The sequence below is a fragment of the Durio zibethinus genome, chromosome 19 (assembly GCF_047325235.1).
Source record: "Durio zibethinus cultivar Kanyao isolate XHJ-2024 chromosome 19, ASM4732523v1, whole genome shotgun sequence".
NCBI lineage: Eukaryota > Viridiplantae > Streptophyta > Magnoliopsida > Malvales > Malvaceae > Durio > Durio zibethinus.
Genome location: NC_143180.1, coordinates 22,918,402 through 23,041,685, shown reverse-complemented (window position 1 = coordinate 23,041,685; position 123,284 = coordinate 22,918,402). Strand labels below are relative to the sequence as shown.

Genomic DNA, 123,284 nt, shown 5'->3' with positions numbered 1-123,284 from the left:
CACATTCTCAATTCTTCTATGATTTTAAGGTCATTTTCTCAACCTAAGAATCATTCAAGAATCATTAAAGAAAAAGAAAAAGGCAAAAGAGAAGAGTCATATTTCCTAAATAGTTACTTTTTTATTAATTAATTATTATTATTTATTTTTTTTATAAATGAGATTGTAGTTTGAAGTTATCAGAAAATAGTATTAGTAATATAACAATAAACTTTGTGTGAACTTCTAATGTTTGAGTGAAGAAATTTTAAAGTTTGTAAACTTAAAAATATAATAAAAAATATATAGCTAGCTAGGATATAATTTTTTTTTTTTTTTTGGAAATCTTTTGCATTTAGGGGTTAGGGGTTCAATTGCTGGTTAATGAAAGTTTAATAATAATAAAGCCATCCCTTCCCATATTGGTAATATAATTGCTTTTTCATTTCATAAATCTTTCCTCCCATTTTAATATTTAAATGGGAAGCCTCTAAATTGAAATATCACTCGATTAGAATTCAAAATTTAATTCAATTAATTCATGTATCACTCTTAAAAATATAGCATTATATTCGATTGTGATTAAATCTCAATCCATATAATTTTTTTATATATTTCAAGCTACAAACTCTTTTATAAAAAAAGAAAAAAGAAAAAATCAATTATCTTATGAGTTAACTTGAGCAAATTGGTCATTTTATTAATTTAAATCTATTTAACAAGCTAGTTTTTATTTTTAATTTAAAAATATTTCTTTTAAAAACTCTTCATTGGCAAATGGCAAATTCATATAACTTTTACCATATATCTTTTGTGTTAAAAATAATAGAGCAAATTGCGAACGAACTTTTGGTTTAATAGTAAGGAGGAGGTTTTAGAATCTTCAAGTCTTAGGTTTAAATTTAACTATATATGAGTTTGGTTATTTAGTTATATTCTAGTTTATTAATTGATTATGTAATATTTATAATTTAATTATTATGTAATAATTGATTATTCAGTTGATTAAATGAATGTAAAACTTAATTATAATTGTAATTTTGAACAAAAAAAAAGATAATAGAGTAAATTGTATCATTACTCTTTAATTTTTTTTTAGCAATGTTTCATTTACATTTATGTAATATTTTGAATTTGTTTCAAATCTATCCATCCATCAATATTGCTTCAAAAATTTAGATGAAATATGGATGGAATTTGTCATCTAATATTTTAGTGGATGTACATATAGCAAGTCCTTCAGAAATTTCAACGAATGTTGATGGGTTAAAATAAATTTAAAAAATAATAAATGAAAAAAAAATCTAAATTTTTTTAATTCGGGTGAAAGTAAAATTTTATGAATGAAAAATGTCAAGGACTAATTATGAAATTTACTCATTATACATGAAGAACTTCTATACAAAACAGCTAATGGACAAACTCTCCAGTCCAAACTCAATTATGTTGGATTTTTGGGGATAGATTTTGAACTTGTATTTTTTTTTTTTTAGTATTTTTATTTGGGATTTTAATTTTATTCATATTTATATTTGATTATTAGGAATGTCAATTTTATGGAATTAGATTTTTCATCTGAACGAGGATAAATGTTATATTATGAACGTAAGGATTGAGATATATGATTTTAAATTTTTATTGAGTATGGGTATAGGGATAAGTAATATAACTCTCGTTTTATATTCATACTTTATATATATATTTATATATAATTAATAAATAGATTTTTTTTATTAAATAATATAAATTATTATTTTAGATTAATTAAAATTAATATATTTTTATTATAAATATATATTAATATATATTTATAAAAAAATTGCATATATATACAAATTAAAAATAAAAAAATTATTTTTTATTTTTTTAAATATTATGGGTTATTACGAGGATTATGAGGATTACCTATATCTATTAAATATCCTTAAAAATAGAGATAAAAATAAATTAAAATATTCATTAAGTATAAGTATGAAAATAAATATAATATAAAAATTTAAAAATGAAGATGAAAAATATTCTATTCTCTCATTCACATCAATGGTTATCACATTTGTTGTTAAAATATACTATCAAAATTTGAGGAATGGCAAGTAATGATATGATATGTTATTAAAATGTTAAACTTTTATTTTTAATAATCTATATTTAATTTTTCATAATTTCAAATAAAAAATTGAATCTTATAAAACTGGATAATTCTTTTCCCTTTCATAAATAATAATCATGTAAAAAAAATAAAAAATATTTAATTAGAATTTAATTCTTTTTTTATGCAATAAATAAGGAATAACAATTCTTAATTGTTAGTAACAAAATTAAAGTAGCTAATTCAATGGTGCCGGCTGTAATAAAAGGTCGATATCATTATGTTAATAAAAAATATTCGGTGACATATTAATTGGCCCACTACAAAAACAAGGTTTCATAAGTTAGAGAGACTTGAGAACAGAATAAAGGATGGAAACACTCAATCATCTTCCCAAAAAGAGATGCAATTATGTTAAAGAAATGATTATTTCGCTTGTAAATAAAATTATTTGATATTATTATTAAGTGATTGATTAAATTAATTAAGATTTATTATTTTCGACGAAAAAATATTAAATTTGAATTTTATCGATAAATGTTATTGGTATTATCTCACATGCATAATTCACAATCGTATGTTTTAAATTGTTAAATACGATATTTTTTATTTTGATACGAAAAATTAAATAATTTATTTATTTTAAATTTTTTTTATAAAAAATTATTTGATATTGTAATTATAATTTATCAGAAAAAAAAATATTCTTGTCCCATAATCAAGCTTATATGTAAATTATAAAACAAATTGAATCAAACTTAACGGAAAACAAGTTTACCATAAATTTCCCATGTTTTTGTTTATTATAAATTCACCTTTCTCGTCTCTACGAAATAAAAATACAATATTTTTAAATTGAAATTTTAAATTCCAAATACGATCCAATGTAATTATCTTTTGAATGTTTGATATATATTTTTTTTATCCCAAGAAAGAGATTCAAACCGACAGATTGAATCATTGAACAAAAATATTACATTTAAAAAAAAAGTTTATAATTTGAAAAGAAATTATAAATATTTTAAAAATATATATAAAAATTAACTCAATGAAATCTCGATTTAAAAAGTTCATGTTTTTGGACACTTTGGTTATCGTGTTAAAAAGGATATATTGACCAAATAATTGATAATCAATTCCGTTAGTGGCGCATATTGATTATTGACCAAATAACCCGTTGGAAAATTGTGAGCAAATTTTCCATAAAAAAGAAAGGAAAATTGTTAACCTTTTATGGCTTCACTCTGTTGTTCATGGAATCCATTGCTGATGGGATCTTGATTTACAACTTTCATACCAAAAATAAGTGTAAATCTAAGTTTACCAACCCCTCTGGGGACAGAAAAAAAAAAAAGAAAAAAGGACTGTACTTCCTAGCTTGCAGGCAACCAGACTTCAACTTTTCACTTTTCAAATCTCCCACACGATTCTTGATCCAAAGCAAAAGAAAAACAGATCCTTTCAGAAGTTTTTTTTTTTTTCTTTTCTCTCTCCCTCTCTGCTCACCGCTCACGTCACTACTGTACGTTTCTCTCTCTCTCTCTCTCTCTCTCTCTCTCTTGTGAAAGGATCTATAAAAATCAGATAATAACAATTAGTGTTTTTTGTTTGTTTGTTTCCATGTTTTGTGCCATGTAAATTTCATGAAACCAGGAACATGGGTTTTGAGCTAATGTGCTTTTAATACTATATTCACTCCCAAAGTTCTTAACTTGCGTCTGGGTTTTTCTTATTTACTCTGTCTTTGCATTAAAAATCATTGCTTTGCTGTCAAATTCTCACTATTTCTCAATTTTAATGGATACCCATTTAACAATTAGGTTAAAGTTCATGAAAATTCCATTTTTTAATTCATTTATGCATCTTATATATATATATATATATATTGTGTGTTTGACTTGTATTTAGTAAACCTTTTCTAATAATAATGACTAGTGGCGGGGTTTTGTTTATTTATTTAGTTTGTTTGATCTAAATTCTGGCAAGGCAGCCTGTAAGTGGGTTGTTCAATTTTAACTTGCTGGTTATGTCTTGTTTTGACTTTCTTGTATGCTTCCTGTTTAGTTCTGTTATGTCTGAAGATTGCTTGATCGTAGGGGCCTTGAATTTTGTTTGGTGTGTTTTTGAAATTTTTTTATTTAAGTTTGATCCTCGTAGAAACTGTATTTAATTCGGATAACTGCATTGTTGTTTTGACTGCTGTTGATGAATTTGAAGGTTTTGTTTGGTTTAATGGAATTTGCACCCATCTTTGTTCTTTTTGGATGTCTTTGATTCTTATATGGAGAAATTCTGTTATTTCACTTTGAAACGGTTCTTGAATTTTTATATGTAGCCTTTTTCTGGTGTTTCATCTCTGTAATATTTTGTCTATTTTATGTAGATTTCTGGCTACTCTCTCTACATTTTGTAGCAACATCAGTATAATTGATATGAAGTACTTCATATTTTGACTTATGAAAAGTCTTGCTTGATTTTGATTTCCCATGGATTACTGTAACCTTGTGAGCTTCTTGATCTGCATCGAATTGATTTATGGTAATTCTTCTGCGCAGGTGCTATTGGAGCTTGCAGTCTACTGCAAGTCAATTGGAACTTCAATCATGTTAGGAAACTAATGGATTAGTGGCTGTTTCGTCATTAACCAGTTTGGACACTCTTGGAGAATAGGGCTTGTCTTTAAACAATTTAAACTAGAACGGTTTTTATAGTTTGGAGGATCGGAGTCCTCATTTAACTACAACCATCAATGATAGTGAGAAAAAACATGGGGCGCGCTTCACCACTTCTTCTGATTACATTAGTTCTTGGATTTTGTTTTGCAACATATAATCTTGTAACAATGGTAATGCACAATAGATCTATATCAAAATGGGTAGCCGATGACTCCAATGATGGGATATTTTTTGATCCTGTCGTTGAGATGCCTGAAAATGTGAGGAAACCGAAGAATATCAAACTGCCTTTCCATGTTGCCTTGACAGCTACTGATGCTCCTTACAGCAAATGGCAGTGTCGCATTATGTATTATTGGTATAAGAAGCAGAAGGACTTGCCTGGGTCTGAGATGGGAGGTTTCACACGTATTTTACACTCTGGAAGTCCTGATAACTTGATGGATGAGATTCCTACAGTCATAGTAGATCCTCTTCCAGCAGGGCTTGATCGAGTGAGTTTTTTTGCATCACCATTTTTTGGTTACTGCTAGTCATTTCTTTCATTCACTGTCACCTCTTTTATGTGTGTTAGAAGGCTTAGGATGGTCTTAGGTTTTCAGTTTATTAGTTTGAGTCATCATTCTTAGACACAGTTAACTATATTGTTACAGTGTAGTTAGTTAACAAATAAATCAGGGAATAATATTTCAGAGGAGGATAATATTTATTAGGGAATAAATTAGGGAATAATATTTTTGATTCTGTCAAGATTGTTCGCCTTCTTGAATGAGTGATTAGTTATTGAATAAATAGCATCAAACAGAATAGTTGTTATAATTCAGAGCATATGAATCTGCATTATATGCCTTAAATGGTTGCTTATAATTCAGAACTCTTTGAACGTGTCGGAACTATGATGATATTGTGACTTCTGATAGAGAACTGTTGCATCTGATTACTAGAAGCTGTTAACGTTTCAAAAGTGGGATTAGATTTGTATTGATTTTCATATACCTTAATGACATTGAAACAATTATAGATTGATATACATTGCAAGAATGCATTCTTCATATGTGGTTCTTTTTGTTGACCAGCTATAAATGAAAATTTTCATCAGAAGAAATGAACACAGAAGACTTGTGGCTGAATGACTTGTTTATTTTGGCAAAATATATTTGAATATTCTTCTGTTATTTGTTTAGTAATTTTATTAAGTGTAGAGGCAATTGCCATGATTGTCTTGGTTTCTAGAATCTGCATTCTTTATGTGTTTTCTGAAAAGATTCCTCTCTCTTCTCAGGGATACATTGTCTTAAATAGACCATGGGCTTTTGTGCAGTGGCTGGAAAAGGCTACAATTGAGGAAGAGTGCGTGTTTTTACATGTGATGATTTCATTATCAGTTTCATCAGACCTTAAATCAGTTTTTAAATCATGTTAACCTTTTTCCTTGATGCAGATATATATTGATGGCAGAGCCTGATCACATATTTATCACTCCCCTACCTAATCTGGCACATGGAGGATACCCAGCTGCATTCCCATTTTTCTACATTAAGCCAGCTCAGAATGAAAAATTGTTAAGGAAGTTTTACCCAGAGGAGATGGGACCTGTGACAAATATTGATCCAATTGGCAATTCACCTGTCATTATCAAGAAGGTAAAAATCTCCAAGGAACTTATTTATAGATTGGTCTTGATATAAATTATGTTTCTGGGCAGTTAATGGTATCTGAAGTAGTTGGGCTTGTTTTCCAATTGCTTGATGTTGACTATTGATACTTCATTAGATCTGTTCTCAGATGATTGTATTTGTTCCTTTGCTGTCGCCCTTAATGTCATTCCCTTTACATTGTCTCTATTATTGTTTGTTGTAGATTTATATGGTTTCCATTAGATTTAAATGAGGTGCTTCTATATTGGATGAATTTTCTTATACAGGATTTACTGGAAAAAATTGCTCCTACTTGGATGAATGTTTCTTTAAAAATGAAGGATGACCCAGAGACTGATAAAGCTTTTGGATGGGTACTAGAAATGTAAGTATCGGTTGTTTAAATGGCTTTTTATTTTAGAAAATTTTAAATCATTTGCATAATTTTTGTTACTGACATGTTTTTCAAACCGGAGGTATGCTTATGCTGTTGCATCTGCTTTGCATGGTGTGCAACATGTTCTTCGGAAGGACTTTATGCTGCAGGTTTGGCGCCTTATGTTTCAAATGTTTTCGAGAAGTTTTTTTTTTTTTTCTTAGATTTAGGTGCAGCATTGATAAGACTTGTTGCATTTTAAATATTTCAGCCGCCATGGGATCTGGAAATAGGGAAAAAGTTCATAATTCATTACACCTATGGATGTGACTACAACATGAAGGTCAACTGTTTTTATGTATTTTGAAATTCATTTTTCTTGCTATTCCAGATATTACCATTGACATGTTTTAATTTTTACCTTTTTTCTAGATTACTTTTAACTTTATTTGTTTTTCATTTAACATTCAGGGTGAGTTAACATATGGTAAAATTGGCGAGTGGCGATTTGACAAGAGATCATATCTACGTGGACCAATAGCACGAAATCTCTCCTTGCCTCCTCCAGGGGTCCCAGAAAGTGTGGTATGTCTTTATAAATATCAGTTCTAAGAACTGCTACTTGTTTCTATCAAAAGAAAGAACTGCTACTTGCTATATTGGATGAAGAGCTTGTATTTTGAAAACCTCATGTTTTTATAAGCTGCAACTCTGGTTCGATTCACATAAAATTTTCTTAGTGTTGAGGTCTGGCTTGCTTTGTGTGTGAATATTTTATGTTTTGACTCATTCGGGTTGGGGAGAATACCTCTTTTGGGATATGGGTAGTGTGCTCCCCTGGAATTGTGAGGAGCATGATGGAGAGTAGAGACTATGTACTGTTAAATTAGGTTTGTGTAACTCAACTGGATGCCTAGTATTGACATTTTACAATCAGAAATTAGCAGACAATGAAATAAGAAATGATTCAGAACGATATATATGGTTGAGGAGAAAGATCAGAAGTTGAAATGTATCACAGAGGAAAATATGAAATGTATTGGGTTGGCTGGTGCACGAGTTCTGTAGATCTTGTGAATTGTTTTGCTATAGAGAAAAATGTTGAGTAGGAATTGATCCTTTTCACCGAGGAATGGGAACTTCGTATTTGTTCAGAAGTGAAGAGAACAATGAGCATAGGGACTTCGCAAACTTGGACTTGTAGTGAAAAACGGAGATAAAGCAATACCTTGATTATGTAAAACAATCTTGGATCTCACAAATAATTATTTCTTAAGGGGGTTTTGTGTATAGTATCTGTCTCCTAAGGTGGGTTATCCAACTGTGAATCCGCATAACTTGATTGGTAATTTCACCTTCTACATGCTCTCTATAGGTCTAATGATTGAGGATGTTGCCCATCCAATAGCGACCAAACTTAGGGAAGCCATATTTGCGAGTTTCAGTAAACTAGATTGCAATTCTATCATTCTGTACCGTACTTTCTTAGCATGTAATGTATTGCATTTTGTGGTTCGTCTGAGACAGTCTTTGTTTTCTTGGTGACTATGCTCAGTAAAGCTGAGCTGAGCCATATGGCAGACTGTTTGAGCTTGACTCCGCCAAAATAAGTTAAAGATCAGCCTGGTCAAAACCTAGCAAATCTGAATTTTGTTTGAGAGGAACTTGAGCATGATAACTGAAGAAAAACAACTCAATAGCTCGAGTTTGGGTTGAGGTAACTTGATTATGCTATTGAGGGACTCTAGTTCTTGAAGCATATTATCAGGCCATAGCTCCTTCTCCCCACCCCATTTTCTCCTCTTACAAAGGAATTCTAGTAAAACATTTTAAAGCCAAAACATTAGGTAATCTTGCTCGCAAATTTCATTGGAGGGCAGATCCCAAGTTGAGTCTTGAATCTCTTTACCTCAACCAGTTTGACAACTCGTTTTTTCGCACTTTTCTGCATATGAATTCATGCATTCATAGTTCAATATCATGACCCTTGTTACAAAATGATCATGTGCTCTCATTATTGTGTCTGCAGGTGACCCTTGTCAAGATGGTGAATGAAGCAACTGCAAACATTCCTAATTGGGACGCAGAATAAACGTCCGACATGATACGAGGGAGGAATCGCATACGGAAAATTTATTTTGAGGTAAAGGAAGTTCTTTTAATCTATGTAGAATCTGGACCCGAGATCAATTGTTTAAATGCAAGCTATAGATAAACCAGTTAACTATATATACATAGAAGCAAAATGTTTCATTGATCCAACAATATTTACTATAAATGAGTAAGAAATATCCGACATCGGCTCATTCTTAATACAGACCCTTGCCTCGATCAACATCAACATTAATCCATTTTTTATTCAATCACTTATTTTAGCAAACATTAACATTAATTGACCTTTAATACGGATACTTGTTTTGACCATCATCGACACCAACCAATTTATAATATCATTAAGAGTCAATCAATAAAATTTTTAATTTTTAATTTAATAATTAAAATTTAATGTCAATTTTAAATAAAAAAATTTTGCAAATCCTTACTTGATAATAATCCACTAGAAAAATAATTATCACCGTTGAAAATTTAATGAAGATGCCATTATTCAGGCTGGATTAAGAAACAGTGAAACAAGTGAACACTCAGGCTGCCTTTTATTTTTTTTTTTTTCTAAATTTGATGTGTCGGTGAGTTGTGGGTTGTCCTGGAGCCTAAGTCACGAGCCTGACAAGAAAATGTGGTGTGAGACGGTCAAGCACTACAATTTATAAGTTGAAAAGTTGTCGCATTATTTGTTATCCAACCAGTTTCTATTCTTTTTAAAAGAAGACTGGTCGACAAAGTATAATGTCATTTTCATCGGTCATTTTCTACGTTACTTCATCATGTTTGTTTCCTATATATAATTATTATTTTCAAAAATGGCTAAATTTTAGCTTTTAACAACAATAATCTTTATGTGAATAATAGTTTAATTTATTGATAAAATAATAAAATTTTAATTTAAATAATTAAATCTTAAAATGATTATAACCTTACAAATTTTCTTTAAATCCACCATCATAATCATTTTGCTTTGGCCGAGTCACGGATGGAAAATTATAAACCTTTGCCTATTGTAATAAGGGGAAATTTTTCCTTCTATGGGCAATGAAGTTTTAAACTCCGATTAATTAATAAGGTGATACATATAAAAATATAATATATTTTAAAAATAATTAAAAATATATATAAAATAATAAATATTTATCAATTTTTTTAACTCTTATTATAATAATATAATAATATTTTTGGGTTTAATAATTAAAAAATACTTAAAAAAACTATTATATTAGGTAATTTATTATTACAAATTAAGATCGAGTAAATTTATTAGAAGTTAAATTATTTGTTTAATGTATTAATTTAAACTGAATCAAATCGAATCGAATTTAATTTATAATCATATTTTATTATTTAGATAATTAATTTACAAGAAATGCGTCTCGTTTTGGGTTTATTGATTTTTTTATGAAATTTATTCAGTCTCTAATTTGAAAAAATTACTACATAATTTTGAAAAATGACAAAAAAAAAAAACCTTGATAAAAATAATTGAGAAGCAAAGAGGTTGGCAACGTGGCATTAGAATATTATTGGTGGGCCCGGCCACTAGAATATGTTCTGTAATGTTAGGCCCAGGCAAGGGCTATTGTTCTGACATGTAAGGCCCGTGAAAACTGCGGTGCGTTGAACTTAATTACCTCGAAATCGCAATTCAATCCAATTTTTCTGACCATTATGCATCATGGTCCCCTTTGAAGATCCCCAAAATTTTTTTTTCCCATTTTTTTCCTGTTTGGCTGGCCCAATTTCTTAATTCCATCTTCATCGATTATACTTAAATATCTTAATTTCGAGTTTTTTTTCAGAAAAAAAATAAATTTAAACTTTAAATTTATATAAATATTACTTCTCAAGAATAAATTGAAAATGAGTAACTCTTGTACTTAGTGTAAGTGGAAGCATGAAAGCTTTCATGCATGTGAGGAAGTGTCGGCGAAATCAAAGAGGGAACCTCTCACTCCCTCACCTCTCCAGCAAAGTACTCTCGTGACAGTCCTTCAGTGCATGTAAAGTAAAGGAAAGGTGAAGAAATCATAAATCAGCAGAGGGACATAGAGGAAATGGACAAACTAAATTTGGATTTTATCACATTTTTTATGGGAGGTCGATTGAATTTAAATATTAATTTTAATAAAATTCATCAGTATAAATTTTTTATTAATTTTTTTAATCACAATTATAATATATATTTTTTAATTATAGCTATAATAATTTATTATTATTTTTAATTTCATCGAAATTAATCTTATTGTTCATTTAAATGAAATTTAAGAGAAATACATTAAAAGCGAAAATTTTTAATTTTATAAATGAAATTAATAAAGTAATATATATTTGTTAATGTATATTTAAAAAAATAAAAATAATTTTACAAGATAAAATACGTATTATTCTATTAATTAACTTATGAAATTAAAAATTTTCATTTATAATATATTAAATAATTTCTGTATTATTGATATAAAAACTTATCCACCATATTTATGAAGATATTTTCTTGCCTTCTCTAGCGTTGGAGCAATATTAAGTAGGCGACGTTGAAGTTCTTTTATGGGATGCTTCTACTTTCTGGCTCAATGGGGACAAAACGCACAGGGTTCTTGCAGGAGATTTTATTGCCGCGTAAAATTTTTCACATGTTTTGTCTCTCTGCCACGTTCTTCTTCACACTTTTACTAATCTGAAAATAGTAAAAAGTTCTCCGTTTCCCTGGAAAGTTATTAATAATGGACGGTGCAGCTTCTCAAAATGTAATGTATAACGAAATAAGAAAAAAAAAAGATAAAGTATCAATATCTGTTTAATTAATTAATTAAAAATCATGAAAGTTTGAATTTAAGTATTTTACATTTAAATTCTAAAATATAATTATTTGTAGTAATAAAATATAAATTTACCACTTTACTTTAGTGATCCAAATTTATTAGTAATCTTTCAACTAGTTTAATTTTATCACTATATTTTTAGTTTTGAAATAAATTTAAAATTATAGATCAAATTTTAAAATAATTAAAGAATATTTAGTGAAAAATTTTGTTGAAAAATATATTGTTATTAAAAAAATTCTGAAAAAAAAAACACATGTAGGAAAAAAAAGGCCAAGATCAATTGAAAAGGTATAAAGTTATATTATATATAGTAAAAAATGTTATGATGAAAAAATGAAAAAATAAAATAAAATAAATTTAGATTATCGTGTTAGAATATTCTCCTAGAAAATAGGTATATTTGTGAAAATTAACTACATGTTGAAGCTTATTAAAGTGTTAATTATAATTCACATGCTGAAGTTAGGCTTCGAGATCGAACTGTTTTAATTTTGTATAATTTTTTTTTTTCATTATGGGTAAAGTACAATTCAAGTACATTTAAAAATAGGTCAATAAAACTGATAATTTAAGTTTCATTTTCTTTCTTTAATTTTTTATTTACTTTTACTATTTATTACCTTTCAAATTTTAATTTATAAAAAATAAATGCATATCAAGAAGTTAATCACTATATATTTTTCATACATATATTTGATTAAAAATTAATAAAAAAATAAAAATTTAAACAAAACGATCACATAATCAAAGAAAATAAATAAAATCAGTATACATTTTTTAAAAATTTAAATAAAATTAAATTGTAACCATTAAAATTAAAATGTAATACTTTATCAATATATCACGTTGTTATCGACAAAACCAACAAGTAAATATTTATAATAATGTCAAATGAATCTTTTTTTTTACAAAAAATTTAAAATAGATAAGTTATTCAATCCTCGGATTAAAATAAGATATATCGTATTCGATAATTTAAAATAAATAAATATAATTTATACATTCGAGATGATTTCAATAAATAATTATTAACAAGACTCAAATCAAAGCCTCTTCGTAATCTTAACTAATTATGTCAAATGAATCTCAAATCTTAGTAATGAATTAAAAAAAGCTAGTGTGAACCTCATGATTATCTTCCAAAATTCATATTTAGTTGTTTTATGCCAAAGTGACAAATTGAGAATAGTAGCTTCACATGCTACTTCAATTGAGTGGTTTATTCCTATCAATGTCTAATAGACAGAGCCAGCAAATGTTTGCTTTTGCTACAGCTGAGCTTGACTGCCCTATTTTATATTTTTTTTCTTTCTTTTATTTTTTGGATTTAATAGTATTTTTTATCTCTAATTGTTTTTTTTTTTAATTTTTACTTTAGTTTAATTTTTTTTATTTTATTATATTTAATATTAAAATTTAAATTTTTTTAAAATTTGAAGTTTTATAATTTTAATATCGTAAAGTAAAAAAATTATAGAAACAATTTTAAAACAAAAAACAAGATCTTAAGTAGATATAATAATTTTAAATACGATATGAAAATGATATAAATAAAAAATATAAAAATAACACAATTTAAAATTTTAATAAAAATTATAAATAGGTTTAACAAAACAAAAAAAAAATATTTCATTTTTTTAGGTTGACATTAATTATAATATATAATTATAAAACTTAACCATTTGCACTAATAACATATAAATTTACCACTTTAGTGATCCAAATTTATTAGTAATCTCTCAACTAGTTTAATTTTGTTACTATATTTTTAGTTTTGAAATAAATTTATCATTATAGTTCAAATTTTAAAGCAATTAAAGAATATTTAGTGAAAAATTTTGTTAAAAAATATTTTATTTATTAAAAAAATTTTGAAAAAAAAAACATGTAGGAGTAAAAGGCCAAAATCAATTGAAAAAGTATAATGCTATATTATATATAGTAAAAAAAATGTTATGATGAAATAAGGAAAAAATAAAATAAAATAAAATAAAATAAATTCATATTATCGTGTTGGAATATTCTCCTAGAAATTAGGTATATTTGTGAAAACTATGTTATTAAAGTGTTATTTATTATTCACATGCTGAAGTTGGGCTTCGAGATCGAATTGTTTTAATTTTCTATAAAAAAATTTCATTACGGGCAAAGTACAATTCAAGTACATTTAAAAATAGGTCAATAAAACTGATAATTTAAGCTTCATTTTCTTTCTTTAATTTTTTATTTACGTCTACTATTTATTACCTTTCAAATTTAATACATATAAAATAAAAGTATATCAAAAAATTAATCACTATATATTTTTCATTAACAATAATAAAAAATAAAAAACTTAAGCAAAACAAACACATAGTCGAAGAAAATGAATAAAGTCAGCATACATTATTTTTTATATTTTAATAAAATTAAAATTTTAATTATTAAAATTAAGATATAATACTTTATCAACATATCATGTTGTTATCACAAAATCAACAAGCAAATATTTATAATAATGCCAAATGAATATTCTTTTTTATGAGAAATTTTGAATAAATAAATTGTTCAATTTTTTTAGTTAAGATAAAATATATTGTATCTAATAATTTAAAATTTAATTGTAAATCGTACATTTGAAATGATTTTAATAAATGATTATTAATAAAATTAAAATAAAAAATTTTTTAATAAAAAAAATAAATTTTAATCAATTTTATCGAATAAATCTCGAATCTTAGTTATGAATTAAAAAATACTAATGTGAACAATCCAGGAGAAAATGGCTCAAATATTGATTCAAATTAACCTGAGACTGACAGCTTAGAAATTTGAGAAGAACCTCACGATTATCTTCCAAAATTCATATTTAGTTGTTTTATTCCAAAGTGACAAATTGAGAATAGTAGCTTCACATGCTACTTCAACCGAGTGGTTTCTTCCTATCAATGTCTAATAGACAGCCAGCAAATGTTTGCTTTTGCTACAGCTTTGCTTGACTGTCCTATTTTATATTTTTTTCTTTCTTTTAATTTTTGGATTTAATAGTATTTTTTGTCTCAAATTGTTTGTTTTTTTTTCTTTTTTACTGTAGTTTAAAAAATTTTATTTTATTATATTTAATATTAAAATTTAATTTTTTTATAAAATTGAAGTTTTATAATTTTAATATTGTAAAATAAAAAAATTATAAAAACAATTCTAAAACAAAAAACAAAATTTTAAGTAGACGTGATAATTTCAAACACGATACGAAAATAATATAAATAAAAAATATAAAGATAATACGATTTAAAATTTTAATAAAAATCATAAATATGTTTATAAAATAAAAAAAAAATTTATTTTTTCATGTCGACATTAATTATAATACGAATTTTAATATAAAATACGATACGAATACATAAATTTTTAATATTTTACATGATATGAATATAAAAATCATCAAAATTAATTTTAGACATATAAAAAAAAGAGAATTTTGACACATTTCAAAAAGAAAATGAGATGGAAAAGTACATAATTTTGTATTATTTTTAGATTGAAAAATATAAAATTTTCTTTTCATATAATAAGTTGCCGAAAAATTAAAAATAAAAAAAGGAAAAGATCTCAACGTGAATGGGGGATCTAGACATATACCCCATTATACAAAACAGCCCAGAAAAGCAAATCAGCTTTTTCTATTTACCAAAAAAAAAAAAAAGCAGCTTTTTCTCCGTCCATTATGCATCTTTCCAATATAATTCTTCATTCTGTAATTTTTTAAATCAAAGGAATTAAACCAAGATCTTACTTTAAATTAAAAATTTATCGTAATTTAGCAAAAAATATTATAAAATAGACACACAAGTACCCACTTTACTTTCCATTTTGGGGGAGAAACAAAATAATGTAAATCCTTGTTAGTCGTTTGATCATGATTAGAGATGTAATCGAGTCGAATCGAATCGATGCAGTGAGAAGTTTGAATTCAAGCTCAAACTCGACTCAAAACTCACCGCTCGATACTCGATCGAGTTTTATTTTCCTAGCTCGAGTTTAATTTGTGATCGAAATCGAGCGATTCGAACTCGCTCGATTAATACGTAAAAATAAGCTCGATTCGTATATTTGACAAGAGTTTGATTATTTATGCTCGAATTTGAACTCGAATTCGAAATATTTTATTAATTAAATAATAAAAATATATTTAAATATAAAAGCTCAATTAGGTTTATGAGCTACTCGAATCGGGTATAAGAATACTTAAATTCGACTCGATCGATAAGTTGAGTTACTCGAACTCGACTCGATAATAATCGAATCGAATTCGAGTTTTTTTCGAATCAAATTCGAGTAACTTACGAGTACTAATGTATCATTTACATCCCTAATCATAATTACATAATAAATCTAATTTATTAGATACTATTTAATTAATTAAGAATATTCTAATTATGCTAATCTTTGTCAAAATATTTTAATTCTGCATGTGATTGTGAGTGATACACACGTTAATTCTCACTTATTAGATCCCAAATCTCTGTCAAATAAAATAATCATCCTCATTAATATTAGTTTATATATGCTCTTTGTATTTCTTTAAAAAAATATATATATTTATTTATTTATTTATTCTTTTACATGTAAAGCCCAGTTGGACCATTAATGAGAGCTAAATTCTTTTTGCCTTATAAAAATTTTATTTGTTTTTTTTTTTTTTTTTTTAAGTAGTAATCTAAAAATAAAAGAAGTAAATTTGTTAAATGTAAAAAGTGACAGTATTAAGAGTTACCTTTGAATTCAAGATTTGAATTTGAGAGATTTTAAAATTAAAATCTATAACTTTTATTGTTGAGGTTATTTAGTTTGAAACTCCTTTTTATATTTATCATTTTTTTACCTAGAATAATATGCATAACTTAATTTTTTTTATCTAAGATTTTTGGTGTCCGATAATTATTTTAAATTTTAATTATTTCAAAATTGAATCGGATCGAATTTCATAAAAAAAATAAGTTTTTTCAACGCTTATTTTTTTCATTCATAAAATTTAAAATTGAGATCATATTTAAAAAAAAAATTAAACTCTTTATTACTCGAATCAACAAACATTAATTACTATAACTAATTATTTATGATTTGAAGCTACTTTTATTTTATTTCTTAAATTATCTTTGGACTCACCCGATCCCATTAGTGACAGTAATTTACTTTATACTTATTTGTCGAGAAGGTATTACGTCTTGAAACCTGACAACCCCTGAACTGGATTAATAGAAAATCGAATATTTTGACTAAATTAACCTAGATTTCTGTCGGTAAATCTATATTTCCCTTGTAGCTAGGTTTAAAGTTATAAATAGCTTAGAAAGAGAGCATATTTCCCTTGGTCCCAAGGAAATGGGAGGCCATGGTCAGCCCTCCACCAAAATGCCTACCATGCTAAGGTCTAGGGTAATGAAAATGAGTTTTCACAATCATCATTAAAAAAAAAAAATCTCTGCAAACCTTACCAACAATGTAATGCTTTGACAACTACATATCCACATTATATGCAACAAAAACATTTATGAAGGGTTATAATATTTCATCTCTCAAGGTAAGTTCCATATATCTTTACCTATTCCAAACTCAAGATTTTGGGCATCTACTCTCATAAAAAAAGAATAAGCTATTAGCTAAGTGAGCTCTTGCTGTGTTGGCATGAGGATTGCTGCATTTGGGAAGGTTGTGAGGGTTCATGGCAGAGGGTTAAGGGCAAATTATGAAGGTAAAAAAACAAGAATATGCTGCTTTTTTTTTTTGGGATGTGGAAAAGGAATTGGTAATCCCCATGTTAAATGATGCAAATTGCATGAACTAATTAGCAATCATGATCATTATCATGTTCACTTTCTTTCATCTCAAGGGGATAAAATTTGCTGTGGGGAAATCCCTTTGCATGGTAAATCTTGGGTATTATTTTTCCTTTTCCTCTTTATTTCCCCTTTGCCTTTTGAATTCTATGAAGAATATGTTGAACTATATAGTAGGTGGTCACCAGAACTCGCTAATTACAGGCAAAATCTTTTTTCTTTCTTTTCTCTTTACTTTTTCCTTCTTTTTCCTATTGATTTTGAAGGACTCGTTCTTTAAACATGAAATGCATAAACTTACTATTCAATCAAATGCTCGAAAATATTTTTTTTTAAATATTAAAAGAGTATAATAGATTGAATTTAAGATTTCTATTTAAACTTTACTTCATTATTAAAGTTAAATTTAAACCAGAGTTTCAGTTTCACATCCTTGATTTACAATTTGTATGAATCTATTTATACCAAGTTTGGTTGTTTGTATCCCCTCAATTGCGCCTACGTTTCCTCCCTTAAGGTAGCTACAAAATATAATGCAGCCAAATAATTATCTAGGGACTCAAAATTTTTTTTTTAAATTTTTAAAAAGATCGTGAAATCTTTTAAATTTAAATATCAATTTTAATAATATATCGATTGATTTAAAAATGAGCAAAATATTGTGTCAACATTAAAATAATTATCTTATCACAAATGCCACTTTTTGCTGCTTGTAAAGTGGCAATCAGATCCCTTAATTTTTTCAATTAGATTGGCATGCAATAGTTGATTAGCACGCAGAAGAGAGAATAAAGAAAAGTTAACCCAAAGTTTATTTTGCACTGTCCAAAGAGCATATCTTGAGATCTGCTCAATCCCCGATGAACTATATTTCCTCCTACAATGTAAAATTTTTCTATGGAATTTCCGCTAAAGCTTGTCCTAAATCATCCTCCAAGTCTCTCTTACTCACAAATACTAGTCTAAAATTTTTTATTATTTAGTAGTAAGAAATTTATCTAATAAATCTCTCCAGATCCATTCAAATAAATTGATTGATGTCGAATTTTTTTATTATTTAGTAGTAAAAATTTTGTCTAATACATCTCTTGGATCGATTCAAATAAATTTAATGATGTTGAATTTAATAAATTTACGAAAAATTATTTTTTTATAATTTTTTAATGGATTTAAATCCAAAAAATAAGAAAAATATATATTTTTTGTCACTTGAACTAAACATTTGTTGCTAAATATTTGTCTAATTGATAAAAAGATGAAATCCTTTTTTTTCAATGAAAATTTGATTTTTGTAAGATATATTTTGAAAGTAAAATCACAAATATATCAAATATGAAATCTTAAAATCATTTAAAAAATTAGGCACATGTAAAACACGAGCATACCATAACCTAATGTATATATATAAATTTCTCTTTTTCTTTCTATATGAAAAATAAAAAAGAAATATTAGTACAAGTAGATACTATTTCCAGGTAGAATTGGACAAGAAGGATGGGAGGTACAGCCTTAAAAGCAAATGGAAGACAGTCTGTTAGCAAAAACAACCCACTAAACTACATGTCATTCCACTCCACTTAACATACTTCCCCACTTATATATACACACTATCTCAGTTCCTAAACCATCAAAGGAAACTAAACTTTGATTTTCCTGCAAAACTATGAAAACCCATCTTTTTTCTCTAGTTTTCCTCTTCTTTTCACTAGCGCAAGGTCTGAACCCCATATGTGACACCCAAGACCATGGCTCAAACCTCCAAGTGTTCCATATTTACAGTCCATGCTCACCCTTCAAACCTTCAAGGGCACTCTCATGGGAAGAGGATGTACTCCAAATGCAAGCCAAGGACCAGGCAAGGCTGCAATATTTGTCAAGCCTGGTGGCCAAGAAATCTGTGGTGCCAGTAGCTTCAGGCAGGCAGATTGTGCAGAGTCCAACTTACATTGTCAGGGCCAAAATTGGAACACCACCTCAAACCATGCTTATGGCCATGGATACTAGCAATGATGCTGCTTGGATACCTTGCACAGGCTGCCTTGGCTGCGCTTCTAGTGTTTTTGACAACGCTAAATCCACCACATTCAAGACCCTTGGCTGCCAAGCTGCTCAATGCAAGCAGGTAAGCTTTCATTTCTCAATAGTTCACAATTATCTCTTACTTCCTGCTTGTCACGTGTTTGGCTGGCGCGAGCAAAACTGGTCACTAAACTATTCCATAATAACAATTTTTGTTGGTAAAACTACTATCTATAAAGCTCACGGTTAGCTGTTTAGCAAAATGGGAAAATTTTCATTTCAGAAATATCTTAAAACACTTGCATCATGTGATAATTTCAGGTACCAAACCCCACTTGCGGTGGCAGCGCGTGCATATTCAACATGACCTACGGTGGTTCAACCATAGCAGCGAACCTTTCTCAGGACACGGTCACCTTAGCCACTGACCCTGTCCCCAGCTACACCTTCGGCTGTCTCCAAAAGACATCTGGCGGCTCTGTGCCACCACAGGGCTTATTGGGCCTTGGCCGAGGCCCATTATCGCTTCTCTCACAAACCGAAAATTTGTACAAGTCGACATTTTCATATTGCTTGCCTAGCTTCAGGTCACTTAACTTTTCTGGGTCACTGAGACTTGGGCCAACTGGGCAGCCATTGAGGATCAAGTACACCCCATTGCTGAAGAACCCTAGAAGACCATCACTTTACTTTGTGAATTTGATTGGAATAAGAGTTGGAAGGAGAATTGTTGATATCCCACCAAATGCATTGGCTTTCAATCCTACCACTGGTGCTGGTACCATCATTGATTCTGGTAATGTTTCCTCTTTTTCTACGAAAAATTTGATGTTTTGAGGTTATCTTTTGGCAAATTAAATTATTAGTAGGCTCAATTTTGTATTTGTTTATGTATTTATTTGTCGTTGCGTTATGAGTATATCACTGAACTTTGCTATACAATTCAGGAACGGTTTTCACCCGGCTAGTGGAACCAGCCTACGTAGCCGTCCGAAACGAGTTCCGTAGGCGAGTTAAGGTAGCCAACGTGACATCTCTCGGCGGATTCGACACATGTTACACGGTCCCGATCTTGGCACCGACAATAACGTTCATGTTCACCGGCATGAACGTGACACTGGCACAAGACAACCTACTAATCCACAGCACCGCAGGCAGCATCACATGTTTGGCCATGGCATCAGCACCAGAGAACGTGAATTCAGTGCTGAATGTGATAGCCAATATGCAGCAACAGAACCATAGGGTGCTTTTCGATGTGCCCAATTCGAGGTTGGGCGTGGCCCGTGAGACCTGTACCTAAAAGTACCTTGGTTCCATTCTAGTAGTAACTTTTGGCAAAGAGTGTGGGAGATTAGATATATCTGATAAAAAAAATCTTTAAAGTTTTTTTTTTTTTTTTTGTAGTTTTTTGTATTTGTATTTGAGGGGTGAAGACAAGTCTAAGTCACGGGCTTTCTGTTATCTTATTTTATGTCTTGTTTTATATTGGGGTGATGATTAGTTTACTTGCTTGGCCTTAACATGTCATGGTCTTTGAGATTCTTAACGTTACATTTTTCATCGTGTTGTTATGTCGTTTTAAAATCGGATTAAAACGAGTAGACTTCTAGGAAGCCTAAGTCTATCTTAGCTGTGACAAATTTCAGTTTAATAAAGTAATTTTTATGTATCTTTTATTATTGTTTGAAAATTTGAATCTTTTTGCTACTGTTGTAGCATTCTTAGTTACTGAAAGATTTTTAATCCTAAAAATTATAAAATTGGGCTCTCAAAATGTCTTAGGAATCAGAGAAGATTAATACATGATTAATTGTAGAGAATGAAGATGTAATCAGCTGGCCTGCTCCTGTTTGATGCCATGATACTTTCACTTTTTGATAGAGAATTACATTCCAGATCATAAAGATTTTGAAGTGGAAATTGTTGGCACTTGATGCATTCCTCTCTAGTTTTCTTGGTACTTGGCAGTGGAAATTCTAGTGCCAAACAAAGGCAAAGATACAATGGTATCTATTTTTCCAGATACTAAATACAAGTCATGATCAGCTGAATAATGTGAGAAACAAAAGGACAAAACCGTCTTCATCTTCAGACATTTGTCAAAAAAACTGCCACAGGCAGAAAATGTGAATTGACCAGTCATGAATGTATATCAGAGACCATTCGATGACCAAATAACTCCCCAATATCATAAGATGTCAGCATTCTCAGTTTAAGCATGCCAGGTCCATATCCTTGATCGGCAAACTTGCATCTACGAGTCAGAAAGGAATTGGGAAAGCAGTTTTAGACTTCAATATCATGTCCCTTTTTGCACTGATGAGATATATGGTTCTCTGGAATCATGAGTTCCCTTTTAAGAAATGACATGCTGCCTGGAGAACTTCCCGGTTCGTACGTTGAATGGGGCTCAGAACATAGAGTTATTATCCTGTCAAGTAAGGCCAAATTATTATTTTGAAGTTTCAGTAGAAAAACAAAAACATTCATGGTAATTCAATATTGTTGATGCTTATGGTGCAAAGGCAGAATGTAACAATACCAAAAAAACATTGGTAGAACAGCTTGTTCGCGATAACTGGAGCTGAAGAACTCCATTTATTCCAATTACTGATGATTCAGACAAGCATCTTCTAGACAGCTGAAAATAAAACATTCCACAATAAAATGAATTGAATGCATTCAGTAACACGCATGACATACAAATCATAACTCGAACTGACCACTAAAAACCTACGAAGTTTTGAAATACCCGGCCGTAATTTTCGCTAGCAAAAGTTCCAGGGAAGCGCAGCGCCAAGGGAAGAAGAAATGACTTTGTGTCTTTAAAGTTTAAACACATTTTATTTAACCGGCTTGTTATGTGATGCCTCACAGGCTATGTCTTTGACCTCCATTCCTCCACTAAACTGCAATTTCCGATTGATGAAATCAGATTCCTTATTACAGATATAACAATGTAAACAAGATAGGGGTAAAGATGGCCATTACCCAAGAAAGGCTTTGAAGAGTGTTTTTTTTTTTCTATATATTACTTTATTTTTAATGTATGTGCCATATATCTTGTTCATCATGAATAGGGAATCTCTATTCTCAAAATAATGTATTCAAAAACTGAAGGTTGATTCAAAGAAGAATATAGAATATGATTCAAGGCATTCACTGCTGTTCTGCAACATCATCTTACTGAAATTAGCTTCCTTCAAGAAGTGCCTGGAAAGTTAGAAGCAATATTTTAATTAGTCATCTTATAATTCTCTGAGTTCTGTTTGTCATAAATCATGTAATAACAAAAGAGCTATACTTATAAGCACCTTCAATATTTAAGTTAAATTTACTGACTGAACAACAAAGACATAAGAGAAACCTGATATGTTATGGTTCAAATGGAAGACTACTTCAAACTTGTTTTTAGGAAGGTTGAAATAGTATAAGGTTATAGCAGAAAACAGACTTTAATGCTCCAGACAGAAACCTGGGAAGGACACATCATAATTACCATGCGTCTTGGAAAGCAGTATTACTACTATTGTTGTTAATAACACCTTCAAAAAGAATCATTTTTCAGGAGTTGAGAACTTCTAATATTGGTAAAAGGGCTGCTACAGGTGACGAAAATCTCAGTGCACAACTGAATTATATAATTTCTGATCAGAAACAATAGTCTGGCATTGGTGCAAATTCTCACCATCTGCTTCTCAATGCTTTCCTCCTTTGCATCTGCAAAAGCACAAGCCTCTGTCACTTGGAAGTGAAACCAACAATCTTTATCATTCTATGTATAATATATACGCTGAATGTCACTAATTGAAAACATAACTGAATAATTCAACAAGGTTGTTAAAATTCATTAGTTGCCACAATGAGGAACTGACAAGAGTTTACATCAATCCTATAGCTTTGAAGATTCCTTTAGTTTTTATGACCAATAAACAGTTAATAGTTAGACTTTCTGTTGATTTCACAGAAAGAGTTCAGATACAGATCATTATTATTGCCATCTTTTTTCCTATTCACAAAAGGTGAATAAACAAGCATATCGGCATTTAATTACCGCATACCGGGCTATATTCTGGATGGTTTAATAATTTTTTCATATTTTACATGTCCAACGGCACCGATCCAATTATAAAAATCATCTGAAAGTTTATAATGATACAAAGTTAACTTTAACCTCAAATTGACATACCTGATTTATTTACAATTGGAATGTAGATTTTCTGATTTTGCCCCTCTTGCATTATCGATAGGTCAATCAACTTTCAGCTTTCCTCCTCTGGACCATATTGGTCATATCTTGTGCTTGAACAACACAATGTATAGCCAACTTTTCAGTTTAAACAATTTTTAAAATCATTTTATGATACTAGCACAAGAAAATGGGAATGCAATATACCTAAAGGTATGTATCCTTTCAATCTACATGACTAGAAATGATGGAGATTCTTTAGAAAGCAATGACGTTGTCACTGATTTTAGTATCACTACTGCTGCTGGTGATATTGTTTGAACTGGTGCTGCTGCTGACAACTGAAGAGTTAACTTTGTGGCTTAATAAATTCCTTCACTTTAAGCATAAGAAAATAGGATCATACAATTTCCCGAACTGCATGCAAAAGAATTGAAAGTAAATATTTTTAACAAAACTCAAATTTCACGGAAACTGAAATAATTGAATAAACCAGGACATATGACATATGACATATGGATGGAAAACATTCTTTTTTCTTTCTCAGATAAAAGAAACTAAATTTCATCAAAGGCAAGAGAAACAAATCCAAACTACAAATCTAACTTCTATAAATGCCAGAAACAAAACAGAGCCCACAACATCATTATCAGCAGGTGGAAAAACCAAAATTTTTTGCATAGATTTCTACAATACAAGTGCAAGCAACACTGTACATGAAAAAAAATCAGAAATTAATTATAGTAAATTGGCAGTAGGTGGGACTTGCATTCATTAATGACCAACTCTTCAAGTTGAAGGGAGTACAGGTTGGGCAAGCTTCGAGTTTTTGACACATATAGAAGAACACAGATTTTGTCAAAATTGAACTATAATACATTGAAGACGGATCAACTTATCTGGCCATTGAGGTAAATAGTTAATATTTTCACACTCCATGATTTCAATAGATTCAAGACAAGTATCATCCCCAATTTCCTGTGCTACAAATCCCAGCTTTGGGCAATCCATGATACTCAACAATTTAAGCCAAATGGGTAACTTACTGCTTGATGATATTGATTACAGAGCTTCACAGTTACTAACTTTAAGAGATTCAAGGAGAGATGTTCTGCCGAAATGGACATTCTCCCCATCATCCAATAGGCACCCCAAATTTCTTACATTGGCCACTCACAAAACTTCTAAGAGTTAGAGGCAAATAATCCATTAAAAGTGAATCAAATTTTGGGCACTTTTTAATGTCTAACTCTCTATAAGACAGATGAGGTTGTGCAAGGTTTTTGATAACCATGTCCCATTTCTTTGTCCATGAATGGCCACTTTCTCATTAATTTCTCAGTTCATCTTAGAGAAATAAACTTAAAAAATGGCCTATGTATATCAATATGATCAGTACAATGGTTGAAGAATATTACAATTTAGATTTTGATTTTTTTCTTCTCATCTACATGCATAGACTCAGATGGAATAATCACCTGCTCATGAAAAGCAAGACACCAATATTTACATGGAAAAATCCCTTGTTAATAAGAAAAAATGGGAGGCTAGAACAGTCAATGCTCTTCCGCTACTCAAAATAATAGTAGTACACTGATGAGAATGTTACAACAAACTATCATCAAAATGCTAAATTTCTTGCATAACAAAAAGTCTAATTTTGCATCCACCTTACTGCTGAAATCAGTTTGGAGATACACTTTTTAGAAAAGGAGATTGAGTTTTGAGAGTTTTAGACCTTTAGAATGATTTGAGTTTTTCATCCTGTCATAAAAGGCCAAAGGATTGTGTTGTTTGGAGGAGAAACATAACTTAAAACATGAGTTTTCGAACATTAGTAAAATGCTTACATGGCACAAGGAGACAGGCAAGGCAACAACAGAGATAAAAGATTAATCGGTAGAACATGTTGTGGAAAATACTGCCTTTGGTCCCATGAAAATCAATGATGATACAAACAAATACTTCCTGAAGAACCAAATAATGATTGGTGATATGAAATGAAGACACTCATCAGGCATATATATAACACAAAAGAGACACAAAAGCGATAGAAACCAGAAAACCTGCAGCAGTTGTTCTCACCACCAATATTTTGAACTTTGAAGGGCGTAAAGACACAAGTGAAAGCAGAGGACTTTCTATTAAGAAGAGCCACGGGTTTCAAGCTAGATCATGCTCTAATGCCAAGAAGCTTATGTCTTATTGGCTTGGATTGAACAGCAATGCTTGGCCTAAATCTTGAATTAAGCTTCATCTGAATCTGCTCCCTTGTGAAAAAGTACATATGGAGATTGGTAAGAAGAAGAATAGTTGTAAAATATAAGCTGAGTGTTGTTAATCTATCAAAATCCATAATCTCTTAAAAAACTTTATGTATAGGTCAATTATAAAAAAAAATAAGTTAAAACTCAAGACCTAGACAATATGAAATCTTATGTATGAAACTACCGAGTAAGGATAAGGCTGCGATTTACTTGATGGTACTGCATTTAGAGCTTAACACTCTCTAATTTCAAGAGATTCAAGAAATGATGTGCTTCTGAAATTGATATTCTCTCCATCGTCCAGCAAACACCGCAATTTCTCACATTTGTAAATCATCAAAATTTCTCACAGATTGTACAACATATTGGACAGCTAAATAACAGAAAAATATAATTCAGATATGTATTATAGTTACTTCCATCTTGCTTTAAATTGAAGGCAGAGAAACTAAGGCATGGAAGAAAAGAGCACAAGATAACTTGATAGAAAATGGTCTATAGCAATCTTAGTGTAGACAAATTTTATGTTTTGTCCACCTTATTATAGCACTGATTCCTAGTATTACAACGTAATGTACACTGTTATTACAAAATGGCAAGTCAACTATCAGAAAAACAAATAAATACCTCAAAGTAGGCATACCTTGTTCTTCCTCCATTATAGAGATCAAACAATTGTTTTACTCCTCTAGGTCATGAAGGTGCCTACCATCAATTTCAACACGAGGTATGTGAGCTATCTTCGCCCACTCTTGCCCTTTATCCTTTTTGCACCGTTGTTTTAGTCGAGGACAATCATCAATATGCAATTATAACAGTGAGAGAAGAAGGTTTGCTTTTGGAAGGGATGTGAGCTTGGGGCATATGGCAATCCACAAAAACTAGAGTTGAGGTTTTGAAAACCCTTGGAAGATAGGGATTTCAGAACTGGAAAATCTTCTATGGTGAGGTTAGTAAGAGTGGCAGGCAGCATCATTCCTATCTCTTCATGAGGAAATGACAGTACATCTGGACATCCACCTTTGATGGATAGGACTCTAAGGGAGGTCAGTCTATGCAATCCCCATTCAAACAGTGGCTTACAAAGCTTGAAATCGGACATCCTAAGAGTTACCAGGCTGGTAGGAAGGCCCTCTTCTGGGAAGGATATGATATGTGGACAATTTGATATCTCCAATTCTTGAAGTGAGGTGAGGTTGTGAATGTAGTTGGGCAAACCCCTCAGTTCTTCGCATTTATAAATGCGGAGCACTTTGTGGTTGGTGTTGGGCGACCCATTTGCTGGGAAGGAAATCAGACATGGACAATATTCCACTACAATTGCCTGAAGATTGCTGAGCTTGTCCAATCCTTGGGGGAAATGTTTAACACTTCTACACCAGCTACTATGAATAAATTCAAGCAAAGTGTTGTTGTAAAATTCTTGCCCTGTGGATTCCAGCTCAGGGCAATTCCTAATTGTTAGGTGCTTAAGCCCTACAGGAAACTTGTCACTTGATGATAAGGATGCCAATTTTGAGCAATCTCTGATCTTGAGATGTTGAAGATTCTGTTGGACATGATGCAATCTCCAAATGCTCAAGGAGGAAATCATCGGTATTGATAATTTCTCCATCTAGAAATAGTGCAAATTGTTATGATTACTGATCACCAGGTTTTTCAGAGTAAAAGGTAACTTAATCTCTGAAAAAGAAATCAATTTCGAGCAGTTTTCAATCTGTAGCTCCTGAAGATATGTGAGGATGTGCAAGGTATTAGGTAGCTTCTCAAGGCTTTCACAATACCCTATTATCAAAGACCTAATATTGCAAAGGGCAGCTCTACTTCTTCCTCCTTTGCCCCCAGGGAAACAAGTCATGGACAACTCAAAATTTCCAAACTAACAAGGGACCTCAAATGGCATAGCAATCCCACCTCATTTGGCCACAATAGGTCAGCTCCTTACAGCCGTTAATCATAAGATTTTCTACTGCTGTCAACATTGGCATCAACCTTGCAAATTTTGACACCCTTGAAAGAAAAACAATGTTCAAGGAGCAAAGGTAAGGTTAGCAGAAGTTTTGAGAAGCACCTCTTGCATCCATCAATTTCTAGTTCACGAAGCTTTGGAAGACTTGAAATTGAAACATCCAACTGCTTGCATTCACGAACCACAAGCTTCTCCAAGGAAGGAAGATGATTAGGTAACCTTTCCAAGAGTTTTGGACGTTCCACAATAAAAAGCTCACCGAGGACGGGGAATTTTTCATTTTGGTCATCAACTTCACAAGGGTTCCACTCCTTCAAAGCTGGCATATTCTCAAAAGAGTCTCCAATGACAAAAATCCATTTGAGCAATTCTCTCCATAGAGTTCAGTGCCAATACTCTTTATGCCATCCATCCCCCTAATACAAAGGTTTCTCAGCAATGGTAGTTTTCCTATTGAAGGCAACAATCTACAATACTTACAGTATTCAAGACTTAAAGACAATAAACATTTGAATGAAGGGTCTCCTACCCAAGCTGGGAACGTTGTACCACCATAATATTTTATTTTAAGCTCTTTAAGCTCTTCACTAGGCTGAAGCCAATTAAATACATCTCTTTCAACACTTTCTGATCTTAAATAATTAGCAAACTCCATACCCCAATTTATCTCTAGCCGATTCAGACCTGACTTCTCATGCAACTTAGCCTCCAATGCATCTCTAACTTCAACAACATTCTCCAATCCTGAAATCAAAAAGTTCACCTTTCAGTTTTGATAAATTCTTCAGCTCTCTTATTTGATACCCATGCCCTTGGCCAGCAAAAAAATTTGATAACGTTCGGAGCTGAACTAGTCCACCAATTCTGACAAGCATCCCTTCTATAGAAGTTGCACCAGTGATATAGAGATGGCGTAGGTTGATCAACATGCCCATTCCTGAAGGTAACTTCTCAAGATTAATACACCAGCACAATATCAAGGTGTCTAAATTGAAGAGTGTGCTTATTGAAACTGGTAAAGTTTTTATTCTAGTATGAGAAAAATTTATGTATCGAAGATGCCTGAAATGTCCAACAGAATCTGGTAACTTGGTGATGTGGTACCTTCTCAAAGAGAGCACCCTTAGATATTTCAATTCGGGCAATAAATCAGTGAGAACAGTGCTGGTTAAGAAAGGTTGTGGTCCATAGCTTGCCAACATCAAAGGCAGGAAAGACCAAAGATGCTTCATTTCACTAAAGGGCTCAAATTTTTTTAACTCCATCAAACCACTCACCCACGTAAGATGAGTGGCGAACACGTTTTCGAAATTTGAGCTGTTTGTCACCCTCTACTCTAAAGCAAATTTCTCCGGCAACAGATTGAGCTGGGTCATTGATAAGATCATGCATTACAAACCGAGATCTATCCCTGCTAGATACTTGAAACAATGACCTTGACACTAAATCTCGAAAGTACTTGCTACCTATATCTTCAATTTGCATTCTATCCTCTGCTTGTTGTAGAAAACCTTCTGCCATCCATAGTAAGACTATATCCTTCTCCCCGAATTCATAATCCTTGGGAGTATGGCACAACATGCAAAACATTGCTTTAAATGCGGAGGAAGATGATAATAGCTCAACCAAAGAGCTGGAATTATGCCACTATTCTCTATTGGTATATCCCATAACTTGCTCTTCAATACGACTTTCCAAGCATCGTGGTCCATGCTAGTCCATAGTAGGCCTCCAATGGTTTTTGCTGCTAAAGGCAGGCCATTGCACTTTCTCACTATCTCCTCACCAAATTCCCTTAAATTTGGATGTCTGCTGAAATCTCTTGCTCCTAATGCATGTTGAGTAAAGACAGACAAGCAATCATCATTTGATAACTCTTGCAACGAAAAACCTGGAACGGTGCCCATAACTGATGAAACAAGGTGACTACGAGTGGTCACAATAATTTTGCTTTCTGGAGCCCCTACTTCAAATGGAGAACAAAGGATGGTCCAATCATTGTAATTATCATTCCAAACATCATCCAAAACTAGCAGAAATTTCTTCTTGGAGAGTTTCTCCTCCAATTTTGCTTGAAACAAATTTAGATCGTTGAGATCACATGTTTCAGAAGTTATTGACTGCAAAATAGTTTTTGTCACCTTAACAACATCAAAATCTTCAGAAACACATACCCATGCTTTGAGATCAAAGTAATTTTTTATGTTATCATCATTGTACACAAGTTGAGTAAGTGTTGTTTTCCCAATCCCCCCATGCCAATTATGGGAATAACAGAAACTCCATCATCACTACCATCGTTCCTCAAAACAATCTCAAAAATCGCCTCCTTGTCATTATCCCTAGCATAGACATGAACTTCATTAACCAAAGAAGTAGTTGGTAACCTTCTCTTTGGCCTTACACCAACATTCTCCCTCAATTCCAAGTTCATTTTTTGTGTTACCAGTTCTTCTAATGTAGCAGTGATCTCTTTTATCTTGGACAGCATCTTAGTATTAAATATCGCAGCACTTGGACTAAAACATAAAGCAGGAATCCAGTTATGTATCTTACCCGCGCCAGCTGAATGTTCCTGTATCAACTTGTGCCCCAAAGCTTCTGTGGCAAACTCGTCCAACAAGTCATCCACGTCGTAAGCCAAGTCCTGGAGCTTCGCTAACCAGATTTTGACGGACCCATTTTTCATCTGCTTCTCCTCTGCATCATCAAGCACTGCACGGATACTCCGTAACATCTTTTGTAATACCCCAAAAAAAAAAAAAAAAAAAAGACTATTTTAAGTATTTTTATAAGTGGGGGTTCTTTAATAAAGAATGAGAAGTGTAGAGAATTTATTAATAAATAACCCAAATTTCTTTATTAATAGAGTTAACTTTTCAGTTTTCAGTCGACGATTAGTCGTAATAAAAATAGAAACTTATTTCTCATATGTTTCTTATACAGAATAGATCAATTGAAGGATTTCAAGTGAAGGGAAGAACAAATCTACAAGGAGAAGTGAGTAAATAATTTTTTTTCAATTTTTGGAGTATTGATGGTTAAGTCTTAAAGTGTAGATTATAATCGAGAAACCCTAAAATTTTAGGGTTTTCATTATCCCTCTTTGGGCAGATGATTTAGACTTTAATTAGAGTCAAGTTAAGTGTTGAGAAAGTTGGTAATGTGAATTTATTGTTAAAACAGAAATTTGATGGGAATAAAAAGGAAAATCTTTGTTTCGTATAAATCTTGATATGAATCATATGTTTGTAGTGATGAATTAAGATTATATTCTGTATTAAAGGGTTAAATACTACTATGATTACTATATATGGTTGGAAAGCATGTTGAATATACTTTCTAATGAAACAAACGGGAGTCGAATTCGAGTTCCCTATGAAGAGTTATCCAATTTTTACCTAAGGAGGTGCAGGCTGCCTAGTAGCAGCAGTAAGGGGGAATTACGAAATTTCCCTAAATTTTTATACAAAGATTTACAGTTTAAGCCATATATGTTTGGAAAGCTTATCGAGTCTACTTTTCAACGAAATAAGCGAAATTGAATTTGGAGTTACCTATGAATAAATACGTAATTTTTATGAAAAGTATACAGGGTGTCTGGCAGCAGCATATGACGTGGATTGCAAAAATTGTTATAATTAATCCACAAAGAATCACGAGATGAGCCATATATGGATAGAAAGCTTGTCAAGTCTAGTTTCTAACGCATTAATAAGATTTTAATTCCGAATTGGATATCTTGAGTTATGGTCGTTTTAGTGAAAGTAGTGCAGACTGCCAGAATTAATTACTCGAGTTATTACTTGTTTAACTTAATTGTTTTGGTATAAGTGACCTCAAATGGGTTGATTAATTATTGTTATGTTGGAATTATCTTGAATAGGCCACTAAATTTTGAGGGAGAAAAATTAGGTGGTAGAATCAGAAGAAGGTAAGTAGAATCTCACACACTTTGCTTGTTTTTGAATCTATGAATATATATATATGTGTGTGTGTTTCTAAATGAAAGAATGTTTTATTTCTTTATTTTCGATGTATGAAAATAGGATCAAGCATATAATTATTTTGTGTTTATCTATATAAATAATGGATCATGCTTATTAATGAAATGAAAAAAAAAATGATTTATGTTTAAAGGATGATTTTATGATAGCTACGTTTTTAAATCCCTGGGAAGTGGGATCATCGACACCAGAACTTAGTTCTACGACCCTGACTAACGGGTAATAATAATTAGCAAAGACATGATCATACGACCCTGACTAACGGGTAATAGTAGTTAGCGTAAGCCCTGGCTAACGGGTTATAATAATTAGCAATGATCATGAGAATGAAATTGTCAATACGACCGATATCACGGGTTATAGCAGTGATCGTAGTTAACAATTTGAATGATAATGATGATTTATGATAATGATGATTTACGATGATTTTTAATGATTGATCCATGATTTGGTTTGATTACGATATTTAAATGATAACATATTTTACAATGATTTATGAATTTATGTGTTTGACAGAACGATGATATTAAGGTGTTTTGACATTATGATTTGACGAATATTTTGAATGATCTATATGACATGTATGAAACGATGTTTGATCCGGTAAAGTGTGTGAACCTTTACTTACTGAGCTGTGGTTTGCTCATTCCCTATTTTTTTTTCTTTTACAGATATTATGAATGATAAGTATGATTAGCTTGAGAAAAGCTAGAAGAATCGAGCATTGGAGAACTACTTAGAAATAGAGGATTTTATGAAGTATTGTTTATTTTAGTTGTAATACTCTACTTTGAACCTTTGGAGATTTATTATCTAGTTATGTTACTTAATGAGAATATTTTATATTTGAGAGTTGTTTAATGATTATAAATTAGGTTTCGTATTGCTTTGAAGTTTTATTTCAAGATAATATGATCGTGTTATGTCTCGATTCGGGACGTGACATTTTTTCCCACTTATTGATCTCACCATAGACTTGCTTTTCACGAGCAAACTTGAGCGACTCAAGGGAGTCAAACTTGCTAAATAGCACCCCAAAGAAAGCAGATAGAGCAGCATCTGCAACAGCTGACATTGCTTTTCCCACTTCTTGCAACAAAAGGAAAGAAATTGGAAGAAATTTTAGCATGGAGAAACAAACAGTGAAATGAAAGAAAAAAACTAACTTTGCCAAGTTTTAGTCTTTTTTAAGTACACAAAATGAAAATGACAAAAAAAAAAAAAAGGCACGTCTTTTTGTCCACAGTCAAACATTGCGGACTTTCGACGAGACTTTGGTACAATTAATAGGTTTGAAATTAGGGTTTAGGCCTTTTGCAGAAAAGATGAAACAGCAAATATCGGCGGCTGTGGTTGGACGCACAAACAGTAACGTTTTTTAAAAATATAAATGATATATTAATATTTATAAATTATTTAAATTTAATTTAAATAAAATTTAAATTTAAATTAATTATTATTTAATTGAATTTAAATAATTTAATTGATTAATTAAATTAAATTTAAATATTTTTATATTTAATTCGAATAATTTATGAGATTAATTAAAATTTTATATTTTAATATATTTTAATTAATAAAATTTATTAAATTTAAATATAAATAATCAAATTTTTATTGAATATAAAAATTGAATTTGTTTTATATGTTAATTGAATTTAATCAAAAAAATTTGAATAATTTTTTTTTTTTTCGAATTAAACTCAAATTAAAAAAAAAATTGATCAAATTCGAATTAAATTTTAAATATTAAATTTTAAATCATCTTTTAATTTAATATTATATTGACTCAAACTCAATTAATTTTTTTGTAAAATCTAATAGGTCAAATACATTGGACAAAACATTTTCTCCCTGTTATCCCTACTATTTTTTTCCTCTCTATTATCGTAATCATGGTTGTTTTGTTTTTTATTTAAAATGGTCAGAATTTGATCACTTATCACTAATTAACGAATAATTAAAGTAAACCTAGCAATTAAACGATAAATTATGACATGTTAAGCTCAAATCTTATTTTATTTTTAATGATTTAAAAAAATTATAATTTTATAAAATTAAAAAAAAAAACAATAATGTTTTAATGTGCTTAGTTAAAAAAGAAAAAAAAAGATAATTTCTATCTCTTGTGAAATGCAAAAAATACCAAAAAATAAAAATTTTTCTCAAAAAAAAAAAAAAGAAAAACATAGAGAGATAGGAAAAGATCAGTAGTTAAACAACTCTCAAGAGGAATTTTTGTATTCGGTGATTGTAAGACTTATATAATATAACAACTTCAATATTGTAATTTTATTCAACGATCAGTAATTTAAGTAAATTTTTTTTTTTGTTAAACTAGTAAGTGAATATATAATTATGTTCATATAAATCTTGTTTGCTTGAGTTTATCTTTTGTTGGAATTCAAGCTAGGTTAACTTGAATTTTAGTTCGTTTTGTACGTTCTTTATAAGATATCGAAATTGTTTGATATGTTCTTGTATGCTTACAAAAATTCATAAAAAATGATGTATAATTATATAATTTTATTGTATAGTTAATGTCATGATAATTCTTAGACGTTTTGAATAAAATGTCATTACTATTTTGCAATTTGAATTTTTTTTTTTTTTATGATTTTCAGGTGGGGTATTCTAATGCCCGACTCAAGAAATTCAAATGCGACAAAATTTTAAAAATTAACAGTTATTTTTCAAAATGAAAAAAGAACATTTTAATGCTCCTCAGAGTGTAAACAATCCATGCAGTTAAGGGTTTTGTTAGATTTAATTATTTTCAAAAATTTATTTTATTTTATTAATTTCTCATTATTTTTTTATTTATTTTGATTTATTTAAAAATGAAAAAGAGATCTCGAAATTACAAAAAGAAAGAGTCGGGCTTGAAAAAAAATTAAAATTTTAAATTATGTTGGAATTAAAAGACTTGGTTGGAACTAAAATCTTAATCACATGTATAATATATTTAACTTGATTTTTGGGAGAAACCCGAATAAAATTAGAGTTAAACTCTAAAATCCGTGTGAAAGTAAATCAGAGGAAGCTCGTATAGGAATCAATAGCAATTGATAGGCAAAAAAGGCAAAGCTGCAACAATTTTTAGCTATAATTATCTTTGATTTTGGGATTGCTTGGTTGTGGGCTTATGCTTTGAGGGGTTTTCAATCTCAATTCTTTGAAGATTTTTAGGGAGATCTGAATTGGTGGAACAAGAGATATAAAAAACGACATTAGTTGTTTTGAAGAAATAACAAAATAAAAAATTAGAGGTCAATGATTGCTTTTGAATTATATGTTGTTTGTCTTACATAGAATCCAAAGTATAAGTCTTAAAACCATGATATTTGATTTTGATTATTTGATTATTGCCAGCACTTCCAAGTTCTAGGTATCATACTCGATTATTAGTTTGCTTCTTTATGCATATATTTTTGTTTATTTATTTTATTTTTTTCACTTAAAAAATCTAAATTATTATTTTTTGTGCAATTAAAAAAATTTAAACATAAAAATAAATAAATTTTTCGATAATGGAATCTCTTCAACATGTTACTTAAATACTTTTAAAGTAAAAAATATTTTTAGGGGATCGATAGAGGTGTTGAAAAAACCCAAAAATATTTTTAATATTTAATTATTAAAATAAAAAAATAATAATAAATAATAAAATAAATTAAGACCATGTTAATTAAAGTTAAAAAGATAATTTAAGATTAATTGGTTTGAATTATAGGCATCGTGAGTGCGTTATAATATTCTTTACATGTAACTAACCCAACTATGTTTAAAAAATCAAGACTTATTCTTTTGAGGGATCTTAGTCAAGTTAAGATTTTTTTAAAAAGAGTATTTTACTTAGGTAACCAAACATATATAATTAAAAAAATTGGTGTCAATTCCATGCGATGTGTTTAATGAATTAGTTCTCTCATTTACATCTTATAATATAGGGCATTTGAATATCCCATTTGTCTTGCGGTTGGATTCCCATATGCATGTTGCAACTGTGGAGGGAATGCAATTGATTTGCATTTAATTTGATATTGGTTTTTATTTATAGGAATAATAATTATAAAATTTTAAAAAAAATATATAAAAGAGAAATTAATTAAAAATGTCAAACTATGATACATTAAAAAATTATTTGGATTAAAAAGATTTAATTACATTATTAATGATCCAATGATCAACTCATAAAACATATAAGTAATAAAATCATTAACATACATATATAGTTAATATATTAAAACAAAAAATGAAAGGAAATAAATAGCAAAAAAAAAAAAAAAACTTCAATGACTAATTATGATTATCTTTTATGATTTCATTTATCAATATAAATTATATATACAATTGTTTTTACAACAATTAAATAAACAAACTTCATATAATTATTTTATTCTTATATGCACTAAGCTTTGATCTTGTTTTATTTGTATTTTCATTTGATAAAAAATTCATTCTATTTATAAAAAAAGTCTAATAATAAAAGAAGTTATTTAAATTAAAATTTATAAAAAATTACTAATAATATTTTAATCAATGACTTTTAATATTTTGAAATTAAAATTTTATTAAGGGTATTTTAATTAATCACTTTTAGAAAATTTTCAATATAATTATAAAAAATCTAATAATAAAAAAAATTAAATTAAAATTTATAAAAGCATTTACTAAAAATATTTTAACTACTCACTTTTAAAATTTTTTTAAATTAAAATTTTATTAAAATAATTGTAATTAATAACTTTTAACACTTTTTTAATATGCAAATCCAAACAACCAGCCAATCACAAAGTCTAATTTCTTTTCTATCTTTGTGCAAATTAAGTTGACCATTTCATATATTAAAGTGATGCAAATCATTACCTCTCAATGGAATAAAATGAAATAATCACTGGCTCATGAAAATAAAAACAAAAATTTTAAGTTCAATATATATATTTATATATATATATATATGTAGTTATTTTGTATTTGTATTTGGGGGTTGAAGCCAAGTCTAATCACGGGCTTTCTGTAATCTCATTTTATGTCTTGATTCATGTAGGGTTGGTGATTAGTTTACTTGCTTGTCCTTGCTATGTCTGACATTCTCAATGCCACATTTTTCATTGTATTGTTACGTCGTTTAAATCGAGATTGAAACAATGGATTTTTAAAGAAGTTTAAGATTATGTTTAGATTCCACTGCATTAATAGTATGATATGTTTGAATTTGTCTTACTATTAATTGAATTGAAAATCAACAAGATCTATTCATTATATATTTTTTATTAAAATTTTTTTAATCACAATGATAGTAATTTTTTTAATTATAGTTACAATCATTTTTATTGTTATTTTTAATTTCATTATAATCATTTTCATTGTCCGTTCAGATAAAACCTAAACTTATTTAAGTTGCGATAAATTTTAATTTAATAAAGTAATTTTTATGTATCTTTTTTTAATATTTGAAATTTTGAATCTTTTTGCCTATGTCGAGGCATTCTTAGTTTCTGAAAGATTTCTAGCCCTTAGAATTATAAAATTGGGCTCTCAAAGTGCCATATGAAGTAGAGAAGATTCATATGAGATAAATAAAAGAAAAACAAAAATGTCCACGGTAATTCAAAACTGTTGATGCTTATGGTGCACAGGCAGAATGTAACAATAACAATAAAACATTGGCAGAGCATCTTGTTCGCGCGATAGCTGAAGCTGCAGAACTCCATTTAGTCCAATTACTGATGATTCAGACAAGCATCTTCTCGACAGCCGAAATTAAAACATACCTTAATGACATGAAATGAATGCGTTCAGTATGAACATGCCTGCGACACAACTACCATTGAAGATTTCTGAGGTTGATACAACGGCTGATAGTGGTGGCGAAAAACTCAGTGCAGAACTGAATTATAAAACTTCTGATCAGAAATAATAGTCTGGCATTGGTGCAAATTCTCAACTTCTGCTCCTCCATACTTTCCTCCTTTGCATCTGCAAAAGCACAAGCCTCTGTCACTTGGAAGCGAAACCAACATTGAGTATCATTCTATTTACATATAGACACTGAATGTCACTAATTGAAAACAGACCTGAATAATTCAACAAGGTTGTTAACATTCATTAGTTGCCACAATGAGGAACTGACAGGGTTTATATCAATTTTATAGCTTTGAAGATTCCAGTTAATAGTTAGACTTTCAATTACCACACACCAGGCCGTATTCGGGATGATTTAATAATTTTTCATGTTTATGGGTCCAAACAGTACTGATCCAATTACAAAAATCATCTGAAAGTCTACAATGAGACAGTTATTTCAACCACATATTGACATACCTGATTCATGTACAATTGGAATGTAGATTTTCTGATTTTTCCTCACTTGCATTTTCGATACGCTGATCAACTTTCAGCTTTCCTCCTCTGGATCGCATTGGTCGTATGATCATGTTCCTGAGCAACAAAGTGTATAGCCAACTTTTCATTTTAAACAAAATCTTTAAAATCATTTTCCAATACTAGTGCAAAGAAATAGAAATGCAATTTACCTATAGGTATGTATCCTTCCAATCTGCATGACCGCAAATGATGGTGATTCTATAGGCAGCAACATCGTTGTCATTGATGTTAGTATCACCCCGCTGCTAGTGACATTGTTTGAACTGGTGCTGCTGCTGATGACTGAAGAGTCAACTTTGTGGCTTAATAAATTGAAATACCTCCACTTTAAGTATAGGACAATAGAATCATAAAAGTTTTAAATCTTCTAGTTGATCATTCATGTATGAATCTACCATCAATCTCTACACGAGGTATGTGGGCGATGTTGGACCATTGTTTTCCCTTATCCCTTTTGCACCTTTCCTTTAGCACTGGACAATTCCTTATTAATAGTAGCAAAAGCGAGGGAAGAATTTCCTTCCTGGGTATGGATTTGAGCTTTTTGCAATTGTGGATCCACAAAGACTGAAGAGAGGTGAGGTTCCGAAAACCATTGGAGGACAGCTTTCTTAGATTTTTGAAACTATAAATATAAAGATGGGTGAGAGAAGGTGGCAGCTTCATATTCATTCCTATCTCCTCTTGTGGAAATGACTCTGCATCTATGCAACTACCATCAATGTCAAGTCGTGTAAGAAAGGTGAGCCTGTGCAATCCCCACTCCATCACTGCCTTACTAAAATCAGGTTCATAGATTGTAAGTGATGTTAGGTTGGTTGGCAAACCTCCTTCTCCCATGGATTTCAGCCTTGGACAATTTGCTACATACAAATGTCGAAGAGAGTAGAGGTTAGGCACAGCTTGGAGTTTTCCACATCCAACGAGCCACACAGATTTGAGGTTGGTGGTAACGGGCAACCCACATTCAGGAAAACAAACCAGATTTCCACAATTATGGATTCTAATCATTTGAAGACGGCTGAGCTTGTCCATTCCTTCTGGCAAATATTTAATATTTTTACAGTTCCTGAGGAAAATTGATTCTAGACAAGTACCGTCTCCAATTTCATGTGCTAGAAATTCTAGCATCGGACACCAATGAATATCCAGCCTTTTGAGCCTCACGGGTAACTTGCCACTTGATGATAATGATTTTAGAGCTTCACATTCACTAACTCTGAGAGATTCAAGAACAGAAGTGCCACTGAAATTGATGTTCTCTCTGTCATCCAGCAAACACTGCAAATTTTCACAGCTGCCAATCACCAAAGTTTTAAGAGTTGGAGGCAAGTTATCCATTGAAAGTGAAACCAATTTTGGGCACTTTACAATCTCTAACTCTGTAATACATGTGAGGTTGTGCAAGGTTTTTGATAACTTCTCTAAGCCTGCACAATCTTCTATTCTTACATGTTCAATGTTGCTTGGTAGTTTTAACTGCTGAAGCTCTTCTTTTTCCTCCTTTTCTGCACCTATAGACACAACCTGTGGACAATTTTCAAACTTCAAACTACGAAGAGATCTCAAAGGCGCCATCCACCCCCACTTTGTTTTCCACAGAGAAGCCAGCTCCCCACAGTCGTTAATATGGAGATTTTCTACTTTCATCAATTCTAATATTGCCATTTCCACTGCTACACATGTAAATGCTGAAATGTTGGAAAGAATGATTTTCTTCACTGACCAAAGATCGATAGAACTCTGAAGCACCAATCCTTTGCATCCATCAATTTCTAATTCACATAGCATTGGGAGGTCTGAAATTGGAGCTACCAATTGTGGACATTCATTAATCACAAGTTTCTCCAAACAAGGAAGGCAATCCGGTAAAGTTCCGACCAATTTTGGACAATTCTCAATAAAGAGTTGTCGGAGGCAACAGAATTCTCTACCTTTTTTATCAAATTCACGAGGTTTCCACTCTTTCCATTCAGCCATATCTTCAAAACACAATGTCTCTAATGATGGAAATACATTTGGCCAATTCTCCCCATAAAACTCATTGCCAACTCTAACTACACTATGCATCCCCTTGATATAAAGATCTTTTAAAAGTGGTAGCTTTCCAACTGCGGGCAATAATCCACAATTTCGACAATCTTCAAACTTTAAAGATTGCAAGTATTTAAATGAAGGACTTTCTATCCAAATTGGAAATGCTATTCCCGCATAATACTTGATGGCAAGTGCTTTAAGCTCTTCATGAGGCTGAAGCAAGTTCAACACTTCTCTCTCAACTTCTTTCTTCCTTGTACTTTCATTGAAGTCTGTACTCCAATTTAACTCTATATTATCAAGGCCAAACAAGCTAGATAGCTTAGCTTCCCATGCATATTGAGGTTCATCCACATTCTGCAATTCAGAGATAGAAAGCTGACCTTTGAGTTCTGATAAATTTTGTATCTCTCTTATATTCAATCCATCGCCTCGTCCCACAATAAAATTAGACAATGCTCGAAGATTAGTCAGCCTACCGACTCCATTCGGCATTTCCTTTATTAAATATGCACCATTAATATCGAGATGATATAGGTTGACCAAATTTCCTATTTCTGAGGGCAACTTCTCAATTAGCTCACAAAACCTGAATAATAGAGTCTGTAAATTGTGGAGGGCACATAATGAATCAGGTAAACTTCTAATTGCAGTATAGGAGAAATTCAAATAGCGCAGATGTTTCAGATTTCCAAAATAGTACGGAATTTCTGTAATGTGGTACCTTTGCAAAGAGAGTGCCCTCAAGTGTCTCAACTTCGGCAGCAGATCAACAACAACATTATTACTTAAATAGCAAGTCTCTTCCAACATCAGCGTAAATGGCAAGAAGGTTCGCAGACTTGTTGTTGAATAAAAGGTCTCAAACCTTTTGATACCATCAGAATGGCCAGCAATATAAGATGAGTGGCGAACATGTCTTGGATATTTCATTTGTTCATTTCCCTCCATTCTGAAACATATTTTTCCAGCAACTGATTGAGCTAGATCATTAATAAGGTCATGCATTACAAAATGAGATTTCTTCCTTCTAGATACTTGGAAAAATGACCTTGATACAAGTTCTTTAAAGTACTTGCGACCCAAATCTTCAATCTGTGCAGTGTTTGCTTCATTTAGGAAACCTTCTGCCATCCATAGTAGGATTATTTCTTGCTCTGTAAATTCATAATCTTTGGGGATTATAGAGCAAAAAGCAAAGCATTGTTTCAGTTGTGGAGAAAGATGATAGTAACTCAACCATAGTGCTGGAATGATGCCACTCTTCTCTTCAGATAAATTCCAAATCTCACTCTCTAGTATGTCTTTCCATGCATCATGATCCATCGTACTGCGCAATAGCCCTCCTATAGTTTTAGTTGCTAAAGGCAAGCCACCGCACTTCCTCACAATCTGCAACCCAATTTCTTTCAAGTCTAGATGATCACTAAAATCTCTTGCTCCTAATGCATGATGAGCAAACATACAGAGAGAATCATCATCTGATAACTTTTGCAATGAAAAATCTGAAACAGTTTTCACAATTGATGAAACATTGCAACTACGTGTTGTTATAAGTATTTTGCTTCCTACCGCTCCTGCATCAAAAGGGGATCGAAGCTTGGTCCAATCATCATAGCTCTCATTCCAGATATCATCCAAGACAATAAAGAATTTCTTTCTGAATAGTTTTTCCTTCAAGCTGACTTGAAGCAAATTCAAATCATTCAACTGATGACATGGCTCATGTGTGATTGATTGAAGGATCGTTTTTGTTATCTTAACGACATCAAATTCCTGAGAAACACATATCCAAGCTTGGATGTCAAAATGAGCCCTTATGCTGCAATCATTGTAAACAAGCTGAGCAAGTGTTGTCTTGCCAATTCCTCCCATTCCAACAATGGGAATCACTGCAACTCCACCACCAATATCATCATCCCTCAAAACCAAATTTAGTATTGTCTCCTTGTCTTTTACTCTACCATATACTTCAGTTTCATTCACCAAAGAAGTACTAGGCAGCCTGTTCGGTATATCTATCGTCTTTGGCTCTCTATTGCTTATCAATTGCAAGTTACTCTTTCTTGTTTCTAACTGTTTCAACCTTTTGGAGACATGTTTTATCTTGGACATCATCTTATTGTTAAACATGATAGCCTTGGGTTGTAAACTAGTGCAGAAAGCAGGAATACACTTTTGTACCTTACTTGTGCTGGCTTGGCATTCAATACTTTTCATCAATTTGCGTCCCAAAGCATCAGTTGCAAACTCGTCCAAGATGTCATCCACGTCGTAGGCCAAGTCTTGGAGGTCAGCCAACCAGATCTTCACCTGTTGCTCTTTCATTTGTCTGTTCTCTGCATCAGCAAGCACTGCATTTATATTCTTCAATGTGAATTCCCAGTTCTCAATCTCCTTGTGAACCTGCTTTTCACTAGCAAGCTTGAAGTCAAAAGAGCTGAACTTGTTAAACAGCGCCCCAAAGAGAGCAGATAGAGCAGCCTCTCCAATACCAGACATGATCAATAACTTTGAAGGAAAATCAAAGAGTAGGAATTGAACAGAAGGAAAAGAGTAGCAATTAGTTTTCTGAAAGCTGAAGAGTTTAGGCAGTGTTTGGTAATGGCGAAAATGAAAAAAAAAATAGCAATTTCTTTCTTGTTTTAGCTTGAGATGGAAAAAGAGACACAGAACTGGCTAGATGGGTTTATTGTTTTGTCTCCTAATTTTGCAATATGAACAGAGCTAGGTCCACACGGTTTTTGGGGCCTTAAGTTAGGACTCCTAACAGGGTTTCCATCATTCCCTCGATGCTGCAAGAGCCAATAATGATAGAAACATAAGCATGGATGTTGGAAGTCAGCTGCCAGCCCAAGACCATGACCCAAGATGTGTCAGAAAAGCCCCTAGCTGGACCAAAGATTTTGTCATGGGTTGAGAATAGAATTTGTCATAGTGCATGTAATTCTTTCATTAGCTGATGACTCAGACATATATTTACTTTAGATGTACGGTTATATTTGTTTCGGTTAGATAGAAAACAATGATGATAGTGAAACAACTACGGTAGTGACATATAACGATGACATTGAATTCTGTGCTGAGAATGTATAACATATATGCTCCAAAATGCTATGAGAATTACTCCCAGATTTAAAAAATCTTTGTGCCAATCAAAGTTACTGGGAGAAGATTACGTATTTCCCCAATACCAGTCATGATCAATTACTGGACAATGTGTCCCAAAGCATCAGTTGCAAACTCGTCCAAGATGTCATCCACGTCGTAGGCCAAGTCTTGGAGGTCAGCCAACCAGATCTTCACCTGTTGCTCTTTCATTTGTCTGTTCCCTGCATCAGCAAGCACTGCATTTATATTCTTCAATGTGAATTCCCAGTTCTCAATCTCCTTGTGAACCTGCTTTTCACTAGCAAGCTTGAAGTCAAAAGAGCTGAACTTGTTAAACAGCACCCCAAAGAGAGCAGATAGGGGAACCTCTCCAATACCAGACATGATCAATAACTTTGAAGGAAAATCAAAGAGTAGGAATTGAGCAGAAGGAAAAGAGTAGCAATTAGTTTTCTGAAAGCTGAATAGTTTAAGCAGTGTTTGGTAACGATGAAAATGAAGAATAAAAATAGCAATATCTTTCTTGTTTTAGCTTGAGATGGAAAACGAGAGACACAGAACTGGCCAGATGGGTTTATTGTTTTAAGTCTCCTTTTGCAATATGAACAGAGCTAGGTCCACACGGTTTTTGGGGCCTTAAGTTAGGACTCCTAACAGGGTTTCCATCATTCTCTCGGTGCTGCATGAGCCGATAATGATAGAAACTTAAGCATGAATGTTGGAAGTCAGCTGCTAGCCCAAGACCATGGTCCAAGACCTGTCAGAAAAGTCCCTAGACCATGGATTTTGTTATGGGATGACATTGAGTTTGTTACAGTGCATGTCATTCCTTTATTAGCTGATGACTTGCACATATATTTACGTTAGATTTAGATGGACAGTCACATTAATTTCGGATAGACAGAAAACAACGATGATAGTGACATGTAACGGTGAACTTGAATTTTGTGCTGGGAATTTACTCCCAGATTCCAAAAGTCTTTGTGCCAACCAAAGTTAATGGGAGAAGATTACATATTTCCCCAATACCAGTCATGATCAAGTACTGGACAATGTGAGAAAATTAAAAAGTCAAAACATTAGTAATTCACCAGGGTGATGAGTTTATATATCTCACAAAATCATTAAAAAGTTGTTACTAAGCTGGGAATTTTTTTTTTTTTTTTGGATAAATGCATTTTATTCATCCAAAAGAAACAGCCTGCAATAGAGTAACATGTTGCAAAATATCAAACATTACAACAATAATCATCAAAACATCAAGAAAACAGAACTTAACAAGTTCAGGTAGAAGTAGAACCGAGAAAAAAAGGTAGCATAAGCAGCATAATCCTTTGAGCACTACTCTTACAACGAGAAACACAATGAAATCTGACTACTGCATATTCAAAGGACCAGACAAGCACAACTCCAATTTCTTTTTGGAATTATGAGTCTGTTTGAAATTTGAATGATAGTTAAGTGGGGGCTAGAGAGGAAGCCAAAGATGTTTCCTGTATGAAGCCACTGGATATTTCTTGATAACTTTGGGATGGCTAACTTTATTTGCTTTGGGTGGAGTGTTGTGCCTTCTAAATATTGATTAGCAAGTCTGCGTTTTGGGAGATGTTGGCAGTTCAAGTTCATTGGTCCGTGAAGGTTACAGGTTTGTTATTTTTTTAGAGATGATTCATGTGTTTTTAGAGTGTTGGGATTTTTGTTTGCTTTTATTTTCTGATCTTTTAATTAAGGTTTGGGTTTTCAGAATTTTTTTTTCAGTGATTTAATATAGGTTTGCTTTTGATTCTCTTATTTGATTTTTTATAAGATTAATATTATAATATAAGATATAAAATTTGGTATGTTGTTGTTGTTGTAATGATTTAGTTTCAGAGTTCTTTTGCTCACCGATTTATCTAACCGATATTTGTAACCAAAAAAAAGGAAGACAGAATTTTACGTGCAAAATCTCAGAGGAAAACCCCGGAGGAAAAACCACGGGACAATTGTGCAGTCATATGTTTCACTATTCAAGTTGTGGGATTACATAAATCTTGTCTAAGTTTAACCTGCAGTCATCACCTGTGTGATAAAAGCAGCAATCTGACCAAAAGTGAACTGTTCATGAAGACAAATCATGCAGTCACAAACACCATAACAATGTCTGATTGTTCATTCAAAGACGGTATCTCTTTCCCATCCTTTTTTCAGTTATCCACCCATTTACAAACATCCATAAGCTATGCGGGTGTCAGGCAACGAAGTCTTCCAAACTGGCCATGTCTCCCCAACATCCTCACTTGTTTTAGGAGAAAGGGTCAAGAGATCCACCAATGCCCAAACATACAACGAGTTGTAACCTGGAAGATTAAAAGTTGTTTCCAAAGTTCTGATATGTTGCAGGCCCAACACAACGATGAAATCAGTTCGATAATGCTGCCAGGAGAACTTCCCCGTCGTTGCATCCTGAGAGAGCTTTAGAATGCATGATTTTTGTCCGTCCTGTCATAAAAGGTTGCCAAAGCATCATGTTGTTTGGCCGAGTAACAAAAACTTTAACACAGTAATTCTCTCAGACTTGTAAAATTGTGAACCTTGGATACAGGTTAGATACTGTGGTGATCTTCATTCTAATTGAAATTTTTATGAAACAAGACATTACCATATAGTTACCTGGCTTCCAATGGAAATGCATTTCTTCCACAAAATCTTTACTAAATAACTTGAAAGTTGGTATCGAAAGTATCCACACAACCATTGATTCTGCAGGGGACAGTTGACAATGTTTAGCTATAAATTCAAGAAACCAGCTATTTTCGGGAAGAGATGAACAAGGTGGGAAAGAAAGCAGGGCAGCATTATTCCTATTTCTTGTAGAAAAGACACTACATCCTTCCCAACATTCTTCAGCACCATTTGAAAGTCATATGTTGAAGGTGGCTGAGCAGAGTCCTTGCTCAGACAGCTCGTAAATGGTGCAGAATTCCTTTCCTGGGAGAAACTTTGAATTTTATAACCGATTCAATACCATACAAAAGACATGGTACAAAATCGAGTAAAGATCACTTCAAGAACAGTCAAAACAATATAGAACCAAAGAAATAAGCTATAAGTTGTAGGCAAGCATCACCAATTAATCAAAACAAAGAAAACATTGAATTTCCTTAGAAAAGTCATACCAGAATAAAAATCAGTATGAACCACGAAACAGTGCCAGATGAACAAAGTTGTGCTCTTTTTCCTTCCTTTCCAGTTTATTTTTCCCACCTGCTTCACTGTACAATCAATTTCTAGAATTAGTTCCAGTCGAGAGAAAAAGTTTAAAACTTCCTTTTAAACAACATACATAAATTGAAAAATAAAAGACAACAATTAATGCGAACAAACTTGATTTATTGAACGTGATAGCATGTTGGCCCAACCTTAATAGAAAAAATCTATAGTTATCTGTTCTGGTGCAATGACAATCATTATTTCAATGATCTTCATTTTAATAACAATAAAGATTTTATGAAAAATGATATTAGTTTTAAACTATCTGGCTTCCAACATCCAGAATGCATCAGAAGTCAGGACCATCTCTCACATGGTACTCCACAAAATTATTTGAAAGCTGGCAATTAAGATAATTATTAGCCTGAGGCAGACTACAAATAAAGTGACAATATAAGAAAATAAAGGTAAAAATTTACTCAACTTTTGAAAGTAAAAATATATAATGATTATATTCTCAAAAAAGAGAATAGATTATAATGATAAAGAAGATTTTCTAGTAGGCATACGTAGAGTGAATAAGAGGATAAAAGTTTGAGAACTCACATTTTTTCGGTCCGGAGATGTTGAAAGCCATTGGAGAGAAATCCCTCTTCTAATATCAATCCTGTCTCCTCGTGTAGAAGCAAGACAAGGCCACATCCAAACATCAATCAACACCATTGTAGACTTGTCTATAAAACCCTCTTCTCGGGTTAAACATCTGGAAAAAAGCTAGAAATTTACAACCTCATTTAATTCAATACAAAATGGGAAGAAAGATTAATTGAAACAATTAAGTGATCACTTCAAAAACGTACAAAATACATGAAACTGATGCTGCTCAATCAAACCACTGTCAGCTCAACTCTTTTGTGAAAACTCAAATTTCTAGTAGCTAAAATTTCAGAAATAGAGGTAAGGAGAGAAGGAAGAAGAGAGATAGGAAGAAGTTCTAGAATATAGGAAATGGGTGTAAAAATTGTATTTCCTCCTGTAACCACCTCCTTTTGTAATAGTTCTGTAATCATTGTTACACCAGCTGTCAATTTTTCAACAAAATAACTAACATGTTGACTCATATATACTGACAACCAGCTGTCAATTTTTCAACAAAACAACTAAGATGCTGACTCATATATACTGACTGTAAAAAAAAATATAAATGACTACTAAATGACTAACATGGCGTTTTTATTCAATTCAACTTGTAACATCTACCTTCCCCTCGAATTAATCCTTGTCCTCAAGGATTGAAGCAAGGAAACTTTTTCTGTAGCTCATATAATACTTCCTAGGTTGCATCTTCTGGAAAACTGTTACTCCACTGTACTAGAACCTCTGTGATTGCTCTACCTCTTTTCTTACTCAGTCTTTTATCTAGAACTGCCACTGGTTCCTTGGCCACCATTCCATCTGCATCAATCATAGGAAGATTAGATTGTGTTGGAACCTTCCCAATGTACTTCTTCAACTGTGAAACATGGAAGACAGGATGAATTGTGGCTTCAGCAGGCAATTCTAGTTTGTAGGCAACAGGTCCTATCTTCTCCAACACCTTGTAGGGGCCAAAGTACCTAGCAGCCAACTTAAAACAAGTCCTATTGATGACAGATTGTTGTCTGTATGGCTGGAGCTTAACATAAACTAAATCAGCAATCTCAAATTGCCTATCAACCCTGTGTTTGTCAGCTTGTTGCTTCATTCTATTTCGAGCCCTATCCAAATGAAATTTCAAAATTTTGATTGTGGCCTTTCTCGCTTGCAAACTTCTATCCACTTCATCCACTTTAAATCTCCAGGTAGATATGGTCGAGGAATGGGAGCAGGTTGACCATAGACTGCCTCATATGGTGTAGTCTGAATGAAAGTGTGAAAACTAGTGTTATACCACCATTCTGCAAAAGAGATCCATTTGGACCAGTGCTTAGGTTGTTCTCCTGTCATCACTTTAGATATGTCTCCAAACATCTATTGAGCACTTCAGACTGTCCATCTGTTTGAGGGTGATAAGTAGTAGACATTTTTAGCTTGGTTCCTAATAATTTGAACAATTCCTTCCAAAATGAACTAGTGAAAATCCTATCTCTGTCAGAAACAATGGTATTAGGTATTCCATGCAACTTGTACACATTGTCTAGATAGGCTTGAGCAACTGTAATGGCAGTGAAAGGATGAGCCAGAGTGATAAAATGGGTATATTTACTTAATCTATCCACTACCACCATTATAACATCTTTCCCAAATGACTTAGGCAAACCTTCTGTAAAATCTATAGACACATAAGCCCATACCTTATCAGGTAAAGGTTGTAACAAACCTGGAGAGACAGTTTCATATTTGCATTTTTGACAAATTGTGCATTCTCTGACATGCTGTCGAACTGCTTTTTTCATTCCTCCCCAATATACCACATTAGCTATTCTCCTCATAGTTGCCTTTACTCCAGAATGCCTTCCATCTGCTGAATCATGAAAAAATGTCAATAAATCCTTCCTTAACTCAAAATCAGCTCCCACCATAAGTTTTCCTTTCCTTCTCAACTGACCTGCTTGCTAAGTGTACTTAGGAGACTGTCCTGGGTTGTTCTTGAGCTTATGTAACAAATGTATCAACACTGAATCTTTTAACCAAGATTGTTTAATCCTAGCCATTAGATCATTAGTTACAAAAGATAAAGTATATAACAAGGTTGCAGGATTTCAAGAAAGAGCATCGACTGCCATGTTGGTAGAGCCCTTCCTGTAGACAAGTTCATAATTAAATCTCATCATCTTGACAACCCAAAGTTGTTGAGCAGGTGTGTTTGTTTTCTGATCCAGCAAAAATTTGAGACTTTGGTGATCTGTTTTTATCTGGAAATGCCTTCCAGTTAAATAAGCACTCAATTTCTTCACTGTAGCCAATATGGCCAACATCTCTTTTTCATAGATAGATAGTGCCTGATGTTTAGGAGATAAAGCTTTGCTAAAATAAGCAATTGGCCTACTATTTTAACTCAACACAGCACCAATTCCACAACTTGAAGTATCTGACTCAATTACAAAAGTTAAGTTGAAATCTGGCTGTGCTAGAACATGAGCTAATATTATAACTTGGTTGAGCCTTTCAAAAGCTATTGTTGCTATTTCTTGCCAATTAAAGGCATTTTTCTTCAATAAATCAGTAAATGGTTTTGCCATAGTTCCATATCCTTTAATGAACCTGCGATACGACCCAGTGAGGCCCAAGAATCTTCTTAATTCTTTAACAGACTCAGGAATTGGCCACTGTTTAACACATTCAACCTTAGTACTATCCATAGCAACTATTCCCTTGTTGATCACATGCCCAAAATACTCGATTTGAGTAGCACCAAAGTCACACTTTGAAAGCTTAACAAATAAATGGTTGCTGACTAAAACATCAAACACCTGCTGCAAATGTGCTAAATGATCATTCCAGTTTGATGAATAAACCATGATATCATCAAAGAACACCAATACAAATTTTCTAAGGAAAGGCTGAAATACACCATTCATTAAACTTTGAAATGTATAAGGTACATTAGTCAATCCAAAAGGCATGACCAGAAACTCATAGTGCCCTTGGTGAGTCCTGAAAGTTGTTTTATGAATATCTGTAGGATCCATTCGAATCTGGTGATAACCAAATTTGAGATCCAGCTTAGAGAACTAACAAGCAGTAAATAATTCATCTAACAACTCTTCTATTAAAGGAATGAGAAACTTATATTTAAGTGTGATCTTGTTCAACTGCCTGTAGTCCACACAAAGCCTTCATGAGCCATCTTTCTTTTTCATTAGAACCACTAAAGATGCAAATGAACTGTTGGTATCTCTTATAATTCCAACCTCTTTCATTTTTGCTACTATCTTCTCAATCTTATTTTTTTGTACAATTGGGTACCTATAAGGCTTAATCTTTACAGGTTGAGATTCATTTATCAAAGGTATCTTATGATCTTGAGGCCTTGGTGGAGGTAAATTTGTAGATGTCTAAAAGACTAGAGAGTATCGTAGTAATAATTCCTGCAAATCATGTGGTAATTTAGTTTGTTGACTAAACTAGTGTAACTCATCTCGAGAATGAGAAACTCCAATACTAGATATCATTATTAGTCCATTTGTTTTACTAACCACCTTCAACTTAGCAAATTGCTTACTTGTAGCCATATGTACCTGAGCAGCCTTTATTCATTGCAGTTTATACCAGTTGTTTGCTACAGCAAATTGCATGGTCAGTAAGGAAAAATCCCATAGAATAGGCCCTAGTGTCTGGAGCCATTGCACCCCAAGTACTGCTTCATAGCCCATTAAAGGTAGCATAAAGAAATCAGTATATTGGACTAGGCCTTGAACCTCCCAAGTCAATGCTTTACATACATCCTGAGTTAACAATTTGTTACCATCAGCTACAGTGACACTGAATTCAGTAATCTTCTGAGTGTTACATCCCAGTTTCTTAATCAATAATTGATCAATGAAATTATGGGTACTTCCAAAGTCAACCAAGAACACTACTGATTGGTTTTTGATTCGATCATATAATCTCATGGTCATATGACCTTCAACTCCAATTAAAGTATGTAAGTAGATGACATGCCTATTCTGTAATTCATGGTCTTCCTCTCCAATCTCCTCCAAATTGTCTACACAATCATAAAACTCTTTAGTATCATTATTATTGTCTTCCCTTTCCTCAATAAACATCTAGTACAATTGAGCCTTAACACACTTGTGGCCTAGTGTAAACTTAATCCCATCCCACATACAAAGTCCTTTCTTCCTCCTTTCATCTCTTTCCTCCCAGGTTGGTATTTTGATAACATTGGATTTTACTAGAGTTGACTCAGGTTTACTGGTTGTGGGTTTGTAGGTATTTATGGTTTTGGTTGATTTAGTATGCTGGTTGTAATTTAAGAAAAGGTTTTTTGGGGTTGGTAACAGTGGGGGTAATGTAGTTTTAGAGGTATAAGGATTATTATGGGATATAGGAGGAGTTGTTACAGGATTCTTGTAAGGTATATAAGGTTTTCTGGGCATATTGTATATTAGGGACTCCATCTGTTTGGCCAACTGGTAAACATGGCTTAAGGATTTAGGATAAAACATTCTAACAGGCTTAGAAATCTCAGGCTTCAAATTTCCCAAAAATATACTGAGAGCATTGTCATCAGAAATGGAGAGTAAATTTAATAAACTCTCAAACTCCTCATAAAATTCATCAACTTTATTGTGTTGCTTCAACACCACTATTTCTAAAATAGGATCAAAGAACTCAGATTCTGTAAATCTAGTCTTCATTTCAATAACATAAGTGAGCCAGCTTACCTTTTGAAGACTTCCTTGATTCTTCATGAACCTCTGATGCCACTGTAAAGCTCGTCCCTCCAAATCCATCATCACAGTCCTCACTTTCTCATTTTCCTGAGTTTGATTAGCTTCAAAAAACTGTTCGATCTTTAACAACCATCCCTTGAAATCGTCTTCATCAAATTTTAGGCATTCCAACTTAGAGTACTTAGTTGGTACCCTTGCAACTTCCTCTGTTTCAGCGAAAAAGGGTCTATGAATAATGACCTTGCTACCTTCCACATCACCCATGAAAAATTTCTATTCCTAGCTGATGGTGCTGTTGAATCTCCTATCTCAACTTCTTGAAGTGAGCTTTGCCTACTATTCATGATCTTTTCAAACATGCCACGCATTTCTTCTGCAAATGAATCAATCTTATCATTAAGTTGCTTGATAGAGGTGTTAAATTTGGCCTCCACTCTCTCCAACTCTTTTTGCATCTGGCACATGTCTCTTTGCAACCTAATTGTCGTACCCTCTGTCATTGTCAAGAACTGAGGCTCTGATACCAAGAATGATGCTGCTCAATCAAACCACTGTCAGCTCAACTCTTCTGTGAAAACTCAAATTTCTAGTAGCTAAAATTTTAGAAATAGAGGTAAGGAGAGAAGGAAGAAAAGCGATAGAAAGAAGTTCTAAAATATAGGAAATGGGTGTAAAAATTGTATTTCCTCCTGTAACCACCTCCTTTTGTATTAGTTATATCTGTCAATTTTTCAACAAAATAACTAATATGCTGACTCATATATATTGACTGTAAAAAAAATATAAATGACTATTAAATAACTATCATGACCTTCTTCTTCAATTCAACTTGTAACAGAAACCAAAGAAATAACCTATAGATTGTAGGCAATCAATACTAACTTAATTACAATAAAGAATGAAATCAACAGAGTTGATATTAAATTAAAATCAATTAAAATAGTAATTAATTCTAGATTAAAATACCTGAGTCACAGATGATCTAATTCTTCCACTTAATTAGGAAATGGGTTTATCACATGGATATACCAGTATGAAGAAAAAAACTAAAAAGTTTGAAAATTGAAAAAAAGAAAATTCACTGCTCGATTGGATCATGGTTGAGTAGATATATTTATATATTAAGAAAAAAAAAGAAAAAAAAATCAGTTAAAATAGTAATTAATTCCAAATTAAAATACCTGAGTCCTTGATACATGCTCTAATTATTCTTCCACTTTTGATCATTGAAATTCATCGTCAATGAAAACACATGGTATGTGAGCAATGTTGGACCATAGTTTTCCTCTGTCCCTTCTGTATCTTTTCTTCAGCCCTGGACAACTACAAATAAATAGTTTCGAAAGGGAGGGAAGCATTTCCTTTTTGGAAAGGGATTTGAGCTTTGGGCAAATACAAATATTCAAAAATTGAAGAGAGGTGAGGTTTTGAAAGCCTTTGGAGGATAGCTTTCTTATAATTTTGAAATTTCTGATTTCAAGATGGGTGAGAGAAGGGGTCAGCTTCATATTCATTCCTATCTTCACCTGTGGAAACGACTCGACATCTATAAAATCACCACCATCAATGCGAAGTTTTTTAAGAGAGGTGAATCTATGCAATCCCCACTCCATAACTACCTTACTAAAATTGGGATCATACTTGACAAGTGATGCCAGGTTGGGAGGCAAACCTGCTTCTCCAATTGATTTCATCATTGGACAACTAACTATTGTCAACTCCTGAAGAGAGTATAAGTTGGGCAGAACTTCAAGTTTATCATATTCAAAGAGGGATAGAGATTTGAGGTTATAGGCTGACGAGCCACTTTCTGCGAAACAAACCAGATTTGAACAATTATGGTGGCGAATATTCTGAAGACAGCTCAGCCTGTCCAGTCCTTGGGGTAAATATTTAATATTTGTACACCCGAGGAGTTCGATAGATTCAAGACAAATATTATCCCCAATTTCATGCGCTACATAATCAAGCTTTGGGCAGCAGATTGTCAAAGATTTAAGCATCACAGGTAACTTACCTTTTGATGATAATGATTTTAGAGCTCCACAATGGTTGACTCTAAGAGATTCAAGGAGAGATGTGCTGCTGAAATTGATATTCTGTCTGTCATCCAGTAAACATTGCAATTCTCACAACTGCGGATCTCCAAACTTTTAAGAGTTGGAGGCAAGTTATTTGTCAAAAGTGAAACCAATTTTGGGCACCCCACAAGCTCTAACTTTCTAAGACATGAGAGGTTCTGCATGGTAGCTGATAACTTCTCTAAGCCTTCACAAATTTGTATTGTCAAATGTTCAATGTTGCAGGGTATGCCTAATTGCGAAAGCTCTGCTTGTTCCTCCTTTGCAGCCCCCATAGACACAATTTGCTGCCAATGTTGAATCTCTAAATTACGAAGAGATCTCAAAGATGCCAACCACCCCCACTTTGTTTGCCATAAAGAAGCTAGCTCCTCACAACAACCACAGATACTGAGATCTTCTACTTTCATCGACTCTAACGTCATCATTTCTTTTGTTACACATTGAAACTTTGCAATGTCGGAAAGAAAGATTTTTTTGTACCAATCTGCATTTTTTATTTACTGAAAACCCTAAAACCAATTTACAACTACATTATCAAGATTTTTAAGGAAAACCTTAAAACCAATCTACATTATCAAGGCCAAACAAGCCAGATAACTTAGATTCCTATACACATTGAGGTTCATCCACATTCTGCTATTCAGTGATAGAAAGCTGACCTTTGAGTTCTGATAAAGTTTGTATCTCTCTTATATTCAATCCATCACCTCGTCCCACAATAAAATTGGACAATGCTCGAAGATTAGTCAGCCTACCGACTCCATTTGGCATTTCCTTTATTAAGTATGCACCAGTAATATCGAGATGATATAGGTTGACCATATTTCCTATTTCCGAGGGCAACTTCTCAATTAGCTCACAGAACCTTAATAAAAGAGTCTGTAAATTGTGGAGGGCACATAATGAATCAGTTAAACTTCTAATTGCAGTAAAGGAGAAATTCAAATAGCGCAGATGTTTCAGATTTCCAAAAGAGTACGGAATTTTTGTAATGTGATACCTTTGCAAAGAGAGTGCCCTCAAGTGTCTCAACTTCGGCAGCAGATCAACAACAACATTATTACTTAAATAGCAAGTCTCTTCCAACATCAGTGTAAATGGTAAGAAGGTTCACACACTGGTTGTTGAATAAAAGGTCTGAAACCGTTTGATACCATCACACTGGCCAGCAATATAAGATGAGTGGCGAACATGTCTTGGATATTTCATTTGTTCATTTCCCTCCATTCTGAAACATATTTTTCCTGCAACTGATTGAGCTAGATCATTAATAAGGTTATGCATTACAAAATGAGATTTCTTCCTTCTAGATACTTGGAAAAATGACCTTGATACAAGTTCCTTAAAGTACTTGCGACTCAAATCTTCAGTCTGTGTAGTGTTTGCTTCATTTAGGAAACCTTCTGCCATCCATAGTAGGATTATTTCTTGCTCCGTAAATTCATAATCTTTGGGGATTATAGAGCAATAAGGAAAGCATTGTTTCAGTCGTGAAGAAAGATGGCAGTAACTCAACCATAGAGCTGGAATGATGCCACTCTTCGCTTCAGGTAAATTCCAAATCTCACTCTCTAGTATGTCTTTCCATGCATCACAATCCATCCTACCGTGCAATAGCCCTCCGATCGTTTTAGTTGCTAATGGCAAGCCATCGCACTTCCTCACAATCTGCAACCCAGTTTCTTTCAAGTATAGATGATCACTAAAATCTCTTGCTCCTAATGCATGGTGAACAAACATACGGAGAGAATCATCATCTGATAACTTTTGCAATGAAATATCTGAAACAGTTTTCACAATTGATGAAACATTGCAACTACGTGTTGTTATAAGTATTTTGCTTCCTACCTCCCCTGCATCAAAAGGGGATCAAAGCTTGGTCCAATCATCGTAGTTTTCATTCCAGATATCATCTAAGACAATAAAGAATTTCTTTCTAGATAGTTTTTCCTTCAAGCTGACTTGAAGCAAATTCAAATTATTCAACTGATCATATGGCTCATGAGTGATTGATTGTAAGGATCGTTTTTGTTATCTTAACGACATCAAATTCCTGAGAAACACATATCCAAGCTTTGATGTCAAAATGAGCTCTTATGCTGCAATCATTGTAAACAGGCTGAGCAAGTGTTGTCTTGCCAATTCCTCCCATTCCAAGAATGGGAATAACTGAAACTCCATCATCGATATCATCATCCCTCAAAACCAAATTCAGCATTGTCTCCTTGTCTTTACCATATACTTCAGTTTCATTCACCAAAGAAGTACTAGGCAGCCTGTTCCGTATATCTGTTGTCTTTGGCTCTCTAATGCTGATCAATTGCAAGTTACTCTTTCTTGTTTCTAACCGTTTCAACCTTTTGGAGACAAGTTTTATCTTGGACATCGTCGTATTGGTAAACATGACAGCCTTGGGTTGTAAACTAGTGCAGAAAGTAGGAATAAACTTTTGTACCTTACTTGTGCTGGCTTGGCATTCAATACTTTTCATCAATTTGCGTCCCAAAGCATCGGTTGCAAACTCGTCCAAGATATCATCCACGTCGTAGGCCAAGTCTTGGAGGTCAGCCAACCATATCTTCACCTGTTGCTCTTTCATTTGTCTGTTCTCTGCATCAGCAAGCACTGCATTTATATTCTTCAATGTGAATTCCCAGTTCTCAATCTCCTTGCGAACATGCTTTTCACTAGCAAGCTTGAAGTCGAAAGAGCTGAACTTGTTAAACAGTGCCCCAAAGAGCAGCCTCTCCAATACCAGACATGATCAATAACTTTGAAGGAAAATCAAAGAGTAGGACCTGAACAGAAGGAAAAGAGTAGCAATTAGTTTTCTGAAAGCTGAAGAGTTTAGGCAGTGTTTGGTAATGATGAAAATGAAGGAAAAAAAATAGCAATATCTTTCTTGTTTTTGTTGGGAATATTGACTCAAATCCAATAAGAGATTTGTTTGGGATTTGTTAGAGATTTGTTAGATATTGCTTGATGGATAAGAAGACTTGCAAAAAAAGAATTCTAAGAGAAAAATGATTCTTAATAGGTAAGTTTGACTTATAAAAGAAGAATTCTAAAAGGAAAGAGATTCTTAATAGGCAAATTTGACTTACAGTAGAAGAATTCTAAGAGGAGAGAGATTCTTAATGGGCAAGTTTATATGATTATAAATAGGTGAAGTCTCTACAGGGTTAGATATGAGAAAAAGATGTAAGAGAGTTGTAGGGTTTTGTGGGATAGACATCCCATAGGAGTATTGGGGCTCTACGTCTTATGGGTGTGTATGTTTGTTTGTGAGTGGATTAGAGGAGATTGAGAGGGTCCACATAGGTATGGTGTATGGGAGCACATGGGTATGTGTTTGGTTATGTTGAAAGGGTGCACAAGGGTTTGGGTTTGTGTTTGTTTGGGTTGAGAATACTCCATAGGACTAGAGGAGATTGAGAGTGTCTTATGAGTATTGATTGTTGAGTGAAGTTGATGATTTGATGTAAGTTTGTAATTCTCTACAACTAGTGGATCTTTTTTCTCATCCGTGGATATAGGTCAGTTGGATCGAACCATGTTAAATTATTGTCTCTGGTGTGTTTAATTTATTATTTGATTTCGCTTCCGCTGGTGTGATTGGATTAGAGGCTTTTAGCCCAACAAATGGTATCAGAGTCGTGGTGTTCCCCAACAAGTGATATCATAGCTGAATGTTCAAAATGTGAGAAGACTTGAAGATTCAAGATGTAGAAAGAGCAGAAGGTTCGAGACGTGAAAGAGCTAAAAGTTTGAGATGTGGGAAGAGCTAAAGGTTTGGAAAGTGCATGGTTTGAGACGTAGGAAGAAGCAAGTCCAGAAGAGTTCGATTCGAGAGAAAAGTTTGAGTTTAAGTTTTGAAGATTGAAGATTGGTTTGTATGAAACGTGAAGACACAAGAGAAGAGAAGATGATTGTGAGACTTCCATTGCAGGTGGAGCCAAGCATGTCTAGCATGAAGATAGATGATTGATGAAATTTGAGTCAATGTGGAGATTGTTGGGAATATTGACTCAAATCTCATAAGAGATTTGTTTGAGATTTGTTAAAGATTTGTTAGATATTGCTTGATGGACAAGAAGACTTGCAAAAAAAGAATTCTAAGAGAAAGAGATTCTTAATAGGTAAGTTTAACTTGTAAAAGAAAAATTCTAAAAGGACACAGATTCTTAATAGGTAAATTTGACTTACAGTAAAAGAATTCTAAGAGGAGAGTGATTCTTAATGGGCAAGTTTATATGATTATAAATAGGTGAAGTCTCTATAGGGTTAGGTATGAGAAAAATATGTAAGAGAGTTGTAGGGTTTTGTGGGATAGACACCCCATAGGAGTATTGTGGCTCTACGTCTTATGGGTGTGTATGTTTGTTTGTGAGTGGACTAAAAGAGATTGAGAGGGTCCACATAGGTATGGTGTATGGGAGCATATGGGTATGTGTTTGGTTATGTTGAAAGAGTGCACAAGGGTTTGGGTTTGTGTTTATTTGGGTTGAGAATACTCTATAGGACTAGAGGAGATTGAGAGTGTCTTATGAGTATTGATTGTTGAGTGAGGTTGATGATTTGATGTAAGTTTGTAATTCTCTACAACTAATGGATCTTTTTTCTCATCCGTGGATGTAGGTTAGTTGGACCGAACCACGTTAAATTGTTATCTCTGGTGTGTTTGATTTATTATTTGATTTCGTTTTCGCTGGTGTGAGCAAGACCAACATTAAAAAGAGCAGGTCTTCGAAGCCGCGAGTAGAATACTTGGCCTTGAAGCGAAGGAAGCGGCAAATAATTGTGTTTTGCGTTAAAGCCTCTCTTCCTCAAACCTAAAAGAGATTTATTATTTGATTTCGTTTTCGCTGGTGTGATTGGATTGAAGGCTTTTAGCCCAACAGTTTTAGCTTGAGATCGAAAAAGAGAGACACAAAACTGGCCAAATGGGTTTATTGTTTTATGTCTCCTTTTGCAATATGAACAGAGCTAGGTCCAGACGGTTTTTGGGGTCTTAAGTTAGAACTTCTAACAGGCTTTCTATCATTCTCTTGGTGTTGCAAGAGCCAATAATGATAGAAACATAAGCATGGATGTTGGAAGTCAGCTGCCAGCCCAAGACCATGGCTGAAGACGTGTCAGAAAAGCACCTGGCTGGACCAAGGATTTTGTCATGGGATGAGAATAGAGTTTGTTATAGTGCATGTAATTCTTCTATTAGCTGATGACTCAGACATATATTTACCTTAGATTTAGATGTACGGTGATATTAGTTTTGGTTAGATAGAAAACAGTGATGATAGTGAGACAACTGTGATAGTGACATGTAACGATGAAATTGAATACTGTGCTGAGAATGTATAACATATATGCTCCAAAATGCTATGAGAATTACTCCCAGATTCCAAAAGTCTTTGTGCCAATCAAAGTTAATGGGAGAAGATTACGTATTTCCCCAATACCAGTCATGATCAAGTACTGGACAATGTGAGAAAATAGTAAGGAAAAAAAAAAGTCATAACATTAGTAATTCACCGGGGTGATGAGTCCATATGTCTCACAAAATCATAAGAAAGTTGGCACTAAGAGCTTGGAAATTGTTTTTTTTTTTTTTTTGGATAAATGCATTCTATTCATTTCTGCAACAGAGTAACATGTTGCAAAACATCAAACATTGCAAACAACAATCATCAAAACATCAAGAAACAAAACTTAAAAGGTACAGGTAGAACCAAGAAATGAAGGCAGCATAAGCAGCCAAGTCCTTCGAGCTCTACTGTTACATAGAGAAACACAATGAAATCTGAATACTGCATATTCAAACAACCAGACAAGCAAAATTCCAATTTCTTTTTGGAATTATGAGTCTGTTTGAATGACGGTGAAGTGAGCGCTAGAGAGGAAGCCCAAGATGTTTTTGTATGAAGCTATAGGATCTTTCTTGGTAACTCAATAATTTGGAGATTATTTGGGGGATGATTTGTTTTCCTGTTTGGAGGTTCCTAAGAGATGCTTTGATTGATGTGCTCAATTTTGGATGGCTAACTTTATTTGCTTTGGGTGGAGTGTTGTTTCTTCTAAATTTTGATTAGCAAAAGATGTTTTGTCTGAGTTTTGGGAGATGTTGGCAGTTCGAGTTCCTTAGTCCGCTAGGGTTACAGATTTGTTATTTTTTGAGTGATGATTCTTATGTTTTTAAAGTGTTGGGGTTTTTGTTTGCTTTTGTTTTCTGATCTTTTAACATAGGTTTGGGTTTTCAGAGTTTTTTTTTTTTTTCGCCGATTTAGTTTTCATAGTTCTTTTGTTCACTGATTTATCTAACGAATATTTGTAACAAAAAAAAAAATAAAAAATAATAATAAAAAAAAAACAGAAAGCGAGACACCAAATTTTACGTGGAAAACCTCGGAGGAAAACCCAGAGGAAAAAACCACGGGACAATTGTCCTGCCAAATGTTCCACTATTCAATCTAATGAGATTACACACGTCTTGTCTAAGTTTAATTTACAATCATCACCTGTGAGATAAAAAGAGCAATTTGACCAAAAGTGAACCGTCCGAGGAGGCAACTCAAGGAGTCACAAACACCATAACAATGTCTGATTGTTCATTCAAAGATGGTATCTCTTTCCCATCCTTTTTTTGGTTATCCACCCATTTACAAACAGCCATAAGCTATGCAGGTGTCAAGCAACCAAGTCTTCCAAACTGGCTATGTCTCCCCAACATCATCACTTGTTTTGACGAAAGGGTCAAGAGATCCACCAATGCCCAAACATACAACGAGTTGTAACCTGGAAGATTAAAAGTTGCTTCGAAGTTCTGATATGTAGCACGCCCACCATATTGATGAAATCAGTTAGATAATGCTACCGGAAGAACTCCCTGTCACTGAATCCTGAGAGAGCTTTAGAATGCATGAGTTTTGTTATCCTGTCATACAAGGCCGCCAAAGCATCATATTGTTTGGCCGAGTAACGAAAACTTTAACACAGTAGTTCTCAAAGACTTACAAAATTATGAACCTCGGATACAGGTTAGATACTGTGGTGATCTTCATTCGAATTGAAATTTTTATGAAACAAGATATTACTATGTAGTTACCTGGCTTCCATTGGAAATGCATTTCTTGCGCAAAATCTTTACTGAATAGCAAGAAAGTTGGTATTGAAAGTATCCACACAACCACTGTTTCAGCAGGAGACAGTCACCAATGTTTAGCTACAAATTCAAGAAACCAGCTCTGCTCGAGAAGAGCTGAACAAGGTGGGAACGAAAGCAGGGCAGCATTAGTCCTATTTCTTGTAGAAAAGATACTACATCCTTCCCAACAATCTTGAGCACCATTTGAAAGTCCTATCTTGAAGGTGGCTGAGCAGAGTCCTTGCTCAAACAGCTCGTAAATGGAGCAGAATTCCTTTCCTGGGAGAAACTTTGAATTTTATAACCGATTCACCACCATACAAAAGACATGGTACAAAGTCGAATAAAGATCACTTCAAGAACAGTCAAAACAATATAGAACTAAAGAAATAAGCTCTACAGGTTGTAGGTAAGCATCATCAATTAAACAAAACAAAGAAAGCGTTGAATTTCCTTGAAAAGTCATACCAGAATAAAAAATCTATATGAACCACGAAACAGTGCCAGAATAACAAAGTTGCTCTTTTTCCTTCTTTTCCAGTTTCCTTTCCCCCCCCCCCCCCCCTGCTTCACTGTACAATCAATTTCTAGAATTAGTTCCAGTCGAGGAAAAAAGTTTAAAACTTCCTTTTAAACAATGTACATAAATTGAAAAATAAAAGACAATGATTAATGCGAACAAAATTGATTTATTGACTGTGATAGCATGTTGGCACATTCTTAATAGAAAAAATCTATAGTTCTCTGTTCTGGTGCAATGACATTCATTATTTCAATGATCTAACAATAAATATTTTATGAAAAATGATATTAGCTTTAAACTACCTGGCTTCCAACATCAAGAATGCATCAGGAGTCAGCACCATCTCTCACATGCTACTCCACAAAATTATTTGAAAGCTGGTAATGAAGATAATTAATAGCATGATGCAGATTACCAAGAAAGTGACAATATAAGATAATAAAGGTAAAAATTTACTCAACTTTTGAAAGTAAAAATATGTACTGATTCTATTCTCAAAAAAGAGAACAGATTATAATGATAAAGAAGATTTTCTAGTAGGCCTACCTACAGTGATCAAGAGGATAAAAGTTTGAGAACTAACATTTTTTTCGGCCCAGAGGTTTTGAAAGCCTTTGGACAGAAATCCTTCTTCTAATATCAATCCTGTCTCCTCTTGTCGAAACAAGACAAGGCCACATCCAACAATCCTTCAACACCATTGGAGACTTGTCTATAAAACGCTCTTCTAGAGTTAAACATCTGGAAAAAAGCTAGAAATTTACAACCTCATTTAATGCAATACAAAATGGGAAGAAAGATTGATTGAACCAAATAAGTGATCACTTCAAAAACATACAAAATACATGAAACCAAAGAAATAACCTATAGATTGTAGGCAATCAATACTAACTTAATTAAAATAAAGAATGAAATCAACTGAGTTGATATTAAATTAAAATCAATTAAAATAGTAATTAATTCTATATTAAAATACCTGAGTCACAGATGATCTAATTCTTCCATAGGAAATGGGTTTATCACATGGATTTACTAGTACGAAGAAAAAACTAAAATATTTGAAAATTGAATACAAGAAAATTCACTGCTCGCTTGGGTCATGGTTGAGTAGATATATTTGTATATTAAGGAAAAAAAAAAAAAGAAAAAAATCAGTTAAAATAGTAATTAATTCCAAATTAAAATACCTGAGTCCTTGAGACATGCTCTAATTATTCTTCACTTGATCATTGAAATTAATTGTCAATGCGGACACATGGTATGTGAGCAATGTTAGACCATAGTTTTCCTTTGTCCCTTCTGTACCTTTTCTTCAGCACTGGACAATTATAAATAAATAGCACCAAAAGGGAGGGAAGCATTTCCTTTTTGGGAAGGGATTTGAGCTTTGGGCAATTCTCAATACTCAAAAATTGAAGAGAGGTGAGGTTTTGAAAGCCTTTGGAGGATAGCTTTCTTAGATTTTTGAAATTTATGATTTCAAAACGGGTAAGAGATGGGGGCAGCTTCATATTCATTCCTATCTTCACATGTGGAAACGATACGACATCTATAAAATCACTACCATCAATGCGAAGTTTTTTAAGAGAGGTGAGTCTATGCAATCCCCACTCCATTACTACCTTACTAAAATTGGGATCATACATGAAAAGTGATGTCAAGTTGGTAGGCAAACCGGCTTCTCCAATTGATTTCATCATTGGACAATTACTTATCCACAACTCCTGAAGAGAGTAGAAGTTGGGCAGAACTTCAAGTTTCAGACATCCAGAGAGCGACACAGATTTGAGGTTGGAGGCAGGCAAGCCACTTGCTGGGAAACAATCCAGATTTGAACAACCTCCAAGGTCAATACATTGAAGACGGCTCAGCCTGTCCAGTCCTTCGGGTAAATATTTAATATTTGTACACCGGATGAGTTCAATAGATTCAAGACAAATATTATCCCCAATTTCAAGTGCTATGTAATCAAGCTTTGACCACCAGATTCTCAAAGATTTAAGCCTCACCGGTAACTTACCGCTTGATGATACTGATTTTAGAGCTTCACAATTACTAATTTCAAGAGATTCAAGGAGAGATGTGCCGCTGAAATTGATATTCTCTCTGTCGTCCAGTAAACATTGCAAATTCTTACAACAGAGGATCTTCAAACTTTTAAGAGTTGGAGGCAAGTTATCTGTCAAAAGCGAAACCAATTTTGGGCACTCCACAAGCTCTAACTTTCTAAGACACATGAGGCTTTGCAAGGTGGCTGATAACTTCTCTAAGCCTTCACAACCTTGGATTGTCAAATGTTCAATGTTGCAGGGTATGTCTAATTGCACAAGCTCTGCTTGTTCCTCCACCTTTGCAGCTCCCATAGACACAATTTGTGGCCAATGTTGAATCTTTAAATTATGAAGAGATCTCAAAGATGCCAACCACCCCCACTTTGTTTGCCATAAAGAAGCTAGCTCCTCACAACCATCAATACTGAGATCTTCTACTTTCATTGACTCTAACATCATTTCTTTTGTTACACATTCAAACTTTGCAGTGTCTGAAAGAAAGACTTTTTTCACTGACCAAAGATCACTAGAACTCCCGAGCACTACTGCCTTGCATCCATGAATTTTTAATTCATATAGCATTGGAAGATTTGAAATTGAAACTACCAATTTTTGGCAATTACGAATTACAATTTTCTCCAGAGAAGGAAGGCTGTCGGGCAAAGTTCTAACCAATTTGGGACAATTTTTAATGAAGAGTTTTTGGAGGCAACTGAATTTTCTACCTTCTTCAACAACTTCACAAGGCTCCCACTCTTCCCATTCTGGCATATCATCAAAATGTAATGTCTCTAACAATGGAAATACATTTGGGCAATTGTCTCCATAGAATTCCTTGCCAACACTAATCACACTGCTCATCCCCTTGATGTAAAGATCTTTTAAATATGGTAGCTTCCCAACTGCAGGTAATAATGCACAATTTCGACAATCTTCAAACTTTAAAGATCGCAACTTTTCAAATGAAGGATCCCCTATCCAAATAGGAAGCAATATGCCAGCATAATGCTTGATGGCAAGCTCTTTAATATCTTTATGAGGTTGGAGCAACTTCAACACTTCTGTCTCAACTTCTTTCTTTCTTAAATCTTCATTGAGGTCTTTACTCCACTTCAACTCTAAATTATTGAGGCCAGACTTGCTAGAAAGCTTAGCATCGTGTACGTATTCTGCTTCATCCACGTTATGCAATTCAGAAATACAAAGCTGACCTTTGAGATTTGATAAATTCTGCATCTCTCTTATATTTAGTCCATCTCCATGGCTGATAATAAAATCAGACAATGCTCGGAGATTTGTTAATTCACCAATTCCACTTGGCATTTCCTTTATAGAAACTGCACCATTAATATCTAGAGAGCATAGGTTTTTCAAAATTCCTATTTTTGAGGGCAACTTCTCCAGCTTCTCACAAAATTTTAACAAAAGAGTCTCTAAATTGTAAAGGGTACATAAAGAATCAGGCAAACTTCGAATACCAGTATAAGAGAAATCTAGATAACGTAGATGTTTCAAGATTCCAATAAAATCTGGTATCTCGGAGTTGTGGTACCTTTTCAAAGAGAGCACCCTCAAGCATTTCAATCTCGGCAGTAAATCATCGAGAACGTTATTGCTTAAGAAGCACTCATCATACTGCATCCGCATCTTTGTGTCAAAGGGCAAGAAGGTCCGTAGAGACTTTGCTTCAAAAAAGGTCTCAAACTTTTTGATTCCGTCATAGTCACCGATGACATAAGAGGAGTGACGAGTGCGACTTGGGTTCTCTACTCCCTCATTTCTCTTCCTTTTAAAATATGTTTCTTCTGCAACGGACTGAGCCAGATCATTAATCAGGTCATGCATTACAAACAAAGATTGAGCCTTGCCAGATGCTTGAAAAAATGACCTTGACACCAATTCCTCAAAGCACTCCCTACCCAGATCTTCAATTCTCCTTTCAGTGTTTGGTCTATTTAGAAAACCTTCTGCCATCCACAATTGGACTGTTTCTTCCTCACTAAATTGATAATCTTTAGGAAATAGAGAGCAGTAAGCAAAACATTGCTTTAATTGTGAAGAAAGAGAATAGTAACTCAACAAAAGAGCTGGAACTATGTTACTTTTCTCTTCAGGTAGATTCCAAATATCACTCTCTAATATAGCTTTCCATGCATCATGGTTCACCCTAGTGCGCAATAACCCTGCAATGGTTATAGTTGCCAAAGGCAAGCCACCACACATTTTCACAATCTCCAGGCCTGTCTCTTTCAAGTCTGGATGCTCAATAAAATCCTCTCTTTCTAACGCATGACGAGCAAGTACAGAGAGAGAATCTTCATTTGATAAGTATTGCAACAAGTAATCCGCAGTAGTTCTCATAATTGATGAAACATTGGAAGTACGTGTTGTAACAATTATTTTGCTTCCTGGGACCCCTGCATCGAAAGGGGGTCGAAGCTCCAACCACGCACTGTAGTTCTCGTTCCAAACATCATCCAAAACAAGCAAGAATTTCTTTCTGGATAGCTTCTCCTTTAGTTTGACTTGAAGCAAATTGAACTCCTTTTCATCGCAAGGCTCAGAAGTGACCGATTGTAGAATTGCTTTTGTTATCTTAACGATATCAAATTCCTCTGAAACACATACCCATGATGTAAGATCAAAATGATCTTTTATGCGGTCGTCATTGTAAACAAGCTGAGCAAGGGTTGTTTTCCCAATTCCTCCCATGCCAACAATGGGAATCACAGTAACTCCACCATCACCACCATCGTTGCTCAAAACCAAATCAAGTATCTCCTGCTTCTCTTTGTTTCTACCATGTACATAGGTTTCATTCACCAAAGAAGTGCTCCGCGGCCTCCTTGGCATTGTCATAGACCTTCCAACACTGATCTCCGTTAGCTGCAAGTTACTTTTCTGTGTTGCTAAACCTTCCAATCTTCTAGTAATCTCTTTGATCTTGGACATCATCTTATAATTAAACATGATGGAACTTGGATGTAAACCAGTAGGCCTACCCTGTGGTACCATACTGGTGCTGGCTTGATGTTCTTTCACCAACTTGCGCCCCAAAGCTTCAGTGGCAAACTCGTCCAAGATGTCATCCAAGTCGTAAGCCAAGTCTTTGAGGTCAGCCAGCCACATCTTCACAGCACCACTCCGCACTTGCTTCCACTCTGCATCAGCAAGCACTGCACGGATATTCTTCAATGTCAGCTTCCATTTCTCAATCTCCTTTCGAACCCGCTTGTCAGCGATAAACTCGAACTCGGAAGAGAGAAACTTTGCAAACAAGGCCTCAAAGAAAGCAGATAGAGCAGCCTCTCCAATGAAAGCCATTATGAATAGCTTTGATGAAGGAATTATGAGAATAATTGAAGTAAAGAGAAAATCAGAGAGTAGGGATTGAAGAAGAGGAAATGGGTTTGCAGGTTGTTTTAAGAAAGCTGAAGAGTTTGGGAAGTATCTGTGAGTCTTCCTTTCGGGTCTAATAATGCTGGGCTATTGGTAATTTTCTTTTATATATTCGCATTGGATTCACATTCACAGGGTCACCGCTTCAAAGAAAAAGCAGTACCCCTCTCAGCTCAAGATGAAATTCACTGGAAAGTATTGAGTGGTGGGTCCATTAGGTTGGTTTGGGTCTCCATTTCCAGTTTTCCTATTATTTTCCAAGGTGTCCGTTAATTGAGGTGAAGACAAATGAATAGAGGATGGTCCACACGGTTTGTGGGGACTTGGGTGGGGTGTCCTAACCTGTAACCACCGATTGTAACGTAAAATTCAATGAAGGAGAAGTGAGCATAGCATTATTTCTACGTACTTTCTGGTCTTCAACACTCGTTGGCTCTTATAACCGGCCCAACTTGACTTTTTCAACAGTTTCATATTGTGCTTCTACTGTTAACGTGTTACAACCGGAGACAACAAATACGGCAAATTCAAACAACCAGGCAACAGCAATTCCAATTTCATTTCCCTCTTTGAGCGAATTAAATACAAAATTTGATAGATGATATGAAGCAGGATACTAAATTTTACAAGGAAAACCCCTTGGTAAATGGGAAAAGCTATGGGAATTCAATCCATTCAATCTTCTACTACTCAAAATAATGGGATTAGACAAGTCTTGTCTAGAGGATATTGCAAGTTCTTGCATAACATACTGTTATCACTTCATAAAAGTGTGTTAACAAGAGCATTCTGAACAAAAGTGATCTGTCTGTGGAGATAAATCAAGCAGCCAAAGTTGTCTCTTGCTCATCCTTTTTCTTTCCATTATCCACCCCACCCGTTTACAGACATCCATGTCACTTTTGGAAGTTTACAATTTCTCTAGCTAATCTCCCAATCTGGCCATGTTTTCTAAGGGGCTCCCCAATATAATCGCTTGTTTTGGAAGAAAGGATCAAGAGATCCATTAATGCCCAAACACATAACATAAAGATTCAAACGATTTTATTGAGAAGAGAGTCAAGTTTCAAGCTTGGTCGTATTCTAATGCCAAAATGCTTGTGTTAAAGTGCACTTCGATTGATTCTTGATTTAATTCTTAAATTAAGCTTCACTGAATCAGGTTGCTTGCAAAGAAAAAGTTAAAATTGGAGATTGGTGAGAAGAATTGGTGTAAATAATTAACAATTCATTGTTGTTTAGCTTAGATTTACCATACAATGATCAACTTCGTTTATATTTTAAATTTCTTGGCTAACATATAATCATCACCTTAATTATAAAATGCTCTAACAGGAGCAATCTCAACAAAAGTGAACTGTTCGTGGATACGAATCAAGCAGTTACAAACACCATAACCATTTCTGATTGTTCATTGAAAGATGCTTTCCTCATCCGTTTCTCCTAATGCATCCATGTACAAACACTGTTGTAGGTTTCAGGCTATATGACTGTAGCCACCATCATGTATTAAGAACTAGATATTCTTGAATCAAACATCACCAACCATGCTTTTCAAAGTGCTTTATCACTTGTTTTGGAAGACAGGATTAACTCGTAGACATGATAGTTTGTGTACTTAGTGTCATATAAAATAATAATAATTTTTATTATGTTTACATGAAAATATGATATATATTTTTTAGTTTAGTTAAATCTCATATATGATCGTTAAAATCTTAAATTATATTGTCTTCTTATTATTTTATATTATATCATCATATCGTGATTTAAATTATTATATCTAAATTAAAAAATCCAACAATGTTTAAATGTACAAAATAGAATTATAGTTAAACCAAAAGCTTAGTACTTTTCTTCAGAAGTTCCAGTGTTGGATTCCAATACACTACTATATATCTTAACAATGAAACCAGTTAGGAACTACCCATTTTAAAACAGGAGATGCAGCCTACACAACTTCCCACCACTGAATCTTGAGAGCATTAGATTAGAATGTGTGAGTTTCATTCTTCTTGGCATAAAAAGGCAAAAGCATTCTGTTAACTATGTGGGAGTAAGTAACAAATACTGAACTCAGTAAATTCTTTGTAACTCTGAGATGCTATAAGGAGGTAGAGAACAACAGAGACATATTAAAAACTAATTGATAAAAAATCTGATGAAAAAACTACTATTATACTACTTTTGGTCCCATCCAATCAATGATGGCAAAAACAAATACCTCTTGTTGAGCCAAAATAATTGGTGATGTGAAATGAGCACTCATCTTGCATAGACACAACTGAGATAGAAACCAAAAAATTCCAACTGTTCTCAGCTGCAGTAGTTTGAAGGACATGAAGAGTCAATTGAAAGCAATGACCACTTTACAAAAATGAAAAGAGATGGATTTCAAATCTGCTCATGCTCTAATGCGATGAAGCTTATGTCTTAATATCCACTAGAATTGATACTTGGTTTAATTCTTGAATTATGCTTCACTGAATTAGAGAAAAGATTTCATCTATGAAATTAATATGATGGCAATGGAGTAAACAAATGGATATTTTTAAAAAGAAACACAAATCTTTTTGAAAATACTAAAATACGACAATTAAATAAAACATAAATTTTTTTATTTTTCATTTATATTTTTAAAAAGATGAATTAAAATAAATTGAACGTTTGTTACATAACAACACCCTAGCATAAAAAGACACATCTTTTTGAAAATATTAAAATACAACAATTAAATAAATCATAATTTTTTTTAATTTTTCATTTATATTTTTAAAAAGATAAATTTCAAACATCGTGATAAAATATTTTTATTTATCATTCAAAATGGCAGCAACCTGAAACAATAAATACTGCTTTATTAAAGATATTTTAAACAAATCACTTTTAAAATTTTATTAAAATAATTTTAATCAATAACTTTTAACACTTTTTCAATATACAAACCGAAAGTCTAAACAACCAGCCAATCACAAAGTCTAATTTCTTTTCCCCCTTTGTGCAAATTAAGTTGACCATTTCATATATTAAAGTGATGTAAATCATTCCATACCAATGTAATAAAATGAAATAATCACTGGCTCATGAAAGTAAAGACACATTTTACGTGAAAAACCTGGAAAAAGAAACCATGGCAGGCTAGACCGATGAATATTCTTCTACCACTCAAAGTAATAATAGTTTCACTCAGTACTCTTCTCTAGTGTAACTTCTAAATAGAAAATGTCACATGTTATGATCAAAATGCTAAATTTCTTGGTAGAACTAGTTGTGGAATAGCTATTCTAATAATACTGGTTCTAGTAAACAGGCTGCAGTATAAGTGGCAGCAACCAAGCAACTAAACAGTAGAAGAGTAAAGTAACAACATGCAGCAGAAGGGTAAATAGCAGATACCTATCTGGGTTTAAATATGAGCTAGCAGCAGCGACTGAATTCATCCATCGCTGATACCATTTTTTAGTAGTGATGCCTGCAATGGACAAAGAGCCTAATCCTTGAAAGGTTTAATTCTTCCAGTTGATCATTCATGTATGAATCTACCATCAATCTCTACACAAGGTATGTGGGCGAGGTTGGACCATTGTTTTCCTTTATCCCTTTTGCACCTTTCCTTTAGCACCGGACAATACCTTATATATAGTAGCAAAAGTGAGGGAAGCATTTCCTTTCTGGGAATGGATTTGAGCTTTTTGCAATTGTAGATCCACAAGGCTTGAAGAGAGGGGAGGTTCCGAAAACCATTGGAGGACAGCTTTCTTAGATTTTTGAAACTATAAATAAAAAGATGAGTGAGAGAAGTTGGTAGCTTCGTATTCACTCCCATCTCCTCTTGTGGAAATGACTCTGCATCTATGCAACTACCATCAATGTTGAGTCGTGTAAGAAAGGTGAACCTGTGCAATCCCCACTCCATCACTGCCTTACTAAAATCAGGTTCATAGATTGTGAGTGATGTTAGGTTGGTTGGCAAAGCTCCTTCTCCCATGGATTTCAGCCTTGGACAATATGCTACATACAAATGTCGAAGAAAGTAGAGATTAGGCACAGCTTGGAGTTTTCCACATCCAACAAGCCACACAGATTTCAGGTTGGTGGTAACAGGCAACCCACATTCAAGAAAACAAACCAGATTTCCACAATTATGGATTCTAATCATTTGAAGACGGCCGAGCTTGTCCATTCCTTCAGTTAAATATTTAATATTTTTACAGTAACTGAGAAAAATTGATTCTAGATAAGTACTGACTCCAATTTCATGTGCTAGAAATTCTAGCATTGGAGGCCAATGAATATCCAGCCTTTTGAGCCTCACAGGTAACTTGCCACTTGATGATATTGATTTTAGAGCTTCACATTTACAAACTCTGAGAGATTCAAGAACAGATGTGCCACTGAAATTGCAGTTCTCTCTGTCATCCAGCAAACACTGCAAATTTTCACAGTTGCCAATCTCCAAAGTTTTAAGAGTTGGAGGCAAGTTATCCATTGAAAGTGAAACCAGGTTTGGGCACTTTACAATCTCTAACTCTGTAAGACGTGAGGTTGTGCAAGGTTTTTGATAACTGCTCTAAGCCTGCACAATCTTCTATTCTTACATGTTCAATGTTGCTTGGTAGTTTTAACTGCTGAAGCTCTTCTTTTTCCTCCTTTTATGCACCTATACACACAACCTGTGGACAATTTTCAAACTTCAAACTATGAAGAGATCTCAAAGGTGCCATCCACCCCCACTTTGTTTTCCACAGAGAAGTCAGCTCCCCACAATCATTAATATGGAGATTTTCTACTTTCATCAATTCTAACATTGCCATTTCCTCTGCCACACATGTAAATGTTGAAATGTTGGAAAGAATGATTTCCTTCACTGACCAAAGCTCGATAGAACTCCGAAGCATCAATTCTTTGCATCCATCAATTTCTAATTCACATAGCATTGGGAGGCTCGAAATTGGAGCTACCAATTGTGGACATCTGTTAATCACAAGTTTCTCCAAACAAGGAAGGCAATCTGGTAAAGTTCCGACCAATTTTGGACAATTATTAATAAAGAGTTGTTGGCGGCAACAGAATTCTCTACCTTTTTTATCAAATTCACAAGGCTTCCACTCTTTCCATTCAGGCATATCTTAAAAAAACAATGTCTCTAATGATGGAAATACAATCAGGCAATTCTCCCCATAAAACTCATTGCCAACTCTAACTATACTATGCATCCCCTTGATATAAAGATCTTTTAAAAGTGGTAGCTTTCCAACTGCAGGCAATAATCCACAATTTCGACAATCTTCAAACTTTAAAGATTGCAAGTATTTAAATGAAGGACTTTCTATCCAAATTGCAAATGGTATTTCGGCATAATACTTGATGGCAAGTGCTTTAAGCTCTTCATGAGGTTGAAGCAAGTTCAACACTTCTCTCTCAACTTCTTTCTTCCTTGTACTTTCATTGAAGTCTGAAGGATTTAGAGCAGAGGAAGAACAAAAAAAAGAAGAAACTAATCTGTCACTTGAAGTAAATTGGCTCTGCAGATCATGAGCTTCATTTCATTAATATATAGGCTTTAACATACAAAAGTTTGTTTAACTACTACAAGAGTTGTTTGCCTAACAGTATGGATCACCGTGCACAGATCCATCATGTTACCTAAACTGATCAGATGGCAGAACCTATTACAAAAGTACCAGTAAAAATGCCATACCTTGTTGCTTCAACCACTAACACACTAACACTCCTCCTTGGCATTTCTGCTGGAAACACCAAGATTTTTCCTCAATGTTTCAAACCTTGCTTTTGGTAAGGCTTTGGTCAGAATATCTGCAATTTGATCTTCTGACTTGCAATGCACCAGTTTCATTTCATTCTCAGCTTCAACTTCTCTAATAAAGTGATACTTGATCTTAATATGCTTAGTTCTTCCATGAAACACAGGGTTCTTAACCATTGCAACTGCTGACTGATTATCACAGAAAATTTCTGTTGGATCATCTTGCTTTTGACTCAAATCCATCAAAAATTTTTTTAGCCAAATTGCTTGATTAACAGCAGCTGCAACAGCTATATACTCTGCTTCTGCTATTGATTGAGCCACAGTTCCTTGTTTTTTTGAATTCCAGCTGAACACATTTAATCCAATGAAAAACACATAGCCTGAAGTGCTTTTCATGTCTTCATGAGAGCCAGCCCAGTCACTGTCTGTGAATCCAACCAATCTTGAACTTTCATTCTTCTTGAACCAAATTCCAAGTTCACTAGTTCCTTTGACATATCTCAACACTCTTTTTGCAGCCTTAAAATGTAACTCACTAGGATTTTGCATGAACCTAGAGAGTAAATTTGTAGCATACATGATGTCTGGCCTTGTTGCTGTCAAATACAATAAGCAACCAACCAAGCTTCTATAAATAGAACCATCAACTTTGTTAGCTCCATCTTCCTTAATAAGTTTCTCATTTTGAGCTAAAGGAGTGTTGACTAGTTTGCAATTTTCCATCCTAAACTTATTCAAGATTTCATTTGCATATTTTCTTTGACAAATAAAGATTCATTGCTGGTCTTAATGAATCTCCATTCCAAGAAAGTAAGACATTTCTCCCATATCTGTCATCTCAAAAATTTCCTGCATTTGGAGCTTAAAATCCTCCACAAGAGCAGATTTGCTACCTGTCACCAAAAGATCATCAACATACAAAGAAACAATCAACAGATCATTACTGTTAAAAACTTTAATGTACAATGTTGCTTCATTGAGGCTTTTCTTGAATCCTAACTTCAGTAAATAATCATCAATTCTGGAATTCCACACTCTTGGAGCTTATTTTAATCCATACAAAGCCTTCTTGAGTAGATAGACTTTGCCTTCATGTCCCTTGGCAACAAAACCATTAGGTTGTTCAATGTAAATCTCCTCCTCAAGATAACCATTCAAGAAGGCAGATTTGACATCAAGTTGGTATATTTTCCAACTTTGCTGAGTTGCTAAGGCTAATAGCAGCCTTATGGTGTCCAACCTTGCAACTAGAGCAAATGTCTCTGAAAAATCAACACCAAGCTACTGGAAATAGCCTTTAGCTACCAATCTAGCTTTAAGTTTGTTGATGGAACCATCAGCATTCAACTTTGTTCTGAAAATCCATTTAACATCAATGATGTTTTTATTGCTTGGTCTGTCAACCAGCATCCATGTTTGATTTTTCTCAATCATTTGAATCTCCTCTTTCATGGCATTCCTCCACTCTGAAAATTTGACAGCTTCTTCAAAGCTTACAGGTTCAAGAATGGCAACATTTGATCTTTGATAAATATCTGTGAGTGGTCTGATTCCTCTCACTGGTTCATGATCAATGATTTTATTTTCAAACATATAATCTTCTTGATCTTGGAAACTTATCATGTCTGCAGTAGTTTGCTTGACTGATTCTCCTTTTGACTTTTCTCAATTCCAAGCAGCTTGCTCATTAAATCTCACATTTTTACTTACAATCATCTTGCCTGTAAGTGGATTGTAAGTCCTATAACCTTTGGTGATGTTGCTATAGCCCAGAAAAATACATATTTTTGCTTTTTGATCAAGCTTGTCCCTTTTGATATCAGAAACAAACACATAACAGATGCTGCCAAAAACTCTGAGGTGGTGCACTGATGGTTTGCTTCCATACCGGGCTTCGAAAGGAGTGTTTCCCTTCAAAGCTTTTGTGGGCAGCCTGTTGAGCAAGTAGACAGAGGTATTGACTGCCTCTGCCCAAAATTTCTTTGAAAGATTCTTCTCAAACAGCATGCATCTTGCCATCTCCATGATTGTTCTATTCTTCCTTTCACTGACTCCGTTTTGTTGTGGAGTGTAAGTTGCTGTCAGTTGGTGTTTAATTCCTGTAACTTCACAAAACTCATTAAATCTGTCAGATGTGTATTCAGTACCATTGTCTGACCTTATGATCTTGATTTTGCAGCCATTTTGATTCTCAATCCAAGCCTTAAACTTCCAAAATACATTTGCAACTTTAGACTTTTGTTTCATGAAGTAAATCTAACACATTCTGGTAAAATCATCTATAAAAGCAATGAAATATCTACTGTCATTCAAGGATAAGGTTCTCATAGGACCACAAACATTAGTATGAACAAGTTGTAGTTTTTCATTTGCCCTCCATGCTTTGTTAATTGCAAATGGCAACTTACTTTGTTTTTCTAACTGACAGACTTCACACACTCAAGCACTGACTTCAACAGTAGGTATGTTTAATACAAGATCATTTTTATGCATGAAATTCAATGCATTGTAGTTGAAATGTCCCATCTTTTTATGCCATAAAGAAGATTCATCATGTGAAGTAGCATATGCAGAGGAGTTTGCTTCATGCCAATTCAAGGAAAAAAATTTTCCTTTCATATTAACAGTAAAGAGTTCATGGCCAGTGGGATCATGAATTATGCATGCCTTGTCTTTGAAAACTAAAGAGTAGTTATTTTCTAGCAACTGTCCTACGCTTAATAGTTTTGATCTATTTTAGGCATAAATAACACATCTGAAATGAGTTTGGTACCTATTGGTGTCTCAACTATCACTACTTATTTTCTTTTGACTTCTATGAAATCACCATTACCTATTCTGACTTTAGAGGTGCAGGTCTTGTCTAGTTCTTTGAACATGTTGATATCAGATGCCATATGATGTTTGCAGCCACTGTCAATAAGCCATGCACTTGAGGAGGTTCTAGTTCCATAGCAAGTTGCAACAAAAACTTGCTCTTCTAGCTGTTGTTGATTGTCAGCAACTTTGGCTTGTTGATCTGGCTACTGCTGTTTTTTATTTTTACATACCTTCTCTATGTGACCAAGTTGCTTACAGTACCTACATTGTATGTCAGGTTTGTACCAGTAATATTTCTCCAAGTTAGTGGTCTTTTTGCAGTGAGAGCAAGGTGGGAACTTTCCTTTCTTTTCACTGTTTCTAGAACCTTTGTTTCTTTGATCTCCTTATTTTCTGCCTTTGCTTTTTATTTGCATCTTGCCTTTCTCCTTGGCTATAAAAGCACCTTCTGTTGAATCCTCTTGTCTGATAGCCCTTCTTTGCTCTTGAGCTTGTAAAGCATTGAACAATTCTACTGGAGTTATCTTGGTCAGGTTCTTGGAGTCTTCAAGGGATGAGATTTTTGACTCAAACCTCTCTGGTAAGCTGACAAGAACCTTCTCTACAATTCTTTTGTCTGACAGCTCCTCACCAAGTAATCTAATCTTGTTTACTATCTTCATGAGTCTGTCATTGTACTACTTTAAATTTTTAGACTCCTTCATCTTTAAGACTTCAAACTCTCTTCTAAGATTCAACACTTGCATTTGTCTTATCTTGTCACTGCCTTGAAACTCTTATATAAGCACATCCCAAGCTTGTTTTGCAGTTTCACAAGTCATGATTCTAATGAATATGTCATCAGAAACTGAAGACTCTATACAGCTTTTAGCCTTGTACCTCTTTGCTTTTTCTTCACTATAATTTTTCATTTGAATTACTGTTGGATTTGTAGGAAGTTGTGGTGGTTCCTTCTCATTTTCCACCACTTTTCACAAATCAAAAGCACTCAAATAAGTCTTCATTTTGATAGTCCATATCTAGTAGTTCTCACCAGAAAAAATAGGAGGTGGAGGTATGGAGCAATTGCTTGAGGCCATTTAAGGTTGACAAAAGCTGGCTGGTAAGTGTTTGATAGCTTTTCACTCAATTTTTTGGAACTCACAGGTCCTCTAAGACCTTAAAGAATGCTCTGATACCAATTGAAGGATTTAGAGCAGAGGAAGAACAAAAAAAAGAAGAAACTAATCTGTCACTTAAAGTAAATTGGCTCTGCAGATCATGAGCTTCATTTCATTAATATATAGGCTTTAACATACAAAAGTTTGTTTAACTACTACAAGAGTTGTTTGCCTAACAGTATGGATCACCATGCACAGATCCATCATGTTACCTAAACTGATCAGATGACAAAACCTATTACAAAAGTGCCAGTAGAAATGCCATACCTTGTTGCTTCAACCACTAACACACTAACAAAGTTTATACTCCAATTTAACTCTATATTATCAAGGCCAAACAAGCTAGATAGCTTAGCTTCCCATGCACATTGAGGTTCATCCAGATTCTACAATTTAGAGATAAAAAGCTGACCTTTGAGTTCTGATAAATTTTGTATTTCTCTTATATTCAATCCATCGCCTCATCCCACAATAAAATTAGACAATGCTCAAACATTAGTTAGCCTACCAACTCCATTTGGCATTTTTTTTATTAAATATGCACCAGTAATATCGAGATAATATAGGTTGACCAAATTTCCTATTTCTGAGGGCAACTTCTCAATATGCTCACTAAACCTTAATAATAGAGTCTATAAATTATGCAGGGCACATAATGAATCAGGTAAACTTCTAATTGTAGTAAAGGAGAAATTCAAATAGCGCAGATGTTTCAAATTTCCAAAAGAGTATGGAATTTTTGTAATGTGGTACCTTTGCAAAGAGAGTGCCCCCTATGTCAACTTCGACAGCAGATCAACAACAACATTTACTCAAATAGCAAGTCTCTTCCAACATCAGTGTAAATGGTAAGAAGGTTCGTAGACTTGTTGAATAAATTGATACCATCACACTGGCCAGCAATATAAGATGAGTGGTGAACAAGTCTTGGATATTTCATTTGTTCATTTCCCTCCATTCTGAAACATATTTTTCCAGCAACTGATTGAGCTAGATCATTAATAAGGTCATGCATTACGAAATGAGATTTCTTCCTTCCAAATACTTGGAAAAATGACCTTGATACAAGTTCCTTAAAGTACTTGCGACCCAAATCTTCAATCTGTGCAGTGTTTGCTTCATTTAGGAAACCTTCTGCCATCCATAGTAGGATTATTTCTTGCTCCGTAAATTCATAATCTTTGGGGATTATAGAGCAATAAGGAAAGCATTGTTTCAGTTATGGAGAAAGATGATAGTAACTCAACCATAGAGCTGGAGTGATGCCACTCTTTTCTTTAAGTAAATTCCAAATCTCACTCTCTAGTATGTTTTTCCATGCACCGTGATCCATCCTACCGCACAATAATGCTCCAATACATATATGTTGGACACCACTTAAGCCCAAAAGCTGAAGTCATTAGGTTCTTGAATCTTTTGTGTATATATAGGGCATCTCATTCAAATTTTTTAGTGATGTGGGATTCTTTACTCACATGTGAACCTTATCCCAACAATCTCCCCCATTCACTTGTGAATTCTAATCAAGTCCCACCTCGGCTCTCCTGTGTAAGTAAATCCTACTAACACCTCCTTTGGGCCAGGCAACCTCTGCACTTTTAGGCCAAACCACAGCACTCAATCTTTCCACCTAGGTTGTCTCAATGCTCCTTTAAGCTTGCACTCCAGGTTAACTCAATACATCGGCTACTTGGGTGTTTTACTTCTGTATATTATCATATACTCGCTGCATCCAAGTCGAACCTTTTAATATCGACATTCGAGCACATGGAGTTGATGGACATGACCAACCTCCAATCTGCCAACAATCTCTTTCCTAACAACACCACTAGAACTTGAACCCGTAACCTTGACTCTGATACCACTTGTTGGGAGATAAGTTACAATTAGAACTCATAGGAGTACACCAAAAAGCCAATGCATATATGTTAGACACCACTTGAGCCCAAAAACGTGTATGTATGGACCCTTTATTGTGCTCCCATGGGCTCCAAATGTGGCTTATCTCCCATCAACTTCCTCACAATCTGTAACCCAATTTCTTTCAAGTCTAGATGATCACTAAAATCTCTTGCTCCTAATGCATGCTGAGCAAACATACGAAGAGAATCATCATCTAATAACTTTGCAATGAAAAATCTGAAACAGTTTTCACAATTGATGAAACATTGCAACTACGTGATGTTATAAGTATTTTGCTTCCTACCGCCCCTGCATCAAAAGGGGATTGCAGCTTGGTCCAATCTTCGTGGCTTTCATTCCAGATATCATCCAAGACAATAAAAAATTTCTTTCTAGATAGTTTTTCCTTCAAGTTGGCTTGAAGCAAATTCAAATCATTCAACTGATCACATGGCTCATGAGTGATTGATTGAAGGATCGTTTTTGTTATCTTAACGACATCAAATTCCTGAGAAACGCATATCCATGCTCAGCTTGCTTACAATGATCGCAGCATAAGAGCTCATTTTGATATCCAAGCTTGGATATCAACATGAGCTCTTATGTTGCAATCATTGTAAGCAAGCTGAGCATGTATTGTAACACCCTTAATCCCACATTGAAAGAATGCGTGGATAAGGAATAATACATATGTAGAGGCTTAAACCTAAAACCTGTGAGGCATCTTTTGTGGGATAAAACCGTGAGACCGTTAGATCAAAGTGGACAATACCTCTAGAATCCTAACATCTGGTGTAATCTTGGTCCTGTGATTAGACTTCCCTTAACAGGGATAACAAGGTAGGGAGATTGTAAGACTTTCAAATCAAAGCGAGCAATATCTCGTAGGTTGGATGCGGATCTCCACAAGTATTGTCTTGCCAATTCCTCCCATTCCAAAAATGGGAATCACTAAAACTCCACCATCAATATCCTCCCTCAAAACCAAATTTAGTATTGATCTCCGTGTCTTTTCCTCTACCATATACTTCAGTTTCATTCACCAAAGACGTACTAGGCAGCCTATTTGGTATATCTATCGTCTTTGGTTCTCCAATGCTGATCAATTGCAAGTTACTCTTTCTTGTTTCTAACTGTTTCAACCTTTTGGAGATATGTTTTATCTTGGACATCATCTTATTGTTAAACATGATAGCCTTGGGATGTAAACTACTGCAGAAAGTACGAATAAGCTTTTGCACCTTACTTGTGCGGCTTGGCATTCAATACTGTTCATCAATTTGCATCCCACAGCATCAGTTGCAAACTCGTCCAAGATGTCATCCACGTCGTAGTCCAAGTCTTGGAGGTCAGCCAACCAGATCTTCACCTGTTGCTCTATCATTTGTCTGTTCTCTGCATCAGCAAGCACTGCATTTATATTCTTCAATGTGAATTCGCATTTCTCAATTTCCTTGTGAACCTGCTTTTCACTAGCAAGCTTGAAGCCAAAAGAGCTGAATTTATTATACAGCGCCCCAAAGAGAGCAGATAAAGCAGCTTCTCCAATACCAGACATGATCAATAACTTTTAAGGAAAATCGAAGAGTTGGAATTGAACAGAAGGAAAAGAGTAGCAATTAGTTTTCTGAAAGCTGAAGAGTTTAGGCAGTGTTTGGTAATGATGAAAATGAAGCAAAAATTAGCAATATATTTCTTGTTTTAGAGCTCGAGATGGAAAAAGAGAGACAGAGCTGGCCAGATGGTTTTATTGTTTTTAGTCTCCTAATTTTGCAATATGAACAGAGCTAGGTCCAAACGGTTTTTGGGGTCCTAAGTTAGGACTCCTAACAGAGTTTCTATCATTCTCTCGGTGCTGGCAGAGCCAATAACTACACAATTGCTTGGATTCGGATCACCAGATCTAAAACAAGAAATATGGTGATAGTGACATGTAATGGTGAAATTGAATACTGTGCTGAGACTATATAACAAATATGCCCCAAAATGCTGTGAGAATTTACTCCCAGATTCCATAAGTCTTTGTGCCAATGAAAGTTAATGGGAGAAGATTACATATTTCCCCAATACCAGTCATGATCAAGTACCGGACAATGTGAGAAAATTGTAACGAAAAAAAGTAATAACATTAGCAATTCACCAGGGTGATGAGTTTATATATCTCACAAATCATAAAAAAGTTGGTACTAAGCTTGGAATTTTTTTTTTTTTTTTTTTGGATAAAGGCATTTTATTCATCCAAAAGAAACAGTCTGCAACAGAGTAACATGTTGCAAAACATCAAACATTACAACAACAATCATCAAAACATCAAGAAAACAGAACTTAACAAGTACAGGTAGAAGTCGAACCGAGAAACGAAGGCAGCATAAGCAGCATAGTCCTTTGAGCTCTACTCTTACACGAGAAACACAATGCAATCTGACTACTGCATATTCAAAGAACCAGACAAGCACAATTCCAATTTCTTTTTGGAATTACGAGTCTGTTTGAAATTTGAATGACGGTTAAGTGAAAGCTAGAGAGGAAGCCCAAGATGTTTTTGTATGAAGCTATAGGATCTTTCTTGGTAACTCAATCGTTTGGAGATGATTTGGGGATGATTTGTTTTCCTTTTTGCAGATTCCTAAGAGATGCTTTGATTGATGTGCTCAATTTTGGATGCCTAACTTTATTTGCTTTGGGTGGAGAATTGTTTCTTCTAAATCTTGATTAGCAAAAGATAACTTGTCTTGGTTTTGGGAGATGTTGGCAGTTCCAGTTCCTTGGTCCACAAGGGTTGCAGGTTTATTATTTTTTGAGTGATGATTCTTATGTTTTTATCAGTGTTGGGATTTTTGTTTGCTTTTTTTGTTTTCTGATCTTTTAATTGGGTTTTCAGAGTTCTTTTTTTCTTGTTTTCGCTGATTTAGTTTTCATAGTTCTTTTGTTCACTGATTTATCTAACCAATATTTGTAACCAAAAAAACTTTTTTTTTTTAAAAAAAAAGGAAAGCGAGACACCAAATTTTACGTGGAAAACCTCGGAGGAAAACCCCAGAGGAAAAACCACGGGACAATTGTCCAGCCAAATGTTCCACTATTCAAGCTAATGGGATTACACAAGTCTTGTCAAAGTTTAACTTACAGTCATCACCTGTGTGATAAAAAGAACAATCTGACCAAAAGTGAACTCTTCGTGGAGACAAATCAAGCAGTCACAAACACCATAACAATGTCTGATTGTTCATTCAAAGATGGTATCCCCTTCCCATCCTTTTTTGGGTTATCCACCCATTTACAAACATCCATAAGCTATGCAGGTGTCAAGCAACGAAGTCTTCCAAAGTGGCCACGTCTCCCCAATATCATCACTTGTTTTGGAAGAAAGGGTCAAGAGATCCCACCAATGCCGAAACATACGAGTTGTAACCAGGAAGATTAAAAGTTGCTTCCAAAGTTCTGATATGTAGCAGGCCCACCATAACGATGAAATCAGTTCGATAATGCTGCCGGAAGAATTTCCTGTCATTGAATCCTGAGAGAGCTTTAGAATGCATGAGTTTTGTTATCCTGTCATACAAGGCCGCCAAAACATCATATTGTTTAGCCGAGTAACAAAAACTTTAACACAGTAATTCTCAAAGACTTGTAAAATTGTGAACCTAGGATACAGGTTAGATACTGTGGTGATCTTGATTCTAAATCAAATTTTTATGAAACAAGACATTACCATATAGTTACCTGGCTTCCGTTGGAAATGCATTTCTTCCACAAAATCTTTACCACATAACTCGAAAGTTGGTATTGAAAGTATCCACACAACCACTGTTTCAGCAGGGGACAGTCACCAATATTTAGCAACGAATTCAAGAAACCAGCTCTGCTCGAGAAGAGCTGAACAAAGGGGGAACGAAAGCAGGGCAACATTATTCCTATTTCTTGTAGAAAAGATACTACATTCTTCCCAACATTCTTCAGCACCATTTGAGGTGGCTGAGCAGAGTCCTTGCTCAAACAGCTCGTAAATGGTGCAGAATTCCTTTCCTGGGAGAAACTTTGAATTTTACAAACCATTCAATACCATACAAAAGACATGGTACAAAATCGAATAAAGATCACTTCAAGAACAGTCAAAACAATATAGAACCAAAGAAATAAGCTATAACTTGTTGGCAAGCATCATCAATTAATCAAAACAAAGAAAGCATTGAATTTCCTTAGAAAAGTCATACCAGAAAAAAAATCTGTAAGAACCACGAAACAGTGCCAGAATATCAAAGTTGTGCTCTTTTTCCTTCTTTTCCAGTTTCTTTTTCCTCCCTGCTTCACTGTACAATCAATTTCTAGAATCAGTTCCAGTCGAGAGAAAAAGTTTAAAACTTCTTTTTAAACAACATACATAAATTGAAAAATAAAAGACAATGATTAATGCGAACAAACTTGATTTATCAAATGTGATAGCATGTTGACACATTCTTAATAGAAAATTATCTTCATTTTAATTAACAATAAATATTTTATGAAAAATGATATTAGTTTTAAAGCACCTGGCTTCCAACATCAAGAATGCATCAGGAGTCAGGACCATCTCTCACATAGTACTCCACAAAATTATTTGAAAGCTAGTAATGAAGATAATTAATAGCTTGATGCATAATACCAAGAAAGTGACAATATAAGATAATAATGGTAAAAATTTACTTAACTTTTGAAAGTAAAAATATGTAATGATTCTATTCGCAAAAGAGAATAGATTATAATGATAAAGAAGATTTTCTAGTAGGCATACCTACAATGAACAAGAGGATAAAAGTTTGAGAACTCACATTTTTTCGGTCCGGAGATTTTGAAAGCCTTTGGATAGAAATCCCTCTTCTAATATCAATCCTGTCTCCTCTTGTAGAAACAAGACAAGGCCACATCCAACAATCTATCAACACCATTAGAGACTTGTCTATAAAACCCTCTTCTAGGGTTAAACATCTGGAAAAAAGCTAGAAATTTACAACTCATTTAATACAATACAAAATGAGAAGAAAGATTAATTGAAACAAACAAGTGATCACTTCAAAAACATACAGAATACATAAACCAAAGATTATAGATTTTAGGCAATCAATACTTAATTACAATAAAGAATGAAATCAACAGAGTTGATATTAAGTTAAAATCAATTAAAATAGTAATTAATTCTATATTAAAATCAAAGATGATCTAATTCTACCGCTTAATTAGGAAATGGATTTATCACATGGATTTACTAGTATGAAGAAAAAACTAAAATATTTGACAATTGAATACAAGAAAATTCACTGTTCGCTCGGGTCATTTTTTAGTAGATATATTTGTATATTAAGAAAAGAAAAAGAAAAAAATCAGTTAAAATAGTAATTAAGTCCAAATTAAAATACCTGAGTCCTTCATACATGCTCTAATTATTCTTCCACCTTGATCATTGGAATTCACCGTCAATGTAAACACATGGTATGTGAGCAATGTTGGACCATAGTTTTCCTTTGTCCCTTCTGTACCTTTTCTTCAGCACTGGACAACTATAAATATGTAGATCCAAAAGGGAGGGAAGCATTTCCTTTCTGGGAAGGGATTTGAGCTTTGGGCATTCCTCGATGCTCAAATATTGAAGAGAGGTGAGGTTTTGAAAGCCTTTGGAGGATAGCTTTCTTAGATTTTCGAAATATCTGATTTCAAGACTGGCGAGAGAAGGAGGCAGCTTCATATTCATTCCCATCTTCACACGTGGAAACGACACGACATCTATCAAATCACTACCAACAATGCTAAGTTCTTTAAGAGAGGTGAGTCTATGCAATCCCCACTCCATTACCGCCTTACTAAAATTGGGATCCTCTATGGCAAGTGACGTCAGGTTGGTAGGCAAACCTGCTTCTCCGATTGATTTCGTCATTGGACAATCACTTATCGACAACTCCTGAAGAGAGTAGAAGTTGGGCAGAACTTCAAGTTTATCACATCCAGAGAGATGTACAGATTTGAGGTTATAGGCAGGGGAACCACTTTCTGGGAAACAATCCAGATTTGAACAACTTTGGAGGTGAATTCTCTGAAGACAGCTCAGCCTGTCCAGTCCTTGGGGTAAATAATTAATATTTGTACAATCGACGAGCTCAATAGATTCAAGACAAATATTATCCCCAATTTCATGCGCTACATAATCAAGCTCTGGGCAGCAGATTGTCAAAGATTTAAGCCTCACAGGTAACTTACCGCTTGATGATAATGATTTTAGAGCTCCACAATGGTTGACTCTAAGATATTCAAGGAGAGATGTGCTGCTGAAATTGATATCCTCTCTGTCATCCAGTAAACATTCCAAATTATCACAACCGTAGATCTCCAAATTTTTAAGAGTTGGAGGCAAGTTATCTGTCAAAAGTGAAACCAATTTTGGGCACCCCCCAAGATTTAACGTTCTAAGACATGAGAGGTTCTGCATGGTAGCTGATAACTTCTCTAAGCCTTCACAAATTTGTAATGTCAAATGTTCAATGTTGCAGGGTATGTCTAATTGCGAAAGCTCTGCTTGTTCCTCCTCCTTCGCAGCCCCTATAGACACAATTTGCGGACAAAATTGAATCGCTAAATTACGAAGAGATCTCAAAGATGCCAACCACCCCCACTTTGTTTGCCATAAAGAAGCTAGCTCCTCACAACAACCACGGATAGTGAGATATTCCACTTTCATCGACTCTAACATCATCATTTCTTTTGTTACACGTTCAAACTTTGCAATGTCCAAAAGAAAGATTTTTTTCACTGACCAAAGATCACTGGAACTCTCGACTGCTACTTCCTTGCATCGAAAAATTTTTAATTCATATAGCTTTGGAAGATTTGAAATTGAAACTACCAATTCTGGGCAATTCAAAATTACAAGTTTCTCCAAAGATCGAAGGCTGTCGGGCAAAGTTCTAACCAATTTAGGACAATTTGTAATGAAGAGGGTTTGGAGGCAACTGAATTTTCTACCTTCTTCAACAACTTCACAAGGCTCCCACTCTTCCCATTCTGGCATATCATGAAAATGTAATGTCTCTAACAATGGAAATACATTTGGGCAATTGTCTCCATAGAATTCCTTGCCAACACTAATCACACTGCTCATCCCCTTGATGTAAAGATGTTTTAAAAACGGTAGCTTTCCAACTGCGGGTAATAATGCACAATTTCGACAATCTTCAAACTCTAAATATCGCAACTTTCGAAATGAAGGATCCCCTATCCAAATAGGAAGCAATATGCCAGCACAATGCTTGATGGCAAGCTCTTTAATATCTTTATGAGGTTGGAGCAACTTCAACACTTTTGTCTCAACTTCTTTCTTTCTTAAATCCTCATTGAAGTCTTCACTCCATTTCAACTCTAAATAATCGAGGCCAGACTTGCTAGAAAGCTTAGCATCATGTACATATTCTGCTTCATCCACGTTATGCAATTCAGAAATACAAAGCTGACCTTTGAGATTTGATAAATTCTGCATCTCTCTTATATTTAGTCCATCTGCTTGACCGATAATAAAATCAGACAATGCTCGGAGATTTGTTAATTCACCAATTCCACTTGGCATTTCCTTTATAGAAACTGCACCATTAATATCTAGATGGCATAGGTTTTTCAAAATTCCTATTTTTGAGGGCAATTTCTCCAGCTTCTTACAAAATCTTAACAAAAGAGTCTCTAAATTGTAAAGGGTACATAAAGAATCAGGTAAACTTCGAATACCAGTATAAGAGAAATCTAGATAACGTAGATGTTTCAAGATTCTAATAAAATCTGGTATTTCGGAGATGTGGTACCTTTTCAAAGAGAGCACCCTCAAGCATTTCAATCTCGGCAGTAAATCATCGAGAACGTTATCGCTTAAGAAGCACTTAGCATACTGCAACGGCATCATTGTGTCAAATGGCAAGAAGGTCCGTAGAGACTTTGCTTCAAAAAAGGTCTCAAACTTTTTGATTCCGTCATACTCACCGATGACATAAGAAGAGTGACGAGTGCGACTTGGGTTCTTCATTCCCTCATTTCTCTCCCTTTTAAAATATGTTTCTTCTGCAACGAACTGAGCCAGATCGTTAATCAGGTCATGCATTACAAACAAAGATTGAGCCCTGCCAGATGCTTGAAAAAATGACCTTGACACCAATTCTTCAAAGCACTCCCTACCCAGATCTTCAATTCTCCTTTCAGTGTTTGCTCCATTTAGAAAACCTTCTGCCATCCATAATTGGACTGTTTCTTCCACGCTAAATTCATAATCTTTAGGAAATAGAGAGCAATAAGCAAAACATTGCTTTAATTGTGAAGAAAGAGAATAGTAACTCAACAAAAGAGCTGGAACTATGTTAGTTTTCTCTTCAGATAGCTTCCAAATATCACTCTTTAATATCACTTTCCATGCATCATGATTCACCCTAGTGCGCAATAGCCCTGCAATGGTTATAATTGCCAAAGGCAAGCGACCACACTTTTTCACAATCTTCAAGCCGATCTCTTCCAGGTCTGGATGCTCAGTAAAGTCCCCTCTGTCTAATGCATGACAAGCAAGTACAGAGAGAGAATCTTCATTTGATAAGTATTGCAACGAGTAATCTGCAGTAGTTCTCATAATGGATGAAACATTGGAACTACGTGTTGTAACAATTATTTTGCTTCCTGGGACCCCTGCATCGAAAGGGGGTCGAAGCTCCAACCACGCACTGTATTTCTCGTTCCAAACATCATCCAAAACAAGCAAGAATTTCTTTCTGGATAGCTTCTCCTTCAGTTTGACTTGAAGCAAATTGAACTCCTTTTCATCGCAAGGCTCAGAAGTGACCGATTGTAGAACTGCTTTTGTTATCTTAACGACATCAAATTCATCTGAAATACATACCCATGATGTAAGATCAAAATGATCTTTTATGCTGTCGTCATTGTAAACAAGCTGAGCAAGGGTTGTTTTTCCAATTCCTCCCATGCCAACTATGGGAATCACAGAAACTCCACCATCACCACCATCGTTGCTCAAAACCAAATCAAGTATCTCCTGCTTCTCTTTGTTTCTGCCACGTACATAAGTTTCATTCACCAAAGAAGTGCTTGGCGGCCTCCTTGGGATTGTCATAGACATTCCAACACTGATCTCCGTTAGCTGCAAGTTACTCTTTTGTGTTGCTAAACCTTCCAATCTTCTAGTAATCTCTTTGATCTTGGACATCATCTTATAATTAAACATGATGGAACTTGGTTGTAAACCAGTAGGCCTAACCTTTGGTACCATACTGGTGCTGGCTTGATGTTCTTTCACCAACTTGCGCCCCAAAGCTTCAGTGGCAAACTCGTCCAAGATGTCATCCAAGTCGTAAGCCAAGTCTTTGAGGTCAGCCAGCCACATCTTCACAGCATCACTCCGCACTTGCTTCCACTCTGCATCAGCAAGCACTGCATGGATATTCTTCAATGTCTGCTTCCATTTCTCAATCTCCTTTCGAACCCTTTTGTCAGTGATAAACTCGAACTCGGAAGAGGTAAACTTTGCAAACAAGGCCTCAAAGAAAGCAGATAGAGCAGCCTCTCCAATGAAAGCCATTATGAATAGCTTTGACAAAGGAATTATGAGAATAATTGAAGTAAAGAGAAAATCAGAGAGTAGGAATTGAAGAAGAGGAAAAAGGCTTGCAGCGTTTTTTAAGAAAGCTGAAGAGTTTGAGAAGTACCTGTGAGTCTTCCTTTTGGGTCTAATAGTCCTGGGCTGCTGGTAATTTTCTTGTATATATTTGCGTTGGATTCTCATTCACAGGGTCACCACTTAAAGGAAAATGCAATAACCTTCTCAGCTCAAGATGACATTCACTGGAAAGTACTGAGTGGTGGGTCCATTAGGTTGGTTTGGGGTCTCCATTTCCAGGTTTCCTATTCTTTTTCAAGGAGTTCTTTAATTGAAGTGAAGACAAATGAATAGAGGTTGGTCCACACGGCTTCTGGGGACTTGGGTGAGGTGTCCTAACCACGGATTGTAACGTAAAATTAATAAAGGAGAAGTTAGCATAGCGTTATTTCTACATACTTTCTGGTGTTCAACACTCATTGGCTCTTACAAACTGCCCAACTTGACTTTTATCAACAGTTTCATAATGTGCTTCCACTGTTACTGTGTTACAACAAGAGACAAGAAATACGGTAATTCAGCAATTCTAATTTCATTTCCCTCTTTGAGCAAAGTAAATACAAAATTTGATAGATGATATGAAGCAGGATACCAAATTTTACATGAAAAACCCCTAAGTCAATGGGAAAAACCAAGGGAATTCAATCCGTTCAATCTTCCACCACTCAAAATAATGGGATTAGGCAAGTCTTGTATGGAGGATATTGCAAGTTCTTGCATAACATACAGTTATCACTTAATAAAAGTGTGCTAACAAGAGCACTCTGAACAAAAGTGATCTGTTTGTGGAGATAAATCAAGCAGTCACAAAGGTGCCTCTTGCTCATCCTTTTTTTTTCAATTATCCACTCCACTCGTTTACAGACATCCATTTCACTTTTGGAGGGTTACAATTTCTCACGCTAGTCTTCCAATCTGGCCATGTTTTCCAAGGGGCTCCCCAATATAATCGCTTGTTTTGGAAGAAAGGATCAAGAGATCCATTAATGCCCAAACATACAACATAAAGAGTCAAATGAAAGCAATAGCCTTTTTATTGAGAAGAGAGTCGGGTTTCAAGCCTGCTCATGCTCTGATGCCAAGAAGCTTGTCTTAAAGTGCACTTCGATTGATGCTTGTTTTAATTCTTAGATTAAGCTTCACTGAATCAGGTTGATTGCAAAGAAAAAGTTAAAATTGGAGATTGGTCACAAGAATTGGTGTAAATAATTAGCTATAAGTTGTTCTTTAGCTTAGATTTGCCATACAATGATAATCATCATTGATATTCTAAATTTCATGGCTAACATATAATCATCACCTTAATTATAAAATGCTCTAACAGGAACAATCTCAACGAAAGTGAACTGTTCGTGAAGACGAATCAAGTAGTTACAAACACCATAACCATGTTTGATTGTTCATTGAAAGATGCTTTCCTCATCCGTTTCTACTAATGCATCCATGTTCAAACACTGGTGTAGGTTACAATTTCTCAAGCTATATGACTCTGTAGCCACCGTCATGTATTAACTAGACATTCTTGAATCGAACATCACCAACCATGCTTTTCAAGGTGCTCTATCACTTGTTTTGGAAGAAAGGATTAAGTCGTAGATCTGATTAGTGTCATGTAAAACACTAATAAATTTTATCATGTTCACACGAAAATATGATACACATCTTTTAGTTTAATTTTTTTTTATTGCAAAGGAGGACTAATGCCTTTACAAAGGGAGGGGGGGATGACGGGATCAAACTCATGTCTAGATGACTTTTAACCTGTCTCTTAATCACTAGGCTAAGAGGGGAAGTTTAATTAAATCTTATATATGATTGTTTTAAGAAAGCTGAAGAGTTTGGGAAGTATCTGTGAGTCTTCCTTTTGGGTCTAATAATCCTGGGCTGTTGGTAATTTTCTTGTATATATTCGCATTGGATTCTCATTCACAGGGTCACCACTTGAAAGAAAAAACAATACCCTTCTCAGTTCAAGGTAAATTTCACTGGGAAGTACTGAGTGGTGGGTCCATTAGGTTGGTTTGGGTCTCCATTTCCAGTTTTCCAGTTCTTTTTCAAGTTGTCCTTTAATTGAAGTGAAGGCAAATGAATAGAGATTGGTCCACAAGGTTTCTGGGGACTTGGGTGGGGTGTCCCACAGATTGTAACGTAATATTCAATAAAGGAGTGGGCATAGCATCATTTCTACGTACTTTCTTGTGTTCAACACTCATTGGTTCTTATGAACTGCCCGAACTTGACTTTTATCAACAGTTTTAGATTGTGCTTCTACTATTACTGTTTTACAACCAGAGACAACAAATGGGGCAAATTCAAACAACCAGGCAACAGCAATTCCAATTTCATTTTCCTTTTGAGCAAATTAAGTACACAATATGAAAATAGTAAAACAAATCATTAGATCATATGAAGTAGGATACTAATTTTTACATGAAAAACCCTTAGAAAATGGGAAAAATCGCGGGAATTCAATCCATTCAATCTTCCACTACTTAAAATAATGGGATTAGGCAAGTCTTGTCTAGAGGATGTTGCAATTCTTGCATAACATACAGTTATCACTTCATAAAAGTGTGCTAACAAGAGCACTCTGAACAAAAGTGATCTCTCTGTGGAGATAAATCCAGCAGTCCCAAAGGTGTCTCTTGCTCATCCTTTCTTTTCCAGTATCCACCCCACCCGTTTACAGACATCCATGTCACTTTTGGAGGGATATAATTTCTCAAGCTAATTTTCCAATCTGGCCATGTTTTCCAAGGGGCTCCCCAATGTAATCGCTTGTTTTGGATGAAAGGATCAGGAGATCCATTAATGCCCAAACATACAACATAAAGAGTCAAATGAAAGCAATGGCCTTTTTATTGGGATGAGAGTCAAGTTTCAAGCCTGCTCATGTTCTGATGCCAAGAAGCTAGTCTTAAAGTGCACTTCAATTGATGCTTGGTTTAATTCTTAAATTAAACTTCACTGAATCAGGTTGATTGCAAAGAAAAAGTTAAAATTGGACATTGGTCACAAGAATTTGTGTAAATACTTACCTATACATTGTTGTTTAGCTTAGATTTGCCATGCACTGATAATCTTCATTGATATTCTAAATTTCATGGCTAACATATAATCATCAGCTTAATTATAAAATGCTCTAACAGGAACAATCTCAACAAAAGTGAACTATTCGTGGAGACGAATCAAGAGTTATAAACACCATAACCATGAATGGTTGTTCATTGAAAGATGCTTTCCACATCCGTTTCTCCTAATGCATCCATGTACAAACACTGGTGTAGGTTACAATTTCTCAAGCTATATGACTCTATAGCCGCCATCATGTATTAACTAGACATTCTTGAATCGAACATCACCAACCATGCTTTTCAAGGTGCTCTATCACTTGTTTTGGAAGAAAGGATTAAGCCGTAGACCTGATTAGTGTCATGTAAAACACTAATAATTTTTATCCTGTTCACACGAAAGTATGATATACATCTTTTAGTTTAATTAAATTTTATATATGATTGTTAAAATCTTAAATCGTATTACTTTCATATTATTTTTGTAGTCATTCCATTTCATCTAAGAAAATTTTTTGAAATCAAAATAAACCTTCGATCATAAATGGGCCGTGATTGGAAAGCTTCAAACCCAAAAGGATAAAAACCCATAATTTTAATTTTATTGTTGATGTTAATTTTAATTTTAACTTTATTTAGATTTAAATTTTAATTATGTTTCCCAATTTGATATTGGATTTTTTTTTTTTTAAATTTTGGTCAACAATCCAAGGTCAAAGTAAAAAAAATGGGAAGAACAAAACGAATGGAAAGTTTGAAAATCATGGGGTTTTACAAGGGAAAATCAATGGCTTACTAAACTATCGAAGGAATTTCATGGGTTTATTTTGGTAAAAGTTTTAAACAAAATTTATTAAAACAAAACAAATTCATAAGTCTTATTAAACTATTGAAGGAATTTCATGGGTTATTATTATTATTATTATTTTTATTATAAATTCTATTAAATTATTGGAGAATTTCATAATAGGTTTTTTTCTAAATAAAATAAAAATTTTTGAATCTTACCAAACTATTGAAGGATTTAAATTTTAAATTAAATCTTACCAAAATATTTGAAGATTTAGAGAGTTTTCTTGAAGTAAATTTTTTTAATGATTTTCAAATAAAATCTTATCAAATTATTGAGCGATCTAAAGTAAAATCTTACCAAACTATTCAAAGATTCTTACCAAACTATTGAAAGATTTTACTAATTGTTTCCTAAATAAAATATATTAATGAGTCTAATAATAGAGCTTTTCCAGAATGAGACACTAGTTTTTATGAATACTTTTGAAGTGAGAAAATTATCTTAAATTGTTACCAAACTATTGGAGTAATTTTAAGATCAATTTTCAATAATTAAATTATTTGTTAAAACTATAAAGATGTTTTAAGGTGTGGATAACTTGAAATCAAACTGGTACTATCCTTTTGATGTGTGCTAGAAGGTGCTATAACCTTTTTTATGCATAATTACACTCCCAAACCTAAATCTAATTTCGTAGACTAGAATCTACCGTTTAAGGACACCTAAATTATGCTTGGGACTCTTATTTAAAATGGGACAAATTTAATTAGGTGGCCATTCGCACCTAAACAAAAATATTAGTGGCGACTCCTTACATCTATGTTTTGCAATAGGCCTATAGATCTATATATTATGATAGTTTGGTGACTCTAATGGGGATAGCCAAAATCAGGCCAATAAATGATTTCTTGTTATTCATGCCTGACATAATAAATTAAAGAATTTTTCTTTTTGCTTGTGTTTTATTTATTTATCTTTTTAATTATATATTTCATTCACCTGCATACACATTATATGAGCTTTACACTCAAGCTTTGTCCCTTAAAAGGGAGTAAAGTAACTAAACTTTAGTGAGATTTTATGTTTTTGAATTAACTAGTGAAATACTTCCACTCATATTGAACTAGTTCCGCTTATAGCCTACGATGGGCAAAGATTAGGCTGCTTTACTAGTCTGTGATGGACAATGATGTGAGAAACAATTTGGGAACCTTTAAAGGTAACTCAAACTACATATAGTTAACTTTATAAGCCTAACCTGTAAGTAGAGCCATGTTCCCTTTACCTTTTAAAATTGGCCTAAGGTTTAGAATCATGTTGATATTGTATTCTATTCATTTTGCTAATATGCTTATTTTTTTATATTGAGATAATTAACTAATTTTTTTGTTTGCTTTTCTTTTTACATATTCATAAAACATACATACAGATTGCATAGCATACTTTTCCTAAAGATATTTTCTACAAAAGCTTTCGTGGAACCCACTGAACATCTAGTTTGTAGCTCATCTATATTCTTTAAGTGTGAGTTACCCAATGACTTGAAGATAGAATAAAAAACAAAGGCAACAAGAGGAAAGATATTGTCTACCTTCTGGCTATGTCCTTACCCTACCTAAATAAGTTTGTTTGCTCCTTAAACAAAATGATTTAAAATATTTGTCAGACATATGGAAGAACATGATTCTTTCAAGACAACAAGCCTTTTGTTAGAAGTTTGGCCATATTGCACATATCCTATCGGTGAATGTTGAGAATTCACTCATTAAAGAAATGGTGTAGTTCTAGAACCCTTCCTATCATTGCTTTACCTTTAATGAAGTTGATATGATGCCAACCATAGAAGAGTATCCGATTCTAGTAAGTATGCATCTCCAATATTCAGACAGAGTTTATGTGAAGTAGCAAAAGCCAAGATATCATAAAAAGTTAGCCCATATTTTAAGAGTAGACGAGGAGCCCATAGATTCACATGTTCAAGAAAAAAAGGGCATAAAAGTATTCCTTAAGCGTTTTTTCGAGATTTCATTGCCAAACATTTAAATGATAATAAAAGTATGCATCTCCAATATTCAGACAGAGTTTATGTGAAGTAGCAAAAGCCAAGATATCGTAAAAAGTTAGCCCATATTTTAAGAGTAGACGAGGAGCCCATAGATTCACATGTTCAAGAAAAAAAGGGCATAAAAGTATTCCTTAAGAGTTTTTTCGAGATTTCATTGCCAAACATCTAAATGATAACAAAGAATGAACGTGTTTACCTTAGCAATATATGGAATGGTGATTTTCCCTAAAATCTTAGGCCATATTGAGATAAAAGTGATAGATTTATTCGAGCAAATTGAAAGATGATGCAATCCTTTATTAGTAATATTAGTAAAAATAGTAGGTCGTTGAACTATTGTAGACAAAATGATAAAGCACATTTCTAGGTTGCACAGCATTATTGTACTTAAGGATGAAGAGCCATTTTGAATGCAAAAAAGAGTATTTTCTCCAAACTCTATCTTTGCAATCAAAATCCAATCAAAGAATTTCGTGAGTGTAAATGGCCAGAAGCGAAGTCCAAGAAAGAATGGAGTATTTGTTGCAGAAACTCACTTGTCAAGTGAAATAGTTAGTTTCATGGATGAATCGATAACCCATGCTGTATTAGTGTGGAGATGAAACTGGGTTTCCACTTCTAGGCTTATGAAGATTAATGAGCTATGCACTGCTCATAGTGAAAAGACAATATAAAGTTGAACAATTTATTCCTATGATACACAAGCTAAATCAATTTGGTTGTCTATATAGGGAACCTACAACATTTTAGAAGATTGATAGCATAATCAAGGTAAGGAAAAAGCCTAAGAGACTAAGTCTTGGATCATTTATTGACAAAATCACTCATGGATATCTAGTGTAAAGAGTAAAAAAGGGTAGGAAAGTTATATTTACTCTTAAAAACCATTGCCAATCAATGAACTAGGGGTTAGATGAAATACCCTTAGAGTTAGAATTTGCAAGTAAAGAATTTGAAATTGAGAAAGATAAAATGAAGTAAGAGATTCAAAGACTTCAAGAAAAGAGAGAATAATGGAAAAACAAAGCAAAAAAGCTAGAAGTCAGAATTTACAAGATCTCTAAGAAGCGTGATATAGTGGTTAATGTTTTGGCTAAACTATATCAAGAACACAATAAGTTAAAGATTGGGGGTAAGACCCAAAAGATTGCTAAGGAACATAACATTGCCTTTAATAAATTGATGGAGAGCATGAGACTATGTATCCAAGTGAAGGCCAAAGAAATAAGTATCACTAATTTGACTTGTGAGAATGAAAAGTTGAAGAGAGAATATTCCTAGATTGAGGATGAATGTGTTGAAACCCAAAATGAGAATGAGACGCTTAGAGAGTTTATTCAAGTATTGAAGCAAAAATTGAATGAATAAGGGGATTACATCGTCACATTCACAAAAGAGCATAGGGAGTTATCCTACAAAGTATAGGTTGGCAAAAGAAAAAATTTGGGAAGACAAAGGTATATAGAATATCTTATAACTCAGATAAGTAAGACAACGATTAAGGCAAAAAAATGGTTAAAGAGGTTGAGGTGTTAAGAACATTGGTCACACCAATAGGAGAGCATAGGCAGCATTTGTTGAGCTTCATTGATGAAGCTAAAGATTAATATAAATAGATTAAATGTTTTTACAAATGAAAAATAATAGATTCAGTGTAAAATAAACTTTTATGGAATAAATGAAAATTTATTTTTGTTCAAAATCTTTAAGAGGCAAATATTTTTTTCCTTTTTCATGCATTACATTCATTCATAAATTAAATTTTGATCATGCTAGTTCATAAATAAGTCCATTAATTTAAGATTATGGTACATCAAATTCAAAGATAGCTTGACAAACTCATTACAAGCATAATACCTGAGCTCGAGTTAGAGAAATTGAGTAAAAAAATGTAAGTAAGTTAAAAAGTAAGAAAGGGCTTAAGAGGAAATCAAATAGGAGTTAAACAAAATCCTTAGAGAATTGAGCAAGCTAAACAAAAGAAAAGCTGTAAAAGAAAATGCTAGCCCTAAAGACCATCTATTGCAAGATGCTATCAACCCTTTTTACCTTTTATGCTATGGCCCATATCAGGCCCAGTCCTTACAAGGCATTTTACCACAACAGTTCAGATTTCTTACAAGGTATACTTAGGAATGTCATATGTACTAAATGATGGAAATGTTCAAAGCTATATTAATCTTATATTTATTGAAAAGGCAGTAAAGCCAGTCCAAATCCCTAATTTGATAATCTAAAAGACAAGTTGAATTTGAAAGTGGTCGAGTTTTTGGAAGACTCAAAGATGGATGAAAAGATGAACATGCTTAAGGAAATATTACAAGTTATAGAAGGAATTGATTTCTATGGTTCCATGAATGTAGTTGGGCTTTATCTAGTTTTAGATATTATCATTTTTATGAAATTTAAGGTGCTAGAGTTTGAAAAATATGATAGTACAAAATGTCTTATTACACATATTACAATGTACTATTAAAAAATGGTAACTTACACTAGTAATGAGAAATTGCTAATCTATATGTTTCAAGATAGCTTAACTGATTCTATTGCAAGGTGGTATATCTAGTTGGATCGAACCTGTATCTATTTATGGAAGAAGCTAGCTAGTGCTTTCATCAATCAATATCACCACATCATAGACCTAGCTCCTAATTGCCTTTCTTTATAGAGTATGAAAAATAAGCTACAAAATCGTTCAAAGAGTATGCGAAGAGGTTGAGGGACATAACTGTTCAAGTCCAACCATTCTTGACTAAAAATAAAATAATTATTTTGTTTGTAGCACTTCGAAGTCACCTTATTATGAGAAGATGATAAGAAAAATGATAAAATTTTATTAATATGGTGACCTTAGGCTAGATCATCGAAAATGCAATTAAGAATGGTAAGCTTGAAAGAGAAGAGTCTTTCACTGCTAAGAGAATACCCAAAAAAAAAAAATGAAACTTAAGCTATGAGTTTTAAAAGGCAAAAGTTTAGAAGCTATTCCTCTTTATCCACCACTAGGCTACCCTATACACTACCCCACCATAAATAATGCTATATCTTTCCATTATCAACCAGTTTCATAACTATCCTACCTTCCTATCTACCAATCAATATTTAGATCGTCTATCAACATGTACCATTATAATAGCCAACCTACTACAAGACCCCCTATATGCCAAGCTAACCCAACAAATGGTCCGTGAGAGCTATAAAATAATTGAAAAAAATCCACCTTCGATCCTATTACAATAACCTATACTGAGCTATACTAAGAACTGGTCAGAAATCATTTACTCGTTCTTGTCAGTATAGAGCTGCTCAAGCCTTTTTATCCCAAATGGTATGATTTTACTACTTATTACGATTACCACTTCGAAATTATCGACCATTCCACTAAGAACTACACTACCCTAAAACATAAGGTGTAAGGTCTAATAAAAGATGCATTGGTTATTTTAATACTAGCAGGAAAACAATACCTAATGTCAGTGGTAATTCATTACCCAATCATATAGTGAATGCTTTGAATAAGGACAATGAATGTCATATGAAAAAAAAGTAGAAAAAATCAAGACTCCATTCAGTCAATTGTTTAATGCCTTATATGAGGCTAGTATGGTACAACCAGTGAACTCACATACTTATTATGAAAGATGTGTTCCAAATCAAATATATAAGTACTATAGTAGGGCTTCGAGCTATTCAATAAGACTTATAAGTAGTTTCATGAAAAAGTACAAAAATTGACAGATTCTTATCAAATTAAGCTTTACGAAAAGGGTGAAACTTTGAGAAATATTGAGGTGTCTATAATTGACAAACCATCAAAGTGGGTGCCAAGTCGATCGTGGATAAGCTCATCCTAAACTAGTAAGTTTCAAGGTCTTTAACTTTTTCCTTATAAAAATAAAAAGGTTGTGCCATAGAAATTCAGTTATGAGGTCATAATTTAAGGGCAAAAGAAGATCATGTACAAAACAGATACTACCAATATAACTGGTGTAAGTGGCATAACTCAGAGTGAAAGATGTTATACTCCAATAATACTGGAGAGAGCAAGAAAAGAGAAAATAATAGTTATAAAAAAATAGAGTGAGCTAAAACTAATTTAAAAAAAAGATAGTAAAAACCAGTATTTGAGAAGGAAGCTTGTGAATTTTTGAAACTAGTAAAGCATAGTGAATATTTGATTCTAGAACAGTTAAACAAGATGCCAGCTAGAATCTTTTTGTTATCGCTGTTATTAAATTTTGAACCATATTGTAATGCCTTGTTAAAGGTGTTAAACCAAGCTTATATGACGCACAATGTATTTGTGGAGTATATAAATCATTCAGCAAAAAATCCAGTTGTGTTACATTATATAGCCTTTAGTGATAATGAGATCTTTCATGAGGGAAAAAAAGAACCAAGGCTCTACATATAACTGTCAATTACAAGAGCCATACCATAATCAAGGTCCTTATTGATAATGGCTCTGCTATCAACATCATGCTTATGTCCACCCTTACAAGGTTGTCCATTAATATATCACACATAAAAAGCAACCATATGATTGTTTGAGTTTTTGATATGAAAAAGTGTAAAGTGTTAAAAGATATTGAGATGCCCTTGTAGATTAGGCCATATACTTTTAATGTAAAGTTTCAAGTTATGGATATCTACCAATCCTACAGCTATTTTTGAGTAGGCCATGAATTTACATGGCAGAAGCTATTCTTTCTTTTTTGTACCAAACAGTTAAATTTAATATGAAGGGTTAACTAGTGATTGTGGCTAAAGAAGAGGATCGTTGATAGTCTAACCCATGAATGCCTTATACATAAAAACTACTGAAGAGGTATTGGAATGCTCTTATTGATCATTCAAACTTGTCAACACTACTTGCATCATTGAAGAATTCAAATTATACCAATCAAGTTATACTAAGGTTGTGGTCAATCAGATTATCAATAAAGGTCAGTATCTTGGAGCTAGGCTAGGTAAAAATCTGTAATAAATAAGGGAGCTTCTAACGATAATGGATAACAATGAAATACTAGGCTTGGGATATAAGGTTGATGGATGGGAAATGAAAAGAATTCAAGCCAACAAAAGACGAAGAAGGATAACATGTCTCAAAGGCTATGAACCAGAAACCATGTCGATAGTCATTCTATACCTAAATGACACTTTTGGACCGGGATGGTACATGTATTTAAGTTCAGAAGAAGTTTTTTAAGGTAAGCATGGAAAAAGCTTTTGTTGAACTATCCATCCAAGTGATAGGAGAAGAAAATAAAAGTGGCCAGAGAAAGAAACATTGGTCCATCTATGTCTATCAGGTTATGAGCTGAAGAATTAAAGTTTCATTGAGATGCTTACTGTTCTTAAGATCTATCTAATGTAATTATAACTCTCAATTACTTATGTCTAAAAACATTGGAATGGTCTTTCATGTATTAGTCACTTATCATTTATTATTCCAATAAAAGATTAGGAATATGAATTTTCATTCATTTCTTCTATTGATTTCAATTTTCATTTTCTTCAGACCAATGTATTTCACCAATATTTCCCATTACATTCAATTTTAGGTCTTCAAATTAATATAAAGATAATAATGATAACAATCAAGGATTTTATTTTGAAAATTCAATTAATGCTAATGAACTTGACAAAGAAAATGGCTCTAAAGAATGCACTTTACCTCCAGACCTAATGATATTAATTGACTAAGAGAATAAATTTCTTGAGCCTCATTAAGAAGTCCCTGAATTGGTAAATTTAGGGGATGACAAGAACAAGAAAGAGGTTTAAATTGGCACATCACTTTCATTGGTTAATAGACAATGTTAGAAGATCTGCTTTGAGAATTTGTGGATGTGTTTGCTTAGTCTTATTAGGATATACCTAGACTTGGCACTGAGATAATTAAGCATAGGTTACCTTTGAAGTCGAAATATAGACTAGTTTAACCAAAATGAATGAAGCTTGAAACGTTGTTAAAGATTAAAGAAAAGGTAAAGAAGTAATTTGACATAGGTTTCCTACAAGTGGCCAAATATCCAAAGTGAGTAGCTAACATAGTATTTGTCTTTAAGAAAGATAAAAATGTACAAATGTGTGTTGATTATCATGAATTCAATAGAGTTAGCCTAAAAGATAAATTTTCTTTGTCTCACATCAATATGTTGGTGGATAACATGGCCAAGCATTCTGTGTTTTCTTTCGTGGATGGATTCTCGAGATATAATCGAATAAAAATGGCTTAAAATGATATGGAGAAAACTACTTTCGTAACCATGTGAGGTATCTTTTGTTACAAAGTTATGCCTTTTGGATTGAAAATTGCTGGGGTAACTTATCAAAGGGTTATGTGATACTCTTTCATAACATGATGCATTAAAAGATTAAAGTGTATGTAGATGATATGATTACGAAATCTCACAAAGTAAAATATCATGTAGCTGATCTTAAAAATTTTTTTAAGAGGTTAAAAAAATTTTAACTCAAGCTAAATCTATCCAATTGTACATTCAAGGCTAAGTCAAGAAAACTGCTAGGCTTCGTGGTTAGTGAAATAAGGATTGAAGTTGATCCAGATAAAATATGTGCTATCTAAAATTTATCTCCTCTAAATACACCAAAAGAAGTTCAAGATTTTTTAGGCAGATTGAACTACATTTCTTGTTTCATTTTCTAACTTACCTCCAAATGTGATCTCATCTTTAAGCTTCTTCAAAAGAACAATCCTGGTGAGTGAAAATGACGAATGCCAAAAGGCTTTTGATAAGATTAAACAATATTTGTCAAATCCTATAATGTTAGCACCGTTTGTTTTAGAAAAACCATTAATTCTATATTTGACTGTATATGAGAAGTCAATGTGATGTATTTTGGGGTAGCAAGATGAATCCAGTAGGAAAGAAAGAGCTATTTACTATTTGAGTAAAAAATTCATAGAATATGAGTCCAACTATTTCTCATTAGAGAAAATGTGTTATGTTTTAGCTTAAAAAACAAAGAGACTCAAGCAATATATGCCGTACTATACAATTTAGCTTAGAATAAAGTTAAACTCAATCAAGTATATTTTTTAGAAACCTTCATTATCGAGAAGGATTTCGAGATGACAAGTGATGCTATTAGAATATGACATTGTGTATGTAAGCCAAAAAGTGATAAAAAAATGCCATAGCAAAATTTTTCGTAGATCGTGCTATTAAAAAATATGAATCAATGAGGCTTGACTTTTCGGATGAAGATTTTATGGCTATATCTAAATTGGAAAATGAAGAAGATAATGAGAAGTCACGAAAAATGCACTTCGATGGAGCTGTTAATGCCTTGAGCCATAAAATTGAGATAATTTTGATATCTCTTGAAGAAGATTATTATCCTATTAGGGCAAGGTTGAACTTCAGTTACACTAACAATGTCGCAGAATGTGAGGCTTATGTCATGGGTTTATAAGCTACTATGGACATAAAGATTAAGGTACTAAAGGTGTTTTAGGATTCTACCTTGGTTATTTATCAATTGATGAGAGAATGGGAGATAAGAGATTCAAAACTTATCCCATATCATAAGTATATCTCAAAATTGATCAAACAGTTTGAAGTAATCCAATTTGAACATTTACCTTATGAAGAGAATCAAATTATGGATGGTTTGGCTATTTTGGCCACAATAATCTAAGTAGATAACAATATTAAGATTCAGCCCATCAAATTAGATGTCAAAGATATGCCAGTGCATTGCACTAATGTGGAAGAGAAAAATGATAGAAGACCATGGTATTTTGATATCCTGCATTATATAAGAAATCACCAATATCTATATCAAGCAACAGAGAATGATAAAAAAGTCATAAAGATATTTGTTATAGGATTTTTCCTAGATGGTAATGTTCTCTATAAGATAAGCCTAGATAAGGTGCTATTACGATATGTAAATGCAATTGAAGCAAAGAAAATTATTGAGAATGTGCAACAGGATATGTTAGGCACATGCGAATAGACATATAATGGCAACACAAATTATAGATATTTATTATTATTATTATTATTATTATTATTATTATTATTATTATTATTATTATTATTATTGTTATTATTAGTGCATTAAAGGCACCTTCCCCAAAGTCCAAAATCTCAACCACCACTAACTGCTGGCAACTGCCTGACACCTTTGCTTAACTTGGCAGTATAGATTTCGTCCACTAAAAGTCTGTCAGGCTGATTGAAAATCTAAAATTTAAATCCTAGAAAATCTAAGATTTGGATCCCAGAAAGCTTTATAAATAGAGCTAATTTCCTGTAAGCAAACAAAAAGGAAGCCATAAAAAAAAACCCTGCAAAAAAAAAAAAAAGAAACCTTGTTAAAAGTTAAAAAAAAAACCCAGATAAAAAAAAAGGGTTTTGCTATATTCGAAAAAAGAAAACTCTATAAAAAAACCAAAATAAAAATCAAACATACAAACACTAAAATCATAACCCATGATAGTAGGGATCTCAGTGCCAAAAACATAAAAAAAAATTTTTTTGACCAAAACTTTGGGCCTCGATCTATGTCGTTCGAGATCGTTTCTAGCAAAATAGAGACTGAATTTATGTTCAGGGGGTCGAAAATAATTTTTTAGTTATTTTTTTAGAATTTTTTCAACACACTTGATGGCGATTGACGATCGATGACAGCATCGATGATTGATATTGGTGGCAACGACGGTAATAAAAATTGTCAAAAACTAAGGAAGGAAAGAGAAAAAGAATTTTAAGAGAGGGAGAAAAAAAGAAGAGAGAAGGAGAATGAAGAAAAAAAATGAAAGTTTGGTGTTTTTGGGCTATTTATAATGAAATCAAAATGATGTCGTTTTGATTAAAAGAATAGCCAAGCCACCAATCCAAGCCAGGAACCGAGCTGAGCCATGTATCAAAGCCAAACTGATCAAGTTGTTGACTATGGATCTTAGCCAGTTGACCAAGTTGGTTGACCGAGCTGTTTGAGCCGCCTTTGAATCTTTGATCGGCATTGACCAGAGGTATTTTAAGTATTTTTGCAATAACTTTTTATTTTTATTTTTTTGGCTCAATTTTTTTTATATATTTCTATTATTTAATTTATGATTTTTTTGTTATTTGTATTTTATTTTTGTATAAACTTTTCATATAAAATAAAATAAATGGTAGAAGATATAAAATAGTTTTAATTTAATTAATTTAAACTAATTGCTAAACATAAACTTATTAAAATTTTAATGAACAAGAATAGTGAAAAATAAATAAAATTTTGATAAAAATAAAATTACAAGTGATGATTTTATTAAATATATTTATACAAAGGAATTTCCTAATATATTCTAAAAGTGTTAGAAATATTTTAGGAAATTTTTTAAACATAAAAATAATTATTAACCAAAAAAATAAAATCACAAGTGGTGATTTAAATAAAAATTTTACAAAGAAATTTTTTTAAATGTTCTAAAATTGTTAGCAATATTTTAGATTTATTTTTCAAACAACAAATATTCAAAACAACAAAATCACAAGTGATGATTTTATTAAAATATTCCAAAAAAAGAACTTTTTTTAAAATATTCCAAAAAGTATTAGAAATATTTTAGAAATTTTCAAACATAAAACAATAATTTTAATAATAAAATCACGAGGGGTGATTCTTAAAAAGTATTGCTTAAAATTTTACCGAAAGTGTTGGTAAGATTTTTGAAAACCTTTTCAAAAAAATAATAAAATTTGAATTGTTGAAATAAATAAAATTTTACGAGAATAAAAGTCACGAGTGGTGACTTTATCAAAATTTCTTAAATAAAAGATTTTCTCAAAATAGTTCTAAAATGTTGGAAATATTTTGGGAGTTCAACTAATAAATTTTGCTTCAATAATAAAATAAACAATCAATAAATATTCCTACGTAAATTAAAATTTTCATCGATAATAAAATTAAGAAGGAATTACAAGCGGTGATTTTCTTCCATTTTTTTAAAATCATACCGAAGGTGTTGGTATAAGAAAGTTATGATTTATTTAAAAATATATATAGATATATATTAAAATAAATCCAACAGAGTCTCTTTAATGAAATAAGTGATTTCTGTGAATACTCTTGAGTAAAAGAATTTTAAGTTATACCGAAAGTGTTGAAAATAACTTAGAAAATTTTTGATAATAACAAAATAAGAAGGATAAAAAAAAAGCAAAAAGCTATTCAAACAAAACCATTCTAGGATCATATTAGATGAATTGGTACCGTCTTTGGACGAGTGTTGTGGGGCTACTATAATCTTCCTAACACGTAATCATACTCACGAATCCAACCTTAAATTCGTAGACCAAAAATAGAACTAATGGCCAATCACACATTAACATAAAAGACTGGTGACGACTTATTGACCTTTACGTCTAGCAATCGAGTTCTCTATGGATGAAAAATCATTATGACAGTTTAGCAACTTTATTGGGGATATAGAGAGTCGAACCAAAAATTAATTTTAATATGATCCTAGGTCTTAGTTAAATAGTCTAGTTTTCTTTATTCATTCATTTTATTGATTCATTTGACTATTTTCTCCTTTATTTATTTATTTATTTGTTTAAAAGGTGTTTGAAAATCTGTTCTGTCATACACTGCACATGCATATTATAACATGAGCTTTAAACTTGGGCTCCATCCTTCTTAGGAGGGAGTAAAGTACCTATGCTTTCATAAGGTGTTAGCCTCCACAATGGCTAGAGAAATACTCTCACTTAAATTGAATCATTTTTATTTGTAGCCTATCATGGGTGAGGATCGAAATGCCTTACTAGTCCAATTAGATAACAATGAGGTGCAATTTGGGAACCTTTAGCTTGTTATTCTAACCCAGCATATAAAAGACCTTAGAAGCCTACCTTAAGATAGAGCCATTACCACCTATAATTTAAAATTGTCTTAAGCACACAGGGACATGTAAAGGAATATGCCGTGAACATTTTAACTTATTATTATTTTTCTCATGTATCATCACATTTTCATACAGGGAGTTGTTTGTCACATACCAATTTTGACAAAACAAATCTTGGCTACATCCATGGAAAGCTTAAAGCAGTTTCAATCTATATCGATCTAACATGATGCCTTAAAAATCAAATCAGAGGAAACACAAAGTAAAGAAGCAGATTGTTTGCCAGTAGATTATGTGTCCACTTTTCATAAGAAAATTCATCTTAATTTGAAGCAAAATGACCTTTTTTCTAGTTTGGCTTTGATTTGAAAGTAATGGAACAGCACTATACGAGAAAAATTTCAAGAGAAATATGAAAAGTTAACATTACTTCTCTCAGTAAAGGCGGATGAACAACTTATTAGAGCCATGATATGGTTTTAGGATCCTTCATACAAATGCTTTGTGTTCAATGAAGTGGATATAATGCCCATAATTAAAGAATATTCCACATTACTTACCTACACCTTTCATGTCCTAATAAAATTTATTTACAAAAGCATAGGCTACCATAAAAAGCTTGTTATGATGATGAAAATCAATGTGGAAAAGATTGATAGACATGCTAAAGGAAAAGGCGATAATGCATATATTCCTTACAATTTCCTACATAGTCACGTAGTCAAAACTATAGATGACAAGAGGCACATGACTCTGTTTGCTCTGGCCTTGTATGGGATGGTGGTGTTTCTAAAAGAACTTGGATATATAGATGGTGGATTTCTTAGAACAAGTTAAGAATAATGTCAATCCAACACCTGTTATTTTGGTAGAAACTATTAGGTCCTTGAATTTTTATCGACAAGAAGGAAAGGGTCATTTTATAAGGTGCATACAACTCTTATATGTATGGATAAAACGTCACTTTGAAACCAAAGAGGGAAAATTCCCTAAAACTTATCTCAACTCAAGCATTCCTCTAAAGGAATTTTGTGAGATCAAATGGCTGGAATTAAACTCTGAGAAATAATGGATATCCTATTTAGAAATTTGATGAGCTAAAATGTGGTGTAGAGGGCTCTTTGGATACCAATAATTCAGTATTTCATAGCTATAAGGGCAAACCTTGGATTTCACTTTTAGACCTCTAGGGTGTGACTAGTTATGCGCCATTAATAGTGCTGAGGTAGTTTGGACATGAATAGTTTGTTCCAATGATGTATGGATATAATCAGTTAGGATTTACGTACGATGAACCATATTCCATAAAAATGGTAGGAAAAATTATCCAGGCATGAAAACAAGCAAAAAGAATTAAGTGAGGTAAATGCACCGACAAAATTAGCCCAAAATATTCTGTTTGACACATTAGGTGGGCTAAAGATGTTGTGATTCTAGATTAAGATAGTTTAAGCAGTCTATCTAGTCCAATTCTTCCAAAGTCTCAAGATTTATTGCTAGAAGTAAAAATTGCAAAGCAAAAGTTACAGAAAGAAAAGAATAATTGGAACACAAAAATAAAATACTAAAAAAAGAAATGAAAGAAAGTATGTAGCAACAAGAAAGGAAAATCCAGCAGATTAGTCAAGATAAAGATGGATGGAAGAATTTATTTGTAAATTTAAAGAAAGCACACTCATCTACCACTCTTAAACGAGCTCGACTCCTAAAAGAGAATGAACAGTTGCAAATAAAAATATGAGAAAAAAAAGATGCATTCTTAGAAATTCAAAGGTATAATTCGATGCTTCAGAAGGCTGTCAATGAAGTTAGAGTTCAAGTTTTCATTCTAGAAAAGGAATGCCAAGAATACCTTGATAAATGAGAGCAATGGAAGAATGCATACATGGCAAAACAAGAACACTTATAGTACTTGTTCGAACAAATCAATATGGCTTCAAATAAGGCTACAAAAATGGAATACAGGGTTAAAGAATTGAAAATAAGAGGACAACCAATTAGGACCACTACAGCAAAATGGTGTATTAGTGGCAGTTTTGTAACGGCCTTTCACTAACAAACGTCGCTAGCTTCCATGTTTTTATAAAACTTCAGGCGTTTATTATCCAAATGCCACTAAATATTCAAATAACGACATTGTTACTTATAAACGTCACCCAATACTTGATATTAGAGGCGTTTTTCAACGAAAACGCCTTGAATATTTTTGTTTAAAAATTTTGGTGAATAGTTACGACATATTTTTGGCAGACAACACCTTTAATAATCACGTCATAAAAAATTGTATGAGATTAATGAAGGCGTTGTCTACAAAAAACGCATTTACTATTTGGACCCAAAATTTTCCTAGGCTTATCGAATTTATTTTTTTCATAAATACATTCAATATTAAGCTTATCAAATTGTTTGGACCGTACGGATGTTTACCATAAGGTTGTTGGTTTGATCTGTCCTTTAGCCTTCTTTTGGGTTTAGGAACAGACTATTTGTTATTGATTATTCTAGGCATTTTCTTGGCAAAAATGCCTTCACCAATTGCTTAAAAAAAATTTTTTCATAAAATATTAAAGGTGTTTTTCGTGGAGAGACGCCCTTAATAATTGATAGAAAAAATATGGATTCGATTCTTGAAGGTGTTTTTGGCCGAACTTACCTTCTATAATTCAATCAGTAAATTTTTTTTTTATTTTTAAAGGTGATTTTGTAAGAAACGCCTTCAATATTTCATAGACAAAACTTGGATGGGATGGTTGAAGGCATTTTTGGCTCAAAACACTTTTAATATTCCTAACGATAAATGTTAATGGTCGGATTATTAAAGGCAGTTATATCCAAAATTGCCTTCATAAACTTTTTGTTAGGAATTATTAAAGGCATTACCCATAGGAAAACGTCATTCATAACCATTCGATTAATTTTTAGTTGGTATTATTGAAGGCGTTTTTTACCCAAAATGCCTTTAATATTCCAGGCAATAATTTTCTATGAGGATTATTAAAGGCGATTTTGGTAAAAAATGCCTTCAATGTTTTTCTGTTAAGGGTGATTGAAGGTGTTTCCTTGCTAAAAACACCTTCAGTAATTGCATCATAAAAAACATAATTGATACTTGGGTCGTGAAGTCAGTTCTAGGTTTATACCCAAAAAAACGGTTGCTATCAATTGTATATTTATGCCCAGAAAAACATTTGGTTTATATCTCTAATACTATGAATTACATTTTGGAATTTGCATAATGAATATTGTTGTATTTCAAAAAATTGACCACACATCTGAAATTAAAACTGATAACGTTGCTATATTAATATATTTTTCTAAAATAATCATACTCAGTAATTTTTTAAGTACACATAATGTATTCATATTAAGTATAACAATAATATTAAACTAATACCCCAATGTACAAACTTAAAGTTTTCATTCAACATGGCATGTTAAAAACATTATAACAATTTGTTCCATATATATTTACATTCAACCAACAATGTCTAACCTGAAGGTTTATCAACATTGATAAATGACAAATACATAATCATACCATTCTTTATGGACTTCATCCACCTCTTCTTCCGTAAAGCTTTCTTTACCCTTCCACTAAAAAAAAAAAGATCAGAAGTAAATGTTAAGAAATGAGAACATAATGTACCATTTTATTTTTTTGAATATATAACGAGTTTATGAAATTTATACTAACCTTGAATAGTGTGGTCATAAAATCATGTAACACTATCTCCCGCATAAAATGAAGGACATAATATCCATATTCAATATTACCGACTTGACAAGGTACCTGAAAATTAAATTGAGTCAGTTTAGAAAATATTTATCTAAACAAACTTAGCATTAAAAGAATAAATTTGATATTTACCGGTAATGACACCCATTTCGATTTTTTTATCTTATTGAATGCAGATATTACCCTAAATTGAAAAGAAAAAAATTAGTGGAAACATAAATAAATTTTTTTATGAAGAAATAAAACATATATAATATAATAAAGTACTATAATACCTCTTTATAAAAGTTTGAATATCGGGGTTAGGCATCGGCATTGGATTAACTGAATTAAGAAAGTATGGTGTTAAGGATTTGGTGTCAATCACAATAAGTACCCAATGACGATTGCAAAATAATAACAATGATATACTCTGAATAAGCATCAGATCATAGAATGGAACAGGTTGGAGTAATTAAGGTTGGAATATAGCTTACTACATATTATAAGGGAGCAAATAATAATCATCCGGTCTTTTCATGCATAGGATCACATGATTAGCATGATACACGACTGTGTCACTCTGCTCACTAATGAAGTTAGGGTCAATGAATCTAAATCTATTCGTCAACTGTCTCCCTTTAGCTCTTTATATAGGAAGCTACATGATAACAATCAACACTGCTGGTTAGTATTACACCCTAATACTAACTTACTACACATTTAAATTGCATATTTGTATTTATAAGCTAACCTAATATAAGCAACGATTTCAGCAGCTGATAATTCATCCATTTCACAAAATTCTTTCACATCATCCACACCAGTGAAAGAAAATGATTGTTTATCAAATAAGTCTTCCTCAGACTCAATGGATATAAAGTTTTTGTTGGTACAATTCTTCAGTGAATATTTTGTTAACTCATCAATGAAAGCCTGGGCAAGGGTCAGACTTTGAGTCTGAATATCCTCTACAATATTTAATGAAATATAAGTATTAAAACTAAATCAATCAATATAATAAACAAATTAATATTCAAATTATAAATAATATCATACTTCTTGGGTGGTAGCGAATGATGGGATGGCTTTCTTACTTGCAATGAAAGCTTGTTGTATGAGGACGATGCTATCAGGCCAGGGTACTGGCATAACCTGCTGTATTGCTACCAACATGAACTCCAAAGTAGCGAGTCTTTGCTGTTGATCATTGAGGCATTGCTCCTGGTCATTAATTTGTTGCTGTTGTTGCTTAATTATTGCTTTATATTGTGTATTTCTCATTCATGGGGTTTTGATTGTTTACCAAAATACGTTGATGGCAATAAAAATTTACCAACCCCACGAACCCGACTAGGCCTTTCTTTAGCGCCTAATGCTAAAGACAACAGATATTCGTCATACTGGGTTACCAGTTCACTAGATTTTACTTTGGCAGCATAATTATCTTAAAAGACAATAATAAGTTAGGCTGTTAGAATAAATCTACATGAGCTAGTATACATGAATGCATACATAGATAATGCCAATCATACATTATATAAAAAAAGTAGTTATATATACAATCTTTTTTACCATTTCCTCGGTTGCTTCATCTGCGAAAGATCTATCCTTTCGTAGATGTCTTTATTTTCAGACATCCTATCTGGAAATTTTTGTGTTTGAACTCACTGATTCATATTAAATTACCATAATAAAAGAATCAAAATGTATGAAATAAATGTTCATAAATATTCATCAATGAGTATAAAACAAGTGTGCGAATACATACAAGCTTATACTTCATATTTGCATATCCTTTTCTTGCTGTCTGATGGTGATATTACTGTTTGACCTGAAAGTCCCGATGTTGTTCTTTGATTTTCTACAAAATCAAGAAATTACATCAATCACATATGAAGATGAAAGGCTATATTGCATAAAGACTTATAAACTTGGACTAATTTGGTAATGGGTTCACATACCAAAAAATTTTTTGAAAGTCGATATTAAACAAAATTTATCCAATTTTTAACACTTATGACATCTGCATATGCCGCAGGTGGAACAATCAAAACATCACTTTCATTAGCCAGTGGTAAAATATATTGGGTTGTCAATCTACTTTTAAAGTCTCTGAAAGCTTTCCCAGTAAATTGCAACACAATCATTTTACACTCAATTAGGATGTCGAACCGTTCCTAAATAAGTTAACACAAATAGTATCAACACATTAAATTTCAATTAAATGATCATATAACAAATTTTATGAAATAGTTGAATAAACATACCACAACAGACTGCCATATCTCATCCTTTAAATCATCAAGAACTTGTTGCCAATCGATGTACGTAATTGAAATCCTCTGACGGACCATGGCTCTAATATGAGTACCCATCTTGGTAGTTTCTTCTAACATAAATGCCCACTTTGATTGAAGTCAACATAAATTTTTGTGTCAATCGCTTTGATTTGTTTATTTGGGCCCTTCCCTTTCTTTTTTAGCCTACACTTCTTTCTTTTGCATGTTCATTAGAAGGAGAATGATGTTGTTTAAAGTCTATATTACCTGTAATATTGACCAAAATTATACAAATTACTCAATATGACCCTCTAAATTTATCATTGTACTTAATTTAATACAACCAATATCATACTATATACAGAAACAACATTTAGCACACCATTTAGCAATGTGCTCATACACACCCTTCAGCAAATCACTCAGAAACACCATTCAACCCCCTAATTTCATTCAAACCCCTAATTTCATTCAAACCCATTTAGCAAAACAATATCAGACAACATAGTTCAGTAAACCATTCAGCATGGAATATTATTCAGACTCCCAATATCACACAATACTATTCGACAATATAATATCAATCAACAAGGTTTAGCAAACCATAATATTTAATACGTACTACATAGAAATAGCATCCTTGCAATATGAATAGAATCTTGGATGACTATGCTGACGGTGATGTTAATGAAAATATATAAATGCATATGTCAATATTAAGGAATTGAAAAAATAAAAATTCTCTATTAAATATTGTAAATAATACAGTAAACTAAAAAAAAAAACTTACCAATTAAAACAGAGGTTTGTAGCAGTGATTTGTTGAAGGTCGATGGTGAGGAATGGGAGAAAGAAAGCAATGGTCTGCTAGAAAAGTGTTTAAGGGTTTGGTTTATTTGGTTGAATAATACAGCTTTTAATCGTTTTGTGTACTAGCCCTCTGTAAATTCCTATGTTCAAGGCAAGGAAATGAATATAAAATTAACTATTAAACGTATTTCCATGGAACAATACCTTCAATAATCACCTAAAAATTTTATTGGAGATTATTGAAGGCGTTTTTTTATAAAAAAAGATGCCTTTAATTATAAGCCTTTAAAATTGTCCAACCAACTTATTAAAGGCGTAATTTATAAAAAAAAAATGCCTTTTCTAATTCTTAAAAATTATAAAAGGCATTTTCAGTAAAAAATCACCTTCAATAATTATGGATTTTCAAAGTTTATAATAAATTATTGAAAGTGTTTTATAATAAAAGATGCCTTTAATAATCTAAAAAATTTTTTTTAGGAAAATTATTGAAGGCGTTGTTATCTGCAACCGCCTTCAATAATTATCTACAAACTATGGTAAGAATTATTAAAGGTGTCTTCCTTGGATATACGCCTTTAATAACAGTGTTAGAATTTATGTGGTAGTATATAGAAGGTAATTTACAGTAGAAGACAACTTTAATAGTTGCCAAAATTTTTAGTGAGAAAATTCTGAAGGCGTCTGTTATTAACAAATGCCTTCAGTAATGGATTACTAAGTTTAAAGGTATATTGAAGGTACCTTTTTTCTAATAAACACTTTCTATTACCATCGTCATATATTGAAGGTGTGTCATAATAAAATATGCGTTTAATAATCCAAAAAAATTTTTTTAGGGAAATTATTAAGGGCATTGTTATCTACTACTGCCTTAAAGTAATTATCTACAAACTGTGATAGAAATTATTAAAGGCATCTTCCTTGGATATACGCTTTCAATAATAGTGTTAGAATTTGTGTGATGGTATATAGAAGGTATTTTACAGTAAAAAACGCCTTTAATAATTTTTAAAATTTTTAGTGAGAAAATTTTGAAGGCGTCTGTTATTAACAAACGCCTTCAGTAATGGATTACTAAGTTTAAAAGTATATTGAAGGCACCTTTTTTTAAAAAATGCCTTCTATTACCATCGTCGTATATTGAAGGCGTGTCATACTAAAAGACGCCTTTAATAATCTAAGAAATTTTTTTTAGGGAAATTATTAAAGGCATTGTTATCTGTAATCACCTTCAGTAATTATATTCAAATTGTGATAGAAATTATTAAAGGCATCTTTCTTGGGTATATGCATTCAATAATAGTGTTAGAATTTATGTGACAGTATATAGAAGGTATTTTACAGTAGAAGATGCCTTTAATAATTCTTAAAATTTTTAGTGAAAAAATTTTGAAGACGTCCGTTATTAACAAACGCCTTCGGTAATGGATTACTAAGTTTAAAGGTATATTGAAGGCGTCTTTTCTGCTAAACGCTTTCCATTACCATCGTTGTATATTGAAGGCATGTCATAATAAAAGACGCATTTAATAATCCGAAAAAATCTTTTAGGAAAATTATTGAAGGCGTTGTTATATGCAACTGCCTTCAGTAATTATATATAAATTGTGATAGAAATTATTAAAGGCATCTTTCTTGGATATATGCTTTTAATAACAGTGTTAGAATTTATGTGACGGTATATAAAATGTATTTTACAGTAGAAGATGCTTTTAATAATTTTTAAAATTTTTAGTGGAAAAATTTTGAAGGTGTCTGTTATTAGCAAACGCCTTCAGTAATGGATTACTAAGTTTAAATGTATATTGAAGGCATCTTTTCTAATAAACGCCTTCTATTACTATTATCGTATATTGAAGGCGTGTCATAATAAAAGACGCCTTTAATAATCTAGGAAATTTTTTTTATGAAAATTATTGAAGGCATTGTTATCTGCAATTGCCTTCAGTAATTATATACAAACTGTGATAGAAATTATTAAAGGCATCTTTCTTGGATATATGCCTTTAATAACAGTGTTAGAATTTATGTGGCGGTATATAGAAGGTATTTTACAATAGAAGATGCCTTTAATAATTCTCCAAATTTTTAGTGGGAAAATTTTGAAAGTGTTTGTTATTAACTAATGCCTTCTATAATGGATTACTAAGTTTAAAGATATATTGAAGGTGCTTTTTCTAATAAACACCTTCCATTACCATCGTCGTATATGGAAGGTGTGTCATAATAAAAGATGCCTTTAATAATCTAAAAAAAGCTTTTTAGGGAAATTATTGAAGACATTGTTATCTGCAATCGCCTTCAGTAAACACCTATATTATATTCAAAAAATATTTAGAAAGAAATTATTGTTGGCGTTTTTTGTTAGTAAATGTTTTCCATATTCCTATCCAATAAAAATCTTCCCAAACTTAGCTTATCCAATCATCAACTTTAAGCTTCATCTTCATTATTATACTATTTCTCTTTTCATGCCAAGTACAATTTACTTTCCCTTTCCTTCCACTTTTAATATTTGAGCATTGTCTTTTAGAACCCTATTTCAACTATTCATAACTTATTGACTTTAGCTTTTACTTTATTCAACTATTCCTTCAGTTTTTGCAATTCGTAATTTTTTTTTGGTGAAAATTTTTTTTTACAAAACCCACCTTATTTCACCTTATGTCAACCCCAACTACAAATACTCTTGGGTATTGTCTACGTTAGCAGTAAAGTTTTAATAATCATAATATCTAGTAGCTGATAAATTACTTCATGACAAAGAGTTTTCATTTTGTGTAAGTACTGGCCTTGTTATTATCTTTTGTTTGAAATATAGTAATCTATGCAATTGTACATGTTCGTTTTCATATTAATTATTTATATGCATTTGGTCTGATAATGTAGCAACTAATAAATGGATAAGAGTTGGATGCAAAAGTCAAGATTAAGTCAATAGTATAGAGATGGAGTGAAAAATTTTCTTAATTTTACATTTGAGAATACAAGTGAAGATAATATGATATTATGCCCATGTGTGAAATGTGCTAATATTGAGTGGCAAATGCATCAGGTTATTTATGAGCATTTAATTTGTATTGGATTTGTATCAGGATATGTTAATTGATATTTTCATGAAGAGTTATACCATCAAGGTCTTCCACTATAGTTCCTTCAACATCAAAGGCTCTCTATCACCAACATGATCCCTTTATAATAAATGACATTGAATGCATGTTGCGAGATGCTTTTAACATTCATAACCAAAATTTTCATAATATTTCTTCCTAAAATTCAGGATTTAATTAGTCCAATGTTGAAATGCATGAATTTGGTGAACCTGGGATAGGTGTACATGACCAACAACCTAGAGGAAAAGTATCAAAGTTTTATAGGTTGCTTGAGAAGATGAATAAAGAACTTTTTGAGAGATCTAAGCATTTAAGGTTATCTTTTTGTGTTCGTCTTTTTCACTTGAAATGCTTATGTGGATGGACGAGAAACTCTCTGACTTTATTATTATAGTTTATGAAAGAAATATTTTCTTTTACAAAAATCCCTAAATCTTGTAAGAAATAAAAAAAGATGATTAAAGATTTAGGTCTCGGATATGAGAAAATTCATAATTGTCCCAATGATTGCATGTTGTATTGAGGGATAGAAAAAATCAAGAATCTTGTCATTTGTGTGGTATTTCTCGTTGGGTCAACAAAAATCTCGATGAAAGGTTGAATGATGATGGTGATGAGGTATGTGTCAAAAAAAATTCTATTAAGGTTTTATGTTTTTTCATTAATACCAAGACTTTAACGACTCTACATGTCTTTCAAAACTATAGATTTAAAGAGGTGGCATCATAAGAAGCAGACAGATGATGGATCATTGAGGCATCCTGCAGATTCTTTGACAGAAAAGTCATTTCATTTTAGGTTTTCAGATTTTCCATCTGATCTTTAAATGTTATGCTTGGACTGATATCTGATAGAATCAACCCATTTCAAATGATGAGTACTTTTTATAGTACTTGGCAAATTGTATTGATTTCTTATAATTTGTCACCATGGATTGCTACGAAGCAACAATCTTTTATATTGTCTATGATAATTCCTGAGGAAAAGGGTCTGGGTAATGATATAGACATCTACTTACAACCTCTTATTAAAGAATTAAAGCAATTATGAGAAGGAGTTGAGACCTATGATGCATCAAAAGAAGAGAACTTCAATATGCTGCTGCTTTATTATGAACTATCAATGATTTTTCTGCTTATGTAAATTTATTTGGTTAGAGTACAAAAGGACGTTATGCTTGTCCATGTTGTGCTGCACAAACATGTTCAACGTGGTTATGTAATGGTAGAAAGTTTTGTTATATGGGACATCGTCAATAGTTGATGATAATCATCGATTTATATTTCAAAAATATCTTTGTGATGAAACTGAAAAGTTGAGGAGATCGTCTTTACCCATCATTGGTTCTAATATCTTGTCAAAGTTCAAAGATATTAATTTCACATATGAAAAAATAATTCCATCAAGAAAAAGAGTAAGGGACATCTTTGAAGGTGTCTGGCCTCGTATTACGTAAATTGGTGATAGTCATATAAAAGTTGGTGATCTTGATATTCAAAGTGATGAAGAAGATGATGAAGTAGATAACCCCAATGACTATGAGTTGTGAAAAAAAAAGTATATTTTTTAAGTTGCCTTATTGAGAATGTAATTTATTATGCCATAACCTTGATTTGATGCACATAGAGAAGAATGTTTATAAAAATTTTATCGGGACAATTCTCAATGTGAATAGAAGATCCAAGGATGACTTAAAGAGTCGGCTTAACCTAATTGATATGGGGATTTGCCTAGACATTTATCCTATGTTGCTGCCTAATAGCAAATATCGATTATCTGTGCTTGTTTTGGGATTTCTAAACCTGAAAAAGATATGTTTTGCAAGGTTTTGAAAAATGTCAAAGTTTCAGATAGTTATGCGTCAAATATATCAAGATGCTTGAATATGAAGGAGCGAAAACTATCTTCATTGAAGTCACATGATTATCACAATTTGATGTAAGACTTACTTTCAATTGCTTTACGTTCATCAATATCAAAGCAAGTGACTTCTATGGTAATTGAATTGAGTAACATATTTAAATCTCTATGTCAGAAATTTATGAATATGGAAGAGCTTGACAAAGTTCAAGATCAAGCTGTGATTACTTTATGTCATTTAGAGAAGATCTTTCCTCCAAATTTTTTTACTATTATGATGCATTTACTTATCCACCTTTCATATGAAGCAAAGGTTGGTGGGCCAGTTTATCATCGATGGATGTATCCTATGGAAATGTATTATTTGTTAATAGATTGATTACGTTTTTATTGATTATCAAGCCAATCTACTTAAAATAACAAATGACTAATATTTTATGCTATAGGTTTTTAGGAAGGTTAAAGTCTTATTGTCATAACAAACGCTATTCGAAAGGTTCTATTGTTGAAGGATATTTAGCAGAAGAGTGTATGACATTTTGTTCTCGTTATTTAAAAGATGTTGAAATGAGATTTAATAGACCTTCAAGAAATGTTAGTATGCAACGTACAGACTCAGCCTATAATTATCTTTTTCAAAGTTTTGGACAACCCATAGGCAAAGCTGAATTGGTGGAGTTAGATGATAAATCTTGGGCACAAGCACATTGATATTTTTTTTTTCATCATGACTCAATTGAATCATTTCGCACTTAAGTTGTTTAGCAAAGAAATAATTTATTGTGTTTTTTTTTTAATTGTTAATACTTTATCATGATGCTTTATAGTGAGTATAGAAATAATTTGAGAGATCTTGCACATTATTGATAATCAAACCCTCGAGAGGTTGATAAGTTGTTCGCTGTAAACTTTCATGAATGGTTAGGAGCAACTGTAAGTAATGCCATACTTCCCATTATTTTTAATCTACATAGAATGGTTATGGTAAAAATAACATTAATAACACACATATATATATTTATTTCACTTTTATAGGTTTGGAGTGGAAGGCTTGTTAGTGAAGAGGTGAAGTGTCTTTCACGCGGTCCGAATCGGATTATAAAATGATACAAAAGTTTCATCATCAATGGATTTAGATTTCACACAAAATCCCATGAGAGATTTAAAAGTACATAAAATTCAGGAGTTATTGTGACTTCATCAACTACTAGCTATGCTAGTGCTAGGGACACAAACCCTTTAGAGGGAAATGTTGACTATTATGGCGTGATTAATGACATCATTCAGTTGGATTATTATGGCAAGTGGAAAGTTATCTTATTTCAATATGATTGGGCTGAGGTAAATAGTGGGAGGGGTCTTAAGAAAGATTAGTATGGATTTACACTTATGAATTTTTTCTTGATTAATTCACACTGGACAACAACTCATCGATGAACTTTATGTATTTTCATCTCAAGTCAAACAAGCATTTTACTTCGAAGATCTAAAAGAATTGGGTTGGTTTGTTGTTCTTCGAAACACACCTAGAGATTTATTTGATATAGGGTTAGATACCAAAGATGATGTTATTCATGAACATGGAACTGAATGTTAACTTTTTGCTGAACAAAACTTGGATGAGAATATCTCCAGTACCTACGCTTAGTGGGTCCGTGAAGATGTTACTGAAGACATTTATGAACACTGATTTGGTGTACCTATAATTTGTAATTCGAGTGTTTAAGACATAATGTAGTAAATAATAGTATGTAAATAATGTCATATTCACTATTGTATAATTATTGTCTTCTAAATCATACATTATATTTTGATTTAATTAAATCAATATGTTCTTTATATATCGTAAGTTTTTATTTCTTAAATTGAAAATGTCTTTATATATCTTTTGAACTAAAATTTTTTCTATATTTGCTTTTATGATGTAGGTAAGCTATAATGCAAAGAAGTAGGTTGAAAGAAAAACATATCAGAGATATTAGTTCAAAATCGTCTGCGGCACTTATAGATATTGGCTATAGATTGAATCCTTTGGAGGTAAATGAACGTACTATCAGATCTAACTCCGTCACTTCTAACCCTTCAACTAATATTGGATCTGGCAATATGGGAGGTCCAAGTTTAAATAGTACCCCATCAATTGATTATGATTTAAATTTGAATGCAGGTATGATATTCTCCAATTTTAGAATTCGAGTATAAAGATAAAAAGTATTATGATTTTACAAATCTATTTTATATTTGTTACAGTTGATAATAATGGTCAACAGAGGACCAGAGGCCGGACAACTTTGAAGGAATTGTTTGCATTACCTCCTAACAAGCTATTATAGTGTTTGTAAACTCTTATAGGCAACCAATTGGTGAAGAGGCTCAACTATTGGCTAGATTTCTAGGTATGCTAGCCCGTAATGGAATGAAATTGCCTATTCATTATGAAACATGGCATAGTGTTCCAGAAGAAGTTAAGGCCAATGCGTTAAACTTTATTGAGGTATTAGTATAATTAATTAGATATATTCAAACTTTTTTTTTTTACATTTTGTTTACTTATTCAAACTTTTCTTATTGTATTATTATAGTTAAGATTTGTACTTGAAATACCAACTTTATTTGTGCTTAAGTCATTGGAAAAGAAATGGAAAGATTATAAGCATAGTTTGAAGAATAAGTATTTCGATCGAAATACTATTGTAGAGGCGATGATGCAAAATCTACCCCGTAATGTGATTAGGTGGCAATATGAACAACTGGTTAGATTTTGGTTCTCAAGAAAATGAAAGGTACTAGTTTATAACTTTGTATAATGGATCAAATGAAATGATGAAAGTGTTAATGGTTTTAGTTGGTAATATTTGTATTTCTATCATATACGCAATTATTTTTTATGATAGGAAAGAGAACAGATTGGGATTGGTAGTAGAAAGCAACAGAAATATAGCCACACAAGTGGATCAAAAAGTTTTGGAAGAAAACAAAAAGAAATCGTAAGTTTATGATAATTAACTTATTCCAATGAATGAACTTTTTCTACTGTTAAAAGGTAAATATGGAAATTAACATTTATTGTTCTGTTTAAATAGATTTAATTGTTTCAATACATGATATTAAAATTATCAAAAGTTTTGAACTTAGTTACACAGATGATATGTATGAAAAGTTACTATTTAAATATATTTATGCCTTTATTATCTAGTTGTTGTTATTGTTGTATTTTAACAATTTTGATAGTTTCAATACTTGATATTAAGCTTGTTTGATTGATTGAACTTCATTTCTATGGTTGATATGGGAGAAAAAGTTGTCAGTTATGTCTGTTTGAGAATATTTTTGCATATAAAAGGCAAATATACAAATAAATTTTGGATGCCCTTCAATATATTGAATGGCTTCAATCCTTCGTATTAAACCGGGAGAAAATAATTGAATTTGGTTGTCTATGATCGATATGTGCGAAAGCCCAAAATACTTTTATTCTTTATGTTTGATAAGTTGTGATTGATATGTATCCTATCAAATAACATATGTTTTTGTATAGGAGAATGAGATGGGCGGTACAATTGGACGTGTGAAACTTTTTCGTGTAACACAAAAAAAGACAAATCTTACATGAATGTCGAAATACAAGAAATTATGGTAATTTGTATCATCTATTTTAACATAAAGTAATATTTACTCTTTTTAACATATAATCAATTAATCATTAAACTTGATTGTTGTATATGACAAATTCACAGGAGAAAGCGAAAGAGAAAATGGCTGTTGAGATTAAAGTAGCATTTGAAGGTTCTCTCAACATGCAAGAAATGACAAATCGGATATTCATAGACAGCCATTTGAATGCTACTTTAATCTTCGTAATTTACGGCATGGACAGCCATTTGAATGCTACTATGGATATTCATAGACAGCCATTTGAATGCTACTATGGATATAACTCTTCGTAATTTACACTCTCAGCAAGTCAGTCTTCGCGAGACATTTCAATATTGAGAGGGGAGTTACAAACTATGCAACAACATTTTCAGCAAATGGAAGCAAAAAGAGGACATAAGCGTGCCAAAATTGAAGAAGAACATGCTAGAATAGAGCTAGAGCGTGCAAAATTTCAGCAGTTGCATGATCGATTCAATCATCTTATGAATTTTGTGCAACAATAATTTTCAAGAAATGATCTTAGTGCTCCATCAACTCAGGTATTATATTTAGTAAATATTGAAATTTTTAAATAAAAAATAAGCATACAATGAAGTGTTAAAAATTGTATGGTATTATTCAATAGGTTGTTGAGTACGCTAGTGACTAAGGTGAAAAATTTTCTTCGTCAATTGGCACCCGGCAAAATGTATGTAGTCATCCATTTCATACATTTTAATTTTTTATTTGGTTAATGTATTTACAATATTTGAATGTTATTATACTAATTATTAAACTTTGTATTAATTAGACGTACATTTAAACGTGAATGCAATTAATATTAATTTCAGTTTTTGAATTTAATCTCTTTACTGAAAATAAATTTTATTATAAGAAATTAAAAAAATACATTTTTACATAACGGCGGCATTTGCGTTGGGCAATGTCATTAAATGAATAATTTAGTGGTGTTTGTAGCATAAAATGCCACTATAAGTAGCGGCACTCTTTCAAGCAAATGCCACTAGGTAGGTAGCATTTTTTTTTTTAAAATGCCACTAAAGCAACGACATTTTTCTCATAATAATGTCACTGAATTAACGGCACCTAAAAGATACAAACGCCGTAAATATTGAGTCATTTTCATATTCAAACGCCTCTAAAGTAGCGGCGTTCTCTATTACAAATGCTGTAAATCCAACAGCGTTTTTCTCATAAAAATGCCATTGAAATAGCGACGACTAAAAGATACAAACACTGTTAATATTAAGCCATTTTTAGATTCAAACGCCTCTAAAATAGTTGCATCTAAAAAATATAAATGCCGCTAAATGGCAGTGTTTCAGATATAAACGTCGCTAATATTGAGGCATTTTTCTAAAAATGCTGTTATTTATCACGATGCGTGTATAGGTGGCACTCTGCGTGGCATATTTTCCCAAATAACGCAACCTTATAGTGACATTAATAAACGCTGCTAAACGGTAAAAAAAAAGTCACTAAAAACCAAAATGCCTGTAGTGGACACATGGCCTGAATCTGTTAAGCTTTCTTAATGAGGCACAAGATCAATATTAGCAGATAAAGAAGTTTTTTTTATAGGCAGTAGATTTTAAGGTTTTATGGATGTAATCTTGGATCAGTAAAAAGAATCATTTGATATTAATTGATGTGTGGCAAATTCTCCTTAATGCATCATGTTCATTTTGTTTGTCCGTTTTCCATTCATGCATTCATTCATACATTTGTTTGAACAAAACATCAAAATATAATATTCTAATTCCCAACAATTTTGGTAATAGAGGATCAAGAATAGCTTATCCATCAAAAATTTTGATTCAGCCTAGTTGCCATTCATACAACACTAGGACTTAAACAAGAATCATGGAACAAGAATAGGCTAGTCGATTTGAGAGGATGGAGAACGTTCAAGAAGAACTAAGAGGGGATATTAGCAAGATAATGGACATGTTTAAGAATCTTGACAAAAAAAGGGTAGTGGAAAGAAATTCTAGCTTTTAAGAGCAATCGCCAGACATGGTGGATCTTACATACCCTTCAGGGTTTGAGTCATGACCAACCCAACCCTCTCAATGAGTCAAAATTCAAATCTTTACTCTCGAAGGATATGCCTATCCTTATCCAAGAATGACATCCACACCTGCTTCAGAACAATTTCAAAATTTTGCTAATCCCATCATGGTAGAAAAACCATCCAAACCAATCTTGATTCTAGACATGGATGATCCCAAGGAGAGTGAAAAGTAAGGATGAAGATATTTGAGAAAGTAAAAGATACCAATGCTTAGCACAAGTGAAATTATTAAAAAAAAAAACTTAAAGCCATAGAGGGAATGGATTTTTATGGCTCCATGGATGCAGTCGAGCTTTGTTTGGTCTCAGATGTGGTTATTCCACCTAAATTTAAGGTTTTTTAATTTAAAAAATATAATAGCACAAAATGCCCAATGACCT

The 123,284-nt window shown here is 33.0% G+C and overlaps 10 protein-coding genes and 1 pseudogene across 42 annotated transcripts; 2 read left to right on the top strand and 9 right to left on the bottom strand.

Annotated features, from left to right (window-relative positions):
- Nucleotides 1-3,221: 3,221 nt before the first annotated feature.
- Nucleotides 3,222-9,073, top strand: LOC111309967 (hydroxyproline O-arabinosyltransferase RDN2-like). Its single transcript, XM_022909002.2, has 9 exons — nt 3,222-3,590; nt 4,624-5,237; nt 6,026-6,093; nt 6,185-6,386; nt 6,668-6,765; nt 6,857-6,926; nt 7,028-7,099; nt 7,228-7,341; nt 8,786-9,073. Exons 2-9 carry the CDS (start codon nt 4,818-4,820, stop codon nt 8,846-8,848), a joined length of 1,107 nt encoding a protein of 368 aa, XP_022764737.1. The 5' UTR covers nt 3,222-3,590; nt 4,624-4,817; the 3' UTR covers nt 8,849-9,073.
- Nucleotides 9,074-19,135: 10,062 nt separating this feature from the next.
- On the top strand, nt 19,136-21,963 carry LOC111309965 (aspartyl protease AED3-like). Its single transcript, XM_022909001.2, has 3 exons — nt 19,136-19,631; nt 19,850-20,324; nt 20,476-21,963. The coding sequence occupies exons 1-3, from the start codon at nt 19,173-19,175 to the stop codon at nt 20,829-20,831; spliced, it is 1,290 nt and encodes a 429-aa protein (XP_022764736.2). The 5' UTR covers nt 19,136-19,172; the 3' UTR covers nt 20,832-21,963.
- LOC111309966 (putative disease resistance RPP13-like protein 1) lies at nt 21,352-30,693 on the bottom strand (annotated as a pseudogene). Its single transcript, XR_016330439.1, has 10 exons — nt 27,941-30,693; nt 27,607-27,866; nt 26,631-27,564; nt 26,198-26,360; nt 25,806-25,990; nt 23,721-24,137; nt 22,899-23,251; nt 22,284-22,744; nt 22,074-22,172; nt 21,352-21,962 (listed from the first exon to the last, which is right to left on the bottom strand). The product of XR_016330439.1 is annotated as a putative disease resistance RPP13-like protein 1 (transcript).
- Nucleotides 30,694-37,550: 6,857 nt separating this feature from the next.
- LOC111309962 (putative disease resistance RPP13-like protein 1) lies at nt 37,551-43,060 on the bottom strand. Its single transcript, XM_022908999.2, has 3 exons — nt 38,503-43,060; nt 38,291-38,407; nt 37,551-37,945 (listed from the first exon to the last, which is right to left on the bottom strand). The coding sequence occupies exon 1, from the start codon at nt 42,890-42,892 to the stop codon at nt 38,729-38,731; it is 4,164 nt and encodes a 1,387-aa protein (XP_022764734.2). The 5' UTR covers nt 42,893-43,060; the 3' UTR covers nt 37,551-37,945; nt 38,291-38,407; nt 38,503-38,728.
- A 1,903-nt stretch (nt 43,061-44,963) lies between these two features.
- On the bottom strand, nt 44,964-55,489 carry LOC111309961 (uncharacterized). Of its 14 annotated transcripts, none has more exons than XM_089748839.1 (7): nt 53,256-54,551; nt 52,066-52,609; nt 47,300-47,456; nt 46,660-46,755; nt 46,370-46,481; nt 46,154-46,243; nt 45,396-45,982 (listed from the first exon to the last, which is right to left on the bottom strand). In XM_089748839.1, the coding sequence occupies exons 5-7, from the start codon at nt 46,394-46,396 to the stop codon at nt 45,704-45,706; spliced, it is 396 nt and encodes a 131-aa protein (XP_089604965.1). In that variant the 5' UTR covers nt 46,397-46,481; nt 46,660-46,755; nt 47,300-47,456; nt 52,066-52,609; nt 53,256-54,551; the 3' UTR covers nt 45,396-45,703. The 14 variants fall into 14 exon arrangements, with proteins under 14 accessions (XP_089604956.1, XP_089604954.1, XP_089604955.1 ...); XM_089748837.1 differs by having other exon boundaries at nt 45,397-45,982; nt 46,370-46,471; nt 53,256-54,550; XM_089748830.1 differs by lacking the exon at nt 53,256-54,551 and having other exon boundaries at nt 44,964-45,982; nt 47,954-53,206.
- Nucleotides 54,795-55,247, bottom strand: LOC149513551 (putative disease resistance protein At3g14460). The gene has a single exon (XM_089748707.1). It carries the CDS (start codon nt 55,245-55,247, stop codon nt 54,795-54,797), a length of 453 nt encoding a protein of 150 aa, XP_089604833.1.
- Nucleotides 55,269-62,165, bottom strand: LOC111309404 (putative disease resistance RPP13-like protein 1). Its single transcript, XM_089748706.1, has 3 exons — nt 62,125-62,165; nt 56,223-56,869; nt 55,269-56,011 (listed from the first exon to the last, which is right to left on the bottom strand). The coding sequence occupies exons 1-3, from the start codon at nt 62,163-62,165 to the stop codon at nt 55,269-55,271; spliced, it is 1,431 nt and encodes a 476-aa protein (XP_089604832.1).
- LOC111309959 (putative disease resistance RPP13-like protein 1) lies at nt 60,603-67,556 on the bottom strand. Of its 9 annotated transcripts, none has more exons than XM_089748820.1 (6): nt 63,010-67,556; nt 62,406-62,574; nt 62,125-62,199; nt 61,768-61,871; nt 61,261-61,578; nt 60,603-61,089 (listed from the first exon to the last, which is right to left on the bottom strand). In XM_089748820.1, the coding sequence occupies exon 1, from the start codon at nt 67,195-67,197 to the stop codon at nt 63,058-63,060; it is 4,140 nt and encodes a 1,379-aa protein (XP_089604946.1). In that variant the 5' UTR covers nt 67,198-67,556; the 3' UTR covers nt 60,603-61,089; nt 61,261-61,578; nt 61,768-61,871; nt 62,125-62,199; nt 62,406-62,574; nt 63,010-63,057. The 9 variants fall into 9 exon arrangements, with proteins under 9 accessions (XP_089604946.1, XP_089604943.1, XP_089604944.1 ...); XM_089748817.1 differs by having other exon boundaries at nt 62,369-62,563; nt 63,010-67,555; XM_089748818.1 differs by having other exon boundaries at nt 61,261-61,588; nt 62,406-62,563; nt 63,010-67,555.
- Nucleotides 67,557-68,883: 1,327 nt separating this feature from the next.
- LOC111309400 (putative disease resistance protein At3g14460) lies at nt 68,884-72,221 on the bottom strand. Its single transcript, XM_089748825.1, has 2 exons — nt 70,669-72,221; nt 68,884-69,592 (listed from the first exon to the last, which is right to left on the bottom strand). Exon 1 carries the CDS (start codon nt 71,759-71,761, stop codon nt 70,796-70,798), a length of 966 nt encoding a protein of 321 aa, XP_089604951.1. The 5' UTR covers nt 71,762-72,221; the 3' UTR covers nt 68,884-69,592; nt 70,669-70,795.
- Nucleotides 72,222-78,992: 6,771 nt separating this feature from the next.
- Nucleotides 78,993-80,482, bottom strand: LOC111309399 (putative disease resistance RPP13-like protein 1). The gene is made up of 2 exons (XM_022908465.2): nt 80,166-80,482; nt 78,993-79,161 (listed from the first exon to the last, which is right to left on the bottom strand). Exons 1-2 carry the CDS (start codon nt 80,480-80,482, stop codon nt 78,993-78,995), a joined length of 486 nt encoding a protein of 161 aa, XP_022764200.2.
- Nucleotides 80,483-81,931: 1,449 nt separating this feature from the next.
- On the bottom strand, nt 81,932-90,074 carry LOC111309956 (putative disease resistance RPP13-like protein 1). 11 transcript variants are annotated; one of them, XM_089748814.1, is made up of 6 exons: nt 88,641-88,914; nt 84,318-88,522; nt 83,733-83,900; nt 83,139-83,234; nt 82,648-82,950; nt 81,932-82,476 (listed from the first exon to the last, which is right to left on the bottom strand). In XM_089748814.1, the coding sequence occupies exon 2, from the start codon at nt 88,511-88,513 to the stop codon at nt 84,359-84,361; it is 4,155 nt and encodes a 1,384-aa protein (XP_089604940.1). In that variant the 5' UTR covers nt 88,514-88,522; nt 88,641-88,914; the 3' UTR covers nt 81,932-82,476; nt 82,648-82,950; nt 83,139-83,234; nt 83,733-83,900; nt 84,318-84,358. The 11 variants fall into 11 exon arrangements, with proteins under 11 accessions (XP_089604940.1, XP_089604934.1, XP_089604935.1 ...); XM_089748808.1 differs by having other exon boundaries at nt 82,648-82,960; nt 84,318-90,052; XM_089748809.1 differs by having other exon boundaries at nt 84,318-90,052.
- Nucleotides 90,075-123,284: the final 33,210 nt, after the last annotated feature.

Coding starts and splice junctions, on each gene's coding strand:
- LOC111309967 (XM_022909002.2), top strand. CDS start 4,818: ATGATAGTGAGAAAAAACATGGGGCGCGCTTCACCACTTCTTCTGATT. Junction 6,094..6,184: donor AAGGCTACAATTGAGGAAGA/GTGCGTGTTTTT, acceptor TCCTTGATGCAG/ATATATATTGATGGCAGAGC. Junction 7,342..8,785: donor CAGGGGTCCCAGAAAGTGTG/GTATGTCTTTAT, acceptor TTGTGTCTGCAG/GTGACCCTTGTCAAGATGGT.
- LOC111309965 (XM_022909001.2), top strand. CDS start 19,173: ATGAAAACCCATCTTTTTTCTCTAGTTTTCCTCTTCTTTTCACTAGCG. Junction 19,632..19,849: donor AAGCTGCTCAATGCAAGCAG/GTAAGCTTTCAT, acceptor TGATAATTTCAG/GTACCAAACCCCACTTGCGG. Junction 20,325..20,475: donor TGGTACCATCATTGATTCTG/GTAATGTTTCCT, acceptor TATACAATTCAG/GAACGGTTTTCACCCGGCTA.
- LOC111309962 (XM_022908999.2), bottom strand. CDS start 42,892: ATGTCTGGTATTGGAGAGGCTGCTCTATCTGCTCTCTTTGGGGCGCTG.
- LOC111309961 (XM_089748830.1), bottom strand. CDS start 52,338: ATGGGTGATGTGGAAGGTAGCAAGGTCATTATTCATAGACCCTTTTTC.
- LOC149513551 (XM_089748707.1), bottom strand. CDS start 55,247: ATGTTGGAAGAGACTTGCTATTTAAGTAATAATGTTGTTGTTGATCTG.
- LOC111309404 (XM_089748706.1), bottom strand. CDS start 62,165: ATGGTGCTGACTCCTGATGCATTCTTGATGTTGGAAGCCAG. Junction 56,870..62,124: donor TTCTTGATGTTGGAAGCCAG/GTAGTTTAAAGC, acceptor TAACAAGTTCAG/CTCTTTCGACTTCAAGCTTG. Junction 56,012..56,222: donor TGACATCAAAGCTTGGATAT/GTGTTTCTCAGG, acceptor CTTTTGATGCAG/GGGAGGTAGGAAGCAAAATA.
- LOC111309959 (XM_089748820.1), bottom strand. CDS start 67,197: ATGGCTTTCATTGGAGAGGCTGCTCTATCTGCTTTCTTTGAGGCCTTG.
- LOC111309400 (XM_089748825.1), bottom strand. CDS start 71,761: ATGGATAACTTGCCTCCAACTCTTAAAACTTTGGAGATTGGCAACTGT.
- LOC111309399 (XM_022908465.2), bottom strand. CDS start 80,482: ATGTCTGGTATTGGAGAAGCTGCTTTATCTGCTCTCTTTGGGGCGCTG. Junction 79,162..80,165: donor TGCCAAGCCGCACAAGTAAG/GTGCAAAAGCTT, acceptor AAACTGTTTCAG/ATTTTTCATTGCAAAGTTAT.
- LOC111309956 (XM_089748807.1), bottom strand. CDS start 88,717: ATGAGAATCCAACGCAAATATATACAAGAAAATTACCAGCAGCCCAGG.